Raw genomic sequence first — 144,179 nt, 5'->3', positions numbered from 1 at the left:
ACTCAATATGAGCATGCGCAAATTCACACAACTAATACACATTGCACACATACTAATTACTAACAAATCACACCTGAACATAATTTACAAGGCAAACCGGTACATCATTAAACATTTACATAGGGTATATAAGCACACCACAAGCATGGCTTCTTTGACTGTGTTGCTGGAGGGAGGGTTTTGTGATATTAGAGAGGAGAGAGATTTAGTGCGTTATTGTGAGTGTTAGTGTTAGTGTGAGTTAGTGTTATTGTGAGAGTTAGTTAGTGTTCGTGTGAGAGAGTGAGTTAGTGTTATTGTGAGAGTTAGTTAGTGGTAGTGTGAGATAGTGAGTTAGTGGTAGTGTGAGATAGTGAGAGAGTGGTAGTGAGCGAGAGTTGGTTTGGGTGAGTGTGCAAGTGGTTTTACTGTATACTTAACACATTTACACGCAAACACATTCAATACATACATACACTTATCAATAACACTACATACACTCCATACCCCATCCCCTCTCATACTACACTACATACCCCATTCCCTGTAATACCATTCCCTTTCATCCCATACCCCATTCCCTTTCATCCCATACCCCATTCCCTTTCATCCCATACCCCATTCCCTGTAAGCCCATACCATCCCATAATTAGATTTTGTTTACATATCCTCATTTTAGTCTTCTTATACATTTTTGTTTGTTAAATACTCCTTACCCTCTTTTATTTATATCTCTTTCAGACTTTGAGCACCTTTTTTGCATTTATTTATTTATTTTGACCCCCTTTCATTTGGGCACATTCACTTTTGGTTGGAGTATGTCGGGAGGGGTGGGGATATGGGGCAGATTAGCCCGCAGCTATTAGAGTTCCTCAGGAATCAGTTCAGACAAGAGGTTGTAAAGGAGGTCAGGCAGGAGCTTAGTCAGGAGAGGGGGAGGGGGAGAGGAAGAGGAACAGGACAGGAAGGGGGACAGGAAGGGGTGGAGGAAGGGGTGAGGAAGCGGTGGGTGGACCCGGCCACTTTGTTCAAGATGAACAAGTGGATGGGCCCAGTGGCGGCCAGCGTAGAGCTTCACAGTCCGGGAAACAGAGGACACCATCACAAGGGAAAGCCAAGCTGACTAGGGAGGCGAGATATACTATGGAGGAGAAGGAGGCCCTCATAGAGGCTTATATGGAGAGGGCTAGGAGGCTGCAGGCTCAGAAGGCCACCCTTAGGGAGAAGAGGAAACTATAGCTGGAGATCAGGGATGCAGTTAATGCAGTGGGGGTCCATAACAGGGATGTCGAGTCTATAAAGCATCGCTACCGGGACTGCAAAATGGAACTCAAAAGAAAGATGTCGAGGGAGTACCAATACCTAACAAGGACCGGTGGCGGTCCTGAAATGACTGTGGAGTATTACCGATTGGAGGAATTGTTGCGTCCCAGCATCTCTGAGGTGGCCATAGTCGGGATCGGAGGAGTCGATACCGGGAACCTGCCACTCTCATCTGCCTGTAAGCTCATTTAATAATCTCTTTACATCAAAAATAAACAATGTATTTAAGGATATGATTAACGCAATTATGCTTTTTTACAAATTATTACATAAACGCATTCACAATTACCTTGCGATTACATTAGTATCTAGTCTACAGATTAGGTGTGCATTTAAATAGACTGAAAACAAACACAAAAACACATTCAGATTTACCATATAGATATCAGAAACACGGTTTGGAAAATGCGGAAATTGTATTGATTGTTATATTTGAAACTGGATTAATGAGGCTGCATTTGTAATTCTATTGTAAGCAAAAGCATTTACATCTTTATTTGGAAGATATCGATTTCATTCTTTTTACAATATACAGAGTCTGGGGAGGAGGCAGCACAGCAACTACAGGCTCCTCCTTCACCCAGGTATGAGAGAGGTGGAGATGACTCGCCACCTCGGGGAGACATGGAAGACATCCCTCTATACTCATCCTCGGAAGAAGCCCCCACTGCAGAAGAGATCCCTGCAGCAGCCCCTCATGCACCACCAGCCCCTCATGCACCACCAGCCCCTCCTGCACCACCAGCCCGCCGTGCACCAGCAGCCCGCCATGAACCAGCAGCCCCTCAGGAGGAGATAGCAGAGGTGCAGATATTAAGAGATTTTCAGGAAGAGATGTGTGCCTCCCGGAGGGAAAATGTGGAAAGCAGAATCCAGCTGACAGAAGCAATTAATGCCATTTGACAAGACCAAAGATAGCTTATCCAAGACCAAAGAGAGCTTCGCCAAGACCAAAGAGAGATCTTGCATACTCTCAGAGATATATTGCAGGTCCTCCGGGAGGCGCATAACGCGCCATCTGCTGCTGGGTCATCTGCTGCTGGACCATCTGCTCTTGGGCCATCTGATCCTGGTCCATCTGCTCCTGGTACTCCTCAATCTCCTCCTCAGCCGGGTGATCCCAGTACTCCTCCTTCCCCTCTTCCCCAAACATCTCCGATGAGAACTCATCGGAGGGGGCAGTTGCCCCACCCCAGAGCCTCAGTCTCGTGGGAAGAGGGGAAGGAAGAGGAAGTAAGTATTTTTGGGGATATATATTTTTATTTATTTAATGTGTAATGGACAGGTATGTTATGATGTGGTCTTCTTACACTTGTGTACCACACTCTATATATAATCTGCTTCTATGGAACCGGGTCCATGGAGGCAGATTGTTTGCAGAGTATGGTTTACAAGTGTGTGGAGACCACATCATCACATACCTATCCTTGTTGATTACATTGATTAGTTTCTGTGATGTGATGTCAAATCTGTTTCCCTAATCTCAAACAAAATTACCATTACACTTATACATAATGGCATATCACTGTTTGAATGCCAACAACACAGCTTAAAGGGACAGTCATAACATTATTGTTGTTTACAAAGAAAACAATTTATTACACATTGTCAAGTTTGGAAAAACCAGACTTAGAGAAATACACGTTTTACTTCTGTGATTAATCTTGTATCTATGCCTCTGAAAAATGAACACTTATTTCACTTCTTTGACAGACCAGCATTTCAGCCAATCACTGATCAATCCAGGGTAACTATACTGCATGAGCTCAATGTTTTCTATATGAAATTAAATAAAAATGACCTCTAGTGGTCAAAATGCATTCAGATTAGATGCACTCTTCAAGCTCTAAGAAATGAGCAGATGAACCTCCTAGGTTTAGCTATCAACTAAGAATAACAAGAGAACTAAGATAAATTGGTGATAAACGTTTGAGATAAATATTTGAAAAATTGCATTTTTGGACATTAAAATCATTACTGTTTTTCTTGACTTGACTGTCCCTTTAAACAAGAACATATGCTAACACATACTAATCCTTAGGTATTGTTGGTATATCTACATGTACTTGTTCAAACAAGAAAATATTTGAATAGGATACTAAGCCTGTATGCCATATTTCTATCGACGTGTTAAATAAAGTCTATTTTATTAAAGATACATTATTTTGTTTGAATTATTTAATAAAGATATTTCATTTAGAATGAATATGGTTTCAGGTCCTTTTAAGAGTTACTTTATAAATATATGCTCACACTAATATATTTGTAGATTAACAATGTGGAACTCATACATAACACAATACTGAGCATTTACATTAAAGGGACAGTATACACTCATTTTCAGAGAACTGCTGTAATAGACACTAATATAAAGAACAAAATGCCCAGATACTGATATCAAAATCCATGAGAAAACTGTTTAAAGACTTACTTAGAAAAACTGTTTAGCTATGTTGAAAAGTTAGCTTGAAAGCCCATTCCAAGTGGGAAATAAGACAATCCCCCTTCTTTTGCATTTGAAAAGACCCTTTACACAAACAGGAGCAAGCTGGAGAAGGTAACTGATGGTACTCACATCAAACTTTGAGGCTTGGGGAGGAGTCATAAAATCACAGCAATGTTATTTAAACATAAGCAAAACTATACATTTTTTTTAAAAAAGGACTATATAAATAGATCTAAAAATTATATATGCATTGAAAAAATGAGTGTATAATGTCCCTTTCATAAAAAATACCACAACATAAAATCTAGAATAAGTAGGCATCTCATATATTTATCATATGATAAAGGTCAATGCATATTGATTACTTGATTCAAATACAATAGCAAATCTTTAGTAATTAGATATGTAGAAAATTAAACACAACACAGTCATTATTTATAAAAAGGAAAATAATGTTGACAAACATATTATACAAGATGGAGTATATTCATGGATTTGCACTTTCCTCAAAATATCTTATGCAGGAAAACATATTGCTTTCATTCGTTTATTTAACGAGACAGCCATCAAAAGAGATTTTTGTGTTCTTTATCATCTATGGTTCAACAATGTACATGATTGACACAATCCATACTCGCCATGGTTTTAAACTTGTCTTCTCATTCACAAACATGGGTTACGTGCAAAATCTAATATTGCGGGACTACGTAATCCAATCAGATGGATTTAATACCTTGGCATGTGATGTCTTAATTAACATGGCGCATCGTTGATCGCGTAAAAATGGCATCCAATCAAAGGCGCATCCTTGATCACGTAAAAATGGCATCCAATCAAAGGCGCATCCGAGATCACGTAAAAACGTCAGCCAATCAAAAAACTCATTTTACAGCTTGGCATGTGACGTCTTAAGCAACATGGCGCATCCGAGATCGCGTAAAAACGTCAGCCAATCAAAAAACTCATTTTACAGCTTGACATGTGACGTCAGGCAATACAAGGATCCATTTTACAGCTTTGCATGTCACTAAGAAACGTATTTATATTTGAAAAACTAGTATGTGCTATATTGGTAGCTATGAATGTCACGCTAGATAACGTAATACTGTGATATATGAAATAGAATCCATTGTTGGTACTAAGGATATATTTCATTAGAAGGACAGGATTATTAACTATTTAGCAAGCAGCAGGGTTTCAATAGACCTGAAAATAAAATTTTATGTTACACGATTATGTACGACATTGCAATTTGAAATACATTAAAACATTGAATTTTTATTTTTGGATTATTGTGTTTCATGTCCCTTTAAATGAGAAATAATGCTATGAGATACATTATGAAAATATCGATTGGTTATTCATTATATGCTACCTATAGCTATGGTGTCTATCTTTACCATTTAAAAAGGGACACATGAGAAATACATATGCCAGGGATGTTTTCAGATATGTTAAAAGATTTATTTGGAATAACAATAATGACACATGTATTGATCAAACGTGTCACTTAGTCAAGTTGAAATATGGTCAGCCTACCTATAGCAATGTATCGTAGGATAATTAAAGAGAAAAAAGAATAAGAGAAACATATTAATCATCTAAAATATGCGCATTACACACAGTGATTGATTTGGTTACACTACTACAATAAGATATAAGTGAAATTGGAATACATGTCCTGTCAACATTCAAATAATAATCTGTTTTTAAAAATATTATATGTCTATGTTGATGTAAAAAGGACACAAATACATTAGAAATGCATATCCATTCATTAAGAATTGTGGTCAGCATCACTTAAAGGGACATGACATACAAACAATTAAGTTCAGGATTCAAAGAGAGGATACTATTTTCATCAAATTACAAATTTACATAGATTATCTCATTGTATCAATCCTGGGATCATTTGTTAAAGGTGCATCAATACGAATAGTTTATAAATGAACACATGGATGTGCCAAAAAAATTATATATATATATATATATATATATATATATATATATATATATATATATATATATATGCAACCAGCAATATACATATAGAACCTCAGTTCTCTGATAATCATAATCTTGCAAAGATAAACCTTTATGAAAAGTATATCAAGAAAATGAATCAAATTAAATTTGAGATGTAAATATTAAATTTATTGACAATTATATTTATATTTAGGAATCATGAAAGACCATTTTTTGGTTTCATGTCCCTTGAAGGATTAACCACATAAACTATAGATTTTAGATGACATGAATAAAGAGGACAAATAATATTGGAATGACATGTATTTTATTATTATGCCATAAACAGAAAGAAATAAGATAATGTTACAAAAAATCTTATTGATAAATCAGCCCAATTGGAGCCATATGACAAGGTGCCATAGTGCATCACAGTCCTTGGAGGGAGTTGACAAGGGCCAACACAGCCCCATGGGAGCCATTTGACAAGGTATAAGAGTATATCACAGTCCTTGGAGGGAGTTGACAAGGGCCAACACAGCCCCATTGGAGCCATATGACAAGGTGCCATAGTGCAGGTGCCATAGTGCATCACAGTCCTTGGAGGGAGTTGACAAGGGCCAACACAGCACCATGGGAGTCATTTGACAAGGTATATGAGTATATCACAGTCCTTGGAGGGAGTTGACAAGGGCCAACACAGACCCATTGGAGCCATTTGACAAGGTGCCATAGTGCATTACAGTCCTTGGAGGGAGTTGACAAGGACCAACACAGCCCCATGGGAACCATTTGACCAGGTGCCATAGTGCATCACAGTCCTTGGAGGGAGTTGACAAGGGCCAACACAGCCCCATGGGAGCCATTTGACAAGGTGCCATAGTGCATCACAGACCTTGGAGGGAGTTGACAAGGGCCAACACAGCCCCATGGGAGCCATTTGACAAGGTGCCATAGTGCATCACAGACCTTGGAGGGAGTTGACAAGGGCCAACACAGCCCAATGGGAGGCATTTGACAAGGTGAAAGAGTGCAACAGGCACAACAAAAAACAAACAACAGCCAAATGTCAACAAGAAAACCAACAGAAGTAACATGTGAACTGAAGATTTGTATCTGCGCCCTCAGAGCATCTGCAGATCCTCTACTTATGGGTCATCAGCATCACCCTCATTGTCCTGTGCATGTCCAGCTACGGATTCAAGCATTGACTCTGCACGCATCATATGTTGTAGAGTCACACGCTGAATCCGTAGCTGGGCATGCATGGTGTCAGGCATCCTTCCCAGAAAAGGACTGTTCCTCAGCATGGCCTGCTCTAGATGCGCTAGAACCTCTAGCGTCAACCATGCTGAGTCACAACCTAAAATAAAGAAAATAATGAAAATTAATGATAATTACAGAACATAATCCAAAGAGAGCAAAGAGACATTGTAATAATAAAGACAAATCATTATTATTATTAAATATTCTATATAGAAGATTTACACATTAAATATGTTCTTCAGACATAAACCATTAAAGGGACAGTTTAATCAAAATGTTCTCCCCTTTAATTGGTTCACAATGATCCACTTTACCTGCTTGAGTGTATTAAATTGTTTATAAGTATTTCCATTGTTCTTACATTGGCATTTGAAATAGTTGATTTAGCCTGTGGCTTCCACACCTATCCTTAAACCTTTTGGCCTCAAGGCCAAGCTGTGTAAACACAGCAAGCAGAAGAAATTACACTCCCAGAGGGTTATAGAAGAGATAAGGTACTAAAAAGTTAATTTTCTATTGTTCTATCCAAGTAGTGTTGATTGGTATATGGACTCTGGAGTGATATGAGACAAATATGTTATAATGTGGACTTAGAATGATACTTACATCTGTGGCTGGGAAGGACAATCTGACACCCAGGACAATGAAGGTGGGGACTGGGGGGATTGAAGGGGGGAGGGATGGGATTGGGCTGGGGAGTGAAGGGGGGAGGGATGGGCTGCCGCTCTGGGGTAGCCCATACAGCTGGGGAGTCAGGGGCCTGGTGAGTTGGGGGCTGAGCAGGTGGGGGAGCTGTACGGGTGGAAATACGGAGAGAGAGGCGAGGGGGGGCAAAGGAGCGTTTTTTGGGAGGGACATGACAGAAGGAATGGGAAGGGCGGGGAGTGGCTTCTACCTAGGGAGGGGTCTGGGGAGGGGCTTCTGTCTGGGGAGGGGCCTGGTGAGGGGTGGGAAACTGATGCCCAGAAGTGGAAGGTTCATCTGAAATATATAATAAAAATATATTAACATCTCATACATCATGAAATCAAATCAACACATTTAAACATGATTATGTTTTATGTATGATGACATAAGGATATGGTCTGCATATAGGCACTCAGATGAATAGCAATGACTGTCTGTACAATCAGAAGATGATTATTGTGGTTTTGCATGGAATATGCATGTGACATCATGATGTCATTAATGACAAATTATACATAAATGAAAGAAAAATAAAAACATATGTTCATGCTGCATGATATAGAAAGGGGGGCAGTAGTGTATTGTAAAAATAATGGAATAATAATTTTTAAAAGTGCCAAAACTGTAGACCTCGATTTTCTTCCAGAGAATGTTTTAAAACAATAATACATGTTCGATACATGTTATATAGATTTGACATACCATCAGACTCCAAGGGAGCCACTTCCTCCTCTGTCTCACATGTTACATCAATCTCTGTAAAACATAACATGTTGTGTACACGTTAAAATCAGATATTCTAACAAATGCTACTGTTGTTCAAGGACACATATCAATGTTGCATTAAAGATTTACTGAACCAAAGTTAGGAGTTACATAATTTTGATGGAGCATACAAATGACATTAGATTTGTTATTCTCGATGAGTAATAATTACATTTTAGTGTCTGTATTTTTACAAGTTTATCAAAAGCTGAGTACATGGAACATTTAAGAGTTCTCATGTGTATATCACTTGATGATTGTTGTCTAAATTTATACTAAAAAGAAACATATGCTATCCATGTTAAGAAACACAAAGGTGTAGACTAAGAAGCTTTGAGATCTTAATCTTTCAAAAAAAATTATCAATAGATATATAATCAGGTGAGTAAATTATCTGTTTTTTCAAATGTAATGCTTCATCAGAATCATGATCATAATATTTATTACAAATACACCTTGAATGACCTATGAATGAGTCAATGGACTTACCCGAAGCCTGCAAAGGCAGGTCATCATTAGCGCTGGATCCCTCTGGGCTCCCCACAACTACATCTATTAATGATATAGATATATATTAGTGAACACAGTTTTGACATCACTAAATCCAATCAGTATAGAATTTTCAAAAAAATATACTTAGAAATGTGAAGAATAGAGCACTAATATGAACAATAAATTCATGAATTAATAAAGGTGATTCTAAAGAAAATGATGTCTTTAACATATGTTTAATTTCTTACTATATTAGACAGACAATTCATCTCATATGATTCTATTGCCTATCTAAATATACCTATTGATCAATCTTTTTTAAGATAATACACACAATCAACACTTTGAATAGCAACTGGTGACAAATCAAACTGAAGCCAGGTGGCACATAGATCCATTTGTGCAATGTACAGTAATCTTTTTTAGGACACAACACATATTGATCACAATGCAAAACAGAAGATATTAGTAAAAATATGTCATCATGGTGCTGTTAGAGTATGCTTATATCTATAAAGTAAGTCCAAGAGTGAATATGTGATTTAGATATCAATATTGTTTCATCAAAACAATGTAAGGATGAATGAATATATTGACTATTAAAGGGGCACTGACCACAATTTTTTAATTCATTGATTCAAATAGAACATGCAATTTTAAGCAAATTTAACATTTACTCCTATTATCAATTTGTCTGCGTTCTCTTGCTTTATTTATTTAAAAAAAGAAGGCAGCTAAGCAATATTTTGGTTCATAAAATATTGTTTGCTGAATGTATCCACCAATCAGCAAGAACAACCCAGGTTGTTCCCAAAAAATGGACCTGCATCTAAACTTACATTCTTGCTTTTCAAATAAAGATACCAAGAGAATAACAAAAATATGATTATAGGAGTAAATTAGAAAGTTTATTAATAGTGCATGCTCTAGATGAATGACAACAGAAATAATGTGTGTTCATTGTCCCTTTAATATTAAAATATCTTTATTTGACAATGTCGCTGTTAATGAATTGTCGAGTCCATATGTTGATATAATGAATGTGATGGAGCATGCAATTACAATCAAATATGTAATTTAAGCATATCATCATGATTCTTTAATTATCCTTCTCTCTTAAAGGGACATGAAGCTCAAAATGTGTAATTGTATTAATTTTTATTTTTCAAATCCAGCCTGTGATTTAAAAAACATTTCAAATAGACTTTTTTTTGGTCTATTTTGCTTCATTGTGTTATAAAAATTTTTTAAAGGAGCAACTATGTACTACTGGTATCTGAACGCATGAGTTGAACCAATGAAAATAGACAATTTTCTACATCAAACAATCAGCCGGTTACTCCCAGTAATGCATTTCTGATCCTGAGCCGACCTAGATATGATTTTCTAATAAGGATAGCAATAGGCTGAAGCAATTTATATAATGTAAGCAAATTTGAAATTTGAGGTAAATCACATGTGTCTAAATCCTAAAAGTGAAATGTTTGTTTTCATGTCCCTTTAATGATAAGAATAAACAAAAAAACATATGAGATGTATATTTTTCTAATCTGCACATTTGCAAAAATGTGTTAGTGTTGTCTAAATGTATCCAAAAATGTCAAGCACTACACAGGGGCAGAATATAAAATGGCCAGGAACCTAAGCTTACATTAAAATGAAGATATCAAGAATAGAAGGGATATCTTCAAATACTCATAATTTTAGATTTGTATTACAATGTAATCCCAACTTTGATTCGTGATTCTTATTTTAAAATAACAAGAAAAGATAAATAGAGTATCCATATAAATATCGATCAATGTGAATGTATTATGTAATGTTATGTCCAGGTTTGTAAGACAAAGGTAAATTAATATGAGACATACCATGCTGTGACGAACCCTGGCTTGAGGTTCCAGCACCAACATCCAGATCTGTAAAATATTCAATGATGATTGGATATCATTAATACAAATCAGGACATGGAGACAAACAATCTGATTTTTCAACTCTAATTGACAAAGTACAAATCTATTTGTATTCACATGAGTTCATTGTTTCCTCAATTAATATTTAAATAAAGAGATCCTGTATTCTTATTTTCAATATTTTATGTTGTTGACTGTAGCTTTAATTCATTTTGTGTCTTCTTGCATTCTCATCAATTGATAGAAATAGTTCATTTTTTATTTTGATCTTGCTAGTATAGCTTTTATAATGTAGAAGATTGTAAATAAGGATACTGTACTCTTCCCATATATACTAATTAACGTATACATTTGACCAACATGTCTAAAGCGATGCCAGTTACAGCAAACACATGTTCACGTGTTTGCACAATTCTATCTTTTGTGATCATTGCGCAATGATTCCAAGCGGAATTGCGCATCCGTGATTTGACCAACATGTCTAAAGCGATGCCAGTTACAGCAAACACATGTTCACATGTGTGTGCAATTCTATCTTTCGTGATCATTGCGCAATGATTCCAAGCGGAATTGCGTATCCGTGATTCAGAATTGATTTGGATATAGTAGTGTGATGAGTATCATTTCTAAAGACTTCAAATATATTTGCAATTGGGTGTATTACGAGATTCAAATTGGATATTTGTTAATATTGAACAATAACAAATAATATATAGAACTGTGTTATGATTCGATAGTCAATGTATGAAATGGCGGATGATAGGGATTTCACGGATGCGCAATTCCATTTTCGCTCTGTCACGCATATTCTGTAGAGCGCAAGAAACATCACTCCTATTTCATGTGTGACTAATCTAAAATCAGATATCTAAACATCATATATAGCATATGTTGTGAGATCTATATAGGTTGAATATATGACTATATACACATTTCTTAAAAATCTACTCAAATATTAATATATTATATGAAGTCTGATATTTACCTGGTTCAGCCTCTAGACTTTCATCTCCCAGGCCACCGGACGGAGAAGCAGCTGCACTGGCCTCCTGGTCAGGACTTTCTGATCCAGCAGCTGGGAGGGAAGAAGAAGAAGCCGAGGAGCGAGATGATCGAAATCTGCTGGGGACCAGGAGATTGAGGAGGTCACATAAAGATACCTCATAAGTGAGTAGGTATAGTTTCTGTGGGGGTGGAACTTTCCTACCATCCCTCTGACGGGCTTGTACCCACTCCCTTATGAGGTCGACTTTTTTGTGCAGACGCAACATCATATCCCCGAAGCTCCGTATGATTTGATCCTGCCTCCTCTGGACGCCCAACACCAAATTAACATTATTGGTGATAGACACCCAGAGGGCGTTCTTAATGCTCTGCTTCGTCAACCTCTTCTTGTTCCTAAACAGCTGAGGATAGAAGTCCTCGATGGCGTTGACCAGTGCTGCACTCTCCGGCTTGGTGAACCAGGGAGACGTCATGCCTTCTAGTCCTTAGAATAATAAATATAATATAATATAAATATTTATATCTGCGAGCAGGCATTAGAGAACTGACAAAAATGGCAACGTGTAATGGACTTTTATATGGTGAAGTAAACATGAGATGCACCATGGGACATGGTATCTGTACATCTGATTGGATAAAATATTGAAATTTTGTTATCATGTCTGTGAGACCATAATGACTCAAGTTATGTTTGTGTGATGAACTATGATTGGATGTTCCTTAATGTTTCATATCTTAGTAACTTCCATACACATACCTCCTGGGGGTGCTGTTACTACATTTTTCATGTAGACTGATTTGTAACTCATGGGACTGTTATGCGGATATGTGTGATGCAGATGTAATATACGTGATCCATTAAATATTGATTTGACATTTTTTTTTGGAAATATAATACAGTTACATTAGTAAATTTTTTACACATTTCGATGTTTAATATTGATCAGGTTCTTTAATACAAATTTAACATTGTATGTATTTATTGTTTATTAAATACATTTTGTGACTTATTGTGAAGTATTGACATAGCTCTATTAAATGTATTTATAATGCACATCGATTGTGTGCTATTGCGGGACATTAGAATCTAATTTTTAAATATGCGAATCTCGTGTTGCAAGATATACGTTTCCCATGCAATATTTCTGAAATGCGTAATTTCTGGTTATAATGTCCGGAACTTGGATAATCTGTTTATAAATGTTAAACTACATGTTTGTTTATTATTAGTAAATAAACCTCAACCTTGTATTTGTCTGAATTGCTCACATCTGTTATTGGGCAATGTCGTCTTTATTTTTAAAGGGACATTACACCAAAATATTTTCTTAAAATGATCTCGAGAGAGAATACATTTTTATACTTTAAAATGTAACTATCAATTTAGATTATTCTTTAAATATCCTTAACAGAAGAAATTGAAATGCACATGGTTGAGCCAATCACACAAGGCATCGCTGTGCATCCACCAATCTTCAGCTACTGAGCATATCTAGATATGGTTGAAAATGAAATAATATCAAAATAATGAATTATAATCGATGATAGAATTAAATGTTAATGTTTAAAATTATATTTTATTTATGAATCCAGAAAGAAACGCTTTTTAATTACCGTCCTTTTCATGAGCTAATATGCAATCTTGAACTTGATCTAAATACATCTGTCTAAACATTGTAAATATGCATTGTTGGCCACCCACAATTAAGTAGATATTTCCCAGTAATGCTTTGCTGATGATAAACCTATGCACCTCCCTTTGTCAAACTTAGTATAACATGAGAATAAAGCATATTTGTATTACCTTCTGTATTGTTTGCCCCACTGTGAATGAAATATCTTCTAATGACTGTATTTATACAGCTTTACCTTAAAGGGACATTAAGCTATATGTTCTTTACAGATTTAGATGGATAATATAATGTTAAAACAACGTCATATTTATTTTGATTATCTCATTAGCTTTTTTCGATTGATATTCTTGCCTGAAAACCATATCTAGATAGGCTCTGTTGCTGCTGATTGTTGGTTGCACATAGATGCCTTATGTCTGAATATAATTAGATAATAAAAGTACATTTAAATGTTGTTTTAAAAGATTTGTATTATCTCTGATTCACTAAATGAAATATTTTTGGTATGTCCCTTTAAGGACAAAACCATTAGGAATATGTGGAGTTAACATTGTAGAAATAAACTAAAGGGGAATGAAAATACATATAGATATGTGATATCTATCCAACAGGTAAGGAGTATAATTGCTAGAAGTTATCTTTTGATATATCTATAGTTAACTGACCCTTCAAATTACTCCACTAGAACTGAAAAGTAATCAGTATGGCATACAATAACTAGCTTGGTATAAATATGAAATTAACTTACTTTTCATTCACAGATAATTTAAAACATATTACCTAAAAAAATAATTAAAGCTAAATAACCTATATTTAGTGTAATAATGTTTTTGGATACCTAAGGAAGATTACAGATGTTAGAATGTAAATCTAACATTCAACTACACTGTCACTTTAATGTAAGTTAAACACTTTCATTTCTTAAAAGTGAAATGAACAAAGTTGTTCTGTATAATTTAGACTACATATCCTCGTTATAAACATGATCGGCTAGATTACGAGTATTTGTCGGTAAGGCTGTGCGGGGCTAACAAGCCTTTTCTTCTTACCGCTCACTTAAGCCAACGCTGGTATTACAGGTTTTCTTCAAGCCTGCGTTAGCCTCAGAAAAGTAAGCGTTGAGCAAAATTTAGCTCCACATCTCACTGTAATACCAGTGCTGCTTATGGTAGCGGTAAGCTGGCAAAACATGCTCGTGCACAATTTCCCCATAGGAAACAATGGGGCTGAGCTGGCTGAAAAAAAAACCTAACACCTGCAAAAAAGCAGCATTCAGCTCCTAACGCAGCCCCATTGTTTCCTATGGGGAAATTAAAATTATGTCTACACCTAACACCCTAACATGAACCCGAGTCTAAACACCCCTAATCTTAAACTTATTAACCCCTAATCTGCCGCCCCCGACATCGTGACCACCTACATTATATTATTAACCCCTAATCTGCCGCTCCGGACACCGCTGCCACCTACATTATACCCCTAATCTACTGCCCCCAACATCGCCGAACCCTACATTATAGTTATTAACCCCTAATCTGCCCCCCAACGTCGCTGCAACTATATTAAATGTATTAACCCCTAATCTGCCTCCGCCAACGTCGCCGTTAACCCCTAAACCTAAGTCTAACCCTAACCCTAACACCCCCTAACTTAAATATAATATAAATGCATCTAAATACATTTACTACTATTAAATAAATGAATCCTATTTAAAACTAAATACTTACCGATAAAATAAACCCTAAGCTAGCTACAATATAACTAAAAGTTACATTGTAGCTATCTTAGGATTTATATTTATTTTACAGGCAACTTTGTATTTATTTTAACTAGGTAGAATAGTTATTAAATAGTTATTAACTATTTAATAACTTCCTAGTAAATAAAAAATAATAATACAAATTTACCTGTAAAATAAATCCTAACTAATTACAATTACACGTAACACTACACTACTATTAAATTAATTACATAAATTACCTACAATTAACTACAATTAAATTAAATAAACTAAAGTACAAAAAAAACCCCACTAAATTACAGAAAATAAAAAAAGAATTACAATTTTTTAAACTAATTACACCTAATCTAAACCCCTAATAAAATAAAAAAGCCCCCCAAAATAATAAAATGAAAAGGGCCTTTTGTGGAGCATTGCCCCAAAGTAATCAGCTCTTTTACCTGTAAAAAAAAAATGCAACCCCCCACATTAAAACCCACCACCCACACACCCAACCCTACTCTAAAACCCACCCAATCCCCCCTTAAAAAAACCTAACACTATCCCCTTGAAGATCACCCTACCTTGAGACGTCTTCACCCAGCTGGGCACAAGTGGTCCTCCAGATGGGCAGAAGTCTTTATCCGATCCGGCCAGAAGAGGTCCTCCAAGCAGCAGAAGTCTTCATCCAGGCGGCATCTTCTATCTCTTTCCATCTGAAGTGGAGCGGGTCCATCTTGAAGACATCCGATGCGGAGCATCCTCTTCCATCCGACGGCAACTGAAGAATGAAGGTTCCTTTAAGTGACGACATCCAAGATGGTGTCCCTTCAATTCCGATTGGCTGATAGAATCCTATCAGCCAATCGGAATTAAGGTAGGAAAAATCCTATTGGCTGATGCTATCAACCAATAGGATTGATCTCGCATTCTATTGGCTGTTCCAATTGGATTGGATCAGCCAATAGGTTTGAACTTCAATCGTATTGGCTGATTCCATCAGCCAATAGGATTTTTCCTACCTTAATTCCGATTGGCTGATAGGATTCTATCAGCCAATTGGAATTGAAGGGACGCCATCTTGGATGACGTCACTTAAAGGAACCTTCATTCTTCAGTCGCCATCGGATGAAAGAGGATGCTCCGCGTCGGATGTATTCAAGATGGACCCGCTCTGCTCCGGATGGAAGAAGATAGAAGATGCCGCCTGGATGAAGACTTCTGCCGGTCTGGATGTCCTCTTCTGGCCATATTGGATGAAGACTTCTGCCCCTCTGGACATCCACTTGTGCCCGGCTGGGTGAAGACAGCTCAAGGTAGGGTGATCTTCAAGGGGATATTGTTAGGTTTTTTTAAGGGGGGATTGGGTGTGTTTTAGATTAGGGTTGGGTGTGGGGGTGGTGGGTTTTAATGTTGGGGGGTATTGTATTTTTTTTTTACAGGTAAAAGAGCTGATTACTTTGGGGCAATGCCCCGCAAAAGGCCCTTTTAAGGGCTATTTGTAATTTAGTATAGGGTAGGGAATTTTATTATTTTGGGGAATTTTTTATTTTATTAGGGGGATTGGAGTAGGTGTAATTAGTTTTAAAAAATTGTAATTTTTTTTTATTTTCTGTAATTTAGTTTTTGTTTTTTTGTACTTTAGTTTATTTAATTTAATTGTAGCTAATTTGTTTAATTAATTTAATGTTAGTGTAGTGTTAGGTGTAATTGTAATTTAGGTTAGGATTTATTTTACAGGTAAATTTGTACTTATTTTAACTAGGAAGTTATTAAATAGTTAATAACTATTTAATAACTATTGTACCTAGTTAAAATAAATACAAAGTTGCCTGTAAAATAAAATTAAATCCTAAGCTAGCTACAATGTAACTATTAGTTATATTGTAGCTATCTTAGGGTTTATTTTATCGGTAAGTATTTAGTTTTAAATAGGATTCATTTATTTAATAGTAGTAAATTTATTTCGTTTTAATTAAATTATATTTAAGTTAGGGGGTGTTGGGTTAGGGTTAGACAGGTTTAGGGGTTAATAAATTTAATATAGTAGCGGCGACGTTGGGGGCGGCAGATTAGGGGTTAATAAATGTAGGTAGGTGTCGGCGATGTTAGGGATGGCAGATTAGGGGTTAATAAAATTTAACTAGTGTTTGCAAGGCGGGTGTGCGGCGGTTTAGGGGTTAATACATTTATTAAAGTGGCGTTGATGTCCGGTCGGCAGATTAGGGGTTAAACATTTTAGTAAAGTGTTTGCAATGTGGGGGGGCTCGGTTTAGTGGTTAATAGGTAGTTTTTGGGTGTTAGTGTACTTTTTAGCACTTTAGTTAAGAGCTTTATGTTATGGCTTTAGCCCATAAAACTCTACTGACTTTTAAATGCGGTAGGAGTCTTGCCAGGAGAGGGTCTACCGCTCACTTTTTCAGGCGATCGTAATACCGGCGTTAGGAAAATTCCATTAAAAATATAGGATACGCAATTGACGTAAGGGGATTTGCGGTAAGATAAAATCACGGGGAAAAAAGTGAGCAGTAGACCCTCTCCTGTCTGACTCGTAATACCAGCGGATGTTAAAAAGCAGCGTTGGGACCCCTCAACACAGCTTTTTAAGGCTAACGCAAGACTCGTAATCTAGCCGTTTTTGATTTTAACATCTATAAATCAAACAATAAAAGCATAGATAGATGTATCTACCTACAAATGAAATTTTGTAAGATACTTGACGTTAACATTATCTGAATAAGCTGTGTTGACATTTTTCATTCAATGGGGCATATTTATCAGAGTTTCTGGCAAGCCTGCAGGCTTGCCAGAAACAGCAGTTATGAAGCAGCGGTCACAAAGACCGCTGCTCCATAACCTGTCCGCCTGCTCTGAGCAGGCGGACAGACATCGCTGGAAATCAACCCGATCGAGTATGATCGGGTTGATTGACGCCCCCCTTCTGGCGGCCGATTGGGCGTGAGTCTGCAGGGGGCGGCGTTGCACCAGCGTTGCAATGCTGAATATGTTGCAATGCTTAATACGGCGAGCATATTGCTCGCCGTATTCAGGGAGGTCTGTCGGACCTGATTCACACTGTCGGATCAGGTCCGACAGACCTTGATAAATTGGGGCCAATAAATTAACTAAAATTAGTATATTTGATATCAGGCATGTGCTTGTCAAATAGATGACTTTAACAGTCATGGGAGTAATATTTTGTTTACTTGTCAGAATATTAGATGGATATATTTCTTCTTATCTTACTGTGATAGAGATATGTCTCTAAGAATATGTATTTTAAAAAAATACATTAAAAAATATATAGAATGAAAATAAATTTATTGACAAGAAAAAAAAAAAAGGTAATTCATCACAGATGAAACTGAAAAAGAAAGAAGAAAAATATTAAACACATTAGTCATTTCATGAACACGTCTTAAAATATTCATTAAATCTAAAAATTGCTAAATCATCTTGTGTCTATGCTCTAACATGTATTTTTTTTGTCTTGATATTAAAAACAGGTTCATACATGAAATCTATATTGATCCATAATTTGAAATTAATACCATTATATTGTCTAATCGAACATTAGCATTTAAAATTAGACAAAATAATGCATATCACATTGTAAACATACATTTATATTGTATGAGGAACATAATTGAATGTAATATGTCATGTCCCTTCAAATAATATACCTCTATATCAACTATAAAATGTATCCCTTTGTCTGAATGGTCAGAATCTGAGTCATCTCTAGCACAAAGTAGGGGTAATGTATCTAAAATAAACATATTCTAATATAGGACATGCATCTATTCCTAATTATTTTAACATTCTTCCTCCTGTGATTCTTAAATAGCATGCATTGTGCAAACTAACCTGGATGCATGGTCTTTGAAAGGCAATTAACTATCTTCAATTAATTATCTTCAAAACAGTTTATCTTCATTAGGTGTCTTATTCATCATTTTCAAAATAGAGGATTGTGAAATACCATTTATAAAAAGAAAAATATAAGTTTCTCCAATAGGATGCATCCACAGCCTTAGTCCATAAAATTGTTGCCACTTAACATGTGAACGTGTCTTTGTATGGTTTTCAAGGTCAGCACATTTGAAAGACAATGCCAGACATGATCACATTGGTATTCATCACTTTCAATCTGGGATTCTTCACTTTCAGTCTGGGATACTTCACTTTCAGTCTTGAATTCTTCACTTTCAGTCTTGAATTCTTCACTTTCAGTCTTGAATTCTTCACTTTCAGTCTTTAGATGAAGTCATCTCCCTAATGGCGGAAAAAGTGAAAATCAAATAATTAATAGAAGTGTGTGAATTAGTTCTGCACCCCCCCCATTTCTGAAACTATTTATATCACTAGCTTACTAAGCATGTGTAGTATCTTGTGTTATGTTCTATCAATCAAGTGTGAAGATGAGTCATACATTGTGCAGACCTAACCTCTGATGTGTGACTTTGAATATGACTTTGAAGCATATAGTCTTGCTAGAGGATCCCTTTCTGAGTATCCAAAAATCTAGTAATGTGTAAACTAAATACTACTTTTTAAAATGTATGCCATATGATGGCTGATTGTGCAAAATTCCCGCAAGCCACAGTCCATACATTATTTATACTTACAAGCTGATGTTGTCTTTAAAAACCAGGTGGCGAAGTTGTTACAGGTCCCAATGCCAGAAACATCATCTATAATAATCAAAATAAATTGTTATAATCATTTTATGAACAATCCTAACATGTTTGCACAATTCTCTACTTCTCATTTCTATAAAATTCATTCGCATTGCTCCTATATAACATCTAGTAATTAACGTCTGAAGTGGCAGTTGATGATGTTTGCTCTGACATTGAGCCCCTCATCCCAGAATGGCCCCTCTAGAACAGGGTCGTCCTCCTCATCTTGGAGGAGGCGTTGGGGTGCCTGGACGGCCTGCAGCACCCCAGCCCGCTGTGCAATGTTATGCAGGACGCTGCAGGCTATAACGATCTTCGTCACCTTACTAGGGCTGTATTGGAGGGCTCCTCCAGACCTGTCCAGGCATCTTAGTCTCATTTTGAGGAGCCCAAACATCCTCTCCACTACAGCCCTAGTCTGCTTGTGTGCCCTATTATAGCGCTCCTGGGCCTCGTCGGTGGGGTTACACAACGGAGTAATGAGCCAAGGCTGGCTCATGTAACCAGAATCACCTATAAATAATGAACATACCAAAATGACAAATATTAGAAATTTAGTTCAAATTATTATATTAAAATACAATTTATTTGTGTACACGAAAATCCCCTAAAATAAACATTTTCATTTAAAAAGAATTATATGTTTAAATCGCATTCTCTATCTGCACATTTAAGCTAAGATATGCTACATATCTGTTTGGAGCTAAAACTAGACATTTGCGGAAAGAGACAATAACATGGTTAAATTGCATTCTCTATGTGACCATTTAAGCTAAGACATGCTACATATCTGTTTGGAGCTAAAACTAGACATTTGCGGAAAGAGACAATGACATGGTTAAATTGAATTCTCTATCTGACCATTTAAGCTAAGACATGCTACATATGCGTATTTCGCATAAAAGCAGACATTTGCTAAAAAAAATAAAAAAAGGTTAAATTGTATCCTAGAGCTGCCCATTTAAGCTAAGACATGCTACATATCTGTTTGGAGCTAAAACTAGACATTTGCGGAAAGAGACAATGACATGGTTAAATTGCATCTATTTGACCATTTATATATTTATAGCTGCACATTTTGCACATTTTGCACATTACACAAACACAACTGTTTTTTAAGACTACAGTGGCAATTGTCTAACTAATTAACCATGTTGTGCACAAGTACTCACCAACGAGCCACCCAGGGGGAAACTGTCTGCCCTCAAACTGCCGCCACAGGGACGACTGTCTGAGGATGCGGGCATCATGACAAGCCCCGCCGAAATTCGCACACACCTGCATAATCCGCATCTGTGCATCACAAACAAACTGCACATTGAGACTATGGAAGTGTTTGCGATTTCGGAAGGACAAGTCATGTTCTGGAGCACGCAGCACAATTTGGGTGCAATCTATTGCTCCCAGAACATTGGGCATTCGAGCTATTGCAAAGAATTCCCTATTCAGGCACCTCCAATCACCATCATCTTGAGGGAATCCTATGTAATGCTTACTGACTCATAACATGGCTTCCAGAAAAATGTCAAAAACCACAGAGAAGGTACCCTGAGAAAGCCCATGTATGTACCCCTCTCCAGATTGAAAACTCCCGGAGGCCAGGACGTGTATGCATCTTGGTCATACCAGGGATTGCAGTACGCATACGTCTACGTGGCTCCATATGAGGTTTAAGAACATTGTAAAGGCCAATGAGCTCTTCGCGATTGAGCCTATACTTGTCATAAACCTCGAAGTCGCTCATGTTATCCAAGGTGGGCCTCACCCTGTGAACATGAGGACCTCTAACAAAATGAGCCCTTTGTCTCTCTTGGAGACGCCAAGCCTGCCTGATTCTATTCCACACCACTCGTGCAACAGCACCAGCAGCATCTAACTGAGCATTATCCATATTTGCCAAGCTAAGCAGCACAAAGCCAAACAGCAAAGCAAACACACAAGGAGTAACAAGGTATGCAAAAACACAAAAGTGATTTGATACAATGTCGATCACAAGGGACGCTTTGGCCATGTTGTTTGGGGTTTTTATAGTGCAATATGTCCAATGGTAGCGAGTTCGTAATGATTGCTGATTGTATTCACTTGTTTGTATGTGAGCTGCGCGAATGCTTTCAAAGTGGGCGGTTTCTTTAGGTGTTTGCTAAAAGTTTGTTTCCCCCAATGAATCGCAATGTGAAAATGTAAAATGTAACATATACAGTGCATCTTCATAATGTTTGTTCATATGCGTAATAAAATCTTACGCCTAGATTACGAGTTTTTGTCGGTAAGGCTGTGCGGGGCTAACAAGACTTTTTTTCTTACCGCTCAATTAAGCCAACGCTGGTATTACAAGTTTTCTTCAAGCCGGCGTTAGCCTCAGAAAAGTCAGTGTCAGAGCAAAATTTAGCTCCACATCTCACTGTAATACCAGCGTTGCTTACGATAGCGGTAAGCTGGCAAAACGTGCTTGTGCACGATTTCCCCATAGGAAACAATGGGGCTGAGCTGGCTGAAAAATTAACACCTGCAAAAAAGCAGCGTTCAGCTCCTAACGCAGCCCTAACACCTAACACCCTAACATGAACCCCAAGTCTAAACACCTCTAATCTTACACTTATTAACCCCTAATCTGACGCCCCCAACATCACTGTCACTTACATTATATTATTAACCCCTAATCTGCCGCTCCGGACACCGCCGCCACCTACATTATACTTATGAACCCCTAATCTACTGCCGCCAACATCGCCGACACCTACATTATAGTTATAAACCCCTAATCTGCCCCCCCCAACGTTGCCGCAACTATATTAAATGTATTAACCCCAAATCTGCCGCTGCCAATGTCGCAGCCACTATAACAAATTTATTAACCCCTAAACCTAAGTCTAACCCTAACCCTAACACCCCTCTAACTTAAATATAATTTAAATGCATCTAAATAAATTTACTAAAATTAAATAAATTATTCCTATTTAAAACTAAATACTTACCTATAAAATAAACCCTCACGGCTAGATTTAGAGTTCTGCGGCCAAAGGGGTGCGTTAGCTACGCATGCTTTTTTTCTCCCGCACGTTTTAAATACCGCTGGTATTTAGAGTTCACAGAAGGGCTGCGTTAGGCTCCAAAAAGGGAGCGTAGAGTATATTTACCACCACTGCAACTCTCAATACCAGCGGTGCTTACGGACGCGGCCAGCTTCAAAAACGTGCTCGTGCACGATTCCCCCATAGGAAACAATGGGGCTGTTTGAGCTGAAAAAAAAACTAACACCTGCAAAAAATCAGCGTTCAGCTCCTAACGCAGCTACATTGTTTCCTATGGGGAAACACTTCCTATGTCTGCACCTAACACTCTAACATGTACCCCGAGTCTAAACACCCCTAACCTTACACTTATTAACCCCTAATCTGCCACCCCGCTATCGCTGACACCTGCATATTATTATTAACCCCTAATCTGCCGCTCCGTACACCGCCGCAACATACATTATAGTTATGTACCACTAATCTGCTGCCACTAACACCGCCGACCCCTATATTATATTTATTAACCCCTAATCTGCCCCCCACAACGTCGCCGCCAGCTACCTACAATAATTAACCCCTAATCTGCCGACCGGAGCTCACCGCTACTATAATAAATGTATTAACCCCTAAAGCTAAGTCTAACCCTAACACTAACACCCCCTAAGTTAAATATAATTTAAATCTAACGAAATAAATTAACTCCTATTAAATAAATTATTCCTATTTAAAGCTAAATACTTACCTGTAAAATAAATCCTAATATAGCTACAATATAAATTATAATTATATTGTAGCTATTTTAGGATTAATATTTATTTTACAGGCAACTTTGTATTTATTTTAACCAGGTACAATAGCTATTAAATAGTTAATAACTATTTAATAGTTACCTAGTTAAAATAATTTCAAAATTACCTGTAAAATAAATCCTAACCTAAGTTACAATTAAACCTAACACTACACTATCAATAAATAAATTAAATAAAATACCTATAATTATCTACAATTAAACCTAATACTACACTATCAATAAATTAATTAAATACAATACCTACAAATAACTACAATTAAATAAACTAACTAAAGTACAAAAATAAAAAAGAACTAAGTTACAAAAAATAAAAAAATATTTACAAACATTAGAAAAATATTACAACAATTTTAAACTAATTACACCTACTCTAAGCCCCCTAATAAAATAACAAAGCCCCCCAAAATAAAAAAATTCCCTACCCTATTCTAAATTAAAAAAGTTCAAAGCTCTTTTACCTTACCAGCCCTGAAAAGGGCCATTTGCGGGGCATGCCCCAAATAATTCAGCTCTTTTGCCTGTAAAAAAAACCATACAATACCCCGCCCAATATTACAACCCACCACCCACATACCCCCAATCAGATTCAAATTCAATCCGATTGGCTGATCCGATCAGCCAATCAGATTGAGCTCGCATTCTATTGGCTGATCGGAACAGCCAATAGAATGCGAGCTCAATCTGATTGGCTGATCGGATCAGCCAATCGGATTGAACTTGATTCTGCAGCCAATCGGAATTCGAGGGACGCCATCTTTGATGATGTCCCTTAAAGGAACCGTCATCCGTCGGGAAGTCGTCGGTGAAGATGGATGTTCCGCGTCGGCGGGATGAACATGGATCCGGAAGAAAGAAGATTGAAGATGCCGTTGATAGAAGACTTCAGCCGGATCATGGACCTCTTCAGCTCCCGCTTGAATGAAGACTTCAGCCAGATCATGGACATCTTCAGCCCCCCGCTTGGGCTTGGATCAAGACATCGGAGCCAGGACGGATCGGTGTGATACCCGGCGAGGTGAAGATAAGGTAGGAAGATCTTCAGGGGCTTAGTGTTAGGTTTATTTAAGGGGGGTTTGGGTTAGATAAGGGGTATGTGGGTGGTGGGTTGTAATGTTGGGGGGGTATTGTAGGTTTTTTTTACAGGCAAAAGAGCTGAATTATTTGTGGCATGCCCCGCAAAGGGCCCTTTTCAGGGCTGGTAAGGTAAAAGAGCTTTGAACTTTTTTAATTTAGAAGAGGGTAGGGCATTTTTTTATTTTGGGGGGCTTTGTTATTTTATTAGGGGGCTTAGAGTAGGTGTAATTAGTTTAAAATTGTTGTAATATTTTTCTAATGTTTGTAAATATTTTTTTATTTTTTGTAACTTAGTTCTTTTTTATTTTTTGTACTTTAGTTAGTTTATTTAATTGTATTTATTTGTAGGTATTGTATTTAATTAATTTATTGATAGTGTAGTGTTAGGTTTAATTGTAGATAATTGTAGGTATTTTATTTAATTTATTTATTGTAGTGTTAGGTTTAATTGTAACTTAGGTTAGGATTTATTTTACAGGTAATTTTGTAATTATTTTAACTAGGTAACTATTAAATAGTTATTAACTATTTAATAGCTATTGTACCTGGTTAATATAATTACAAAGTTGCCTGTAAAATAAATACTAATCCTAAAATAGCTACAATATAATTATAATTTATATTGTAGCTATATTAGGGTTTATTTTACAGGTAAGTATTTAGCTTTAAATAGGAATAAGTTATTTAATAAGAGTTAATTTATTTCGTTAGATTTAAATTATATTTAATTTAGGGGGGTGTTAGGGTTAGACTTAGCTTTAGGGGTTAATACATTTATTAGAGTAGCGGTGATATCCGGTCGGCAGATTAGGGGTTAATAATTGTAGGTAGGTGGAGGCGACGTTGGGGGCGGCAGATTAGGGGTTAATAAATATAATATAGGGGTCGGCGGTGTTAGGGGCAGCAGATTAGGGGTACATAGGGATAATGTAGGTTGCGTCGGTGTATGGAGCGAAAGATTAGGGGTTAATAATAATATGCAGGTGTCAGCGATAGCGGGGGCGGCAGATTAGGGGTTAGTAAATATAACATAGTGGTCGGCGATGTTAGGGGCAGCAGATTAGAGGTTCATAGGGATAACGTAGCTGGCTGCGGTGTACGGAGCGGCAGATTAGGGGTTAAAAAAATTTAATAGAGTGGCGGCGATGTGGGGGGACCTCGGTTTAGGGGTGCATAGGTAGGTTATGGGTGTTAGTGTACTTTAGAGCACAGTAGTTAAGAGCTTTATAAACCGGCGTTAGCCCATAAAGCTCTTAACTACTGACTTTTTTCTGCGGCTGGAGTTTTGTCGTTAGATTTCTAACGCTCACTTCAGCCACGACTCTAAATACCGGCGTTAGAAAGATCCAATTGAAAAGATAGGATACGCAAATGGCGTAGGGGGATCTGCGGTATGGAAAAGTCGCGGCAGCAAAGTGTGCGTTAGACCCTTTCCTGACTGACTCCAAATACCAGCGGGCGGTAAAAACCAGCGTAAGGACCCTCTAACGCTGGTTTTGACGGCTACCGCCCCACTCTATATCTAGGCCTCAGTTAGCTACAATATAACTAATAGTTACATTGTAGCTAGCTTAGGATTTATATTTATTTTACAGACAACTTTGTATTTATTTTAACTAGGTACAATAGTTATTAAATAGTTATTAACTATTTAATAACTTCCTAGTTAAAATAAATACAAATTTACCTGTAAAATAAACCCTAGCCTAAGTTACAATTACACCTAACACTACACTATAATTAAACTAATTACCTAAACTACCTACAATTAATTACAATTAAATTAAATAAACTAAATTACGAAAGAAAAAAAAACACTAAATTACAGAAAATAAAAAAAGAATTACAAGAATTGTAAACTAATTACACCTAATCTAATCCCCCTAATAAAATAAAAAAGCCCCCCAAATTAATAAAATTCCCTACCCTATACTAAATTACAAATAGCCCTTAAAAGGGCCTTTTGCGTGGCATTGCCCCAAAGTAATCAGCTCTTTCACCTGTAAAAAAAAAATACAATACCCCCCAAACATTAAAACCCCCCACCCACACACCCAACCCTACTCTAAAACCCACCCAATCCCCCTTAAAAAAACTAACACTAACCCCTTGAAGATCACCCTACCTTGAGACGTCTTCACCCAGCCAGGCACAAGTGGTCCTCCAGAGGGTCCGAAGTCTTCATCCTATCCGGCCAGAAGAGGACATCCAGACCGGCAGAAGGCTTCATCCAGGCGGCATCTTCTATATTCATCCTTCCGGAGCAGAGCGGGTCCATCTTCAAGACATCCGACGTGGAGCATCCTCTTCATCCGACGGCCGATGACTGAATGGCTGGTCCTTTAAGTGACATCATCCAAGATGGCGTCCCTTGAATTCCGATTGGCTAATAGAAACCTATCAGCCAATCGGAATTAAGGTAGGAAAAATCCTATTGGCTGATGCAATCAGCCAATAGGATTGACCTCGCATTCTATTGGCTGATTGGAACAGCCAATAGATTGAAAGCTCAATCCTATTGGATCAGCCAATCGGATTGAACTTCAATCCTATTGGCTGATTGCATCAACCAATAGGATTTTTCCTACCTTAATTCCGATTGGCTGATAGGATTCTATCAGCCAATCGGAATTCAAGGGACGCCATCTTGGATGATGTCACTTAAAGGACCAGTCATTCAGTCGTTGGATGAAGTGGATGCTCCGCGTCGGATGTCTTGAAGATGGACCCACTCCGCTCCGGAAGGATGAAGATAGAAGATGCCGCCTGGATGAAGCCTTCTGCCGGTCTGGATGTCCTCTTCTGGCCGGATAGGATGAAGACTTTGGACCCTCTGGAGGACCACTTGTGCCCGGCTGGGTGAAGACGTCTCAAGGTAGGGGGATCTTCAAGGGGTAGTGTTAGGTTTTTTTAAGGGGGGATTGGGTGGGTTTTAGAGTAGGGTTGGGTGTGTGGGTGGTGGGTTTTAATGTTGGGGGGTATTGTATTTTTTTTTACAGGTGAAAGAGCTGATTACTTTGGGGCAATGCCCTGCAAAAGGCCCTTTTAAGGGCTATTTGTAATTTAGTATAGGGTAGGGAATTTTATTATTTTGGGGGGCTTTTTTATTTTATTAGGGGGATTAGATTAGGTGTAATTAGTTTAAAATTCTTGTAATTCTTTTTTTATTTTCTGTAATTTAGTGTTTGTTTTTTTCGTAATTTAGTTTATTTAATTTAATTGTAATTAATTGTAGGTAGTTTAGGTAATTAGTTTAATTATAGTGTAGTGTTAGGTGTAATTGTAACTTAGGTTAGGGTTTATTTTACAGGTACTTTTGTACCTATTTTAGCTAGGTAGTTATTAAATAGTTAATAACTATTTAATAACTATTCTACCTAGTTAAAATAAATACAAAGTTGCCTGTAAAATAAAAATAAACCCTAAGATGACTACAATGTAATTATTATTTATATTGTAGCTATCTTAGGGTTTATTTTATATGTAAGTATTTAGTTTTAAATAGGATTAATTTATTTAATAGTAGTAATTTAATTGTTTTATTTAAATTACATTTAAGTTAGGGGGTGTTAGGGTTAGGGTTAGATTTATGGGTTAATAAATGTAATATAGTAGCGGCGACGTTGGGGGTGGCAGATTAGGGGTTAATAAATGTAGGTAGGTGTCGACGATGTTAGGGACGGCAGATTAGGGGTTAATAAAATTTAACTAGCGTTTGCGAGGCGGGAGTGCAGCGGTTTAGGGGTTAATACATTTATTAAAGTGGCGACGATGTCCGGTCGGCAGATTAGGGGTTAAATAATTTTATTATAGTGTTTGCGATGTGGGGGGGGGCCTTCGGTTTAGGGTTTAATAGGTAGTTTATGGGTGTTAGCGTACTTTGTAGCCCGTTAGTTAAGAGCTTTATGTTACGGCGTTAGCCCATAAAACTCTTAACTACTGACTTTTATATGCGGTAGGAGTCTGGACAGGAGAGGGTCTACCGCTCACTTTTTCAGGCGATCGTAATACCGGCGTTAGGCAAATTCCATTAAATAGATAGGATACGCAATTGACGTAAGGGGATTTGCGGTAAGCTAAAATCGCGGAAAAAAAGTGAGCGGTAGACCCTCTCCTGCCTGACTTGTAATACCAGCGGGAGTTAAAAAGCAGCGTTGGGACCCCTCACGCAAGACTCGTAATCTAGCTAATAATAAACGCAATGTTATAGTAAAAAACACACGTCCAGACTGACATGAATGAAAGTGCATACTTGTGTATAATGGTATAGAATCTGATTGATCAATGTTGCTGCAATATTTTTTGTAAACGATAAAGTAACAGCTGACATCTATAATATTGTATATATAAATGATTGGCGAGATGTCAATATTGTACGCGTCCCATTAAAATCGCAATAATAATGAAGATCTTCCGGCTGACATCTGTAGTATTGTATATATAAGGGATTTGCGAGATGTCAATATTGTACGTGTCCCATTAAAATCGCAATAATAATGATGTTCCAAACTCTCGTTTACGTATATGTAGTATTGATTGAGAAACTTCTGAAAGGGGTGGTACAGTCCTAAAGCTGTAATCTGTATGGTTGACGCTTCTAATCACGTCATCATATTAGCAACCTGCCTGTCTAGTTAGCAGATCTTCATTCTGTTGCTGTATTTTACTTTGACAAAGGCCCTGAACGGGCTGAAACGCGTTGCTCCGCCCACTCTGACGTTACGTGACGTAGTCATTACAGACCGGCTTCGATACTGTGAGAATCCCTGAGTGGAGCAGTTATTCGACATCGGCTTTTATATTAAAGAAACATCCGCTTCCACTGTTGTCTGACCGCTGCTGCAGAGACCAAAACACGGTGTAAGTAAAATTGAACACCTCAATTTTGGTTCTCTGCTGTTCTTTTGATTTGGATTCATTGTCATTTCAGCTCCCTTCCAGCTACAATTGGCACTCGACATTCTCAGCTGTTGAAGGAGTCTCTGATTTCGTTCCGATCTGGATCTAATCCATATTAACCCTTGAAGGCTTATGAACTCTCTTTGGATCAAGACCTATTGTATATTTCTGTTGTGTTTATTTTATTTTTATTATTTTTTGGTACTGCACTTATTCATTTTTAATTGTACTAGCTGATCAGCTATATATTTTTTTTTATCTGCATATACATATTTTTTATATTTTTTATTTTCATTCTTATTTTGTCCATTTATTTTATGTAATAAAAACATATTTTTTGCACATAAAGCATACGTTGTTTAAGTTGTCACTAAGACCAAAGGATATTTTAATTTTTGTTTTTTAACCAAGTAGGTCATATCACATTCATCCATTTTTTCTATTTTCCAATTTTAGCAACAAAAAACTTTTTTTGTAGCGCCAGAGGTTTTAAAATTTCTTATCTTTTTTAAGGTAGTTATTTTTATTTTTTATTTTTTGCTGTATTTTACTACATTGTTATTGTGTGATGATTAAAATATAAATGTGTGCTTTGTGGTTGCGTGATGCGTGTTATGTACATATACGTATATATTGTGATTCTCTCCCACATATGCTGACTTATATAAAGCAGTATAGCATTGTTGTTCCTTCCCAAAAAGTGACAGCTGTAATCTGTACTAATAATGTTCTTATTGTACATAATTCCTAATGTTATATTCTGAGTGAATCGTGATGTTAAAGGGACAGCAAAATCCACATTTTATGTTTCATGATTCATAGTGAGAATCTAATGTGTTTTTTGGCCATAATATCAATGCACATGTATGAGTGAATGACAAAAGTCATGTATGTGCATCCATTAATGAGCATGTGTTAAGCCTATGTAGATATGCTGTTCATGCAAGCATATGAGTTGAATAAATGAAATGCAAGAAAGAATGAGTTAGTTTCACAATTGTAACGCTGGTATTACGAGTTTTCTTGTCTACGTTTTTTACGTGCGTTAGGTAAATCTGCCTGTCGCGTGCACGAGCACGAGCACGTCTTCCCCATAGAAGTCAATGGAGGAGAAAAATGTGTGTAGAAATAAAATCCAACACTTGTTTTGAGCGTACATGACGTCATGTTCTGGTGTGAAAAAGTAGCTAAATTGTGTTTATTTCCTAATAAAAATCTGATTTGTGTATGTAATGTGCTGTATATTGTTTGCATGTATCGATTAGTGTATGTTTGTGATAATATTATCAGTTAGATGTAGCTATATGAGTGTATGTTCCCGTCTGTCTATGTAAGTCAATGGAAAATGGATTTGTATGGCTTTTTTTTCAAACACCCGAGATCTCGTAACTTTGATCCGTTCTATTTTGACATGAAAATATAAAATCGTAAAAATAAATATAGTGTAGTGTTTGTATGAGTGTAAGTGTACTTTGTGTAATGATTTTTTTGTGATTCGTGGATGTTTTTGATAGTGATATATGGTTAACTATTGGGTCTGGGTTGACGGTAATTATTTGAGCGGAGATGGATATTTTTGTGGCGTTACGGAAACTCGTAATACCAGCGGCCGTAAAAAAGCAGCATTAGGACCAGCCAACGCTGCTTTTTGACCCTAACGCAAAACTCGTAATCTAGCCTATCATTTTTATGTGTGCGGTACTGACGTTGTGTTACAGACTAAAAGGTGTGCGGTACACCTATACCGACAAGACTTGTAATGGCTGCAGTGCTGTTTTAAAGCTGAAAATGCCATATTTTCAGCATTACGAGCCGCAACGCAAAACTCGTAATCTAGGTGAATGTTAATGCACTGCTAAGTTGTACTTGTTACCTAGTGGCAGACAAATGTGCAGTGCCAACCTCCCCCTTGAAGGAAACAACCATCTAGGAGCTTTCTGCCTTTAAGTTTAATAGCTTGGGCCTTTTTGTCTACAATTTATGGTTTTATTTATTTATTTTGAAGTGAGATTTGGCTAAAGACTGCAGAAGTGTGTATAGATTTCATTTAAAATATGCATAGTGTATAGTAACAGTTGACATTACAGGACGCCTACAGCAAATCCTTTGAAATAAGTTAAAATCAGTATATATATATATATATATATATATATATATATATATATATTTATTTATTTATTTATTTATTTATTTATTTTTGTAAGTTATTCATGAGGAAACGTAATATTCCAGCTACCCTTAAATGACCACTCAATGTAGTATACTTACATAATTAACAAGTACATACTAAAAAGACAATAGCACTTACTCTGAATTTCAAATAAGCAATAGATTTTTTTTTATAACAAATGTATTTTTTCTCCCATTTTCTGCCCCCGGTATCATGTAATAATTATTATAATACAATTATTTTTGTGCTAGATCTATATTTAAACATTTCCTTATGCCAAGGTTCTGTTACCATTGTATCTCAATATCTATTTTCTGCCTAATATCCTACACGCTCAGTACCTTATACCTCACAAGTTGTTATGTGTAACCACTACAGCTAAGGGCTAAGCTAATTCATTTCAATATTAGCCTAAGTGGGCGTAATTATTTTATTTATTTATTAAATACAGCAACGCGTTTCTCAGCAAAGGAAAATGCCATTTTATCAGGCATTGCTGAGAAATGCGTTGTATTTATAGTGTGCTAATAAAGTTCGCACTTTTAATATTACTTGCTCTGCCATTATCCATTAATCGTTATATACGATCTTATGAACCTATTGTATCTACCATGTCGGATCCTGTGTGTTGCCCTCACAACACCTGGGCTCACTAACTTTTGGATGACTGTTACTCCTTGAGGAAATCTCTGCTGCGATTGTTGGTGCTTCTATCCACGTGACCTGACGCTGGTGTGTGGGCGTATTTGTCTCGAGTCTTTCGGCGACTGTATTGGTCCTGTGTTGCTCAGTGAGGCCCTCTGGTTGTGCCGCCATTTATGTGAGTAGCCATACTCATGGGGGGCTCATCTGTTGTCGTCTGTGTTGTCTCCAAACGCTATTACACTATGTGGCGCCTCTTTCTATCCTTGACACCACAGGATTAATTTCTTCACATCTAACTATCAAGAGTGCTGCCGGATTCTGTTCATCCACTGAACTTACACTAGCGCACCTCTCTAGGATTTAAGGTTCTAATTTTACTGGATTAAATAGGTTTTAACATATCGACATAAGTAAACATGTGCACTCCTTTAGAAACAAACCTCAAATGAGAATAATTTAGCAAGATGTATGCCACCAACCTAAACTTACACACAGAGACCCCAAAACATATACATGGGATTTGTACAAAGAATATAACTTTGGAACAGTTGCAGAAAAGAGAAAGTCTCTTATGGCTGCATATGCGAAGAGAATGTGGAAAAATCAGTCAAGAACTTTGTTCTAAGACATTAGGCTGCTGCAGATAATCGTGAACATCTGCATTGAGTTACCTAAGATATGTTCAGCAGTCTGAGCACAGAACCAGAGGTGTATCTTTGGTATACCACTGCATAGTCACTACAAAATGACTCCATGAGACACTATAAAGTACACATAAAAAAACATTCTAATAACTTTATTTTTAAAATGCTGTATTAATATCTGGAAGTGCAAGAGTTAAACACACATCTGCATCACATGACTTTAGTTTAATAATTTACTCTTCTTTAAACCTTTTACTGGCATGCAGCAGGGCCATATAGAAAGGGTTAACATATTATTCTTCACTTTAAATAAACAATGTTCCTTTGTATATTACCAAAGACATTACCTCATGTTTTGAAAAGAAAAAATATTACCCATAAGGGCCACTTTTAAAAGGTACAGCTTTCAAGTTGATTTATCTAAGCTGTGAAGAAAGAAAGTCCAGACAAAAAGCAATAAGGCACTTGATTTTGTAGCTCAAGATTACAAAACATTAAAAACTGAGCAGTTCAATAACATATACAACTACTTAATCTATTACTAAAATGTACAATACATATAGGACTAGATTACAAGTGGAGCAGTATTTAGCGGTTTGGCTCCAGCAAAACCTGACGCGTTAACTTCAGGACTTATCTTGATTATTAATATTTTTCAGTATTCTATATTAAATAAATACATAAGGCACCTTAAGATAGCCCATGTTGGGTTTACACATGTATATTTATTTAAAATAAAATTACATTTACCTGTATGTGAAGAACATTGGAATGTTAAATATTTACAGTAAATACACAGAAAAACACATTATTAAATATTATTATTTTATTTTACCATAACATACAATAACATAAAAAAATAGTTATATGGAGCTATAGAATAATTTATGAGACAGATCTTTTATAAACTAAGAGGAGTGCTTTTATAGAGAATAGGAGTTAAAGTGACAGGTTAAATGGACCAATAAGAGGCATTCACCTAAATTACAAGTTTTGCGCTAAACTCTGTGCGTAAATAAGGCTAAAAATGTAGTGGTACCGCACGTTCCATAGCGCTGCCATTACAAGTTACAAAAAAAAGTCTTGTGTTGTGCGATATGGTGCGATAAGCTCCATACTGCACAAAAGCCAAGTCCTGAATTGACGTGCTTGTGCACATTTTCCACCATAGACATAAATGGAGAAAAAGTGTTAGAAAAAAATTAACACCTGCAATGCAGAATGACGATCGCAATAACGCATTTCCCATTGATGTCTATGGGGACAAGAAGGTTATGTAAAAACCTAACACCCTAACATAAAATCCTAGTCTAAATACCCTAAACTGCCGTCACCGACATTAATTTGCCAACACTAAATAAACCTATTAACCTCTAATCCGCCACCCCCGACATCGCCGACACTAAATAAAGCTATTGACCCCTAATCCACCGCCACCGACATCGCCAACACTAAATAAACCTATTAAACCCTAATCCGCCACCCCCGACATCGCCAACACTAAATAAACCTATTAACCCCTAACCCACCACCCCCGACATTGGCGACACTAAATAAAGCTATTTATAAATTAAACTATTAACCCCTAAACCTAACTCCCGCTAACTTTATATTAAACATACAATATAACTACCTTCAAAGAAATAAAATCTTACCTGTGAAATAAATAAAAAAAATAAGGTTAATAACTATAAATAAACCTAACATAACTATTTTTTTAAAATGAAATATACCAAAAATAAAAAACCTTAATTACTAAATTAAAAAATCCTAATTATATGAAAAAAACTAACATTACAAAAAATAACAGTCTAAAATTAGGAAAAAAAAAAAATCTAATATTACAAAAAATAATAAATGAAATTATTCAAAATAAAAAAAAATTAAACCTAATCTAATAGCCCTAAAAAACAAAAAAGCCACCCCAAAATAAAAAAAAAACTAATCTAACAATAAACTACCAATAGCCCTTTAAATCAGCTCTTTTTTGCAAAAAAAAATACAAAATCCCCCCTAACAATACGACCTGACACCCACCCACCCAAACCCCCAAAATAAAAAAAAACTTAACTAAAATAAACCTAAGATACCCATTGCTCCTAAAGGGTAATTTCTATGGGAATTGCTCTTTTGCTGCCCAATAAAAAATAAAAAAATGTCCTAATCTAAAAAAAACACCCCCCAAAAAAAAAAACTAACACTAACCCCAAAAAATTTACTCACCGTTCCTGAAGTCCGGACATCCATCTTCTTCCAGGCAGAGAAAAGTCTTCATCCAGGCGGATCAATTTTCATCCATCGCGTTGTATCTTCTATCTTCTTCCCGGAGGTATGGAGCGGCCTTCCAGTGGAGGCAGTCCTCTTCATGCAATCGTCCGCTGCACACTGAAGATTGAAGGCAAGGTACCCCTTTTATATTGGGGTACCTTGCATTCCTATTGGCTGAAATTTTCAAATCAGCCAATAGGATGACAGCTACTGAAATCCTATTGGCTGTTAAAATATATGTAGATGGATTCAATATATATATATATATATATATATATATATACACACAGATATATATAGGAATATATATTTAGAAATACTATGTGCTGCATAAATATATTTCTGACTTGGAACTGCCCCAGCTAGATTCAACAGACTCAGCATTACTTGATCACTCTATCACATGTGAGGAAGTAGCATTGGCCATAAAACACACCCCAGTGGGTAAGAGCCCCGGACTGGACGGTTTTGGAGGTAAATATTACAGAATGTATTCCGCTGACTTAACCCCCCATCTCACACAGTTATTTAATGTCATCGACGAAGTAGGAGGCTTCTCTAAACAAATGTTAGAAGCTTACATCACAGTCCTCCCCAAACCTGGCAAATCGCCTACAAAACCTGAAAATTTCAGACCAATATCTCTACTTAATGTAGATGTAAAAATTTATGCTAAAATCCTTTCAGACAGACTTAATAAGATACTGCCCAAACTAGTGAGCCCAGATCAAGTAGGTTTTGTGCCAGGCCGCGAGGCAAAAGACAATACGCTAAGGATACTCCAGCTAATCTCTTACACCCGTAACAAACAGATCCCTATGATTTTGGTCTCCACAGATGCCGAGAAGGCCTTTGACAGGATCAATTGGGGCTTTCTCGGCTCTGTCCTACAACAAATGAATATGAGTAACAAATTTATTTCCAAGATATTTGCACTATACTCGAATCCCACAGCCAGGGTGAGAGTTAACGACATCCTGTCGGATCCTTTTCGGATCACCAATGGGACAAGACAGGGTTGCCCCCTGTCTCCAATCCTATTCGCCTTGTCTGTGGAAGCACTGGCGCATAAAATTAGGCAGAACCCCCAGATCAGTGGCATTAAAATTAATGATTCGGAACATAAAATGGCATTATATGCCGATGATATTCTGTTTTTCGCTAACCGACCCAGAGCACTCTTTGACAACATTACTAGATGAATTCGATGTATACGGTAGATTTTCTAATTTCCATCTGAATGCTTCTAAGTCGGAAATCTTAAATATTAATGTGCCCTCAGAAACTATACTTAAAATAAAATCAGAATATCCCCTAGTCATCCAGCCCCATAAAATGAAGTACCTTGGTATATACCTGACGGCAGAGCCTAAAGATCTTTTTACAGCCAACTACAAACCACTACAAGACCAAATCACAGCTGATCTATCTAGCTGGAGCAATAAACAGATCTCATGGTTGGGAAGAGTCCAGGTGGTTAAAATGACCATTCTTCCGCGCATCTTATATATATTGCAAACATTACCTACTCCATTACCCAGACACTACATTACAAACCTACAAGAGATCATAGGACAGTACATCTGGCAAAAAATTAGACCACGCATCCCAAAAGCTACTATGTTCCTCCCCAGACATAGAGGGGGATTAGGGGTACCAAATATAGAAATCTACAGACAGGCATCAATACTGCAACGCCTGGTGGAGTGGTGCTACAACTCAGTAGATAAACGGTGGATCCTACTTGATAGAAAAATTCTAAACACAGAAAATATGGGAATATGGGCCTGGATCTCTCCAAAACTAAGACCCATAGAAATTTCGCAATATCCACTGTGGGGCGAATTGTTCCTAATATGGGACAAACTTCTTAAAACGTCCAACCACCTCTCCACCACGCCCTCCCCAATGACGCCATACAGGGGCAATCCTGACCTACCGACCGCGGGTTTCCCCAGCCTGACCAACCTCTCCCCACATATACAAGAACTCACCTTAAAAAGTATATTAGAGGGAGGCAAGCTGATACAGAGGGAGAACCTGACAAGCACCAGAGGGGGTCCCCCCCCCATGGTTCGCTTACACACAATTAGCTCATTTTGTTCAGACGCACAAGAAAAGAGAAGAATTTAACCACCCATTGACTAGATTTGAAAATTTATGTTCGCAGCAGACCCAACCCAGACATATCATATCTAAACTGTACAACATATTACTGACCAATAGCGACACAGTGTACCCCTCCTTCACTCTTAAATGGGCTAAAGATCTAGAAAGAGAAATCAGCCAGGAGACATGGGATCGTGCCTTACAATGTCGCAAAGAAGCCACAATCTCCTCTAATATTATGGAAATGAATTTTAAGTTACTGGCGAGGTGGTATCTTACACCAGCTAGAATACGTCATATATACAAAAAGAGCAGTGGCAAATGCTGGAGGGGTTGCGGGGAGGAGGCAGATTTAATACACATCTGGTGGTCGTGTAGGGAAATGGAGGTTTTCTGGTCGGGGATATTCTCTGAAATAGAAACCAAACTCAACATTCAGTTACAAAAAGACCCAGGCATCCTTATCTTTCTAGACATTCCTAAAATTCGAAACAAACCTAAAAAACTCTTACTATATATTATGCTAAATAGCGCCAAACTCCTTGTCCCGCAAAGATGGAAATCAAGTGAGGTTCCCTCACTGGAGACATGGAAAGAGCAGGTCTCCTCCATGCTCCAAATAGAAAGGTATCAACATATGAAAAATGGTACAATGGAACTACATGAGGCAATGGTGGAACTATGGAATCCATCTGTGACCACATGCCCTAGTTAAATGAGATCCTTAACAGACAATTCATGCTCTTCTGGGCAGAATAGCACTCATCCCCACCCAGCCTCCAATTAATTAATTAGTTAATATAAATGCCCAACCGGTCAGGGCATACTCTCTCATAATTCCCCCCCCCTTTTTTTTTTCTCCTCTCCCCGTCTCTTCCATTCTTCTTCCTATAATTCTTCTCCCTCCCCCTCCCTTCTCTCCATCCCCTACCTCTCACCCCAATTTCTTCGCTGTCGCTTTTCTTAAATATTCTTATACTTTCTTTACACCAGAGACTTATCAAGATAGATGTATAAGAGTTGTTTTTTGGATCACCAATGTATTATTCATCTATTCAGTTATAACTTACTATTATGTTATTGTTTACAGTTAAAAATTGAAAACTGAGCTACGGAAATTTTAGAGGAAATACAGAAATATGGACTACTATATCAATATGATAACTTTGACTGCAATGTATAATATATATAAACCCAGAACGGTTTGTGACTCTGTGTTACCTTTTACTGTTTGTTATGTTTTTTCTTATGCTCAATAAAAACCATTGAAAATAGAAATACTATGTGCTGGTAGAGGCATATGTGTGCTTGGTCACACTGATAATTTACATATGGTTATACTGTGGTTGATCGGCACATGTAGTGCTCTTTTTTTCTCTGCTTCATATATTCATTGCAGCACACAGGGATTTCCAGCTGTGGGTGAGCTGTTACACCCTATAATTCTACAGCCTGCATCTACTATCACACCAGGGTGCTTCAGTAACACGTGAGTATCTATTTGGCTCATATTGTATCAAGTTCATACATATGTTTGATGATTCCGCACATGAGGCGCCCCTCTGTTCTTTCTTATACTCTGCAGTTTATCAGGATCAGTCTGTGAGGAGGAGGCAGCCAACATATGATAATCCATTTTGAGGAGGATTTTACTACACCTAAGAAGTGCATCCTATTGATTTTGGGACTTTTTGATTTCTAGAAATTTGTATGTATGCCAAACATAGTTGTCTGTATATGGTATATTGTTAACTATTAACACCTTTATCCTGTTATAAAAGCGCCCCCTTAAATTTCATCATATCATTACTGTGTGGAATATAACAGTGTTCTTGTACAAATGAGGAACAGGACTTGGGAATTATTATTTCAGATGATTTAAAACTTAGTAAACAATGTAGTAATGCAGCGAGTAAGGCCAGCAGAATGCTTGGATGTATTTGTATTTGCAGCAGAAATAGTAGTAAGGTTCTTATGCCACTTTAAAGATCATTAGTTAGGCCTCATCTTGACTATTGTGTGCAGTTCTGGAGGCCATATCTTCAGAAGGATATTAACAAACTTGAATCTGTGCAAAGGAGGGCTACCAAAATGGTACATGGTCTAAAAAATAAAACTTACCAGGATAGGCTCAATGACCTAAATATGTATAGCTTAGAGAAGGGAAAGAGGTGTTATGATAACAACTTTCAAGGGGGTTAAAGTGCTTAGTAAAACTGAGTCTGTGTGAGTATTTTACATAAAATGGAAAATTCAAGAACAAGGGGTCATGATCTCAAGCTAAAGGGTAGTAGATTCAGGAGTAATTTGAGGAAGCACATCTTTACAGAAAGAGTGATTGATTTATGGAATAAACTTCCTCAAGACCGTGGGGGACTTTAAAAATGCCTGGGACAAGCATAAGGCTGTCCTACACACTAGATAAGTTTATACTTTTAGGTAATATTGAGCAGACTTGCTGGGCCTTTGACTCTTGAATGCCATCAATATCTATGTTTCTATGTTGTGCACTTCCATTTCTAACAGGAACTGAAATGTTCACAATCTCAGAACGGAAATACAGGAAAAGGGGACAAAATAAATAATGACCCCCAGATCTATGGAATAATGTTTACTGGATATTTTGAATAGGCATACCCATTTCCAGCATTAATCACAGGACCCAGCTGCAGTTTGTAAAATTAAAACAGCTACCGTAGCTGGAAGCCATCTTGTTCCTGTGCATGATGAATTGAGTATTGCAAGCTAGCATCTTAATTCTATCAAATAATGTACTTTGAAATATTACTCAGGTTATTTTTTATAGGCTTTTATGGAAACTAGATTTTAGAACATTACCAGACTCCCACCCCAAATTGAAATATATTACATGTATAGATCGGATATGTTTCAGACAACCATAATACAGCATTCATCATGAGAACCAGAAAGCCTTGGTAGAAAGTACTGTCCCCACCCAGTTTTTATTTTACAAACAAGTCTGGTATTTTTAAGGTTCATTTTAATATAGATAGATAATAATTAATAAATATGGAAATAAAGGACCTGTCATGATAAAAATTCTTATGTGTCTTGAAATGTAATTGTGAATAAATAATCCTTAAAATTCAGTTCTAGCCACTTTAGTTTCTGCTAATCTGCATAGCTAGTATTTTTTTCTACAAAAGATGGCAACTGTACTAGGAAGGTAATGTTTTTTAAGCACAGCAAACTTCCGCTTAAAACGTACTGAACCGTTATTAAACTATATTAATATTATGCTTTTATGTAAAAATTGTGCTAGCACCCCCTTACAGAGGCTAAAAAGCAATTTCTGTAACCTTTACATAAAATATATGGTTTAGACAATTTACAGCATTAAAAAAAATGTTACAGGGGGGGACTTCCGGGCAGCGGCCATGACAGGTCGCATCCTCAAGTGCTGCTGAAGTTTATGAACCATATCTGCAAAAAATTCTTGGTTTTGGATGCCATCCAGCACTGTAATGGACAGTTCTTAATATTCCCAAAGATTGTACTTGAAACAAACCCAATTAGCTTTAGCGCGGACACTCCGAAGGCATAACACAGATTGCGTCCTACTAGCAACTTCCCGGCCATGATTCTCCTTTCTAAACTGAAATGGCTAGGGTTCACTTCAAACCCAAACTGATATCAGAAAGGATATCACTATGGAACCCTCATGTCTTGAGTTGGTTACGGGGCTGTAGCGCCTTTTTACCACTCACTTCAACAAACTGACAAAAAGGTTGGAAGAATCTCGTGGGATTTCAAGTGCACTCAAATGCAATGGAGGTCTTGGACCTACTATTGATTTTGCCTGTGACTGGGAGGAAGTTAAGACTACAGAGAGGTCAGATACCTTCAGTACCAATTTAGTAATAAGAAGTGATGACCAGACTATACAAACAAAAACACCTGCAAGGGATAACTGTTCTAAGACGGAGTTCACCGACGGCGCTGAGGTAGTGAAACCTACACCTAGAGACACAGAGCTGGGGTTAATGCCTGAGATCACAGATTTTGCCATAAAGCCTCATAAGTGCTTCCTGAAAGTGGGGATTGTGTCGGCTATAGATATTGTTACTAGAGAGCCAACTGCAAAACCTTACAGAGGACAATTGCTGCAAGGAACCCTGATATCTCAGAAACTCCATCAGATGGGACACAAAACCTTCCATGAGCCAACCGTAGAAAGTCAGTCCATACTCTAGATGAAACGAATCCAAACGATCGGACGATCATGGGACTTATATCCACCCATTAGATCTGGTATAGGCTAAGACTCTTTTAGAGGCCCTATATACGAAACATTCTAGCTTTTAAGTGACTTTAATGCGCACATGTTCTGTGTACTGGTATTTTTCATATGAAAGTTCTTATGTTACTTATGTTTGTTTGAGATGTAAGCTATAATAGATTATATACGCTTTTTTATTTTAGCCTGCAGCACACATGCTCCTGTGGTATAAGTAAGTAAAACATGTAATATGTAATGCAGATTGACATGCCATCTCTCTATTGAGCCATATTCTCTCTTACTAAATCTATGAATAGGACTGAACCCAGTATATTCAATGAGCTAAGAGACATAGTACTGTAGCTAACTGCTGCAGATTATCTGTTGAACAACTAGGAATATTGTAAGATGTGTTTACTATATATACCCAAAAATATGTTATACCTTGCCATGGGGTATAGGGCCCATGACCACATGGTAGGGTTGCCTAGCATAAGACAGAGATCTATAGGACACTGACATTTTAGATCTAATTAATTTTGATAAACATACTACATACAGTACAAAACAATACCTGGACACCCTTTTACTGCTAACTTAGTCAATGCTTTCTGTCATTCTATTTTTTAATGGCATATTGCCCTAGCTTGAGAAACTCAAGGTCAGCATTTCAACTCAATATCTAATATAATTAAAGGGATACTGAACCCATTTTTTTACTTTCATGATTCAGATAGAGCATGCAATTTTAAGCAACTTTCGAATTTACTCCTATTATCAATTTTTCTTCGTTCTCTTGCTATCTTTATTTGAAAAAGAAGACATCTAAGCTTTTTTTTGGTTCAGTACTCTGGATAGCACTTTTTTATTGGTGGATAAATGTATCCACCAATCAGCAAGGACAACCCAGGTTGTTCACCAAAAATGGTCCGGCATCTAAACTTACATTCTTGCATTTCAAATAAAGATACCAAGAGAATGAAAAAAAATGATAATAGGAGTAAATTAGAAAGTTGCTTAAAATGTCATACTCTATCTGAATCTCAAAATAAAAAATATGGGTTCAGTGTCCCTTTAAGTCATATTTGTTTTTACACAGAACAATATATCCTCAGCTCAGCCCTGAATAGATCATATATAATTGTAACATTCAACCCAATTGCCTGGCCGGAAGTCCCCCCCCACACACTCCCCCATTATATGTACTCGGGTACCCTTTGATTGTACCCCGAGACAAGTAGAGCGGTATCTCTTGAAATTACTGCATTTAATATAACTTTTTTCCTAATTGATCAAGCTTAATGGACATTGATAACTAGTAGAAACCAATATATTGGCAAAAACAACATAACATTTTTATTTATTTATATATGGCCACTATATATTTGTGTTTATTGTTTATTAAGATAATATATAGTTTATACTCTCATATAAGATATACTAGTTATTGTTAACACCTTTATAAGCCTAAAGGACTAACTACTAGTAGAAACCACTGTAACGGCAAAAACAACAGAACATTTTTATTTATATATGGTTACTACATATTTGAGCTTACTGTTTATTAAGATAATATATAGTTTTACATTCTCATATAAGATATACTAAATTACCATCTATTAACCCTACTAGGGTATGAGAATTCGAGAATACTATACTATACAGATATATAATTGGGTTTGCCAATAAGACCTAACTTATACAAATTGTTTGTGCAAATGATCATGAAGTCTCGTAAGATGTTCAATATACCAGCGGGAAGATCCTTACACTTGTTTCACTGCAATTTAAGATTTATATTCTAATTGACAATTGCTTATGCTACCTACTTGTATCCCGACACTATTAGACTCTTTGGTCACTGTTGTCATTGGAAACTTATACATATTGTTTAACGCTCAGTAATACCCACTCTATATATTGCTCATATTAAGGATTCATTATAACCTGTTTGTATGTAAAACAATATGTATATTGATGTGTACACCTGAAATATTACCCGTACTGTACATTTTCAAACTACTATTTCTGTATTATGAAAAACTCAATAAAAAATATTTAAAAAAAAAAAAAATGTTACAGATTTTGTTTTCTTTTTTTTGCTTAATGTCTCTTCAAGAGACATATTGGCTTTGGGGGCATCTTAAAACCTCTGATATATACAGTATATACCAGAATGTAAGAGCTGCTTATCCCCAAAGAATATAAAAAGATTTTGGGTGCCTTGGGGGAGGATTGATAACTTTATCTGACATGCTGCAATGGTCTGCCAATCAAAATAATCATTCTCTGAATTACATTTTCCCTGAATATATGGATCTATATTATGGTATTAACACTTTACTAGCTTTACTATACTAAGCTGTAGTCTTAGGGGTATATTTATTATTGTGCGAGCGGACGTGATATGATGTAGCGTATCATGTCGGCTGCACATCAATAAATGCCGACAGCATACGCTGTCGGCATTTATCATTGCACCAGCAGTTCTTGTGAACTGCTGGTGCAATGCTGCCCCCTGCAGATTCGCGGCCAATCAGCCGCTAGCAGGGGGTGTCAATCAGAGCAGGCGGACAAGTTATGGAGCAGCGGTCTTTAGACCGCTGCTTCATAACTTCTGTTTCCGGCGAGCCGGAAACAAGGGGCATCAAGCTCCATATGGAGCTTGATAAATCGGCCCTTTAGAAGCCGATTTATCAATGTTTCAACTGATATTACGCTGGAATCTCACGTCAAATTAGACGCAAAGTTGATCCGCTGTAGTTAACAAAGCGTCATGATCGTCAAATGTTGAAATTTGTGACGTAATATACGATCCCGCGATATCATTACGACGCAGATCGATGCTTGTGTTATGCGAGCAGAATACTGATCATCCGCCATCACATTCGACTATATTTGACCCTCTTGCCAATTTATCAAACATTCAACAGGTACGCTTGCGTCTATTCTGACGCAGCGTACTTATAGTTCAAACCGCCACCCTTGAGGCAGAGAATGCCATAGAAATCAATGGGAGTCTGAAAACACAGAAAGGTTATGTTCAATGCTGCAAGACAATGAAGCATACTAGATAATAAAAGTAAATTAGGGAGATGTTACCCTACTTATGGATTATGTTACATCTTTGTCTCTCATTACAAAGCTAGGGGACAATATTATTGTCCCAAATTTTGTGCAAAGTATGGCTCCAAATTTGGTGCACTAGTAGATATAGGGATAAAAAAGAAATAAATACTTTACATAATATAGCCAACTTCCTTTTTTTGGATCAATCTATTTGCGCCATGTTTAACACATGTAATGCATGTCCCACTCTCCACTTCGCACCAAATTTGACGCAACACTTTTCACACCAAATTTGATGCAATACTCAAACTCCTAAACAACCCCCATACTGGTAAAGTTTTCCACAACTTCTTATTGGTAAATGCATAATCACGTGATTAATGAAATCAGCCAATCTTATTGAAATATACATGTTCTACTATCACTAACGAATCAAATTGCTCTATACTTGAGACATTAATCACTCATCATTAGTATTTATGACAAACATTGATGATGACATTAGGCCAGACTGTGTAATATTTCTGACAATGATTTTAATAATCAATAGCTCAAAGGGATAGTCTACCTGACATTAAACTGTGATGAATCAGATACAGCAGAAATTAAAATCACCTCTTTACTGGCATGCTATTTCAGTGTTTTTCTTCCTTCTCTTGAATTTAATTTTCATTAAGAAATATCATCTTAAATGCCAGTCCATTTTTTAACACCTGTGTAGGGGTGGTGTTTCAAACTAGACTGCAATTAGGATGGGTTACACAGGTGCAGAGAGAAAACTGGCCCAGCTATTAAAATATCCATTGATTGCAAATAAATACATATGATACCCTGATTACATGTTATATTCACAATTATTCTTGCTCAGAATAATTATATATTTACACTAAATTTGGTTAGTGTTTTTTTTTTTTTTTTAAATTTGGGTTGTTTTTTTTTTTTAGATTAGGGATGGGCACTTGTAAAAGAGCTGAATTCCCTTTTTAAGGCAGTAAAAGAGCTGAATGCCCTTTTAAGGGCAATGCCCATACAAATGCCCCTTTAGAGGCAATGGGAAGTTTAGGATTATTTAACGTTAGGTTTTTTTATTTTGTGGGGTTGGTTGGGTGGGGGGGGTTACTTTTAGGGGGGAACTTAGTAATTTTGTAAGGTAAAAGAGCTGTTTAAATTAGTTTTTATTTGGGGGGGGCTTTTTTATTTTTATAGGGCTATTAGATTAGGTTATTTGTTTTTATTTTTGATAATTTTGTTTATTATTTTTGTAATCTTAGGGTTTTTTATTTTTTGTAATTCAGTGTTTATTATTTTTTGTAATGTTAGATTTTTTTTTTAAATTTCGTAGTGTTAGGTTTTTTTTGCATTTTTAATTTAGGTTTTTAATTGGTAGTTTTTTATTTCATTAGAATAGTTATGTTAGGTTTATTTATAGTTTAATGTTAGTTTTTTTTCACAGGTAAGTTTTTATTTATTTTAAGACAGTTATATTGTAATTCTAATTTAATGTTAGGGGGTGTTAGGTTTAGGGGTTAATAGTTTAATTTAGTGTTTTGCGATGTTGGGGGGCAGCGGTTTAGGGGTTAATAGGTTTATTTAAGTGTTGACAATGTCGGGGGTGAAGTATTAGGGGTTAATAACTTTTATTAGTGTTGGGGATGTCGGGGAGCGGCGGATTAGGGGTTAATATCTTTTATTTGTGTTGACGATGTCTGGGAGCAACGGATAAGGGGTTAATAACTTTTTTAGTGTTGGTGATGTCGGGGAGCGGCGGATTCGGGGTTAATACATTTATTCAGGTGTCGGCGATGTCGGGCGCGGTGGATTAGTGTTGTTTTGACTAGGTTTATGTTAGGTTTAAACTTAATTTTCTTTTCCCCATAGACATCAATGAGGTTGCGTAACGGCAATCTCAATTCGGCGATCGCAGGTGTTAGTTTTTTTTCTAACACTCTCTCCCCATTAATGTATATTGGGAAAAGCGTGCACGAGCACGTCAAGTCAGCCCTTGGCTTTTGTGCGGTATGGAGCTTAACGCACCATAACGCACAGCACAAGGAGGCTTTTCAGTAACTCATAATTGCAGCGCTGTGGAGAGTGCAATAACGCAAATTTTTTGGCGTTATTTTCTCACCCTGTTTAGCGCAAAACTCATAATCTAGGTGTATGTTTGCAAAATATTTCTGACATAACACATATATATATATATATATATATATATATATATATATATATATATATATACAAGTATGTGCAAAGATATATGTACAAATTCTAGCATTAATAAGCATTTAAATAAAAAAAGAAAAAATCATTAGATAGGCATATCATGATTTCTAGAAATACAAATACACATTAATTTATGTGAAAAAATCATATATATGAATTTGTGTATAACAAATAAATAAAAAAATAACTTTCTATGAGATATTATTGTTTGTTCATGTATAAATCTAGCTATTTCTTGGACATTAACAGATGAAAAATAAAAGATTAGCTTTAGAGAAATGTGCTTGTTCATGGACAGTAATGAAATGGTATAAATAAAGTTGGAAAAAACAGAATATCCACCACATCGATGACTCTTTTTTATCAACAGTCCGATGCTCATCGCGCCGTACTTGACGCTTTTGTTTTTGACAGACTTTTTAATATATAAGGCCGTCGTATGTAGATTTGCGGCAGCGATGTCTGGCGAGCGTATTGACTACAGCGAATGCGTCGAGATTGAAGCAATGATAAATCGGCCCCTTAGTATGCTTTCAATTTGGGATATTTCTCCTCTACAAAAGGCCTAGACTAGACCAGTGATGGCACCCCACATGTTTTGAAACTACATTTCCCATGATGCTTAGGCTCTCAGTCTACAGTCTAGTTGAGCATCATGGCGAGTTTATTGACTCCAGGGAATGCGTTGAGATTGATGCTTAGGCTCTCTGCAGTCTAGTTGAGCATCATGGGAAATGTAGTTCTGAACTAGCAGGGGTCGATATAGTATTGACACTTTGCTAGCTTTACTATACTAAGCTAATATCAGAGGTGCCAAGGTTTGTCATCACATGACTAAACCCTGAGTAGGTATCATCCCATTGAGCAAGAAGAGATTTTTCAAACATTGTTCATTCCTAGCTGAATGTGTCTCTTATTTATTCACATCTACTTTCATATCAGACAAAACCCCTTCAACTTTCTAAATCATTGGAAGTTAATAACGAGATCTTGAGATAAACCTATACATATATATTGTTATATGACTTTCCATTTGTATTCTATTCTTGGTAAATATCTCATCATCTTATTAGGTTGTTGTTTATTTTAGATCCTTTGATATGCATTATTGTAGTAATGAGCTAGGCTTATTTTTGCATTTAAAGGAGGATTAAACTCAACATCAAGCTTCTCATAAAAAGGTGAATTATTCATAGTCATATCATTTATATTTTTATCTAATTTCATGGAGTGTTTTTTGAAGACTTTAGAGGCCTGACTCTACAACATGTTGTGCAAAGGAGATAAGATAAATTAATGTCCCTGGACAGCACTAAGGCGATTTCCATTGCTGTTGCAAATTGTAAACTGGTGATAACAAAACATATTCCCAATATACCTATATATATATATATATATATATATCTGTGTGTGTTATATATATATATATATATATAGATATACTGTATATATACATACATATATATATATATATATATATATATATATATATAAAATATTATGAAAAAATGGAAAAAACACACTTTTTCTAACTTTGACCCCAAAATCTGTTACACATCTACAACCACCAAAAAACACCCATGCTAAATAGCTTCTAAATTTTGTCCTGAGTTTAGAAATACCCAATGTTTACATGTTCTTTGCTTTTTCTGCAAGTTATAGGGCAATAAGTACAAGTAGCACTTTGCTATTTCCAAACCATTTTTTTTTTTCAAATTAGCCATAGTTACATTGTAACACTGATATCCAGGGCCATCTTTAATATTGACTGGACCCTGGGCAAACATTTTCTTGACCCCCCCCCAATGCAATTTCGCTATCCACCCCAACATCCCAAAAAACAACTAAATCAATTTATTTTATAATTGTTTTAAAATTATTAGCCCAGCAGTGAATCATCCACTGCTGGGCTAATCATTTAACACTAAAAATGAAATAAATTGCAATATGTGAAACTGGACCTAAGCAGTACTAATAAAAGTTAATAAATATATGAATCCACAGTGGATTAATTTAATATGCTTTTGAATTTGATTCTGGTGTGAGGCTAGCTGGTTAAAGATATTTAGGGCAGCCAACAGGAGCAAAGCAAGGTAAAGACTGAGGAGGAAGCATGGAGGTGCAGACAAATATAAGTTTACTGACTGGAACAGCAGAACTACTATAGGAAGCTGTAAAATCTGAGACAGAGAGAAAAAAAACTATAAAAATAAACCTTACCTTAATGTGTGAGTATCAGCATGACACCATACATCAGCCACAGCAGCACATGTCACTTCTTTGCTAGGAACAAGTTCCCTCTCACCCTGCACTAGACGATGCTGCATGGGGGAGGGGCATGTGTGCACTCACTTGTTCTTCGCACTGACACCTTTCTACAAGCACTGTTCCCCTAACAAACTTCAGTTAGTTGATCTTAGGGCCACAGCAGAAAGAGCAGGGCTAAGGGGACCAGCAGACTGAATGCTGTCTGTACAAGGCTGCATGGATACAGTGTGAGATGAGTCACACAGCCTCAAGAATGAAGAGAGCAGTGTGTGCAGCTGCACAGATGCTCAAATCCTCAAGTGCCTGTCACTCCAGCTTTCTGCTGCATGCGCCCACAGTCAGCACTACCCAGAAACAATACCCACCACCAGAGCAGTTACCTGGTAACAGTGGTAACCACAGCAGGACCTTTTCTGATGCAGTGGGATTGTCTGGATGCCAAGTTAAGGCTTAGCATTCAGTGCTGCACAGTGCACATCTAAAACAGCACATGGCACTAGTTTGGCACGTCACATGTCTGTCACAGTTTCTCACAAATAAATATAAGCAGAGAACTTTTGACTGTGACAGTATTAGGACTGACTATGTGTGTCTCTCATGTCACATGACATCAGCAGTCTGAGGACTCTTGGGCCCCTCAACAAAGACTGAACCCTGGGCAGCTGCCCCTTTTGCCCTGTGCTAAAGACGGCCCTGCTGATATCTGTCAGGAAATTATTTACAAACAGCTTGTGCAATTATGGCACAAATGGTTATAATGCTTCTCTGGGATCCCCTTTGTTCAGAAATAGCAGACATATATGGCTTTGCCGTTGCTTTTTGGTAATTAGAAGGCTGCTAAATGCCACTGCCCACCATACTTGTATTATGCCCAGCAGTTAAGGGGTTAATTAGGTAGCTTGTAGGGTTAATTTTAGCTTTAGTGTAGAGATCAGCCTGATCCCACCCCCTGATCCCTCCATGACCCCCCTCAAACAGCTCTCTTTCCTCCCTCACCTCACAATTGTCATCACCATCTTAAGTTCTGGCAGAAAGTCTGCCAGTACTAAAATAAAAAGCTTTTTTTTTTTTTATTATTATTTTTTTTTAGATTGATTCTGCCGTGTTGGATCCCCCCTTAGCCCCCAACTTCCCTGATCCCCCCCCCCCCATACAGCTCTCTAACCCTCCCCCCCCTACCTATTTGCTGCCATCGTGGGTACTGGCAGCTGTCTGCCAATACCCAGTTTGCCAAAAAAATGTGTTTTATTATTTTTTTATATTTATTAAACCATTTTCTGTAGTGTAGCTGCCCCCCCTCAATACCCTACCCCCCTCCCAGATACCTTGCCCAACATTCCCCCCCCCCTCCCTCTCCCTCCTTCCCATACATTTACAATACATTTATGTACCATCGCTTCCAGTAATTTTTTGTAGGATGTGCCTGACACGTCCTTGGTCGTTAAGGGGTTAAATAAATCCCATTGGTACATTGCTGCTCTTTCAGCAAAGGATACCAAGAGAACAAAGCAAATTTTATAGTAGATTTAAAGAAAAAAAATTGGGTTTCATGCACCCCTTTCTGTCTCACAGGTAGTGCTATTATAAATCAAGTATATTGTGAAATCCTCTTAAAATATGTGCACCCACTACTCAAAAACAACAGCTGTAGGTTGTCACACGTCTTTCATTGCCAGTACATTGTTGAAGGAAACAATAGGTGGATGCATTTATCACGCCTCCACCAGATTTAATGGGCTAGATTACAAGTGGAGCACTAATTTATCATGCGCCCGTAAACAGCCATTACAAGTGGCTGGTTGATGCTACCACAAAATCGCGGGAGCAATTAGTGCTCCGAAAATTAACCAGAGATCAAGGGGTAGATTTATTATGCAGCGGATGCTGCATTCTACGCCCAATGTTTCAGGCTCCCCTGAAACGGAAGTTAAGAAGCAGCAGTCGTAAGACTGCTGCTCCTTAACGTCTCCGCCACCTTTCAGGTGGTGGACTGAAATCATCCCAATCTGATATGATCGGGATGATTGACACCCCTTGATAGCGGGGGCGGGGGTGGCATTGCACAAGCATTTCACAAGAAATGCTTGTGCAATGTTAAATGCCGACAACGTTTGCTGTCGGCATTTAGCGAGGTCGAGCAGACATGATTCGCTACAGCGAATCATGTCCGTTCAACCTTTAGTAGATCTACCCCCAGATCTTTGGATAATTTTATAAATGTCCCCCAATTGCCCCCAAATTTAAGTGTAGTGTTTTTTATTTAAAAAAGTAGCATTTTTAGGGCCAAAAAACTACACTTTCCTGCCCATTTCTGTGCTACTTACCCCCTTCACTGCGCTTAGGTTCTGTGCTGTGTATGACGACATGAGAATGAGGCTCCCATTCAAGCCTATGGAAGCGCGCTCTTGTGAGCGCAAAGCTTTCATGCAATGCGAACGCAAGCTCACGTTCACATTGCGCTTTACTTGTAATACCAGCACAGATTTGCGTGCGCTGATATTATAGTGTGGCCTGAGAAAGGGGCAGGAGCCCCAATTTGTTGCTCTATTAAAAGTTTTTCCTTATCCTGGAGTGCTACTTTCTTTTCTTGTTCCCCTATATTCTGATTATGGGTCCTTGAGGGGGACCATGAAGGTTTGAGCACCTGTATCTAAAAATACAAGGAAGTGTAAACTGGCAGTTTTTTGCAACAGGCAAGAGTGCTAATCCAAACTGACATTCACGATATTATAGCGTGGAACATAAATATCGCGCTTGCGAAAGTGCAATTTTGAGCTGTACTAGTAATCTGGCCCATTGTAAGCATATTGTGTGAAACTGCCACAAAAAGTTTTTTTTAAAAAAAGAGAATACTGCTGTAAGCAATAGGGCAAAAACAGTAAGATAGCGGCATATACAGACAAAGTATCCCCATGTTTTTATAGCACTAGTTTTTCATCTGAGCGTCCAACAACAACCATATATTTTTTTTAAACATCTTTTTTCCCGAAAATTTGATTAAATGACAAAATACTTTCATGTGGTTTACAAGCAAAGATACAATAATTTGTATGGTTTTCAAGCACATATAAAAGCTTTTTCTTTTGCAAAATGTAAGCAATATGCATCCATATGACGGAATTAAAGGAATGATACTCCTTTTCTTTTCTTTTTTTAATAAGCATGCATAGATGGCTTGAAGCGTAACAACACGAATTGTGGGCAAATATGCTTTAAAATGCGCTTTACAATACTCTGCATATCTTTCATTTCACAAGATTTATCAGGCGCTATAATAATTCTCCTATCTGTTCTTCTATGCAATCGCCTCAGTGTACCTGGCCTTTTTAGTATTCCATGTTTACTGATCAACAGCTGAAACAGAAATGATTTCTAATGCTGTTCTCCACAGTACTTATGGAGAACCCCAGTGCACGCATTTGTAGAAGAGCTTTGCGTTCTCAATAGGCGCAAGAAATTATAAATAACTAGTGAAATTGATAAGGTGTACTACAGAAAATATACCTGCGACAATATCATTTAACCCTTTTTTGGTGCACCTAGGCAAACACAAACTGAATAGGAGAAATTTACAGTTGAACTTACTCAATTTTAGGCACATTTGTAAATGATAAATAAGGGGATTCATTTGCGGAGTTTTTGCCGCAAATATAGGAGAACATCAATGACAAATCTTGCTCCTTGAGGAATAAATAGCATTACACTACTTCTAAGGATCTTCATTTGCACTATCCCACTATACAAGTACATTTTAGTGTCATGATGAAAAAAATCCAGACACTTAAATAAAGTCAACTAATTACTACAACTTACAGTTATAAGAAACTCTAGACTTTTGTGGTTTTAGGGAGGAACAGTGGGGGGGCTTTTCCATTACTTTAGCTTCCAAAACTTTAAAAGTGCCATTGAATATGCAATGTGGAACCTTCTTAAAGAGACATTCTGGTCAAAATCTAAATACACATAGATGAATTAAATATCTGATTGGAAACATATTTTCAATATACTGTATATATATTGACAAAAATATTTCTAGTAAAATTTATCACTGTTTTAGTGTTAACATTTTTCTCTGCACGTGCATGTGAAACATAGTTAGATTTTCTCAGTGCACCAGCATTTTAAATACTGCAGCAGCTCAGAACACCAGTGGCACTTTTATCATGTCAACAATTAACAAATTGAGTCATTATTACCAGATGGTAAAAGCACCTTAGGCTCTCTGAGCAAGTGTTGTGTTTAAAATGCTGGTGCACGGTGCATACTTAAATACACTTTTGAAACATCTATAGCTTTTATTAGAAGCATTTTTGCTACTGCATGTATATTACAAAAATGTGTCTATTCAAAACTGAAATGCATCCATGTGTATTCCAATTTTGGCTGGAATGTCCCTTTAATATGTACAATGTTTTAACATTCTAACAACAGGTTTCTGTTTCTTATGAGAGATTTCAGGTATTTAATGGCTGGAATTGCCCAGTAACAAATCTGTAGAAAAAGGAGGTGAAGTGATCTTTAATGTATTTCAAATATGATCTTACCATCAAGCGGCCCTTTGGCAATCTCATAAGTTTCTATGAATCTAGCCAAATCACCATAAATATTCTCAGTCACACTTTTTTTTTTAAATAATTATGGTGCCTAAATTCTTTATTCTCAATATTAAAATCTGTTACACCAACTTAGCTTTTATTAAACTCTAAAGTGAACTAAAATTTAGAAATGATTTACCAACGTTTTAGTAGAACTTTTCTATCAAATAAAATCACTTCTATAAAAGGCATATTGGCCTTCAATAAAATTGAACTATGTTACTGTTTTATGGACTAATTAATTTAAAATTTGATTTTATAATAATTTGCAATTGATGAGGGGCATCTGAGAAATATATGACTATGGGCACTTTGAATTTAAATCCAGCCTTGTTTCTTTCTTTTCTTTTTTTCGCTCCATTTTTTAGTACTGTATATTGTTGTTTGTTTTTAATTTGTCTTTTCCATATATTTACTGCAAGATCCATCAAAGGTTTGCTAAAGGCTCCCGGATGCTAGAGAAAAAAACAACCTACTTCAATAAACACATACATCCCGACATCTCAAAAATTTTACATGAGACTGGGTGTTAGTGGGCAGGGGGCGTGGGAGGCCTAAGGGAGGGACTTCAGCAATTTAGACATGTTTTGGACCATCTAAAACTTCTCATCGGGAAACTGGGATATAAATAGATAAAAGTGGCATAACTTACCTCCTAATTGCGGATCAGCCTGCAAGTTGTGAATGAACAGTGAGGTATGTATACATATACAAGACTTTAAGGCAATGCAATTTGCCATTTTAATCATCATGCTAAGCAGATAAAAGGTTTTAATTATACAGCTAATATAACTATCTATAGTCTTAGCAATAATAATAGTGAATTAATATTGGATTCTAAAAATGATTTGTTATAGTACTGACAAGACTCCTTAGATAATCTCACCAGAGCAGAGAGGTTTAGATCATCTGAGCCTAAGGCAGAAATAAATATGTAACTTTTTTTTAAAAAAATGAAAAATACAGCAGCACATTTCATATTCTCGTAGAAGCTTTTTTTTCTCAATAGAAGAACCTTGCAAAATGCTTCTAACTAAGGGGACGATTATCTAAACCTCGCCAGACCAAACATGTTTTTTTCATACCGACCCTCACAGTGGCTGCCCTGCGAATGGCGAGATGTCTCCTATTGAAATTAATAGAGCTCGCTGGAAAGGGAAACTTTAATGTGTAGTGTAGATTGAATTTACAGTGAGCAGGGGGCACAGTTTAAAAATTAAATACTGCTGCCAATATAAATCACATTATACTTCTTTCTGCGTATAGCATCTTACAATTGCCTATATTTTCATATGCATGTGTTAATCTATTAGTGTATTAAATGTTTTGAGTATTTTGGTAAAAGCTCGCCACCTTTTAACTGGCGAGAAAAAACAGATAGGGCGGGAATGTTTAGAGAAAATTACACTGAGATTTGAATTACGCTGTGCATATTTAATACAATTTACATACGATTTTTGGTGAACAAATTTGTTCAACTTTTTGAAGCACCTTAAGAATATATTTTTTTTCCTGTGTATTTTTGTTTGAATGGTTAAATTATTTGTTTTGTGTGATTTTTAAATTAAGATTTTAATTGTTTAATTTTGTAATGTATGCATCTCCAACTCCTTCCCATACGAAGATGCAGAAAACGCCCCTTAGTGATACACCCTGTTTTCAGGGTAAAAAGTGGCTCAATATAATTCCACCAGGGAAATAAAAGGACAGGCAAGTATTCTTAAATAATCTCGCCAGCCCAGAGACCATTAAATAATCGGCCCCTTAGGGCCCCATGTATTAAAAAAAAGGGTGGACAGCTTCTCTCTGTGATTTCTCTCCGCCACCTCTGAGTCTAATGACCGCTGCTTCTTACATTGCGGGAAGCAGGCTCGCATATACGAACCTGCCCTGCAAGGGCTCCAGAGTAGCTCTTGCCCTTAATATAAATCACACAGGTTTTGTGAGAATGTTTATTGTGCATGCAAATCACTGAGCATATGCCAGTAGACTGTGTGCATGCACATCTGAAACTTGCACATGCTCTGCTCTGAATGCCAGTAGTGTTGTCAATACTTCCTTAAAAATGTTTGTAAGTGTATTCCTTTCAGTATAATTTCTCTGTAGTTTTCTCAAGTCCAGTACCTATGTCAATATGAATTGGCTGTCATCAAGAATGACATGTATGTGTAAATTAGTTTTGAATAGAATCATTTTTGCTATACATGTGTATTAGCGAAATCGCTGTTTCAGTGATAGCTTTTTATACACATGGGTGCAGCGTACCATATTAACATATGCCATGCACACCTGCATTCAAACTTTGAGGCCTAGTTGTCATGGCTGTTGCAAACTGTTTAAAATTATGGTAATTTAAACATCTCCACAGACTTTAATTGACTTTAACTTTACGCAGTTTACAACAGCAATAGAAACTAGGCCTGAGTCTGCTCAGAGAATCATCAGTGGATTTATCATACGTCACCATAAAATAGATAGGCTTTAATGCCAGATAACGGCAGTTGAACACATAGGCCCCAAGTTATCAAGGTCTGTCAGACCTGATCCGACAGTGCGGATCAGGTCCGACAGACCTCACTGAATACGGCGAGCAATACGCTTGCCGTATTCAGCATTGCACCAGAAGCTCACAAAAGCTGCTAGTGCAACGCAGCCCCCTGCAGACTTGCGGCCAATAGGGGGGTATCAATCAACCTGATCGTACTCGATCGGGTTGATTTCTGGCGATGTCTGTCCGCCTGCTCAGAGCAGGCAGACAGGGTTATGGAGCAGCGGTCTTTGTGACTCGCCAGAAACACGGGGCATCAAGCTCCATTCAAGGCTTGATAAAAATGCCCCATATGCACTTCCCATGTTCCCATTTGTTTAATGCACTTGCAGTTTTGTCAGCAGGAAAGTTGTTTTCCCTAAAATATGATTAGAAACTACCTATGAAACCAGATGTGTGAAACAGCTTCATCTAAGAGTTAAACAACAGGACAAATTCCTAGAAAGTAATATATACAAGATAGTTCACATTCTTAAAAGCACAGTTGCAGCTGCCTCTCATCATTAGAAATACAATGTACAAAACTTTTAATCAAGCATTTTAAATGAGTAAATATAGCTAGCTCTGTGGAGATTTTAAACAGGATTTATGGTTTGTCTATACTTAGGGGACTGAATGTTACATGGACTGTAGTATTATTCTTGTTTTTAAGCTGTAGGCAGAAGTATATATATATATAATGAACAATATGATTGCAGGAATCAATTTTTATTCTGGTTATTGATAATGTCATAATAAAATGTGATATAAGAAGAGAATGTGCTATCTTTCATTGTATAGTTAATAGTTATGCCATTTTTAAAGGGACGTGAAACCTAATTTTTTTTTCACATCACACATGTAGAGCATGCAATTGTAAACAACTCTCCAATTTACTTCTATTATCTAATTAGTTTAGTTCTCTTGATATCCTTTGTTTAAAAATATAGCTAGGTAGACTCAGGAACTGCTAATTGGTGGTTTCACATATATGACTCATTGTGTTGGCTCACCCATGTGCATTGCTGTTTATTCAACAAAAGATACCAAGAAAACAAAGCAAATTAGATAATATAAATACATTGGAAAGTTGTTTAAAACTGTATTCTTTATCTGAATCAAAAAGAAAAATGTTAGGTTTCATGTCCATTTAATGGTGTTTACCTTTACTTTGAGCAGCAAATGTGGAAAAGTTTTGTGAAACTGATTTACTTTATCATTGAAAAACAGAATGTTTAAAAGAATTTGGAAGACCTGTCCTAAAAGGGCAGTAGGCACCTTATAATTACAAGATATTTCTTTTGTCTTGCTATAGAATAACGTCAGGCAATCTGGGCTTGAGTCTGCAGCTGTGAAGGCTAGCCACTGTCATATTGTTAGTATAGAGTGCATTGTTTTGCAGTTCGTATCTGTTAAAGTCAATTAAGGAAGATATGTAGAAGGGTTAATCTTAATAAGTGCTTTTTCATTTCACAATTTTCTCAATTTTCAGAGCTTACACATGGAAAATGCAAATGTGTTTTTCTATGTATCACTAAGCCTTTTATATTAAATTCTCAAGATGTTTACTGAGCCTTTAACCAGAGTGTAGTGCCCATATTAAAGGGATATTAAACAGTGCTCCTTTTGTAAAAAGCAAAGTCAAAGTAAACCTAAAAAGAAACAGATTGGGTAAAAAAAAATAAAAAATAACTTACTTGTTTTCTTGCATAATGAGCACTTAGTGTAGCCCCTGTCCTCAGTATGATATGGGAGCTGACATGTTTGAAACTTAGTTTACATTCTGAGTCTGACTAATCTAGGCATGAGCAAGTGTGACTCCTTGTTATCTAGTCTATTCACTTAAAGGACCAGTCAACACATTAGATTTGCATAATCAACAAATGCAAGATAACAAGACATAGCAATAGCACTTACAGGCCCATTTATCAAGCTCCGTACGGAGCTTGAAGGGCCGTGTTTCTGGCGAGTCTTCAGACTCGCCAGAAACACAAATTATGAAGCAGCGGTCTAAAGACCGCTGCTTCATAACCCTGTCCGCCTGCTCTGGGCAGGCGGACAGGAATCGCCGGAAATCAGTTGATTGACACCCCCCTGCTGGCGGACGATTGGCCGCGAGTCAGCAGGGGGCGGCGTTGCACCAGCAGCTCTTGTGAGCTGCTGGTGCAATGTTAAATGCGGAGAGCGTATTGCTCTCCGCATTTAGCGAGGTCTTGCGGACCTGATCTGCAGTGTCGGATCAGGTCCGCAAGCCCTTTGATAAATGGGCCCCCATGTCTGAACTTCAAATGAGTAGTAGATTTTTTTATAACAAATTTCAAAGTTATGTATATTTCCACTCCCCTTGTACCATGTGATAGCAATCAGCCAATCACAAATGCATATACGTATAGCCTGTGAATTCTTGCACATGCTCAGTAGGATCTGGTGACTCAAAAATTGTTAATATAAAAGACTGTGCACATTTTTTTTAATGGAAGTAAATTGGAAAGTTGTTTAAAATGACATGCTGTATCTGAATCATGAAAATTGAATTTAACCTGAGTGTCCCTTTAATAGTAACCAGCCTAGAAGCTTTATCACATCAGGCTAAGATAAACCTTCCTGCAAAGGTCCCTCCTCCTTGTAAGGCTGTGACAGGAAGTAAAGGACAATGCACAAAAGTAGGGAAAAAAAAAATAAAAGGTAAAATCTATTTAAATGGATGAATAATACATATTGCAATTATTTCTATAAATTATAAGACACAGCTTAGTCCTTTTTTTATTACAACAATGAAACATTATTTAACACCCCTTTAAACTGCATGATGGCCATCTTGGATTTTTTCTTGCAATAATACAGGAAGAATCAATTTAACTCTGCATTTAAAGCCATCACATCTGACATAAACCAGACTCCTGCGTGCATGAAAGTTTTATATTCAGATTTAAAGGGTTCCAAGATGTAAATTCTTGAATTGTCACCTACTTATTTCTATTCTCTACTCTAGATAATCGTTTCCATATACTGCCCCTTTCTTTACTATTGTGTTTACCTATCATTCTCAGGCTAACTCTTGTCTTTCCCCTTTACACACACTGCATCCCCCATTTCTCTCTAATCTCTTATATACAATTTCTTCAAGTTTTTACTCCTTTTGAATTTCTTCCTTTCTCTCTCCAAATTTTCCTTCCCTTTCACTTTTCACTTTCTTTCTCCTACCCTTTACCAGTCTTTCCTGATCCTTTTTATTTCTTGGCTTTACTATTTCTCCTACCCCCAACTTTTCACAACACAAAATTCAGTGTTCAACTCTTTTCTGTCTTCTGCACTGCACCCCTCTTTTTTTTCCCCACGTTCTTTGCCCCCTAAAGATCCCCCTCTCTCTCTCTCTCTTTCCTTTTTTCATGATTCTGTAAATATAGCTTGTGGTAACAGAGACCTGCACATCATATCACATGTTGCATGAAGCAAGATGGTGAAAGGCTACAAGAACTCATTCTGTATTTATGAGCTTATATTTAGCTTTTATATATGTGGATAAAAATTGTTACACATTCAAAAAAAAAAAAAAAAAACACAAGCAAATGAATTCTAAAGGGCAGTAACTGCTCCATGGTAAGTAAGGTATTACCTTACAGGACTAATGCTGAATACTTTGGACACATTGAGTAAATCTGGTTGGAAAAATTATACCATAGGGAATTCCAAAATATTTAGGATGGACACAGAGTTGTATCTAGAAGGCTAAGAATGAAATAGCAAGCAATGTTTAAACTTGTAGAGGACAGGACATCCGTTATGCTATTTTAAACTGTTTTAGGTGTCCTCACTAATTATCAATATTAAGCTAATTGAAGGCTTGAAATAACATTTTTTTTTTTACACATAGCAGAGTTACAGTTTAAGTTAATAGGAATAATGTACTTAGTTTCATGCAAGTATTGAAGATTTGTAATGCTAATTTAAAGGAACACTAAAGTCAACATAACATTTTCATGATTAAGATAGAGCACAGCATTTTAAACAACTTTGCAATTCACATCCATTATCTAAATGTGCACAATCTTTTTTATATGCACAATCTCTTAGGCGCCAGCTCCTACTGAGCACATGCAAGATTCACAGTCTATACGTATATACATTTTATGATAGGCTGACAGCTGTCACATGATGCATTGGGAATTCATTTTTTTTTTTAATTGTCACAAATAAAATTTTCTACTTATGTGAAATTCAAACAGTTATTTAGCATTGTCTATTTATTATGCATTTATTCATTATGCTATGCTACTGTATTTTGTGGTCCCTAACATTAACTTCTTCGAGAATTTTTTTTCTTGTTTTTAAAGAGTATTTAAAAAGTAATGCTTACAGATAAAATCAGTTACCTCTGCTTTCAATGTTATAGATACATATCCTTAACCCAGCTATAAGCCAATGGGCATATATAAAATTGCATTTGTTGTGTGAAAACATATTTCTTACTAGATTAATTTTAAATGTAAACATCTTTTACATCCTGTTTTTCATTAAAACATATATCATTACATTAGCTGACATCTAATTTGTATTTCAAGCTGATTTTATTTTGCCAACAACTATCACTTCTCGCTACCCATTGCCACTTCTTGAGAGAAATGCCCATTAGTTAACTTGTTTTCTATAGTTAATGGTAAAAATGACAGAGGTCAGCTATTCAGTAGTATATAGGTGTCAGTAACTGAATGTCTTTATTTATCTCTGTCAAACACAGTATTCCATTCAATTTAACCATTAGAGATTTAAAGGGAACTTGACACCTTAAAGCACATTGTTACTATTTGAAGTAAACATATGAGTAAATCTTTCCTTACATCACGGGTGGTGAAGCTGTTGTTTATTCAGTAGCTAGGAGCAAAACACACCTGGCATTGCACCTAGTCTGCTAACAGTTTAGCGTGTGGCATTCACTCATCTAGGAGAATTGTGTGTGGTACTTGTCGAAGAAGGATTTGCCTAGTGTATTGACGTTAGATCAAATTTAAGAAACTTCCCCAGAATGAGAATGATAATAATAATAAAACAAATTAAGTATTGAAAAGTAGTTAAAGGGACATAGTGATATAGTTGTATTAGCAAAAATGCTTCTAGTAAAAACGATCATTGCTTCATTTGCTGCAATGCTATGTGCATCAGCATTCAAACACTAAGGGGTAGATTTAATAAGCAGCGGATTCTGTTATCTACACCCATAGTTTACGGCTCGCCGGAAACAGAAGTCAAGAAGCAGCGGCCGTAAGACTAACTTCTCCGCTACCTTTTAGGTGGCGGACTGCAATCATCCTGATCTAATACGATTGGGATGATTGATACTCCCTGCTAGCGGAATGTGCAGGGGGTGGCATTGTACAAGCATTTCACAAAAATATGCTTGTGCAATGTTAAATGCCGACAGCAAATTATGTCCGCCCGGCATTTAATAAATTGACCCCCTTATCTGCTCAGAGAGTCAGAGGTGACTTGTATCAGGAAAATTGAGGTCACTCAGACATGATACACACCACTTCTGGCTCTCTGAGAAACTACAATGTTTGAATGGTGGCACAGGGGGCATGTATGGCGTATAATAGAATTAAAGGGACAGTAAACCTTAAAAATAATGTTATATAATTCTGCACATAGTGCAGAATTATATAACATTATTTAGGTGCTATAGCCATAAACGCCTTTTTTACCTTTTAATTTGCTAAAAATATGGCGCTTTTACAGACCCGCTCTCTGCTCTCTGCTGAGCGGGTCTGTTATTTTTAGTCAGCGCATCGGGCCAGCTGTATAGTCACAGCCCGGCCCGACCGCACCATAGCACTAAGTGCAGCTCTATCCAAGCGTGAAATACACTAATGCCCCTTTCAGTTTTGACCATTATCTCCTTTTCAAAGGACATGTAAGTAAAAATTAAACTTTCATAATTCATATTGAGACTACAATAAAAAAATACCTTATGGCTCTGTGTTTGCAACAATGTTTGTAAGAATGTTATAAATATAGTGGTCAATACACAAGCACGCCCCTAAGCCTACCTCAGTATGCTCTAGTGGAAAGGGTCCAAAGGTAAACAAAATATAGCAAGAGAAAGAGGTAATTTTTTAAAAGAGGCTATTTCTGGATCATGAGTCTATCTTAATCCTCAAGTCTAATTTTGACACCCATACCACTTTCCTCAAATGGAGTAGATGATGGAAAGTAAAAATAAAGGATAGGAACTTCTTCTTTATTCATTAGTGAAACAAAGCCCGAAAATGGCTTTGGCCTGTGTCATTCGGCTATTTGTGGAGAGGGATTTAAAAAAAAGTGCAACACGCAGAAATGTTTTACTCTAATAAATCAGTGCCAAAAATAGAAAAATGGAGCCGACCCCAGCCATTTCAGGTTTCACCTCACTAACAAATAAGGAAGCCGGAAATAATGCGCATGCCTAAAAAAGAACTAGTTGGAAATGGAAAATCGAAGACATTTGATGAAGAGGCCGAAAAATTAGGCAGAGAGCTTTTTTAAACACAGGGTGATCCAGCAATATGGATAGAAAACAGTAAAAGGAGTAATTTTACCTGCCACCCTTTGTTACCTGCTATACTTAACCATAAAATTCAAAAGTGCAAAATAAGTTAAATATCAATAGTGCAGATGGGTACATTATAATCTACATATTCCTAGCATGTTTAATCCTCTTATCCTTTTATTACTTGCAAAGAACACTGGACTTATAAAAGTAAAGTCACTAGCCTGAAAATGTATGGCAACTGGCACTTTCTGGCTTTGGGGGTGTCACAGAAATGATGTGAAGTAAAGAATAGCACCTACCAGAACTCAATAGAACTGCCACTGTGTTAGGCCCAGGCCTTCTGGAAAATCCATGCAAAATAGCGCTTTTGTGGATACATATTATATAACTAAATATGGCACCCAATAAATGCATTAAAGGGACACTGAACCCAAATATTTTCTTTTGTAATTCAGAAAGAGCATGCAATTTTAAGCAACTTTCTAATTTGCTCCTATTATCAATTTTTCTTCGTTCTCTTGCTATCATTATTTGAAAAAGAAGGCATCTAAGGTTTTTTTTGGTTTCAGTACTCTGGACAGCACTTTTTATTGGTGGATGAATTTATCCACCAATCAGCAAGGACAACCCAGGTTGTTCACCAAAAATGGGCCGGCATCTAAATTTACATTCTTGCATTTCAAATAAAGATACCAAGAAAATGAAGAAAATTTGATAATAGGAGTAAATTAGAAAGTTGCTTAAAATGTCATGCTCAATCTGAATCACGAAAGAACATTTTTGGGTACAGTGTCCCTTTAAGTAAATTCATCACCTAAAGATGGGTAGTTTTGTATTTTATTTTTAATAAACATGTGCTTTATACTTTATCATAAATACAGACATTTTAAACTTTTATGGCTAGGTGGTAATCCATAAAAAAAAAAGAAAATGCGATAAAAAATGTGGTACCACATCTGAGCGATAAACAAGAATATAAAAAATAAACTTATATTTTCCCTTATGATAAGTGCTAGACTGTACAAATGTATGAGAAAGGTTTTATATGACCTCTGCTTTAGGAATGTTATAACATGTGTGCAATTGTTTGCTTTTTTTTTCCTCATAAACAGACACACTGTTAAAGAAAACACAACTGCATTGACATTTGCCAAAGAGAAAACAATTTACTAAAGCTAAAGCACTCAGCAATTATTTGAACTGAACATGGACCAAAACTTTTTTAGGTGATAATGTCTACAGCTCCCAAACCCTACCCCCCTTCCTCCTGAACTCCCCCCACTACGCCCCCTCCCCTCTTTCTGCTTGAAGTTAGAAAGTTTTCTATGAAGAATGTGGGAGGTTTGTATTCATTTCTGCACCCACCAGAAGACACTCCCCCTGTCCAATTTTGGTGAAGCACTACCTTTTTTGCTTTCCTTACAGGGAACATTACTTAACTCAAATCTTTTCTGACCACTCTCCACCAAACAAAAGACGCACTGGGTACTTTACCATTCTCCAGAATCACAAGGTATATATATATATATACATAGCCTTTCTTCTTCCTTGTAATTTTATCTATATTTAAGCAATGTTCTTTTTTTTATTCATTCATTACCTTCATTCATTTTAATATATTTTGCATTTCTTTGCTTTTTCTGCAATTTGAATTGAAAGAATGACCATTATTGGAAGAAGAAAAAAAAAAAAAAAAGACACCAGATTTCATTTTAAAGAACACAGTTATTTTCTACAGCATTTTTTTCTTGTGATGTGTGGTTTTTGCAGCTGGGTAAAGCCATAAAAGTACTTAATTGAACAGATAGGAATCTTGTGTTCCAGTACAGATGTGGCTAGCTGCAAAGAGGTTTTGTTATCAATGCAGATTGTTCAGGCAGTTATGGGTATCATAAGAACAATAGAAAAAAAAATGCTTGAAGCTATTTTTTGTTACTAGTGCAATTCTGAGGTTTTTAATACATCTTTTGCTTTTTATTTATGGTATTTAATGGGGGGGGGGGAAGAAACTTTATATATTTTTACTTTTGCACTCAATAGCCCACAGTGACTTTATTTAACCAGATATTTACCCAGAATCCTGTGTTAACTTTAAAGCTGACATTTGACCAGGTCAAAGTTATGCAACACTTCTGTTGGACTTTCTTTTGTAAGTGAAAGTTTGATCAGCCCCCTCCCTATATAACTCTCTTCAATAGATTCTTTAATAAGCCTCTTCCAGGAGTATGTGTGTTGCACAGGGGAGATGAGGTTTTGAATCACATTGCTTCATTATTTTACACATTTTCTAGCTTTGTGTCTGCTATTATTGGCGAGAACTGCTTGTTCAATTGAAATATTTGACTGAACTTGTTCTGTTTGTGTATGTTTTTTGGATCTGTTTCAGGTATCTAAACAGACTCAGAAATGCTTTGTGTTTTGTTTTTTTTTTTTGGGGGGGGGGGGTGATTTTCCAAGTATTAGTTTATACTAACGTCTTTGTCCAACTTAAGAGAGCATCTGAGATTAGTTCATATGAATTGTACATTCTTCTTTTGAAGTGCTACACATTTTCTTCCAAAATCTCCTGATAATTTGATATTGCAGACAAAGTTAATATTCCCAGTTGCCAACAGAGGGATAAAAGACTCTAACACACTCAGAATTAAGTGTAAGTGATGATGCCTTTTATTGGAGACCTATAAAGAAATTGTTAGTTATAGACCTCCCTAAATTTGTATTTTTTTTTTACTGCATGAGCATAGACCTTGCTACACTTCCCAAACCCCTTGTTTCTGAGCTTTGTCTTTGTAAGACTATGATCATTTTTAATGAACTATTGTATCCTCACAACAATATATGGGATCATAGATTTGACCAATACCTCATAACAATATTACATCATTTTGAGAAAATAATACTCAAAAATCTGTTGCTTTTTTTATAAATATATAAATACAGTACATATTTCCTTTCCTATGCTAATTAGTTTTTTTCCCAACATTAAAGATTATTTCAAACCTCACAAGTCTATTTTGCTTGTGCAGAGTTTCTTTTCTCTATATGAAAGTTAATATAGTTAATAAACTTAAATATTCTTCACAAATGAGGGGCATAAGCTACTATATGATGATTTTTGATAATAACCCCCAATAGGGATATATAAAGTCATTTTCACAATGTATATAAGTATCAGATATATGTGGTTATAATAGATTTTTGCACTCATATATATTGTTTGGATATTGGTTCAATAAAAGGTTTCCAACTCTACTATTAAACCTAAACCAAAAAGCTGTGGTATCGTGTGTAATCAGTTCCTACTGTAACTCAATTCTGTTCATTCTCAATGGAAAGCAAAATGGTGGCAGGGAATTATTGCTGAAGTAAAAGTCTGAGAACAGTGTACTTGCTTTATTATAAATTAATTTATGCAGCTTTTCAAAAATAGCATAATAAAACCATTTTGTTTCACACCCTGTGGTATAAGTATGGGATACAAACATAGCCGATCAGAGAATACTTGTATGCATGCAGCCTTACAGCTTATTCGATACCACCTTCCCCCAAAAATATGTTAGATCTCAGCTGAACTGGGCGGAGTACCATAGTATTTCTTATGCTAGATGACAAAATAAGTATTTGATGCATGGAAAAGCCTTTGTTTCAAATACAGTAAATGAATATGAGCATGCCAAGGTTACCCAGCTGATTAATTAGGCCTGTTTTACACAGGCAGGTCCAACCTAAGGCCTGGGGGCCACAATGTGGTCCACTGATCCTTTTTTATTTAGCCTCCCATTTCTCTATCCAACAATGTTCTCTATATTTAAAATGCACTGAATTATAATCTTTTCTGTAATTGGCATTGTTCCTGTTTAGATATAAAGTATATATGTCTATGTGTGTATATATAGGTGTGTGGCACTAATCTAAACTACTCATTGTTTTATAAAAGCATATATTTTTTTTCCATCTAATTATAATATTTATTAGAAATGTTTAAAATGTTTTCACTGACATAAGTGAAGAAATAATTTCAGTGTGGCCCCTCATATTAAAAGGTTGGACACTGCTGTTTTTGGATATGCATTACAATGGGCACTCAAGATTAGATTATCGCTTCTTGCAGTCTATGTTACTATTTCTAAGTGCGGCACTCTGCTATTCTGTGCTGTTACAGACTCCATGTTTAAATGTCACTGACTACTCTTTGATCTGTAACTATCTTTTGATCAAAATAACTACCGGGATTGTTAGAAAGTCTTCAATACTTTGTGTGTTTGGCAATGGTAAAATTCATTAAAAGGAATCATTAGTGAAATAAGTGAACTGTGGAAAGCTAATTTGAAGTAATAATTAGAGATATTTAAGAAACAGTAACTTTGTTTTTTCTGGGAAGAGAGCCATATGTTACATTTATGTCTAAAAGTAATTATTATTAGTTTGTTGCTATAAGGATTAACAAAAAAAAGCATTGCTAAAAAGCCACTAAAGTGATATGCTTACTTTACTCTTTGAATGCCATAGTGTCTACCAAATCACTGGCAATGAATAGGTTAAAGGGGCCTCACATTTAACTGGTCAGCACTATTGTTTTAAATACTTTTTCTGGCTTCCTTGCAACTGATTACAATAAACATCAAGTAAAAGTGAAAGCTGCAAACCATTTCTACTCCATCATGTGTTGTAATGTTCTTTAGCAACTAATGGGTTAAATCCCATTGTAGGTCAGCTAATCAAAAATGTATGATAAAGGAAATATAACCAATGTCCCACTGCTGCAAATCCTCATTTCTTTTTCTTGGCTCCATGTCTTTTATTAATTAATAACAGTTTGAACTAAATATATTTTTAGTCATTGGGCACATCAAGAATCCAGGTTTTCTGGCCTCTTCAGATTTTATGAGAATATATTAATATCTATGAAATCTTTATAGGCATTCCAAAGAATTCTGAGAATTAGTTCAAGGTTTGTAAAATTGTATTTCCCTTTTACACTGTGCTTGTTTATCTAGAGAACTTTGTTATTGCAATATATAAAAAAGGCAAAAACTCTCTTCTATTTCAATAACCTCACCAATTTATGTCTTACTCTGGTTACCTCTTTTTCTTATAGAAATCTTAAACATTTCTGTTTAGACACTATAACCTAAAAATAGATTTGGAGTAAAAGCTCTAGCCTTTTTAGCTAGGGTGTATAAGAGAAGCTGTTTCCCATGATGCATTGTGGAGAAAAGCGCCTCTAGTGGCATCACCCTAATGAAAACAAGGCAATCATGTGATCACTTAGAAGTCTATTGTAACTTGGGCAGTGCTTAGAGGAGACATAGGAGACATAAGAGTTTGATTGACTGATCATTTTAAATAAAGGGGTGGAAACAAAAAAAGGTTTATATTTCCGTTATTATTTGATGAGTAATAGTTTAGCCAGACAAATTACCTTTCTTATTATATGCAGCAGACACCCAGACATACATTAAATCCACCAAGAAAGGGCAGGAATGGATGAGGAGGAGTTGGTGTTGTAGTATCACAGCTAAATGTGTCACTATATCATGATACTCTTAAAGGGACATGAAACCCAAACATTTTATTTCATGATTCAGATAGAGAATATCAATTTAAACAACTTTACAATTTAATCCTACTATCAAGTTTGCTACATTTCTCCTGTTATTCTTTGTTGAAGAAGCAGTAATGCACTATTGGAAGTTAGCTGAGCACTTTGGGATAGCCAATGACAAGAGGAATATATGTCCAGCCATCAATCAGCAGCTAGCTCCCAGTACTGCATTGCTACTCCTGGGTCTACTTGGGTATGCTTTTTAACAAAGGATACCAAGAGAATGAAGCAAATTAGATAACGGAAGTAAACTGGAATGTTGTTTAAAAGTGGATACTCTATCTATCAATGTTATCTATATGGCACACATGAACTACCGCTGTCTAGCAGTGAAACACTGTCCAAATTCACTAAGATAAGAGGCGTCCTTTGAGAGCTTAGAAATTAGCATTTGAGCCTACCTAGATTTAGCTTTCAACAAAGAATACAAAGAGAATAAAGCAAATTTGATTATAAAAGTAAATTGGAAAATTGTTTAAAATTGCATGTCCTATCTGAATCATGAAAGTTTAATTTTGACTAGACTGTCCCTTTTATTTTGGTTTTAATGTCCCTTTAAGTCGTTTTGGATGGGTTGTATATTATCACAGTGAAAGTGCTGAAAACTATTTCCATAATCTAGAACTATAATATTATATTGAGAAGTAGAATGGACATCCCAGTAGTCATTAGGTTGGACAAACCTAGCTAAGATCCATTCAGCAGAAGACACTGTTAGAAATAAATATTTGAGCCTCTGAAGGAACTTGATGTAGACATTTTGTAAAATGAATTACTGAAAGATCAAATAGCCTCTACTGGAAATATCAGCATGCTAATTGCAGGGCTCAACAAATTCAGGAGCCACTGGCTCCTTAAAATTAGGCCATGGCACCCGGTTTAGAGAACACAAAACACCTATGGGTTCCCCCACTTCCCCTTGCCAGCCGCCAAAAGCCACACCTAAAATTTAGCTTGGTGCAGCTGGATCCTTAGAAAATATCTAACCTGATATTGGGACTAACCATTTCTATAAAGATAATTTTAATCTTTGTGGGTGAAGTCTTCTCGCTAAATGAAAGATTATTTAAAGGGGCATTCAACACTTTGAGACTGTAATATGAAATTATTAGTTATGCATAGTAAAAACAACTTTGCAATATACTTTCATTATTTATTTTGTCCCCTTTTCCTGTAACTTAATTCTGAAAATTGTTAGCTTTCCAATTCTTATTAATGTGGAAGAGCAGACTCCAGACTTAACACTGTTATATTTAACCCAGTAACTATTCCTAATTGGCTACAATAGAAAAGAAAACCTAGGTTACAAAATGGTGGAGCTCATTGCTTTACGGACACTTGAATCTTACACTTTTTTTTGTTCAATTTTTAAACCACTAATATAACTTTAAAAAATACTTCTGCATTTTATTCTTAGGTGAATCTTTGTGTTTAATACATTGTTCTTTCTATCCTTAATTTGTTCTAGCCCTTTAATTCCCAAAGTCAAAAGAACAGATACAATAAGTCTGCTGTTTCTTGTTAAATACTTCTTACACGTTTTCATCTGTTATGGTATAATCTAATATAAAATGATATACATATGAGTTTGAGTGTGGGCAAATGGGTCAAAAGGCTAATCTTGCCCACAGAGAAACCACAATACTTGGCCACACTCTTCAGTGATCTCAACAAAGTGCTGTTTATAAGAAGATGAAGCCAGACTCAAAAACCCTTAAGACAGAAATAAAACAAAATGCCAAAAATAAAGTAGCACACTCCTTTTGTAACCAAGATTATCTCCCCCCCCCCCCCATATTTTCATATTTAATGTGATCCTTCATTGCTTGTACCTGCAATTGTTACTATAGGTGGCGGGTTCGAATCCCAGAAAGGCCAACTCAATCTTATTCTTCAAAGTAGGGTAATAATACCTATTATTTATCAATAGCCAGTTAAAATCCAAGACCAATGTGCTCAGCATTTTGGAACCCTTAAGACAAAAGCGCTTTATAAAAATACAATCATGTGATGTTAGCATCGCACATCCCATTGTAAATACATCCGTTGTTTCTATCATCATTTATTATAATTTATTCTAATGCAATTACATACACTTATTAGCAGTCATTACCACAGACAACAAGCCAAGTGACTAATAATGAATGTGTGTGAAAATACAATACATGGGTTTATAAGTGCTCTCCTCACTCTAAACAGCTGGTGCACAAAGACACGTGTATGGTTGGCTGTTAAACCCATTTGGAAACACACTGATCTATAAGAAATAAAAAATGAATAAGTACTGATTGGCTAACATAAAAAAGTATTAAATGATAAAATCATTGTTCCCATTACAATCCAATTTTAACATAACTGCTGTTTCCACAGAACAAATCTCAAAGTGATGTCCCAATTCAAAAATTGCATGCACTAAATTGTCTTAGCACAGGCACGGACTAACCATTTTGTATGCAGGGCAATGCCCGGTGATCTGCGATCTTATGTGGACCTTGCTGCTGTATCTCTTAATATAAAAGCTGTTACAATCTGCTTATTTTGTAAAGCACAAAGTACATTCTCTATCTGTCTGTTTAGCAGAGGTAGTGAAAGCAAGAGATCTGGTGTATTAATGGCTACCTAGCTTACAGAGGTCTAACTGATGTGGGCTGCTCCGACTTCAAATATCTGGGCCTATTTCTGCTCCAAGTCCAGTCCTGTCTTAGCCTTATATTTTTGCATTACTGATCTTAGCTTGTTATGTGCTTTACCCCCACAAACCAATTTTTAAAGTGACAGTCTACTTGAAAATTGTTGTTGTTTAAAAAAGATAGATAATCCATTTATTACCTGTTCCCCAGTTTTGCATAGCCAACACTGTTATAGTAATATACTTTTTACCTCTGTGATAACCTTGCATCTAAGACTCTGCAGACTGCCCCCATATTTTAGTTCTTTTAAAAGACTTGCATTTTAGCCAATCAGTGCTGACTCATAAATAACTCAATGGGAGTGAGCACAATGTTATCTATATGACACACATGAACTAGCCGTCTAGCTGTGAAAAACTGTCAAAATGCATTGAAATAAGAGAAGTCCTTCAACGGCTTGGAAATCAGTTTATGATCCTACCTAGGTTTAGCTTTCATCAAAGAATACCAAGAGAACAAAGCAAAATTAATTATTAAAGTACATTGGAGAGTTGTTTAAAATTGCATGCCCTAACTGAATCATGAAAGTTTCATTTTGACTTTCCTGCCCCTTTAAGATAAAGTAAACCATTATTAGTACCGGAAAGAACCACATGACATACTGACATATCTCACATAAATTTTACTTGCGTGCCCCTATAGAAGTCTATTATATGGGAAAATTAGCTCACCTGTGCTATCCGACATCCAGATGTTAGTGTCCCATAGACCAGTGGTTCTCAACCAAAGTGACCTCAAGGCCCGGTAAATTTTAGCTAGCCAGGGCCCGGTAGTTTTATATATATAGATATATAAAGTGAGCAGCAGCGGCGGACTGATCAGCCAGGCAAATAGGACCTGGGCCAAGGGACCAGCAAGTAGGGGGGCCCACAAATGGCATCTCCACGGATCCTGGTGCATTCCTTAAGCTGGAGTTTTCAGTTGCCCTATCAGTAACTAAGCAAAAAAAGTGTGGGTTTAGAGGGGCCCTGGCGAGGGTCTGTCGCTGTGAGGGCCATGGAGTGTGGGGTCTGGCCCTGGAGGTTGGGTACCCTTTTTCTGGACCTTAATGTTGGGGGTCCTGGCTCTGGAGGTTGAGGGGCCTGTTGGGGGCAGGGCAGGGAGGCTACCATGTTCATTTGCATAAAATGTAATACATTTTGGTCAGTGTGAGTGTTCCTGGGACCTTGATTGGTATCAGTCTGCCCTTGGTGTGCAGTGGGGTAAGAGTGTGCAGTGGGGACATGACAGGCCGGGGCCCACCAGCAGGGCTATCACGGCCCGGTACTGGGCCACGGCCCGGCTGTTGAGAAACCAGGCCATAGACTATAGTTAAACTTGTAAGTGCACTATTGATTGCGCTCAAGTGATGTTAATGTAGAATAGTGCGATTACAATAAGCTAAAACCATTGTTATTAATAGTATAGCACAGGACTACATGAAGAACTCCATTACTCAGGCACCATTAACTTAGAACACCCCCATCTTAGTACATCATTGGCTTAGCGCTTGAGCAATATCCAACATGAATTTTACTGTGTGCCCCATACAAGCCTATTATGTGGGGGATTTAGACACTATCTGACGTACAGATGTCAGCGTGCCATAGACTATTGTTCCACTAGTAAGAAGAACTCAAATTGATGCACTATTGATTGTGCTTGAGTGTGTCAGAGTATATGAATATTATGATGAATATTACATATGTGTACATATATATATATATATATATATATGTATATTTTATACACTGTATATGTTAGATGAGAACTCAGGATTAATTAAACATGAGTTTGTTGAACACAGCTTCTGACCAGTGCCTAGCACAAATGCAAGGATCCAAAATATTCACTGCCATTGATTGTGCACAGGGATATTGGACCATAAAGGTACATGAAGAGGACCAATATAAGCTAGCATTCTCCTTCCAAAAGGTTCAGTATGCATTCCAGAGACTTCCATTTGGATACATAAATTCTGGACATGAATTTGCTGTATTCATGCATAAGGCTATGCCTGACGCACTGGAAAGGGGGACCTTATCTTATGTTGATGATGTTTTAATCAAAAGCACAGACTTTGAAAAACACATCACAGAACTTAAACACGTCCTCAGCCAACTTAAAAGGGCAGGCGTCAAATTATCCCTGCAAAAAGCTCAATGGTGCCGCACTCGTGTAAACTTCTTGGGGCATGAAGTTACCTCTGACGGATTAAATCCCCAGAAGAAAAAGGTGGAAGCTATAGTGAATTCTAAAAACCCGACTAACTTAAAGGAATTGAGATCATTCCTGGGTATGACGAATTATTCTCGCAAATTCATTGATAATTATGCGGAATTAACTAAACCACTACTACTTCTTCTGAAGAAAGATGTGAAATGGCACTGGAGTGAGTCTCAAGAGACAGCCATCAGAGAGCTGAAGAGAAAACTCACTCAAGCACCTTGCTTAGCATACCCTGAAGGTGGCAAACCTTTCTTCTTAGAGACAGGTTACACAGATATAAGCATGAGTGCTGTGTTATACCAAAAGCATGATAATTTGAACAAAGCCATTGCTTATGCGAGCAAAAATCTATCCCCAGTAGAAATAAAGTTTAACGATTGCGAAAAAGCCCTCTTATCTACTGTATGGGCTCTACAAAATTTCCGCAGCTATATACAGGGCGAGAAAATTATTGTAGAAACGGCCCACCAGCCTTTGCTATATTTGCAAAGTGAGAGAATAAGAGATGGGAATTTGTCTAATAGCCGCATAACAGCGTGGACTCTTTCCTTACAAGGCTGGCCCTTAGAAATTCGCTACAAGCAGAATAAAAAGAATCCAGTCGCACAAGGGCTTGCTGAGCTCCACGACTGTACTGCTAGAGATCCTGGGAAAAAATTATCAGAAGATGATTTTCTGGAAGAACAATTGCTTTCCCCATATAAAATGTACAATGAAGACCATTGTCAAACATTACCTTGGGTATATGTTGATGGTTGTTCTTACCATGCCACTATTGATAATGAGCGCAGACTAGTCGCTGGCATTGGTATAACTGGGGCAAATGGATTCTCAAATATATCTGTAGGTTTCAACATTGGACCAAGATCCAGTCAAGTTGCAGAACTAACTGCTGTTTTCAAAACCATTGAAATGGCTATTGAACATGATATTCATGAATTTGTGATCATAACTGACTCAAATTATGTGCGTGACAGTTTTGTTGAATACCTGCCAACTTGGAAAAGAAATGGCATGCAGAAAAGCAATAACAAACCAGTCAAGCATGGCAAATTGTTCTGCGAGATTGATAATCTGGTAGTATCCAATGATTTAACCATACACTGGAAAAAGACCAAGGGTCATTCCAGAGTTTTAGGTCCTGATAAGGAAGGCAATGACCTTGCGGATTCATTAGCCAAACAAGGAGCCATAACTGGAGAACTCCTTAATATTGACCACTTAATGGGTGCAATTCAGGTAGAAGCCATTACCAGAAACCAGGCAAAACAACAGAGTGAGCCTAACTTGGTACAATGGAGTCAGGATTCTCCTAGTGAGGACCTGATCACTAGTCAAAAAGAAGACCCCATTGTAGGCATCTTCTATAAACACATAGAAGATCCTGAAAGCAACCCCATCTCAAAAGATGATTGTATTGGCAAAGAAGATCTGAGAATCTTAATAAAATCTAAATCACAATTCAAATTACAGGATGGTTTGTTAATTAGAACCTCCAAAACTGGCATCCAGCAGTGGGTAGTACCCACCAAGTTCCGAGGTCTAATGCTTCAACATGCCCATGATGCTCCCACATCTGGTCATCGCGGTGCCAAACTCACGTATGAAATATTGCGTGATTATGCTTTTTGGCCACACATGTTGAAAGATGTTCAAACCTACTGTCAAGGGTGTTTAATCTGCCCACAGTTCCAACCCACTGCACCAACGCATAGAGCGCCATTGCAAAAAAGGGGGATGGTAATGCCATGGTCAGATATACAAATTGATTTTATTGGTCCGGTAACAAGGTCATCAAGAGGTAACAAATACATGTTAACCGTGACATGCCTGTTCACTAAATGGGTAGAGTGCATTAGTGCACCTAACAATAGTGCGGAAACATGTGCAGCATTGCTCATCAACCATGTATTTTCCAGATTTGGTTTGCCCCAAAGAATCGAATCAGATCGGGGGACCCACTTCACTAGCGAAGTGATGACAAAAATGTGGAAAATACTAGGGGTTAAAAGAAAGCTCCATATTGCTTATAGAGCTGCCTCAAGTGGTGGTGTAGAGCGTTACAACCAGTCCATTGTTAAAATCCTCAAAAAGTTTGTGAGTGAAACAGGTAAAGACTGGGATATAAAACTACCTCTAGTCTTAATGGCATTAAGAGCAACTCCAAGTAGTGCTACCAAGATGTCACCTTTTGAGCTGATGACTGGTAGAAGAATGGTTCTACCTCAGCATCTGCTGTACCGTACATCAGACCAAAATTTGATAAACGCTGCCAATACACATCAATATGTGGAAAACTTAAGAAAGCACCTGCAATATGCCTTTGCATTTGCTCAAAGGAATTTAGAAAGAGCCGCAACTGCCACTAAAACCTATTATGATCTCAAAACATCCAAAAAGGAATATGAAATAAATGATAAAGTTTATCTTTATAACTTTGGAAGAGATCAGGTTAGGGAGAAGAAATTTCTTCCCTCATGGAAAGGTCCTTTTGTCATTACTGACAAAATATCTCCAGTGGCCTATAAAATACGGATCCCCAAAAAGGAAGGTTTCATAGATAAATGGGTACATATAAATCAACTGCGGGCATGTCATCCCAGGTCCCAACTACAAGTCATAGAGGGAGAATGAAGTGTCATATCCCCAAATGCACTAAAGACATACTGTAATTTAAAGATGCCTAACTGATAAACATGAAAGCTAAAAATAACAAACTTTCTTCATAAGAGACTGTCTATGAGGTATACGGTTGATCCTCATCAAATACCACTGACTTTAAGCCAATTCAAATACATGTGTCCTACATCTATTTGAAGTTGGAAGGGGGATTTATGTCAGAGTATATGAATATTATGATGAATATTACATATGTGTACATATATATATATATGTATATTTTATACACTGTATATGTTAGATGAGAACTCAGGATTAATTAAACATGAGTTTGTTGAACACAGCTTCTAATACACGTCTATCAGGATTGACGATCAGTAGAGCCTTTTTGAAACACAAACATTTCTTTTCTAAAGGAAATAGCTCAGTGACCCTATTCATTTGACTATATATGCAGATTTTTATAACCTCAGAACATTTGGTGAGGTGAGAAAAGAATGTGTTCAAGGACCCCTTTGGAATTTGACACGTGTGATACAACAGTTCTATCTCACTGAATCTCTATTTGAAGACTTACTGCAAAAACCCCTCTTGGGGGAAGGTGACACAAATAAAATCAAATACACATCTGCACTGCTGGCTAAACAGGAAATATGCTGTTTTAAAGACTCTTACAACTCCTCATGGATTGACCCCATGTGATGAGTATGAGACAAAAAGTCTGGCAACTGAAGTTACTGAAAAGTTAGAATGTTAGGATAATACAGTGAAGGCCCATGACTTACATTATGATTTCAAAACAACTATATATATTTTAATGGATATGAGATGTATATTTATGTGATATCAAACATTAACATCTAAATATATATATATATATGGAAAGTAAAAGATTGAATGATATATATATATATATATATATATATATATATATATATTTTGAAGGCATGAATATCTTAGCCTCTGTGTGTTTAAGAACATGAATAGATGTTTATGGACCTGAAGAGAAGTGATTATTAACATTTATTTTTATTTCAGATCGACATAAACAGGATTTATGTATTCAGGAAGAAATACACAGAAATGTCACATACTATATCTGGGTGGATGCAAATATCAGGAGTTTTAAATACTACCAATCTGGAGATATAAAAATAAGCTGTTATTTGCAAAGAAATGCCAGAATACTGATAAAATTATAATGCATTTTAAGCTAATAATTAGCAGTGTTAAATTACCTTAATATAATAAAATGTTAATAATATAACATATTTGGTATCAGAATAATCAGAAAAAATAACCTAATATTAACCATCTGTAATTGGGGTTATATATGATTAATGCAGAGAGTGTGATCTGATTAAATAACCATTTTATAAAAAAAAAATTAACTTGCTTAAAAATGTCAGAAATGCTGTATTGTATTGCTATGTTGTACTGTATGCTGCCACCTGGTGTTATGTTGCGAGAACTACAGCCAGAAGGTTCTTTCTGGCTGTTAAAAATGAAATTTCCAAGGGCCAATCCGATTTAGACTTCCCAGATAACCAATGGGAAGGTCAGCTCCCGTAGTGCCACCCACATGATGTCATCAATGATTATATAATGGGAGTGTTGAATGCACAAGGGAGAGTTGTCTGTAACTTGTTGAAAATTAGTGATCTGATTTTGGCTGCGATATACCTGAAAAAAAAAAAGTTCACTTCAGCAAGGAGCTTAAAACTTATCCTTGATTTGTGCAAAAACCTTCTTTCAAATGAGATGACCTAAAGACCGCTACGAATTGGTTCAAAATTGGTGAAGTATATTGTATTTTAAATTGGTAGTTATAAGCCTAGGTTTTGTTCAAATCTGTGTCTGAATTGGCTAAGTAACTCATCTATACAAGTTCTGATATTGTCGGTTAATTTTGTATTAGGATAAATTGCAGTTAAATAGCAGAATATATATTTTATCCTATTGTTTTATAAACACTGTTTAGAATTGTATTGCTTGGATGTTAAAGGTTTTTAGTCCCATTGTGTTAAATAAATAAGGCTGAATTGTGAAGGTATATTGTTCTGGGTTTTGTAAGAAGAATAGCATATCTTAAGAGTTGGTTCTAACGCATATAAACTTTTATTTAGTTTCCTTTTATTGCAAATATAGTTCAATATGTTTATGGATATTAACTAAATAAAAGAATTCAGATATTTATATTAATTGTATGGTCTAGTAGGTGCATGGTTGATAAGGGTTTCTATTTCTTTGTATTGTGTTTATAACCCTGCCATAAACTTATATATATTATTTGGATAGCACTACTAAGATTTTCATAAATATACTGACAAGTGATGTTAAAGGGACATGAAACCCCAAATTTTTTCTTTCACGATTCATGATTTTAAAAAGTTTACAATTTACTTCTATTATCATTTTTTTTTCTCTTGTCTCTTATCTTTTGTTGAAAATCAGGGATGTAAGCTTAGGAGCCAGTCCATTTCTGGAGCACTATATGGCAGCATTTTTGCAAGAATGTTATCCATTTGCAAGATCAGTAGATAGCAGCACTATTTCCTGTCATGTAGTGCTCCAGATGCCTACCTAGGTATCTCTTTATTAAAAATATCATAGGAACAAAGTCAGTTTGATAATAACATTTTTGGGTTTTATACCCCTTTAAAACACAATAGTGCCAACATTTCTTTAGCTCCTCTTGTGAGTTAGACTATAATATTCTAGATCAGTAACTGATTTTTGCATAGAATGCTGCTATTTCAACTCATACATTCTATTTAATGGGACAGAAAAAAACAATTTTTTTTTCATGTTTCATATAATTAATTCAATTTAAGTTTGACTTTACTGTCCCTTTAAGGGAAACAAATAAAATAAATGAAATAACATTTGAGTATTGATTTTCATTCTGTAAGACTATGGGAATCAACATTTAAATAACTTACGTATTATTCAGATTTAATGTTCAAGATAGTGAAAATAAAATGTATTTGAACAATGAACCTCTGAGTCTTTAACAAGCATTCAAAATTCAATTTGAATACATGATTATGGACAACATTTACTGATTCAATCTAATTTATTGATCCCTGCAACTAAAATAAAAGAAATCTAAAAAAAACAAAAAACTAAATCCAAGCTAACCACCTTGTTTAATTTCCTGTATTATTATACTAATGATACTAATGAATAAGAGGAAAGAATACATACATTCTTATGTGAAATCAATTCTAACTTTTTCCTCTATGTGGAAAATAATCTCTTTTCTGACCTCAGGATTTTGTCCTGAATACATTTACTTCCTATAATTAAACTAATTGGTCTACCCCTGAACACCATTCTTTACTAAATGGTGGAATGTGTGTCATGAGGAATTAACCTAGATACAGGATGAGTAGAGAAATATTGAACTGTATATGTTGTGTATATCATTTTAATTTTCAAAGAGACTATGCTTATTAACCATTACAACACTTTAACAACTTGTTTTTTGTAACAATAAATAGGTGTTGATGTATCATTAGGCCACAATAAATTCATAGCTTCACCCACCCTAAGTCTGACAAGAAACTATTTTTTTCCAGCCAGTCAGGAACTGTACAGTGTATTCACTCACTGCCAGTATTGGTGTGTATTCAAATCCTCATCCATTCAAATATGAGAGATTAGATCAATATGTTTTTGTATATAGAAATGAATGCAAGTTTTATGCAGCATGATGGAAAAATTGGTTCACTAAATACAATTGTATACCCCAACATTGCTAAGTCCCAAACCATCAAAAATGATTAACCCCTAGACGCCCTTAGGACATTCCATGCCATCCTAAAAGCGCTGGGATTTAATGCCCTTAGGCGGCGGCCTGCTTCCTTCTGTGTACAAATGCAGATTGAGCTGACTGAAGGATGTGCCTAGCAATGGAGCCAATCAGCTCCATTTTTGAAGCACGATTGCAGGATCATGTGCTTCCTTTTTCCTTTACGATCCAAACTTAGATGGATGCATCCGCCCTGAAGGTGTTAAATTGATGAAGAGTGGTTAGTGTAACTCATGTAACATTATAAAATAATACCTTATTTCTTGTTTCATAATCGTGTGTGACCAAATAATGGTTCCGATTACAAGTGGCGCTCTAACTAAATTTTACGGTTTGCATGCATATTACAAGTTGAAAGTAAAAAGTTAGCGAATGAATGAAAGTCTGATGTGTGCTAACTTCAGAACATGGTCATAGAGTGTACTGTACATAAGGAATGAGCATGACACTTGACGGTATAGGATTTAAAGCAAGCAGCAAATTAAAAGAATAATAAAAGTTGAGCAATTTAGTCTAGTTTCCAAATTGGGACAGCCCTGCAGTTTCTATGACACTATAAATAGGGCCATTTGTAATTTACCCCAATATGTATTATATGAACGTTTGATAAATGAACCCACTTTTTCTTCAGCCAGTGTGGTCACAGAGTGTATTGTACATAAGGAAAGAACATGACACTTGAGAGTAAAGAATCATTAAACAAGCAAGCTGCCAATTAAAAGAATAATAAAAGATGAGCAATATAGTCTAGTTCCCAAATTGGGACAGCCCTGCATTTTCTAGACAGTTGGGAGTTTATGGCTTTGTTAGAAGCAAAGTCATGTGTAAGTCTCTCCCATCAGTGGTATGGTTAACACAGCCATCACTTACACATGGGTAGCTCTTCTGCACCACTGAACAGCTATTAAAACAAAAGTCTCTAGGAATACCCATAATTGTATGCAAGTCTGCTCTTTGGGCAGGGCTTAAGGGGCACCATCCCTGGTCCCCACACTTTGGGGGGCCCGCACTGTCAGGGGTGAAGTTATGAGACGGTGCAATGTACATCCTGTACTTAGTTTAGGAAGAAGTGTTTATGGTATAATTATGTGTATTATATAGTGCTATTCTTTAATATAGGACCTACTATATGTTGTAGCAGGGCATATGGGGGGGCAAGGGGGCTGGGCTAGGGGGGCCCCACAAATCTGTCTTGCACAAGACCCCACAAATGCTAAGGGTAGCCCTGATTTGTCTGTATCATGATAAATGATTTTGATCGACCAGTATATTCTAAGTTGTATTCCTGTGGGTACCTGGGTGTCTTTGAGAACTTTTTTTTGGCAGACATAGCAGAGACTGTTGGAATACCTTGAACTATGTTTATTAATCACTTTCTTGTTACATGAAATTATATGTTGATATATAATATATATAATACCCTGGTGAATTTACATTAGGCTAAGCACTCTCTTCAACTCAATCTGTCTAAAACTGAGCTGCTTCTTATTCCCACCTCTCCAAGACATCCATTATCTGATATTTCTCTTACAGTTGGAGACTCTATTCTTAACACCTCAAATCAGGTCCGCTGTCTTGGGGTCACTCTTGACTCTTAATTCACATTCACTCCCCATATACAAGCACTCACCAAATCCTGCAGCGCACACCTGCGGAACATTTCCAGAATCCAACCTTTTCTTAAGCAATAAACTATAAAAATACTAATTCATTCCCTCATTGACTACTGCAATCTACTTCTAACTGGCGTTCCCAACACTGACTCACTCCCTTTAATCTATTATGAATGTTCCAGCTAAATCGCTGAGCTACATCCGCTGCTTTGCTCTGCCCCACTCTGCCAGTCTTTACACTGGCTCCCCATACTCTCTAGAATACAATTCAAAGTATTAACTCTAACTTATAAAGCATTCAACAGCCCCACTCCCAACTATATTTACTCTCTCATCTCTAAATACTCCCCAACCCGTCTTCTTCAATCAACCTCAGACCTACGTATCTCCACTCATATTATATCTACGTCCCTCTCTCGCCTCCAAGACTTCTCACTTGCTGCTCCTGTCCTCTGGAACTTTCTATACCGTACCATAAGACAATTTCCAACCTTTTATAGCTTCATATGCTCTTTGAAAACTTACCTATTCAGAGAGGCTTACCATCGCCCCTCTGTTTTATTCATCCTACCCAAAATAAATCTAGAACTGCCTTGACTCACTGCTGCAACTACAACACATGTGACAAGCTACCCCAAACCTTATGTATATCCATCCTCAACCTGTAGCATGCAAGATCTTTCTCCTGTACTATATTTGTTTAATCTGTTATGTTTTTGTGTCTTATCACAAATGTTTATCCATTTTACACCCCTCACTCTGTACCCAGCGCTAAGGAATTGTGCAGCATTATTCAAATGAATGATAATAATAATAATTATAAGCGGTGAGATTGTGAATCCACAGACCACATTGAAAACATTTACTGTATCAGTATAGTTTATGCCCAACATCCAAGGTTGTACTTTAAACTAGTTATCTGCCTAGGGACCAAGGAAAAAAAACATTTTAATGGGTAGTTCTATGGCTTTTATGTCTTTCCATTCCTGTCCAAAATGTCTCTTTATTAATTTTATTGTCTAATGGTTGGATAAGTGGGGTGCTTAACCCTTCTTAAAATCCCTACCTTCCAGAAGTGAGAAGCAAAAATTAGCTACATTTATTGGGGTATGTGCTGTGGCACCAGATGTTCCAGAGCCTATGGCAGCACAAAAACTAAATAAACCGCTGTCAATATCAAAATATTGTATATTCAGTTTTGTAATGTAAAGTATTGAGTCTACGTATAGGAAATATGAATGTATGCTTTGCTGCAAAAAGAAAATAGTTGTTTTTTGTGTGATGAGTTTCCATAGGAAAAAGATATAGTAAATATAATCTTTCTTTTGTTCCCTTTTTATAGGCTCTGAAAGAGCACGGTCGGGGCTGGAGATCTTTGTCTTGAGGGGTAACCACTTGTCTCCTAGCACCAAAGCAAAGGTAGAGGCAAAGTGGGAAATACATAAGATATAGAGGTGGGATCTTGCAGCCCTGCCACTATGGGGCTGATATGGCTTGCAAAGTTTATGCTGGGATGTACAGCACTATGGTATGTGGAGCAAGCCCAAGCCCAACTGGAACAAGGAGATCTGCAAGTGGACAGGTTTGCAGGTTTTGAGGAAAGAACGGCAGCCAACAGAGTGAGGAGGCGAGGACAAGACACATTGAGAGGGTACGTCGTGCCACCTTTTATTACTTTATAACTATATCAGCTCATGCATAAGTCAGCAAAATTAACATAGGCAATCATGTGATTTTAGTTGATTTTACTATTACTCTTTTGCATGTCTTTGAAAGAGACCTACAAAATTGTATTTTATAATTTCTACTAATGTTATTATGAGAAGATGAACTGGAGTCAATGCTGGAGTATTTTCCATGCTATCTCATTGATAAAACATTGTTAGGTATTGATGTTCTTCCGTTAAGGACTGGCTTTTAGTGCGTTAGATTTTTCCTGAGCTAACTTAGAAAAGGTTATTGTTTATGCATTAGTGCATCAAAATGGTTTACATCAGTGTTTTTTAACTCCAGGTGAAATAATCAGCAGATCAGTAACCCTGGTTACTAACCTGCTCTCACCCATCAGCTGATGTTGTCACCTTGTGCTTTAGTGCAGATATCATGAAAATCTAGCCTGTTAATGTACTTGAGGACTGGAGTTGAGGAAAACTGATTTACATGTTATAAGGTTTCCTATCTAATGCATGACAGACATTTCTGTTCTGTGCAAACTGCCACCCTAAACAAAGTAACCAGGATTTTCCACCAATGTTGCCAAAAAAACCTTATATTCCATATGCATGGTCTCCTTTGTGAGACTCTCATAAGGCCATTGCTGTATGTGGTAAACACATGGAAATAGTTACATGTGTATGAAGAATGTATCTGCTGAACATCAGGGACCATGGGGCTGGGAGGGTAAAGCATTGAACTGTAACTTTTTGTTTTTATTAAAGGGTCAGTGTACTGTAAAATTGGGTTCTCCTTAAAGGGACAGTATACTGTAAAATAGTTTTTCCTTTAATGTGTTTTCAATGATTGGTTATACCAGCAGCAGAGTATAAAACATATGAGACATTGCTTTTTTTAGGTTTAGTTTTGTATATGAAATAGCTGGGGGGGTTTCTTTAACACCACAACCCATCAAAATCTGTATACCAAATCCCAATACTTAGTCACAGAACAATTGGAAATTAACATTATATTACTTAGCTTGTCTACCACAGGGGGTGCAATTTCTTCTGCTGGCTATGTTTACAAACTTTTTTATAGCCTATACTTAAAAAGATATGAAACTCAAACATTTTTTTTTCATTGTTCAGATGGAGAAAACTATTTTAATTAACTTTCCAATTTGCTTCTATTATCTAATTTGTTTAATTCTCTTGGTATCCTTTGCTAAAGAAACAGAATGCACATGGGTGAGCCAATAATATGAGGCATATATATGTGCAGCCACCTCTTGAACATACCTAGGTATGATTTTCAACAAAGGAAACCAAGAGAAAAGAAAACAAAATAGATAATAGAAGTACTTTGGAAAATTGTTTAAAATTGCAATCTATGTTTGAATCTTAAAAAAAAATTGGGTTACATGTCCCTTTAGGTATAGAACCTTTCAGTATAGGTTGGGATACCATAGACACATTTAGCTATTTCAATAGCTTATATTAAAGGGACAGTCATCTTAAAGTCTTACCTTAGATTAAGCTGCAAATAGCCTCCTGCACACTTTCTATATCATGCAGCAGGAACGGTAAAAAAGTTATTTTAAAATGAATATTGTCTCTGGTCACTTTGAAATGGCTGTCGAGCTCCGCCCACTGATGACATCATGATCTGGGCTGCATCTATACACTGTGCTGAATACCATTAACAGTCTACTGAATCCTACTAGTGAGCCTTTTGTGATTGGATGCCATATGCAGCCCAGATTGTGATATTATCAAGTGGGCGGAGCTTGGCAGCCATTTCAAAGTGGCCAGAAACAATATACTTTTTTCAATCACTTTTTTACCGTTCCTGCTGCATTTTATAGAAAGGGGGCAGGAGGCTGTTTGCAGCTTAATCTAAGGTAAGACTTTAAGATGACCAAGGTGTAGACTGTCCCTTTAAAGCAAAGGAGCTATTTGTTACAATTTGTTAGACTCCAGCAGGTAAAATGGATCATTGTGAACAAATTAAAAGCAAGAAAATGTTACGGTAAACTGTCCCTTTAATGTGTCTCTAATTACTTGTTATACCAGGTGCAGAGTTTAAAATGTAGGGGAAATCTATTTAGTTTCTGCTAAATGAAACCACAATATAATTCAGTGGGCTGAACATGTAGGGAGAGAATACATCTTTAGATTTACCAAGCGCAAGGAGAGTTCTACCGTGTAATTCTCCTACGGGTCCTCCTCAGCTCTCCATTAGAGAAGCGCATCTGTGCGCTCACATTGATCAGAAAATTGTTTTTGTTTTTTTGCGCTTCTCCATAGGAGAACTGAAGAGATAGATGTAAAGATAAATTTCTCCAGTTGGATTAGTATCTGCATCTTATTTGTCATTGAAAATAAACAACTATTCGCCATGTAAGTCATATATAAACCAATAGCAATATTTATACAGCCCCACTAGTAGCGTTGTTAGGGCCCCTCTTCAACAAACTGTCATGGAGGAAAAGAGATCTAAAGTTTCACTATTTTTGTGCTTCTGTTTTAGCTCTTATTTTATATATTATTTTTGTGCCCCAATAGATATTATTTTTGCGCTTTGTTATATATTATTTTTGCGCCTTGCAGAGCCCTTTTTTTGTAACATTGCTTCTACAACTGGTAGAGAATAGATTTCTAGTGCTGTTCCCCACAGTAGTTATAGAGAATTTTAATGCAGGTGTTTGCAGTAGAACGTTTAGTCAACTATAGGAGAAAATAAATTATACATTTGTCACTAGTCGAATTAATAAAGAGTACTGAATTTAACCCTTTTTTGGAGCACATGTTGTCCAAGGAGAATGGAAACAGAGTAGGAGAATTTTAAAGTTGAATTTGAAGATTTTAGGCACATTTTTGAATAATAAATAGGGGCATTATTTCTCATGTGCATTTTTAGGGGAAAATGTTATTTTCTATCTGAATCATGAAAGCTTATTTTTTAATGTAATGGCCCATCAAACAGAAACTAATACAGCTGTAGCAATTGTGTAGCTATTTCCTACTAATGCTGATTGGCTACTAGGTAATTCTTGCCAAAGCTTTTTGGCTACTAGGAACCTCCTGCTAATAACCTTGTTTAAATGTTGCTTTTTATGTTGAACGATGTACGGAGCTTGATGCCCCATTTTTCCAGCGAGCCTTCAGGCTCACTGGAAACAGAAATTATGAAGCAACGGTCTAAAGATTCCATAGCCTGTCCGCCTGCTCGGAGGCAGCAGACAGACATTGCCAGAAATCAACCCGATCAAATACGATCGGGTTGATTGACACCCCTCCTAGCGGCATTTATCGATGTGCAGCGGACATGATCCGCAATATCGGATCATGTCCGCTCGCACATTAATAAATAGGCCCCCTTTGAATACAGTGTACTATTTCTTTAGTAGGGACAGTGAATGTTCTTTAAAAATTTTTTTATCATATTTGTTCATTCTAAACTAATGTGGAAATATTTGTCTAACATTCAATAATCATTTAACTGTAATATATTATTTCCATATGTAACATTTTAATGTTGATTCACAAAGGTTTCAATGTAAGCTTATGGTAATTCATACTCAAATGACATATTCAAAAGTTTTATTTGAATATGCATTTTTTAATATTCAGTATTCAACTGTTAAAGGGATATGAAACACAATGACTTTCTTTCATGATTCAGCTAGAACATGAAGTTTGAAATAATTTTCCAATGTATTTATATTATCAAATTTGTATTGTTCTGTTTGTATCCTTTGTTGAAAAGTATACCTAGCTAAGCTCAGATGCTGCTGATTGGCTACACATATATGCCTCTTATCATTGGTTTTCAGATAGCTCCAAGCAGTGCATTGCTGCTCCTTCAACAAAGGATACCAAGAGAATGAATCAAATTAGATAAAATAAGTAAATTGGAGTTGTTTAAAATTGTATTAGCTATCTAAATCATAAAATAATTTTTGGGGGTTTCAGTCCCTTTCAACTTCTATTTGTTTTACATTAGAATAGCAGAATGAATGTCAAGTGGAACATTTTTTTAACCTTTGGAATGTCTAAATTTCTACATTTATCCAAGACTGTACTCACAGATAAGAGAACCATCAACCTCATTCATTGGAAGTTACACATTAGAACATATTAATTCTCATTTGCAGACATTCTCATCCATTAAAAAGTAATCACACTGACTAGAGGACAATCTCATTTATAATGGACAGCCTCTTTATAAACTATAAAATGTCTGATACCTACCTATATACACATATATCATTAGCAACTTTTATATATAATTTGATGTTATGTTTCATTCTACTTTTTTTCTTTTATCATGCTTGCTTTTTTTCTCAAGTAAAAGAGAATTTTATTCTTTAAATGAATAATTTATTTTAATAAAAAGGTCACTTTTGGATAATATCCTGTAAGTGTCTGTGAGATGTTGAATAACATTTCAGAATCCAGGCTGTGAAGTGATGCTCCAATCCTTCAACTTTTCATTAGCAGATGCAAGCAGGTGTGACAAGGGTGGGTGTCTGGACATTTAATATATACCTGATTAAGGGTTGTCCTGGGGCTGCTAGACCCGACCAGATGCTGCTAATCTTGTGATCATGGGAAAAGCCTTCAGGTGCCTAAAATTCCTTTCTCTATATCAAATTTCTATGCCAGTATTATGACAGGCACACTACTTGTGTCTACTGTGTAGATAGATAGATAGATAACAGATAGATAGACGATAGATAGATAGATAGATAGATATGAGCATACCAAATGTGCATGGATTTTGTGTCATTAGAAACTGCCTGTGATGTCATCATCGTGGGCAATATCAGCAAACAGTTTTTTTATGTTTGTGCTAAAATTAATGATTTCTAAAAAAATAGATGTATTGCAATGTATTAAAGACAATAGTTGATGTAAATAAAACCTAAAAATTATAGATTAAAAAAGAGTTGAGTCTAGAGTTGTATTATTCATCATTCTTGTGGTAACCCAGTCTTTGACACAAGGTCAAGAACTGTAGAAAAATCTCATCACCAACTTACTTCCCCTTAAGACACAAAAAGAGAAGCAAATGAATCTTGCTGCCTTGTAATTATCAGAACTAGATATTTATAGATTACAGCCTCTGGTGGTGTTTTGTTTGTTTCCCCCTTTGAATGCAGCAAGGATGTCTTTTCCGTTAGTGCTCTCCTAATTTTTTTGTTTTGTTTTTTTGGGGAATCAAAGTAAATGATGGTAGATGCGGGCTTAATCACCAGCAAAGGTATCTATGATTCTAAACTGCTTGGTGCTACATAGTCAGATAATAAAAATAATACTAATAATAATATAAAGATAATGTTTGTGTATAATTTGCATTTTAGAGTAAACCCTATTAAAGAAGAGCTTATGTGAAGCTAAAAGACTTTATTTACTTTGACATTCTTTATTCATATGCTCATATAGGTGAACTTATATGGGGAGGCTTTCAACTCTAGCTCAAAAAAAAAATAATCAAATCCAATCTAGTAAAATATTTGTAAAATAAAATGTTAAAAAACTAAAAAAAACAATGTGAAAATGGAGTACTGTATTCCCTTCAGGCTGATAGTGACTGCTGAAATACTTTCCCGAAAATGAAAGCCATTCTGTCTAGGGTTACAGGAAGCCACAGTGAAGAGGGGGCGAGAGGGCAAAGAAAGGGAGAGGGAGAAACCAACACAAAGAATAGAGAAACACTAAAGAAAGTAGTGATGCTCTGAAGTACCTGAAATAATCACACTATATTTATTGTAAAAGGAAACTCATAAAAGGCAATAGGGATAAACCATTTCTTGCAGAAAGGATCTCATTAAATATTTGGGAACAAACAAGTTCTCGCAGGGGAGTCCTAATGAATATCTTTAGGGACAAACCATTTCCTATGAATATATATAAAATGGGCCAAACCATTTCCATTATAGATAATCCTCTAAAAGTCTCTGCAGGCACAAAATATTAAATTCTATTGAAAGTCTAAAAAAAAAAACCACCCTGTATTTTCAGTTTATGGCAGCAATCCTTTTAAATGTGTAGAAAATCAATGTTAATGGGGGAAAAAACTAGGAACACAAATCCTTTCAGCTACTTTTCTGTACAATTTTTAGACAGTAAAATAAATGAATGTCTAGTTCTCACATTCACAGTTTCCAAGTATTCCCCAAAATTTCCAGGTCAGCTTTTAGTTACAATTGTAGAAAACGCTGCCTGACAATGTTTACCTTGTAAAGCACCCAGCTCTGTCATGACTAGAATCTGCACATTCAGTAAATTATCATGAATACAGTGTTTTTCTTGGGCGTGGAGATCAAAGACTTCCAAGGAATGGTGTAAGGAGCTGGAGAAGATTTCCTAAATTTATGTATTTGTATTGCGTTCCACTGTACTACATAAAACCCTTCCCATCCTCTTCAACTGTCTCTGATGTGGTTGATGACTTTTGTGTCTCTGTATAGTGTTCCAGACACAAACGTTAGTTTGACCGATTCTTGCTGTAATTTGTCCAGACACAGATTCGTAATAAAGTTTACATGTTCACTAGTGCAGTCTTTCATTTCAGTCATATACAAATTATGTTATCAGTTTCCTTATAATGGCTGTCCTTACTTATAATAGGATGACACAGATGGGGGGGAAAAAACGTTTGGGCTTATTTTCTTCAGGCAGAAACACATTGGTATCTACAAATTTGGAAACAAATTGACAATCTTTATCTGAGTTTGTATATGTATTTATTTTATTTGATTAGTAATTAGTAACACGTTAGTGTAAAAGTATTGGAAATGAAGCAGTTAATGCAAATTTAGAAACCATAAAGTGTGCATGCACAGAAGAAGAGGTGCATAATTTTACCACATAATAATTTACCAGTTAATTCAGGACACAATTTTGTGGCAGAAATACCACGGCTAGGATGTTGTGCATGTCAAAATCTAACTGCCCATGAGGTCCCAGTACTAGAATTTGTCATTGCTGGCAGTCTTATTCTAGAGGGTCGATTTATCAAGCTATGGCGGACAGAGGTGTACGTATGCGCCCCTGCCTGCCACAACTCGCCTCTGGCGGGCTGAATTACACTGCCGGGATTCAGCATAGGGTTGCCACCTCAGCCATGTTTTCTTGGATACTTATGGGTTACACATGCTGCAGGGTGTGCAGGGAGGAACATGTATTGTGTTTCTGGACAGCACTATTTATATTCCTCCCTGCACACCCTGCAGCATGTGTAACTTATACGTGTTCTGTATTTTAAGGGACGGGTGGCAACCCTAATTCAGCATTGCATAAGAATATGTGTGTGTTTAAAAAATACATACAGAATAACAATGTGAGTTTGGCCACCTTGGCAATTCCTTCTGTAAAATTCTGAGCCAAGGCGATTTAAAATGGCATATAAGTGTAAAAACAAAAATATTCTAAGCATTTTTTTCAGACTAATGATGTCATTACAGTTAAAGGGACATTGAACCCCAAATTGTTCTTTCATTGTTTAGAAAGAACGTGCAATTTTAAACAACTTTCTAATTTACTTATATTATCTATTTTACTCCATTCTCTTGATATGCTTTGCTGAAAAGCATATCTAGATAGCCTCAGAAGCTGCTGATTGGTGGCTGCACATAGATGCCTCATGTGATTGGCTCACCTATGTGCATTTCTATTTTTTAAACAAAGGATATCTAAAGATTGAAGCAAATTAGATAATAGAAGTAAATTTGAATGTTGTTTAAAATTGTATTCTCTATCTGAATAATGAAAGAACAAATTTGGGTTTAATGTCCCTTTAATATTAAGTTTAAAGTCTCTTTATCAAAAGTGGGTATCAAAATCACAGCAGAACTGCATAATCTAATAAAATATATATATTTGTATATTAAAAATCCACTGACAGAGATTCTGATAAAGTTTTTTTTAAATAAAATAACACATTTTTTAAATAAAGTTTGTTCATTCATTAAAAATGTCATTGTTCAAAGTAGACACAACTTGTACTTTAGAAATTTGTCTAGAAAATCCTCCTTACTGTAGTTGGATAAGACTGAAAAACTACCAATTAACAATGTCCAGAAACACTGGGCAAAGTAGGATAGTTAAAATTCAATTTCCTTATGGCAGAATCATTTTAAAATCACTCCTCCCCATACAATTCTCTTTGAAAATTGAGCTGCAAGGTATAGAATTTGCTCCTTTTTCAGAGGCCCCTAAAGAAAAGAAAAATATCTTTCTTAAAATTGAGAACGGCTGCAGGTTATGACTATGAATTGTATGATTGGAAAGAAAAGGGAAAGAAAAATTAGAAGCAGATTTTTTTCTTTTCCAAACAGGGCAGAAACTGTAACCTTATTTAAATTCCCCAGGATTTAGGTTATGGTAGAACATATTACAGGAGCTAAATTGAAAGCTATTGTTCTGCAATCCATTTTGCTAACCTGGTCCCCAAAGCTTCCATATGCTTTGAAGTCAGTGAGCAAGCCTAGGCAAGCTTTATATCATCAATGCCCAGAAGCAGTAGGACAAGAGGACTAGACACAGCTGTTCTGAAAGCCCTGTAATTTCCAGTGGGAAGATTGCGTGTGTAGATTTTCGTTCATGCTCGGAAAGTCCTTAGTCACAAAACTCTGGCCAATTACTAGAAATGACATGTGTTCTACCTCATTCTACAAGGGAAAAGAGGATGCTGAACAGTAACCGCACACTTGTTTGTGGTCTGTAGAAATGCTGGCTGCATCCCAGCTAAAATGATTGGATGTCTCTCTGATCTTAAAGGGGCATAAATGACCACTAAATACAGTAGATCTGAATAACTGACAAATGCACAACATAAAGATAATGCAATATCACTTACTTTGAATTTGAAATGAGCAGTAGAATATTTTCTGGCACATTTCAAAGTGAATCTAAAAAAGACAAGTAGTTTAGATGCGCCTAGTCTATTACTACAAGTGATAATGAAGTCTAAGAATGGATAGCACAGCTAACTCCTAAAGAATATAACTCCCACACAAACAATAAAACAATCTTTACTAGGTTAAATGTAGCAAACACCAACTAACAATGTACATGTATATGAATATGTTTCAGATGTCATATATATATATATATATATATATTTAAATACGAGTAGAATCTATACTTCATTAAGGATGGAATATACCAAGAAAATTGAGCTTAAAGGGACACTGAACCCAAATTTTTTCTTTTGTGATTCAGATAGAGCATGCAATTTTAAGCAACTTTCTTATTTACTCCTATTATCATTTTTTTTTAAAATTCTCTTGGTATCTTTATTTGAAAAGCAAGAATGAAAGTTTAGATGCCGGCCCATTTTTGGTGAACAAAATGGGTTGTTCTTGCTGATTGGTGGATTAATTTAACTGACCAACCAGCAAGTGCTGTCCATGGTCTGAACCAAAAAATAGATTAAATGCCTTCTTTTTCAAATAAAGATAGCAAGAGAACGAAGAAAATTTGATAATAGGAGTAAATTAGAAATTGCTTAAAATTACATGCTCTATCTGAATCACGAAAGAAAAATTTTGGGTTCAGTGTCCCTTTAAATAAACATATTTCATCTTAAACGAACATATTTCATGTCTAACGCAATATCTAAAAATATACAAAAAATATATCTATGCCTGGGACTTAAGACACAATTTACAAATATAATATATATATATATATATATATATATATATATATATATATATATATATATATATAAATATGAAGTTGTGAGGATCAGTACACTGCATGTTGTGAGGATCAGTTCACTGACAGAGGAAGGATCAAACACTCATAAATCGGATAGCTGAAGAGCTGGAGAATAATTGCATGCACAAGAGCCATACCGGAACTTTCTTAAACATTCCCAACTGATACCGGTTTAAAAAAACGTGGAAGTGAGTATTCTCACACATATCTGAAGAAGAAACTCGAGAACCTTTCAATATCCGGGCTCAAGGACGTGCCGCAACTATCGTTCAAAGATATCAGCTGATGGCTGTATCTACAAACAGCTTTTACCGGTAATCGCTTTAAAGGGACATTATACACTCATTTTTTCTTTGCATAAATGTTTTGTAGATTATCTATTTATATAGCCCATAAAGTTTTTAAAAAAAATAAATGTATAGTTTTGCTTATTTTTAAATAACATTGCTCTGATTTTCAGACTCCTAACCAAGCCCCAAAGTTTTATGTGAATACTGTCAGCTACCTTCTCCAGCTTGCTCCTGTTTGTGTAAAGGGTCTTTTCATATGCAAAAGAAGGGGGAGGGTCTTATTTCTCACTTGCAGTGGGATTTCCAGCTACCTTTTCAACAGAGCTAAATTGACAGCTTCTAAGTAAGTTTTTAAACAGTTTTATACTGGATTTTTATATCAGTATCTGTGCATCTTATTCTTTATAGTAGTGTCTATTACATGCAGTTATCCCCCTAAGGAAACTTTCCTCTCCTTAGAAGTTTTAACGGAACTTTCAAACAGAACTTCATATATATATATATATATATATATATATATATATATATATATACAGTATATATATATATATATATATTTCTTCTGTTATGTGTGATCAGTCCACGGGTCATCATTACTTCTGGGATATAACTCCTCCCCAACAGGAAATGCAAGAGGATTCACCCAGCAGAGCTGCATATAGCTCCTCCCCTCTACGTCAGTCCCAGTCATTCTCTTGCACCCAACGACTAGATAGGATGTGTGAGAGGACTATGGTGATTATACTTAGTTTTTATGACTTCAATCAAAAGTTTGTTATTTTACAATAGCACCGGAGCGTGTTATTACTTCTCTGGCAGAGTTTGAGGAAGAATCTACCAGAGTTTTTTACTATGATTTTAACCGGAGTAGTTAAGATCATATTGCTGTTCTCGGCCATCTGAGGGAGGTAAAAGCTTCAGATCAGGGGACAGCGGGCAGATGAATCTGCATTGAGGTATGTAGCAGTTTTTATTTTCTGAATGGAATTGATGAGAAAATCCTGCCATACCGTTATAATGACATGTATGTATACACTTCAGTATTCTGGGGATGGTATTTCACCGGAACTACTCTGTTAAAAGTCACTAATCCTTTTAATAAGTATTTATCATGTTAAACGTTTTTGCTGGAATGTAGAATCGTTTACATTTCTGAGGTACTGAGTGAATAAATATTTGGGCATTATTTTCCACTTGGCAGTTGTTTGGTTTTAATTGTGACAGTTTCGTTTCTCTTCACTGCTGTGTGTGAGGGGGAGGGGCCGTTTTTGGCGCTCTTTGCTACGCATCAAAAAATTCCAGTCAGTTACTCTTATATTTCCTGCATGATCCGGTTCATCTCTGACAGATCTCAGGGGTCTTCAAACTTCTTTGGAGGGAGGTAGATTCTCTCAGCAGAGCTGTGAGAATTTTATATTGACTGTGAATAAAAACGTTGCTCTGTAATTTTTATGTCAAATTTAATTATTGTTATTTTTCTAATGGGAACAAACCTTTGCTAAAAGTTGTGTTGTTTTAAAGTTTGATGCTATAACTGTTTTTCAGTTCATTATTTCAACTGTCATTTAATCGTTTAGTACCTCTTTGAGGCACAGTACGTTTTTGCTAAAAAAGATTATAACCAAGTTGCAAGTTTATTGCTAGTGTGTTAAACATGTCTGACTCAGAGGAAGATATCTGTGTCATTTGTTCCAATGCCAAGGTGGAGCCCAATAGAAATTTATGTACTAACTGTATTGATGCTACTTTAAATAAAAGTCAATCTGTACAATTTGAACAAATTTCACCAAACAGCGAGGGGAGAGTTATGCCGACTAACTCGCCTCACGCGGCAGTACCTGCATCTCCCGCCCGGGAGGTGCGTGATATTATGGCGCCTAGTACATCTGGGCGGCCATTACAGATAACATTACAAGATATGGCTACTGTTATGACTGAAGTTTTGTCTAAATTACCAGAACTAAGAGGCAAGCGTGATCACTCTGGGGTGAGAACAGAGTGCGCTGACAATACTAGGGCCATGTCTGATACTGCGTCACAGCTTGCAGAGCATGAGGACGGAGAGCTTCATTCTGTAGGTGACGGTTCTGATCCAAACAGATTGGATTCAGATATTTCAAATTTTAAATTTAAATTGGAGAACCTCCGTGTATTACTAGGGGAGGTCTTAGCAGCTCTCAATGATTGTAACACCGTTGCAATACCAGAGAAACTGTGTAGGTTGGATAAATACTTTGCGGTACCGGCGAGTACTGACGTTTTTCCTATACCTAAGAGACTAACTGAAATTGTTACTAAGGAGTGGGATAGACCCGGTGTGCCGTTCTCACCCCCTCCAATATTTAGAAAGATGTTTCCAATAGACACCACCACTCGGGACTTATGGCAAACGGTCCCTAAGGTGGAGGGAGCAGTTTCTACTTTAGCTAAGCGTACCACTATCCCGGTGGAGGATAGCTGTGCTTTTTCAGATCCAATGGATAAAAAATTAGAGGGTTACCTTAAGAAAATGTTTGTTCAACAAGGTTTTATATTGCAACCCCTTGCATGTATCGCGCCGATTACGGCTGCGGCAGCATTTTGGATTGAGTCTCTGGAAGAGAACCTTAGTTCATCTACGCTAGACGACATTACGGACAGGCTTAGAGTCCTTAAACTAGCTAATTCATTCATTTCGGAGGCCGTAGTACATTTAACCAAACTTACGGCTAAGAACTCAGGATTCGCCATACAGGCACGTAGGGCGCTGTGGCTAAAATCCTGGTCAGCTGATGTTACTTCTAAGTCCAAATTACTTAATATACCTTTCAAGGGGCAGTCTTTATTTGGGCCCGGTTTGAAAGAAATTATCGCTGACATTACAGGAGGTAAGGGCCACGCCCTACCTCAAGACAAAGCCAAAGCTAAGGCTAGACAGTCTAATTTTCGTCCCTTTCGGAATTTCAAAACAGGAGCAGCATCAACCTCCACTGCACCAAAACAGGAGGGAGCTGTTGCTCGTTACAGGCAAGGCTGGAAGCCTAACCAGTCCTGGAACAAGAGCAAGCAGGCCAGGAGACCTGCTGCTGCCCCAAAGACAGCATGAACCGAGAGCCCCCGATCCGGGACCGGATCTAGTGGGGGGCAGACTTTCTCTCTTCGCCCAGGCCTGGGCAAGAGATGTTCAGGATCCCTGGGCGCTAGAGATCATATCTCAGGGATACCTTCTAGACTTCAAATTATCTCCCCCAAGAGGGAGATTTCATCTGTCAAGGTTGTCAACAAACCAGATAAAGAAAGAAGCGTTTCTACGCTGTGTACAAGATCTGTTATTAATGGGAGTGATCCATCCGGTTCCGCGGTCGGAACAAGGACAAGGGTTCTACTCAAACCTGTTTGTGGTTCCCAAAAAAGAGGGAACTTTCAGGCCAATCTTAGATTTAAAGATTCTAAACAAATTCCTAAGAGTTCCATCGTTCAAAATGGAAACTATTCGGACATTCTTACCCATGATCCAAAAGGGTCAGTACATGACCACAGTGGATTTAAAAGATGCTTACCTTCACATACCGATTCACAAAGATCATCACCGGTATCTAAGGTTTGCCTTCTTAGACAGGCACTACCAGTTTGTAGCTCTTCCATTCGGATTGGCTACGGCTCCAAGAATCTTCACAAAGGTTCTGGGTGCCCTTCTGGCGGTACTAAGACCGCGAGGGATTTCGGTAGCTCCGTACCTAGACGACATTCTAATACAAGCTTCAAGCTTTCAAACTGCCAAGTCTCATACAGAGTTAGTTCTGGCATTTCTAAGGTCGCATGGATGGAAAGTGAACGAAAAGAAGAGTTCTCTTTTTCCTCTCACAAGAGTTCCATTCTTGGGGACTCTTATAGATTCTGTAGAAATGAAGATTTACCTGACAGAAGACAGGTTAACAAAGCTTCAAAATGCATGCCGTGTCCTTCATTCCATTCAACACCCGTCAGTAGCTCAATGCATGGAGGTGATCGGCTTAATGGTAGCGGCAATGGACATAGTACCTTTTGCACGCCTACACCTCAGACCGCTGCAATTGTGCATGCTAAGTCAGTGGAATGGGGATTACTCAGATTTGTCCCCTACTCTGAATCTGAATCAAGAGACCAGAAATTCTCTTCTATGGTGGCTTTATCGGCCACACCTGTCCAGGGGGATGCCATTCAGCAGGCCAGACTGGACAATTGTAACAACAGACGCCAGCCTACTAGGTTGGGGCGCTGTCTGGAATTCTCTGAAGGCTCAGGGACTATGGAATCAGGAGGAGAGTCTCCTTCCAATAAACATCCTGGAATTGAGAGCAGTTCTCAATGCCCTTCTGGCTTGGCCCCAATTAACAACTCGGGGGTTCATCAGGTTTCAGTCGGACAACATCACGACTGTAGCTTACATCAACCATCAGGGAGGGACAAGAAGCTCCCTAGCAATGATGGAAGTATCAAAGATAATTCGCTGGGCAGAGTCTCACTCTTGCCACCTGTCAGCAATCCACATCCCGGGAGTGGAGAACTGGGAGGCGGATTTCTTGAGTCGCCAGACTTTTCATCCGGGGGAGTGGGAACTTCATCCGGAGGTCTTTGCCCAAATACTTCGACGTTGGGGCAAACCAGAGATAGATCTCATGGCGTCTCGCCAGAACGCCAAACTTCCTCTCTACGGGTCCAGATCCAGGGATCCGGGAGCGGTTCTGATAGATGCTTTGACAGCACCTTGGAACTTCGGGATGGCTTATGTGTTTCCACCCTTCCCGCTGCTTCCTCGATTGATTGCCAAAATCAAACAGGAGAGAGCATCAGTGATTCTAATAGCGCCTGCATGGCCACGCAGGACTTGGTATGCAGATCTAGTGGACATGTCATCCTGTCCGCCTTGGTCTCTACCTCTAAGACAGGACCTTCTGATACAGGGTCCATTCAAACATCAAAATCTAACTTCTCTGAAGCTGACTGCTTGGAAATTGAACGCTTGATTTTATCAAAACGTGGTTTTTCTGAGTCGGTTATTGATACCCTGATACAGGCTAGGAAGCCTGTTACCAGAAGGATTTACCATAAAATATGGCGTAAATACCTATACTGGTGCGAATCCAAAGGTTACTCCTGGAGTAAGGTTAGGATCGCTAGGATATTGTCCTTTCTACAAGAAGGTTTAGAAAAGGGTTTATCAGCTAGTTCATTAAAGGGACAGATTTCAGCTCTGTCCATCTTGTTACACAGGCGTCTGTCAGAAAATCCAGACGTCCAGGCCTTTTGTCAGGCTTTAGCTAGGATCAAGCCTGTGTTTAAAGCTGTTGCTCCGCCATGGAGTTTAAACTTAGTTCTTAACGTTTTACAGGGTGTTCCGTTTGAACCCCTTCATTCCATTGATATAAAATTGTTATCTTGGAAAGTTCTGTTTTTAATGGCTATTTCCTCGGCTCGAAGAGTCTCTGAGTTATCAGCCTTACATTGTGATTCTCCTTATCTGATTTTTCACTCAGACAAGGTAGTTCTGCGTACTAAACCTGGGTTCTTACCTAAGGTAGTCACTAACAGGAATATCAATCAAGAGATTGTTGTTCCATCCTTGTGTCCAAATCCTTCTTCAAAGAAGGAACGTCTTCTACACAATCTGGATGTAGTTCGTGCCCTCAAGTTCTACTTGCAGGCAACTAAAGATTTTCGCCAAACTTCTTCCCTGTTTGTCGTTTATTCTGGACAGAGGAGAGGTCAAAAAGCTTCTGCTACCTCTCTCTCTTTTTGGCTTCGTAGCATAATACGTTTAGCCTATGAGACTGCTGGACAGCAGCCTCCTGAAAGAATTACAGCTCACTCCACTAGAGCTGTGGCTTCCACTTGGGCCTTTAAGAATGAGGCCTCTGTTGAACAGATTTGCAAGGCTGCAACTTGGTCTTCACTTCATACTTTTTCCAAATTTTACAAATTTGACACTTTTGCTTCTTCGGAGGCTATTTTTGGGAGAAAGGTTCTTCAGGCAGTGGTTCCTTCTGTATAATGAGCCTGCCTATCCCTCCCGTCATCCGTGTACTTTTGCTTTGGTATTGGTATCCCAGAAGTAATGATGACCCGTGGACTGATCACACATAACAGAAGAAAACATAATTTATGCTTACCTGATAAATTCCTTTCTTCTGTTGTGTGATCAGTCCACGGCCCGCCCTGTTTTAAGGCAGGTAAATATCTTTTAAATTATACTCCAGTCACCACTTCACCCTTGGTTACTCCTTTCTCGTTGATTCTTGGTCGAATGACTGGGACTGACGTAGAGGGGAGGAGCTATATGCAGCTCTGCTGGGTGAATCCTCTTGCATTTCCTGTTGGGGAGGAGTTATATCCCAGAAGTAATGATGACCCGTGGACTGATCACACAACAGAAGAAAGGAATTTATCAGGTAAGCATAAATTATGTTATATATATATATATATATATATATATATATATATATATATATATATATATATATATATATATATATAATATTTTTAAATTGTGTCCCCTTAAGTCCCGGGCATTTTTATAACAGTTGTTCCTTTTACTGGCCAGTATTTTTAGAAATAACACATCTTAATTTTAGCATATTAATTAGCTTATATTTGCTGCTAGAAAAATATTTCACTATCGATCTCATTTGCTGCTAGATTTTTTTAAAATATATTTTTAGATATTGCGTTAGAGATTAAATATATTTGTTTAAGATGAAATATCTGTTTTTTTAAAGCTCAATTATCTTGGTATATTCTATCCTTAATGAAGTATAGATTCTACCCGTATGTAAATATAGAAAAAATAGTTACTTTATATATATGATATCTGAAACATATTCATATGCATGTACATTGTTAGTTGGTGTTTGCTACTTTTAACCTAGTAAAGATTGTCTTATTGTTTGTGTGAGATTTATGTTCTTTAGGAGTTACCTGTGCTATCCATTCTTAGACTTTATTATCACTTGTGGTAATAAGAAAGGCGCAACTAAACTACTTGTGTTTTTTAGATTTCTATGTTTATCCAATTTTGAGGTTTTTATTGGCAAGTTTGGATGTTTAGTGGATAAGTACTTTCAACACCTTTTACTGTTTTCATCTTTTTTAACATTTCAAAGTAAATCCAATTTTCCTGTCCCCTGTATCATGTGACAGCCATTAGCCAATCTGTTTGTGTGTGTGTGTGAGTGTGTGTTTGTATGTGTATATGTATATGTTTGTACATGTGTGTGTTTGCGTCAAGTGTGTGTGTATGCACGTGTGTGTGTGCTTGCATGTGTGTATGTGTGTGTGTTTGCATGTGTGTGTATGTTTGCATGTGTGTGTGTATGTTTGCATGTGTGTGTGTGTGTGTGTATGTGTGTGTATGTTTGCATGTGTGTGTATGTTTGCATGTGTGTGTGTATGTTTGCATGTGTGTGTGCTTGCATGTGTGTATGTTTGCATGTGTGTGTATGTGTGTGTGTGTTTGCATGTGTGTGTGTATGTATGTGTGTGTGTTAGCATGTGTGTGTGTATTTTTGCATGTGTGTGTGTGTGTATTTATGTGTGTGTGTATGTATGTGTGTGTGTATGTATGTGTGTGTGTTAGCATGTGTGTGTGTATTTTTGCATGTGTGTGTGTGTATTTATGTGTGTGTGTATGTATGTGTGTGTGTATGTATGTGTGTGTGTTTGCATGTGTGTGTGTATGTGTGTGTATTTTCGCATGTGTGTGTGTATGTATGTGTGTGTGTTTGCATGTGTGTGTGTGTGTTTGCATGTGTGTGTGCATGAGTGTGTACAGGGACAATTAGAAAGAGATAAAAGCGTGCCCGCACAGTACTGCACATGTTTGTGGGAAAATGAACAAATTCTTAATGTTTTCTGCAGGGAATGTTATTTTAGTACATTGGGAACAACAGTAAATAAAGCAAGTATAAGTTTCCTCCTTAGGCCACTTGCAATGCTCAGAGGCATAAATGACATCTGCTGTCAGTGTGTTTAGTGCTTTGAAATCTGTGCTGGCAAATAACCCATGCTGAGAGAGATCAGTTTGCACTGGAATATGTTGTGACCTCCAATGCAGAAAACAAATCTAAATAATTTGTTCTTCAAAGAAAAAACAAGAAACTATGTATATAACTGATGGTAGAAATTGCTGCCCACACAGCAGGGTGTTTGTTAAGAAAACACACAAGCTTCAGAAGTGTCAGGGACTGAGATTTACCCAGAGCGTGGGATGCAGGTGCGGGGCTTCATTTATGATACTAACCAACTAGAGGGACCTTTAGCTTACAAGAGGGGATAGGGGTGAGAGGAAATCTCAGGGTTGTTGTGTCCTCGCTCTGTGCGTGTAGAGTTTGTGAGCACAACTTCAAAGCAAAAGTCAGACAGTGCAAAATATCTCACCAGAAAACTATTCAAAACAGCATAGCATCTGCCTACACTACTCCATATGGTACTCTGTATAATACATCTAATAAAGTATATAAAAAACATGCACAGTTCATTTACAAATATATATATCATAGCCAGCTGTACATTTTAAACAACTTTCCAATTTACTTCTGTTATCTAATTTACTTCATTCTCTTGGTATTATTGGTTTAAAAGCATACCTAGGTAGGCTTATGAGCAGTAATGCACTGCTGGGAAGATAGGTGGCTGCACATCTATGCCTCTTGGAATTGGCTCACCTGATGTGTCCAGCTACCTCCCAGTAGTGCAATGCTGCTACTTTAAAAAGAATCCCAAGAGAATGAAGCACATTTGAGAATAGAAGTAAATTGGAATGTTGTAAAAATTGTATGTTCTATGTGACTCATAAAAGAAAAAATTAGTTTCATGTCTCTTTATTTTATGGATCATGTATTCAACTTCTAATGTGGATCTTGGGGAACCAGTACTTTGTGTGTATGTAAGTGGGATGAGTTTAGGTAACTGTTAAACACACACATCAATCAACTGCATCATATTTTCCAAGATCAGTAATGTAGAAATATAAAAGGTGCCAATCTTAGCGTTAACTTTAGTTTTGTTTGCATGGCAATTTTGCTTAAAAAAATTATGCTGGGGGCTGGGGCTAAATAGTTTACATTAGACTGTCCCTTTTAGCACCTGCTGGTGCTTTTATATGCCCCCCTTTTATAGATTAAGTGTATGCGCTATACATTTTGCTTAGCATGCGCACAGCGCTCCAGTGAGTTTTGAGGGATGTTCTAGTACCCTCTGCTAATGTGCATGGGAGTAATATTTGTTCATTAAAGAGACATTAAAGTAAAAATTCAGCTTTCATGATTCAGATAGAACATGTTGTTTAAGACAATTTTAAATGAAGTTCTATTATCACTGCTGGAAGCTTGCTGGTGATTGGTGGTTACACAAATTTGTTGCGTGTCATTGAGTCACCAGATGTGTTCAGCTAGCTCCCAGTACTGCATTGCTGTTCCGGAGCTTAATTTAACTATGTGTTTAATCCATTTGCAGGTGATAAATACATGGTTATAAGGAAACAACAGTGCAGTAATAAAATGCTGTAACATATTACAGTTTTTTTTTTAAATGATGTCTCTTTAAGTCTACTCTTATAAAGGGAACTGTACAGGAGATATGATCAGCTGACAGAAAGTGCTGTAGGTTTATCTAAAAAAAGAGCAAAACAAGAACACGATTTCAAGATAAGGTAGTAGGTTTAGTGGACACGTAAAAATTTAACCCCCATAAATTCATTTCCTTAATCAGTAAAACATAAATTAATATCTCATATACATTTCTTATGTATTTGTCTTGCTTTTGATAAAATTCCACTGGTAAATGTGTTTGTTTGCCTGACCTGACTACATGCTGCACAGTGATTGTTTAGAACAGCACACACTCATTTACAGACTCAGTAAACAGAAAAAAGATAAGCATACTCTCCATGGTTTACTTTGAACTGATCCAAGATAGAAACAATACACATTGTGCCAGATTACAAGTGGATCGCTAAATATCGCTTTTGCAAAAGCGATATTAGCCCTCCACTGAGTAATACCAGCGCACGATAATTTGCAAGTTTGCGGGCGCGTGATAAATTTGCGCTCCAATTGTTCTCTAGCCCATTATGTTTTTTGTTTTTTTTAAAAAGGGCAGTTATTTACCGACATAGTAGATGATTCATGGTACAGGGTACTGATAAAGGTAGCAAAAAAACGAAAAGGTTATGCATTAGGCCAGCCTAATAATTAATTATAATTACACTACATGAGGTAATATTGACAGACTTGTAAATGTTAATAACTATAGATTGCAATTTTTTTTTAATTTCATTGGTAATAATAATTTAAGCTGGTTTTTGCTAAGCATTATAAGGTAGAAAACATTATCTTTAAATTGAAAACACATTTTTATTTTTTGTTAAAGGGACAGTCTACACCAAAATTGTTGTGGTTTAAAAAGATAGATAACGCCTTTACTGCCCATCCCCCAGCTTTGCACAACCAACATTGTTATATTAATATACTTTATAACATTTAAACCTCTATTTTTTGCCTGTTTTAAAGCCACTACAGACAGCCTCTTATCACATGCTTTTTTATTACCTTTTCACAACAGAAGACTGTTATTTCATATGGGCCATATAGATAACACTGTGCTCACGCCCGGGGAGTTATTTAAATGTTTTCTTCGTTCTCTTGCTATCTTTATTTTAAAAGCAGGAATGTAAATCTTAGCAGCCAGCTCATTTTAGGTTCAGCACCATGGATAGTGCTTGTTTATTGGAGGCTGACATCTACCCACCAATAAGCAAGCATAATCCAGGTTCTCAACCAAAAATGGGCCGGCTCCTATGCATCACATTCCTGCTTTTTAAATAAAGATAGCAAGAGAACGAAGAAAAATTGATAATAGGGGTAAATTAGAAAGTTGCAAAGTCAATCCTAGCGTTGTACAAACGCTAGGATTGACTATTGAAACAAATAAAGGGGACTTTCATTCATGTAGTATAAGATACTTTATGTAGAAAGCTCCTTTATTTGTTTCAACCGATCGCCATTCTTAGCTGCTACAGCAGCCCACGGCTAAAAAAAAATTTTGCTAAGAGGTCACAAACACTTCAAAAATACATTACAAAGTACAGTCACACTCATAACACTAACTAATAAACATTATTAAAAAAATTGCACAATAAAGTTAGAAGGACTCAAAGATATGATGTCTAAAGATGGATATATATATACTGTGTATATATATATATATATATATATATATATATATGTGTGTGTGTGTGTGTGTGTGTTTATATGTGTGTACATATGTGTATATTTGTACTGTATTTACAGACATATATACACCAATATATACATATGTATTCACTTATATACATATATATAAGTGCATTGGAGCACTTTGCAGTCAAGTAGATGAAAACATGTAAAATCATATTTATGCAATATTCATATTTAATAAAGTTATAGTGTGTATTTAGTGTAAATATTTCACATTCAATTGTTCTGCACACACACACACATATATATATATATATATATATATATATATATACTCACCGGTCAGTTTATTAGGTACACCTTGCTAGTGTTCCTTAATTCTTCGTGACACAGATTCAACAAGGTGTTGGAAACATTCCTCAGACATTTTGGTCCATATTGACATGATAGCATCAGGCAGTTGCTGCAGATTTGACTGCTGCACATTTATGATGCAAATCTCCCGTTCCACCACATCCTAAAGGTGCTCTATTAATTGAATTGAGCTCTGGTGACTGTGGAGGCCATTGGAATACAGTGAACTCATTGTCATGTTGAAGAAACCAGTTAAAGAGGATTTGAGCTTTGTGGCATGGTGCATTATCCTGTTGGAAGTAGCCTTCAGAAGATGGGTACACTGTAGTCATAAAGGGATGGACATGGTCAGCAACAATACTCAGGTAGGCGGTTTCATTTAAACGATGCTCAATTGGTACCAAGGGGCCCAAAATGTGCCAAGAAAATATCCCCCACACCATTACACCACCACCACAACCCTGAACCATTGATACAAGGCAGGATGGATCCATGCTTTCATGTTGTTTACGCCAAATTCTGCCCCTACCATCTGGATGTCACAGCTGACATCGAGACTCATCAGACCAAGCAACGTTTTTCCAATCTTCTATTGTCCAATTTTGGTGAGCCTGTGGGAATTGTAGCCTCGGTTTCCTGTTCTTAGCTGACAGGAGTGGCACCCGTGTGGTCTTCTGCTGCTGTAGCTCATATGCTTCAAGGTTCGACGTGTTGTGCATTCAGAATCGGTATTCTGCATACCTTGGTTGTAAAGAGTGGTTATTTGAGTTACTGTTGCCTTTCTATCATCTCGAACCAGTATAATACTTAGAACCTATTCTGCTATGTACAGAACATTGGAATTTGAAATATTTACAGTAAATGCATAGTTAAAACCTTTATCAAAAATGAATATTGCATAAATATGCTTTTACGTGTTTTTACTTACTTAACTGCAAAGGGCTCCAATGCACTTCTATATGTGTACATATGTATTATGTGTTTATATGTGTATATATGTCTGTAAATACATAAATATACATATAAATACATAAATACATATGTACACATATAGACACACACACATATATATATATATATATACATACACATGTATCTTAAATTTAAAGCCCTTTGCCTGCCTTTATTTTCTAAAACCTGAGTTCTCATATCTTTGAGCCTTTAAAACTCTTGTGTTCAATATTTTTTTTACAATATTTTTTTTATTAGATAGTGTTATTATAAGTGTAACTATATTTTGCTTCTTCTTCTGTATCACCTCTCTTCATTTGAGCTATACATATTAAAGTGATGGTAAATCCTAGGGTTTTTGAAACTCTAGGATTTACTAATGCTACAAATAAAGGGGACTATAAAATATCTTATGCTGAAAGTTCCTTTATTTGCCTGCAGCATATGCCAGGCCGCCCTTGGCAGAGCGCTATTTTATCAATGAGGTGATGTTAGCCAATAGCATGCTAGCCATACAGCATAATGCTAACTGGGCCGCATGGCTATTGGCTAAGAGGTGGAATCATCACCTCATTGGAAAAGTAGCGTTCTGCCATGGGGCTCAGCGCGGCATATATAAGCTGCAGGCAAATAAAGGAACTTTCAGTTTTTTATTCTTCATGACTGATAGTCTCTTTTATTTAAAGCACTGGTAAATTTACCATCACTTTAAGGTCACAAAGTATCTCCTTATAGGTTTTATTTCCTAGAACTTGTACCATTTATTAGCTCTCTTTTGAATGGCTTTTAGTGTCCAATCAAGTCACAGTACTGTGCAGCAGAGTGACCCTTGTGTGTCTTCTCCAAATCACATATGGACAATCATCTTCCCACTTTTAAAGGGCGTAATAGAAAAGACTTGGTTGTAGGGTGCCTATATGACAATAATAAGTCATTTTTTTATTTTTTTATTTTATTAAAAATTAATATTATATAATTCTGTACTCAACAGAAAATATGGTTGGTATTTAATTTTTCCAGGGCTGTTTTTTAATCTCAGTCCGGCCCTGCCAACAAATCCACTGAGAAAAGATACAGACAAATGTATGTAAAAAAAACAAATCCAGTGTGTAAACACTCAAGGGCTCCTGTAAAGCTGATAAAGCGCAGATACGCACCAGTCTCTAGATTAGATCTCTGTATAATACTATACATATAATGAGGTCTATGGTTTCACAATAGATAAGAGACTGGATGGATAAAATTACCTGTTTTCTGTTCATACATTTCTACTCTAAAGTGAAGGCTGAAAGCAGCAGAGCAGTAATTCCACCAAAGCATTGGGGAAAGTCAAAGGACCATTAATACAGTAGAACTACATTATCAACACATGCATAATAGATAGACAATGTAATAGTGTTGTTTATTTTTTTTCATTTCCCCCTCTCCTGTATCATGTGACAGCCATCAGCCAATCATGTATATACTGAGAAGTCTTCCACATGCTCAGTATTTGCTGATGCCACAGAAAGTGTTCTTAAAAAAAGACTGCGCACATTTTGAAAATGGAACTATATTGGATTTTGTTTTAAAAACATTTTAAGTTGCATTGTTCTGCCTGAAACATAAAAGTTTAATTTTGACTTTAGTGTCCTTTATATATGTATGTGCCCCCCACCAAAAAAGAATGGCCCTAGATTCATAGTGGCTTGTGTGGTTCTAGAGGGCCTTTGTTCATTTTCAAAATTCAATAAGTATCCCCTATATTTTTCACAGATTTGTTAGTAGGCGTTCCCGCCATTAACAAATATAGTTGCGTAAGGTACCCAATACATGATCTCACTCATCAAATGCTACCAATGCGTAAAATAAATAATCCCGACAGCAGCTCTTCACAAAACATGCTTGTATAATAGTTTATGTAACTGTTTGCAACTGTAAAATATTTGACCCCCTTACTAGGCACTACTTTCCGCTTAAATAAATGCATGACACAAGAACATGGCTTATAAAGGCTGCAGCTTGCTTTATTGAACACAATAAATAATAAAGCCATAATATTACCAAACAGTTAAACATTTTCATAAAATCCCAGGGTACTTGCCCAGCCACAAAACATGCGCTTCCTTACTACTGAGAAGGGCACGTCCCCTTGTATACAATTCTCCCCTGCCAATCAAAACAGGAGGTATCAACAATCGCCCTTTTGGTCAAAGCCACCCACAAAAATAGGCAGGCACCCCCCGGCCACGCCCAAGCTGCGACATACAAATCAAGACAGTGCACATATAAAAAAATATGAGGGAGGGCGGGAGATTCTCCACGCATATTCTGGTCCTGAACTGCACTTCACTTCCACTCTGCTCCTTTACCCACAATGGAATATTAACATTTTATTAGTTATCTCTTCTACATCCCAATGGGAGTGTAATTTCTTCTGCTGGCTGTGTTTACATAGCCTGTTAATAGCCTATACTTAAGTATAGAAACTTTCAGTATAGGTGGGGATATCGCAGGCTAAATCAGCTATTTTAAATGCTGAGCTAAGGGAAAAGGAGCTACTTGTAGAAAATGTAATATGCTCCTGCAGGCATAATGAATCACTGGGAACTTCAATGCTTTCATCCAGGGGTTCCCTTGCTTGTCTGATTTAAGATTCCCAGTGATCTTGCAGACATGAAGGGGCTGTTGGTGGGAGTTAAGGAGCGTTCTAGAGGAGTGATTGGGATTTTCACCTACACTTACGCCCAGCATGCGGAATACATAAAGACTGTATGGCTCCAGTGAAGTATCTCATCCTACAGTTGTGTCTCACTGTTTCAAACCTAATGATGTTGTCTCATTTTTGTTTTTCTTTTAACCTGCTGTTTTCATATTTTCTTTTTTCACATATGTTAGAGAGGACTGTGTTATTGGAAGTATTTTTTTAAGTAGATTGTTCTGTTTGTGATGCCGCTATCCTTCACAGTAGAATTTGTTCTTTACCCAAGAGGTAGAAGGTTGAAGGACAGATGTTGCCTCATTGATATATAAGATGGATAAAGCTACCTATTTTCTATTTCCAAATATCTAAGCACTTTAAAGGGACATGAAACCCAAAATTTTCTCATTCAAAATTCAGATTGCGCATGAAAGATTAAAGATTTTTCCAATTTACTTATATTATCTAATTATATATATTTTTTCTCTTGGTATCCTTTGATGAAAAAGCATACCTAGGTAGGCTCAGGAGATGGAGCTAGCTGTTGATTAATGGCTGCACATATATGTCTCTTGTCATTTGCTTACTTATATGCTCAGCTACTCCCAGTGGTGCATTGCTTCTGAAAGCAGAGGAACGGGTGTTAACAATCAAAGCATTGGGGAAATTTAAATATGTATGGGGCCTTTAAAATCTGCCTGATTGTTATCAATATTTACCCATTATATTCCTGACCCCACCAAAAAAAAAAAATCTAATCTAAAATACTTTGGTGGTCTTGAAATATGCACCAGTTTACCTCTGCTTTCATGGTGGTCCAATAAAAAAAAAAGTTCTCTAACCTGAAAAACAATGACTTGTTAACAAAAAGTGCTATATTGCTGTGGCACACAGCCTTAACATAAGCATGCATTGTACAGCTGTTTAACCCCATTGTTTGAAGCTGGTAAATTGCACACAATATTAGTTTGCTAGCCGTATAACTTACATATAAATGGTAAAATAATACTAAAACAGTTGAAAACCCTTCTATAATTATCTTTTCCTCCCTTGACTATGACTAATTAAAGGGACAGTGTACTGTAGAATTGCATTTCCCTTAATGCATTTCCTATGACTTTAATTACCAGCAGCAGAATATAAAATGAATAAGAAATTGTTTCTTTAGGTTTATTTTTTTGTATATGAAATAGCTGGGCTTTGTTCTTTAAACACCCACAACTCATAAGATTGGGCAGAGCAATCATATCTCCTTATTTTATCACTTATTTATACCAAAGCCCAATACTTACAGATAACAATCGAAAATTAACATCATCATGCGATTTGGCTGATCAGAAGATGCTTTCGGTGACTCCCACCAGACCTGTATTGATAGGGGTGAGGGTATGAGAAGGTGCAATATACCTCCTATATTTATCATAAGAAGAAGTGTTTATGGTATTAAAAAGTGTAAAATATATAGTTTTATTATTACATATAGAACACACTAAATTTTGGGACAGCGGTCCTGGGCTGAGAGGCTCACAAATTTGTCTTGCCCAGGGCCCTGTCCCCCAAAACTGCAGGCCAGGAAATTATTGGTGGCCTAGTGAGCGGCACTTCCAACTAGTCTTCAATAGGAGTGCAAGTGACCATCATCACAAATGTGAACTGATGTCACAAAGGGGAGGAGTTAGTGTAGCTGTAATAGAGATATATGGTGATTCAAACTCTTCAATCTAGCTTCTTAGCAGCCATAGATGACCAAGACCCCCTCATTTGAAAGATAATCACCTGCCTCTTTCACATTGGTCATTGTGCCTTAATAAGCTTCAAGTAACCCAAAAATAAAATAATAAAAAATCAGAACGTAGGGGCCTATTTATTAATGTGCAAGCGGACTTGATCCGATATTGGCGGATCATGTCCGCTGCACATCGATAAATGCCAACAGCATACGCTCTCTGCATCTATCATTGCACCAGCAGTTCTTGTGAACTGCTGGTGCAATGCCGCCCCCTGCAGATTCGCAGCCAATCGGCAGCTAGCAGGGGGTGTCAATCAACCCGATCATATTCAATCGGGTTGATTTCTGTCTGCGACCCTCAGAGGCAGACGGACAGATTATGGAGCAGAGGTCCTTTTACACCGCTGCTTCATAACTTCTGTTTCCGGCGGGGCCTCAAGGCTCGCCGGAAACACGGGGCATTAGGTCCATACGGAGCTTGATAAATATGCCCATAGTATTCAAATGGAGATGGGGCCTTTCATGACAAAAAAATAAATCCGAAATGTGTACAGACCCTCAATAAAGTTCATTTAAAAAAAAAAAAATCTATGCTTTCTCCTCTCATATACTCTGCCCTTATAGCACCTTCTATTGCTCATACAACATCTCCCTATAACTCTTCTTATTGCTCCATTTACTCTCCAAAAATCCCTCATGTTATTTAATGATCCTTCTCTATAACTTTTGTTATATAGAATCCCTCCCTTTAACTTCTCATAATAGGCCAGATTAAAAGATGCTATAAACTAAGCATTGTTTCACCTATATTTTCCCCAGTTTCTTAAGCGGCTTTCCTGCCATTAAAATCTATAATTGCATGATGTGCCCAATACATGATGTATCCACATCAAACATGTAATGCTAGCAGAGCAGAAAACCAATACTCATAACCATACATGTAAAAAACAAGCTTATTAAACCATTTACATAATGTATTTGTAATATATACGCGTCTGATTTACTATGGCAAAGAAGTCTTGCTAGATAATACAAAGGTCACTTGACAATGCCACAGACTCAAAGGGACATTAAACCCAAAATTTTCTTTCATGATTTAGAAAGAGCATGTAGTTTTAAACAACTTTCTAAATTACTTCTATTAGCTATTTTGCTTCATTATCTTGATATTCTTTGCTGAAAAGCATATCTAGATATGCTCAGTAGCTGCTGATTGGTTGCTGCACATAGATGCCTCATGTGATTGGCTCTCCCATGTGCATTGTTCTTTCTTCAACAAAGGTATTTAAAAAAATGAAGCAAATTAGATAATAGAAGTAAATTGGAAAGTTGTTTAAAAGTGTATTCTCTATCTGAATCATGAAAGAAAAAAATGTGGGTTTAGTGTCCCTTTAAGCAAGGGACTTCTCAGGGGACGTGGTCACGATTTTTTCATGTGCACGTTGAATTTAAAGGGAAGTATCTCATATCACAGTCATGTGTTTTTTTTAAGCGTTTTTTAGAAACTTATTAACTTTAATGCATTAAAATAAGTTCTCCATTGACATTTGCTACTACAAAATGTTACTGCACATGCGCGCATTTACCTGACCCACTTTCATGATGAATGAAAGGACAAATTCTTCATCTCCATCAAAATTTGCTATTGAATGATGTGCGCATGCTTGTATTTATGTAATTATATTCCACACATTCTTTTTAAACAAATGTGGTGTGATAATGTAATTGTGGGCATGCAAATTTCGACGGCGAGCAAATCTTAACAGAACGCTGGTATCCCTTACCAGTGGAACTCTTATATGCAGAGTGGTGAACAGTTACAAATAGATGCTGCCTTATTGATTATAATTTGAGACTGACTCAGAACTTGCTCATGTGAAGAAGGAGGGTACAAATCTTTTTGAAGGTCATAATTGTTGTGATGTCTGTGACAAGTTTTTGTCCATCATATATTATTTATCCCACATTAGTTTTATTGAATATAGGCAATGATGTCATACACGATTTCCCTTGCATCATATAACCCCCTTTCTATATTGCCTTCATATAACCTCTCTCCATCTCTCCTACAAATTGTATTCCCGCTGATCTCTACCTCTTGTTCGTGTTTTCAACCAAGCTGATATGGGCGAGCAAACCCATCTGTCTGGGCTGCATGGACAAGATTGATAAATTAATGTAACCTTTCTTGACCCAAAGATTTTTCAACCTTGAGATTACAAAACTATGATATCACCCCAAATGGATTTTACTGCTTCATTTCCCCTCTATAAACAGAGCCCCCACTCATGGCAAGACATCTCTTCATGCCTTTTTCTCCTATAATAATGGCCAGATGGGAGAATATCCAGTTTAAATCATATGTCTCTCAGTGATGCGAAACAGCTATCTCTTTCAATATTTTACTTTTTTTTTTACATCTTTCTTCACAGCTTGAGTAATACATTATATCAAATAACACAGATTGATAAAGGATGACAGATCACTATCATGTGTCTGAATAATGGTGATCAGTGGGACAGTTTGCTATAGATACTAAAAAAATATTAAAATGCAATGTCTCTTGATAAAAAATAAAATTTGTATCAATTTTTTTTACTTTTAATATCTAAGCAAGAATTAAAAAAAAAATTCATGTCAAATAAATATAATATTTTTTAAAGCATTTAAATATTACATAGTTAGCGTATATTCTATAAATGATTCTTTACTATATCCAAACATTTATAATATATTGTGTATCATTTCCATTTATACCTTATCTGTTTTTCAAATCTTTATTAAAAAAAAGTATTTATATACAGACTTTTTGACCCATAAGTTTAAGTTGTGATAAGGAACATTTATAGAACCAGTCCGTTTTACTGGGAATTGTAATGCCTATTGCCCAGCAAAGCAGAGTGATGTCTTAAAGGAACAGTCTAATGTAATAATAAAATATTATAAATCATTAGAGATTTTATTATGGCACAAAAGTTCCTACACCCAGAAAGGAATGAAAAGCAAAGTTAAACCCCAGTACACAACCAGTTTGCAGCTATGTAGATATGTTGCCCGTGATTGGCTCCCGAATTGTGTCCTGTCCAGGAGTGGTAATGCATTGCAGTTCCTGAGTGGGAGTTTGTGGATGGTAAACACAACATTATCATGGTTATTATTATTATGAGGAGCAGAAGGTCTGCACTACTGTCCTGCCTACCAGTCTAAGAAAAACCTGAGACCACCCAAACACTACTAGGAATGTCTAAATCCTGCCAATGATTGGTTTTATCCATGGATAGGGTTGCCACCTTTTCTGGAAAAAAATACAGGTGAAGCTCTTTAGTATAATTAATTATGCAGCATAAATCTAAAACTGATATAACTGATTTTAAATGATAATTTGTTTATAATTAAATTCCAATACACTTAGAAGAAGATTGAACATGATAGCACCCTTATTTCTATAGTTATCTTTTTGTTTTCAACTTTGACTTAACCCTGAAAAATACCGGCCATGTCTGTACCATCTGGGTGGCAACCCTATTCATGGACTACATCGGCACCACCCCCTATTCTTTCCAGCCATAGGATTAAAATAGGGGCACAAATAAAGAAAGAACTGTCATGGGCTTGTTTATTGTTTAGTCATCTGACAATAGTGCGTCTTTGAACCCCAACATTTAAAAAACCTTAGCTGAATAACTGAAATAAACTGCAGTTTATTGTATTTTGTAATACATGTCAAGAATGTCTTTTATTTTATCATGTGACTTAGAGATTAGTTAAGAGACACTTTCTATGTTTGCAGCTTTAGTCATGGCATGACTCTGAATGCAGAATGAAAATACTTTAGATCACATGATAGCCTCAAAATATTTTTCCAAATTTGCTGTCACGGGTCACCGGCATTTGAGAGAGACAGATCATGTATCCTAAACCTTTCAAAATTAGACTGATGGCATTCACTATATAACTATTGACAATAGGGATAAGGTGTCTAGTATTTAAATGGATAACTCAGTCACTCAACCTGCTCTGTATGAAAGAACAGACATTAAAGGAATAGTCTAGTCAAAATTAAACTTTCATGATTCAGATAGAGATTTCAACTTTCTAATTTACTCCATTGATCAATTTTGCTTCGTTCTCTTGGTATCTTTATTTGAAAAAGGAAGAATGTTAGCATAGGAAACCGGTCCATTATTGGTTCAGGACCTGGGCAGCACTTTCTGATTGGTGTCTAAATGTAGGCACCAATTAGCAAGCGCTACAGGTGCTAACCCAAAAATGGGCCAGCTCCTAAACTTACTTTCAAATAAAGATACCAAGAGAATGAAGAAAAAAAAAAATTAGAAAGTTGCTTAAAATTGCATGCTCTATCTGAATTGAGGAAGTTTAATTTTGACTAGACTATTCATTTAACCATGTTAAAATATTTTTTGCATGAAAAAGTTAAATAAAAGCAAGTTTCCAAAATACTATTATCAGATTAGCTTCATTTCATTGGTATCCTTTGTTGAAGGAGCATCAATGCACTCCTTTGAGATAGCAGAACACATCAGGAGAGACCATGACAAAATGCATATATATGCAGCCACCAATCAGCAGCTAGCTCTCAGTAGTGCATTGCTGCCCCTGAGTCTACCTAGGTATGCTTTTCAAAACAGAATTCCAAGAAAATGAATCAAATTAGATACTAGGGGACCGAATTATCAAGCTCTGAATGGAGCTTGATGCCCCTGTTTCCGCGCTAGCCTTCAGGCTCGCCGGAAACAGCAGTTATGAAGCAGCGGTCTAAAGAACACTGCTCCATAACTTGTCCGCCTGCTCTGAGGCTGCGGACATCAATCCGCCCGATCCTATACGCCCGGGCTGATTGACATCCCCTGCTAGCAGCCGACAGGCCGCAAATCTGCAGGGGTCAGCATTGCACAAGCAGTTCACAAGAACTACTTGTGCAATGATAAATGCCGACAGCGTATGCTGTCGGCATTTATCGATGTGCGGTGAACATGATACGCTACATCGCATCATGTCTGCTCGCACTTTCATAAATCAGCCCCTATAAGTAATTTGAAAAGTTGCTTACAATTGCATGCTCTATCTGATTCATGAACGTTTAGTTTTGGCCTTACTTTCCCTTTAACAAAGAACAAACTGTGTCTAAATATTATTGTATTGTTTTTCAGACCTAATGTTTGTGGATCCAGATTCCATTCCTACTGCTGCCCTGGGTGGAAAACATTGCCAGGAGGAAACCAATGTATTGTTCGTAAGTATAAAGTTATTTCTTATTTTTCCATGGCTAAGGAAATAGGTAGTGAGTAGAAAGTTGGACACACATAAAATAGTTTCTCATTTCAATATGACACTTTTTCCATGTTTTCAATCCTATTTAGCTTCATTTTTAAATTACAGACTTGTCTAAAATATTTTAGGCCTCTTTTGTAAAAAAAAATAAAACAAACTTTGAAATTTGTCAGAAACAAATCTACTACTAATGTGAAACCAAGTGCTTTTGCATTGGCTATTTATTATGCATTTATTGATTTTGCTATTCTACGCTGTTTAGTGGTCCTTATGCAGGGCTACCTAATTCTCAGAGATTTCATCTGCCCACATGCATTCTAGCAGGATACAGTAAATGTATAAGGAGAATACAGGTAGCCCTCAGTTTACGCCGGGGTTAGGTTCCAGAAGGAATGGTTGTAAATCGAAACCGTTGTAAATTGAAACCCAGTTTATAATGTAAGTCAATGGGAAGTGAGGGAGATAGGTTCCAGGCCCCTCTCAAAATATTAGTAACACCTAATACATTATTTTTAAAGCTTTGAAATTAAGACTTTAAATGCTAAACAGCATTATAAACCTAATACAATAATCACACAACACAGAATATATAATTAAACTAAGTTAAATGAACAAAAACATTTGCTAAACACCATTATAAATCTAATAAAATAATCACACAACAGACTTTACTTGCATTTTTCTGCAAACAGTTCTTTCTATGCATTCCAATCTGGACTGATTTATAGACAGGAAGATCTTGTTCCTTTGAAATCTGCTCGATTGCTCTGGTCTGGTTAAACTGATTAATTTCAGCTTGCTTGGCTTTGCTACAACACAAGCGGACAGCTCCACCTAATGGCTATTTTAATAAATGCACTGCTTCTCAATGCTTTTCAATAGCAGTCACATGACTGGAAAAAAGGTTGTTATTCTGAAACGGTGTAAATTGAACAGTTGTAAAACGAGGGTCACCTGTATAGATCAATAGACAGACACAAATTAACTGGTCAGTTTAATTAGATATATAAAGAGAGATGATAAATGATAAATAAATATATTGACAGATACAGTGGGGCAAAAAAGTATTTAGTCAGCCACCAATTGTGCAAGTTCTCCCACTTAAGAAGATGAGAGAGGCCTGTCATTTTCATCATAGGTATACCTCAACTATGAGAGACAAAATGTGGAAACATATCCAGACAATCATATTGTCTGATTTGTAAAGAATTTGTTTGCATATTATGGTGGAAAGTAAGTATTTGGTCACCTACAAACAAGCAAGATTTCTGGCTCTCACAGACCTGTATCTTCTTCTTTAAGAGGCTCCTCTGTCCTCCACTCATTACCTGTATTAATGGAACCTGTTTGAACTTGTTATCAGTATAAAAGACACCTGTCCACAACCTCAAACAGTCACACTCCAAACTCCACTATGGTGAAGACCAAAGAGCTGTCGAAGGACACCAGAAACAAAATTGTAGACCTGCACCAGGCTGGGAAGACTGAATCTGCAATAGGCAAGCAGCTTGGTGTGAAGAAATCAACTGTGGGAGTAATAATTAGAAAATGGAAGACATACAAGACCACTGATAATCTCCCTCGATCTGAGGCTCCGCGTAAGATCTCACCCCGTGGGGTCAAAATGATCACAAGAACAGTGAGCAAACATCCCAGAATCACACGGGGGCACCTAGTGAATGACCTGCAGAGAGCTGGGACCAACGTAACAAAGGCTACCATCAGTAACACACTACGCCAGTGCCAGACGTACCCCCTGCTTAAGCCAGTACATGTCCGGGCCCGTCTGAAGTATGCTAGAGAGCATTTGAATGATCCAGAAGCGGATTGGGACAATGTCATATGGTCAGATGAAACCAAAGTAGAACTGTTTGGTAGAAACACAACTCGTCGTGTTTGGAGGAGAGAGAATGCTGAGTTGCAACTAAAGAACACCATACCTACTGTGAAGCATGGGGGTGGCAACATCATGCTTTGGGGCTGTTTCTCTGCGAAGGGAACAGGACGACTGATCCGTGTACATGAAAGAATGAATGGGGTCATGTATCGTGAGATTTTGAGTGCAAACCTCCTTCCATCAGCAAGGGCATTGAACATGAAACGTGGCTGGGTCTTTCAGCATAACAATGATCCCAAACACACCACCCAGGCAACGAAGGAGTGGCTTCGTAAGAAGCATTTCAAGGTCCTGGAGTGGTCTAGCCAGTCTCCAGATCTCAACCCCATAGAAAACCTTTGGAGGGAGTTGAAGGTCTGTGTTGCCCAGCGACAGCCCCAAAACATCACTGCTCTAGAGGAGATCTGCCTGCAGGAATGGGCCAACATACCAGCAACAGTGTGTGACAACCTTGTGAAGACTTACAGAAAACGTTTGACCTCTGTCATTGCCAACAAAGGATATATAACAAAGTATTGAGATTAACTTTTGATATTGACCAAATACTTATTTTCCACCATAATTTGCAAATAAATTCTTTCCAAATCAGACAATGTGATTGTCTGGATTTGTTTTCACATTTTGCCTCTCATAGTTGAGGTATACCTATAATGAAAATTACAGGCCTCTCTCATCTTCTTAAGTGGGAGAACTTGCACAATTGGTGGCTGACTAAATACTTTTTTGCCCCACTGTATACCGACAGACACACAGATTAATTGATGGATTCTATTAGATATAATTATAGAATATAGATGATAGACAATAAAAGGATAACTAGATCGATATTTATAAACTTTGTATGTTTCTGCTAGAGTACAAAAGTAATACATTAAGGACTAGATTACAAGTGGAGCACTAAATTATGGCATGCCTGCAAACAGACAGATTTTCCATTTGCGGGCACGCAATGATTAACCAGCCATTTAAAACAAATGCACTAGGCAGTTTTGGGGTCTAAAGTTGGTGGGAGTGGGGTGTTAGAAATAAACGGCACTGAAAAGTGCCTTTACATTGTGGTCTATTGGAACTGTGTGTTCCCAGTAAATATACAGTATATGTATATGAATATATACATATATATTTATGTGTTAATATGTGTATATACACATATTAACACATAAATTTTGTATATAAGCATATACATATATATTTACTAACTGCCCGCCCATCGCTGTGTTACTTACCCCTTCGCTGCGCAAGGTTCTGATGCTGTCTGTGACTGCATCAGAACGAGGCTCCCATTGGAGTCTATGGAAGTGCACTCTCGTTAGTGCAATGCTTCCCAGTTCCCATGGCTGTTAACTATTGATACCAGCGGAACAATATCGTGCGCTGGTATTACAAAGTGGAGCGCAAATATTGCTTTAGCTAAATCTGGCTCAAAATGTATATTTGAGCAGGGTATATAATAGTAAATAGTTTGCTCCGGCTGGTTTAATTTTAATGGCCAATCTCAAATGTCTGTTTTACATCCCAGAGTGGTGATGTCATGAGGTTTAAAGCAGGGTGGTCCTGGGTTGTGGGTTTTAAAAAGAATAGAAGGAGTTTTACTTTATTTCACAACTTTTGCAATAAGTGACTGAGAGTTCCTCCCTGAATCACTGAATGTTGTGGCATGTGAGGTCAGTGACAGCCAGTCATGTCATCCTGCTCTCCCAGAGGTGTTACAGATATGCCATATGTACTTATTTATTTAGGGGGGGCAGTATATGGGAAATGTTTCTCTAGGGCCTGTTGATGATTTCCTGTGCTCTGCTTATACAGGTGGTAAGATAGCATTGCTTTCACCAGAGATTAAAGCGACATATGCATCCATTTTCCAGATGCATTTACTTCGAGCGGAACAACTAAGCTACAGCTTTACATTCCCCCAATCTGACCTGTAGTAAAAACTGATCTCCATGTGATATCTTGAACGACGGATTAGACATCTTTCTTTCTAGTTTTCCTCAGATGTTTTTGATTATATTCATAAAGGCCGAAAGCCTGAAGCAGAGTATATAACAAGGCCTGTAAAGAAAACCATATATGGTTGTCTTCTGGTCTTAGTTTGCAATAATTAGATTTGTGAACTAACAGGAAATAAGATAAAAATGCACTAATAAATCATATAATTTAACCATTTTACTATTCAGAACAGCATACAAATTTAAAGGTCATTAGTACTCCAGCACTGGGTGTACTAGACCCTTACGGCATTATTGTTGGTAATACACTTTGATAACTATGGGCGTCAAAAACATTTAAAAAATGGTTGCTCATTGGCATCAACATAATTACTTAAAGGACCAGTCAACACATTAGATTTGCATAATCAACAAATGTAAGATAACAAGACAATGCAATAGCACTTAGTCTGAACTTCAAATTAGTAGTAGATATTTTTATAATAAATTTCAAAGTTATGCATATTTCCACTCCCCCTGTACCATGTGATAGCAATCAGCCAATCACAAATGCATATACGTATAGTCTGTGAATTCTTGCACATGCTCAGTAGGATCTGGTGGCTCAAAAATTGTAAATATAAAAGACTGCCACATTTTTTTTAATGGAAGTAAATTGGAAAGTTGTTTAAAATGACATGCTGTATCTGAATCATGAAAATTTAATTTAACCTGAGTGTCCCTTGAAGTAGCTGATGTTAAGATATAAGGAGCAACATTCTAAAACAAAAAAATATAAAATTATTAACATTTTGTGTAGATTTTTTTATTTTCTCAGAAAAAAACTCAAGTAAATAGCACATGCAAATCTTACATTTTAGACTGTAGAACACATTGCAAAGCAAAAGCATTCCAGGTCTCTCATGAATTTTAATATCCTGTAATGTCAGTGCAGTAACCTATTTCATTTCTCTTTCAGCTATTTGCCGAAATTCATGTGGAGATGGATTTTGTTCAAGGCCTAACATGTGTACCTGCTCAAATGGGCAACTCTCTCCAAACTGCGGAGCTGGAGGAGGTAATTTAGAGGAACCCATTCCTCATTTATATAAGTTAAAACCATGGTGTCTACTGATAAATGTAACACGATTGAGACATTAACAAAACCTATACATTGTCTATACATAACAGTACCATTCAAATGGTTGAATACATGACTCTTGAAAAAAGATGCACACAACCCCCAAAAAACTACAAAATGGTCACCATTTTCTCTTAAAGTGATATTAAAATAATAATTTAAATTTTTTTGCATTTTAAAATATAGTACGGGTTTTTTTTTTAACAAAAGATTTTCCTTTGCCTAAAAACTCACCTTTTCTGTTTTATGCTTGTGTGGAATCCACGAACACAGCTGTAGGAGTTATCCTTATCAGTATGTGAACAATCTGTTCCTAGGGATGAGGTTGCATTACCTGTTAGTTTGAAAAACAATGAAAGCAGCTTTAACATAACTGTTTTTTTTCAAAAAATATATATTTAACGTGTAAATAGCGCTCAAGCCAGACTCAAAGGGGGTTATTTATCAAAGGTCTGGCAGACCTGATCCAAAAGTGCGGATCAGGTCCGCCAGACCTCGCTGAATGCGGAGAGCAATACGCTCTCCGTATTCAGCATTGCACCAGCAGCTCTTGTGTGCTGCTGGTGCAACGCCGCCAGCAGGGGGTCAATCAATCCGATGATCGCACTCGATCGGGTTGATTTTCGGCAATGTCTGTCTGCCTGCTCAGAGCAGGCGGACAGGTTATGGAGCATCAGTCTTTAGGACCGCTGCTTTATAACTGCTGTTTCTGGCGAGCCTGCAGGCTCCCAGAAACACGGCCCTCAAGCTCCAACCCGGAGCTTGATAAAATGGGCCCCAAAGAGACATATCAGACTCAAAGAGACATATCAGACTCAAAGAGACATATCAGACTCAAAGAGACATATGAATTTATTTAGGTTATGCAGAAATATATTTGCATTTGCAAAACATGCTTGTTTTAACGTTATCTTTAATTCAGTGATATATTTTATCATGTACTACTGTTGAAATAAAAAAAGAGTTTAAACTCCTACCTACAAATACAGTATTCATGCAAAGTGGATATCTGATATAATAAATAAGAATATGTATAACTGTATACACAAGTGGCTCCATAAAAGTGCAGTTAGTGCAATACTTTCTTTCATGTAATTAGCAAGAGTCCATGAGCTAGTGACGTATGGGATATACATTCCTACCAGGAGGGGCAAAGTTTCCCAAACCTTAAAATGCCTATAAATACACCCCCTCCACCACACCCACAAATCAGTTTTACAAACTTTGCCTCCTATGGAGGTGGTGAAGTAAGTCTGTGCTAGATTCTACGTTGATATGCGCTCCGCAGCAGGTTGGAACCCGGTTTTCCTCTCAGCGTGCAGTGAATGTCAGAGGGATGTGAGGAGAGTATTGCCTGTTTGAATTCAATGATCTCCTTCTACGGGATCTATTTCATAGTTTCTCTGTTATCGGTCGTAGAGATTTATCTCTTACCTCCCTTTTCAGATCGACGATATACTCTTATATACCATTACCTCTGCTGATTCTCGTTTCAGTACTGGTTTGGCTATCTACTTTATGTAGATGAGTGTCTTGGGGTAAGTAAATCTTATTTCTATTTATGACACTCAAAGCTATGGTTGGGCACTTTATATGTAAAGTTCTAAATATATGTGTTTAAATTTATATTTGCCTTGATTCAGGATAATCAGTATTCCTTATTTCAGACAGTCAGTTTCATTATTTGGGATAATGCATATGAGATATTTTTTCTTACCTTAAGAATTTTTTCAATTGACTTTTTTTCCCTGTGGGCTGTTAGGCTCGCGGGGGGCTGAAAATGCTGCAATTTATTGCGTAATTTTTGGCGCAAACTGTTTTGGCGCAAAAATTTTGTCATTTCCGGCGTTTTAATTGACGCCGGAAGTTTGCGTATGGTTGCGTCATATTTGACGTTCGGACGTTTTTTTGCGCCAAAATTGTGGGCGTCGTTTTTCGGCGTCACAGGATGTGGCGTCATTCTTGGGCGCCAAAAAAATATGGGCGTTGTTCTTGGCGCCAATAATGTGGTCGTCATTTTTGGCGCTAAAAAATGTGGGCATCATTCTTGTCTCCACCTTTTTTTCACATTATTTCAGTCTCATTTTTCATTGCTTCTGGTTTCTAGAGGCTTGTTCATTTGGCATTTTTTCCCATTCCTGAAACTGTCATTTAAGGAATTTGATAATTTTGCTTTATATGTTGTTTTTTCTATTACAAATTGCAAGATGTCTTAACATGACCCTGGATCAGAATCTACTTCTGGAAAGACGCTGCCTGATGCTGGTTCTACCAAAGTTAAGTGCATTTGTTGTAAACTTTTGGTAACTGTTCCTCCAGCTGTTGTTTGTGATAACTGTCATGATAAACTTTCTAATGCAGATTGTATTTCCATTAGTAATAATCCATTACCTATTGTTGTTCCTTCAACATCTAATGTTCAGGATGTCCCTGTTAATGTAAAAGAATTTGTTTCTAAATCTATTAGGAAGGCTCTGTCTGTTATTCCTCCTTCCAGTAAGCGTAAAAAGGTCTTTTAAAACTTCTCATATTTCAGATGAATTTTTAAATGACCGTCATCATTCTGACTTATCTGTTTCTGATGAGGATCTATCTGGCTCAGAAGATTCTGCCTCAGATATTGACACTGATAAATCTTCATATTTATTTAAGATGGAGTTTATTCGTTCTTTACTTAAAGAGGTGTTAATTGCTTTAGATATGGAGGAGTCTAGTCCTCTTGATACTAAATCTACTAAGCATTTAAATTCGTTTTTCAAACCTCATGTAGTTATTCCTGAAGTTTTTCCAGTTCCTGATGCTATTTCAGAAGTAATTTCTAGGGAATGGAATAGTCTGGGTACTTCATTTACTCCTTCTCAAAGGTTTAAGAAATTGTACCCTGTGCCATCTGATAGATTAGAATTTTGGGATAAAATCCCTAAAGTTGATGGGGCTATTTCTACTCTTACTAAACGTACTACTATTCCTACGGCGGATAGTACTTCCTTTAAGGATCCTTTAGACAGGAAGCTTGAATCCTTTCTAAGGAGAGCTTATTTATGTTCAGGTAATCTTCTTAGACCTGCTATTTCTTTGGCTGATGTTGCTGCAGCTTCAACTTTTTGGTTGGAGGCTTTAGCACAACAAGTATCAGACCATAATGCTTATATCATTGTTAAACTTCTTCAACATGCTAATAACTTTATTTGTGATGCCATTTTTGATATCATTAGAATTGATGTCAGATATATGTCTTTAGCTATTTTAGCTAGAAGAGCTTTATGGCTTAAATCTTGGAATGCAGATATGACTTCTAAGTCAACTTTACTTTCTCTTTCTTTCCAAGGTAATAAATTATTTGGTTCACAGTTGGATTCTATTATTTCAACTGTTACTGGGGGGAAGGGAACCTTTTTGCCTCAGGACAAAAAATCTAAGGGTAAATTCAGGGCTGCTAATCGTTTTCGTTCCATTCGTCAGAATAAAGGAACAGAAACCTGACCCTTCCCCTAAAGGAACGGTTTCCGTTTGGAAACCTTCTCCAGTCTGGAATAAATCCAAGCCTTTTAGAAAGTCAAAACCAGCTCCTAAGTCCGCATGAAGGTGCGGCCCTCATTCCAGCGCAGCTGGTAGGGGGCAGGTTACGATTTTTCAAAGATGTTTGGGATCAATTCGATTCACAGTCTTTGGATTCAGAACATTGTTTCTCAAGGGATACAGAATAGGTTTCAAGATAAGACCTCCTGTGAGAAGATTTTTTCTCTCTCGCATTCCAGTAAACCCAGTGAAGGCTCAGGCATTTCTGAAATGTGTTTTCAGATCTAGAGTTGGCTGGGGTAATTGTACCAGTTCCAGTTCTGGAACAGGGTCTGGGGTTTTACTCAAATCTATTCATTGTACCAAAGAAGGAGAATTCCTTCAGACCAGTTCTGGATCTAAAAATATTGAATCGTTATGTAAGAATACCAACATTCAAAATGGTGACTATAAGGACTATTCTGCCTTTTGTTCAGCAAGGGCATTATATGTCCACAATAGATTTACAGGATGCATATCTTCATATTCCAATTCATCCAGATCACTATCAGTTTCTGAGATTCTCTTTTCTAGACAAGCATTACCAGTTTGTTGCCCTTCCTTTGGCCTAGCAACAGCTCCAAGGATCTTTTCAAAGGTTCTCGGTGCCCTTCTCTCTGTAATCAGAGAACAGGGTATTGCGGTATTTCCTTATTTGGACGATATCTTGGTACTTGCTCAGTCTTTACATTCTGCAGAATCTCATACGAATCAACTTGTGTTGTTTCTTCAAAGACATGGTTGGAGGATCAATTTACCAAAGAGTTCCTTGATTCCTCAGACAAAGGTAACCTTTTTGGGCTTTCAAATAGATTCAGTGTCCATGACTTTGTCTCTAACAGAAAAGAGACGTTTGAAGTTGGTTTCAGCTTGTCGAAACCTTCAGTCTCAGTCATTCCCTTCGGTAGCTTTTTGCATGGAAATTCTAGGTCTCATGACTGCTGCATCGGACGCAATCCCCTTTGCTCGTTTTCACATGAGACCTCTTCAGCTTTGTATGCTGAACCAGTGGTGCAGGGATTATACAAGGATTTCACAAATAATATCCTTAAATCCCAATGTTCGGTCTCTCTCTGACTTGGTGGTTGGATCACCATCGTTTAATTCAAGGAGCCTCTTTTGTTCGTCCCAACCTGGACTGTGATCTCAACAGATGCGAGTCTTTCAGGTTGGGGAGCTGTATGGGGATCTCTGACAGCGCAGGGGGTTTGGGAATCTCAGGAGGCGAGATTACCAATCAACATTTTGGAACTCCGTGCGATTTTCAGAGCTCTTCAGTTCTGGCCTCTTCTGAAGAGAGAATCGTTTATTTGTTTTCAGACGGACAATGTCACAACCATGGCGTATGTCAATCATCAAGGTGGGACTCACAGTCCTCAAGCTATGAAAGAAGTATCTCGGATACTTCTATGGGCGGAATCCAGCTCCTGTCTAATTTCTGCGGTTCACATCCCAGGTGTAGACAATTGGGAAGCGGATTATCTCAGTCGCCAGACGTTACATCCGGGCGAATGGTCTCTTCACCCAGAGGTTTTTCTTCAGATTGTTCAAATCTGGGGACTTCCAGAAATAGATCTGATGGCCTCTCATCTAAACAAGAAACTTCCCAGGTATCTGTCCAGATCCAGGGATCCTCAGGCGGAAGCAGTGGACGCGTTGTCGCTTCCTTGGAATTATCATCCTGCCTGTGTCTTTCCGCCTCTAGTTCTTCTTCCAAGAGTGATTTCCAAAATCCTAATGGAACGTTCGTTTGTACTGCTGGTGGCTCCAGCATGGCCTCACAGGTTTTGGTATGCGGATCTCATTCGGATGGCCAGTTGCCAACCTTGGACACTTCCGTTAAGACCAGACCTTCTATCTCAAGGCCCGTTTTTCCATCAGGATCTCAAATCATTAAATTTGAAGGTATGGAAATTGAACGCTTGATTCTTAGTCATAGAGGTTTCTCTGACTCAGTAATTAATACTATGTTACAGGCTCGTAAATCTGTGTCTAGAAAGATTTATTATCGAGTCTGGAAGACTTACATTTCTTGGTGTTCTTCTCATAAGTTCTCCTGGCATTCTTTTAGAATTCCTAGAATTTTACAGTTTCTTCAGGATGGTTCTGGATAAAGGTTTGTCTGCAAGTTCCTTTGAAAGGACAAATTTCTGCTCTTTCTGTTCTTTTTCACAGAAAAGATTGCTAATCTTCCTGATATTCATTGTTTTGTACAGGCTTTGGTTCGTATCAAGCCTGTCATTAAGTCAATTTCTCCTCCTTGGAGTCTTAATTTGGTTCTGGGAGCTCTTACAAGGCTCCTCCGTTTGAACCTATGCATTCTCTAGGATATTAAATTACTTTCTTGGAAAAGTTTTGTTCCTTTTGGCCATCTCTTCTGCTAGAAGAGTTTCTGAGTTATCTGCTCTTTCTTGTGAATCTCCTTTTTCTGATTTTTCATCAGGATAAGGCAGGTGTTGCAGGACTTCATTTAAATTTTTACCTAAGGTTGTGAATTCTAACAACATTAGTAGAGAGATTGTTGTCCCTTCATTGTGTCCTAATCCTAAGAATTCTAAGGAGAGATCTTTACATTCTTTGGATGTAGTAAGAGCTTTGAAATATTATGTTGAAGCTACTAAGGATTTAGAAAGACTTCTAGTCTATTTGTTATCTTTTCTGGTTCTAGGAAAGGTCAGAAGGCTTCTGCCATTTCTTTGGCGTCTTGGTTAAAGTCTTTGATTCATCATGCTTATGTTGAGTCGGGTAGATCTCCGCCTCAAAGGATTACAGCTCATTCTACTAGGTCAGTTTCTACTTCCTGGGCTTTTAGGAATGAAGCTTCTGTTGATCAGATTTGCAAAGCAGCAACCTTGGTCTTCTTTGCATACTTTTACTAAATTCTACCATTTTGATGTGTTTTCTTCTTCTGAAGCAGTTTTTGGTAGAAAAGTACTTCAGGCAGCTGTTTCAGTTTGATTCTTCTGCTTATAATTTCAGTTTTTTTTCATTATAAGATTTAATCTTTGTTTTGGGTGTGGATTATTTTTCAGCGGAATTGGCTGTCTTTATTTTATCCCTCCCTCTCTAGTGACACATCTTGGGTATTATTATCCCATACGTCACTAGCTCATGGACTCTTGCTAATTACATGAAAAGAAAACATAATTTATGTAAGAACTTACCTGATAAATTCATTTCTTTCATATTAGCAAGAGTCCATCGAGACCCACCCTTTTTTGTGGTGATTTTGATTTTTTTGTATAAAGCACAACTATTCCAATTCCTTATTTTTATGCTTTCGCACTTTTTTCTCATCACCCCCACTTCTTGGCTATTCGTTAAACTGAATTGTGGGTGTGGTGAGGGGTGTATTTATAGGCATTTTGAGGTTGGGAAACTTTGCCCCTCCTGGTAGGAATGTATATCCCATACGTCACTAGCTCATGGACTCTTGCTAATATGAAAGAAATGAATTTATCAGGTAAGTTCTTACATAAATTATGTTTTTTTTGGTAGCATTCTAGGGATGGGCGAATAACCTTTTCAACTTCGAAAAAAATTAAATACATTTTAACACATTAGTCGTTTATTTAATGTAATATATGTTATAATTCTGTTTTGTTAATGTAATATTCAAAATTAAGAAATATTCGAAAATAGAGATACTTTTGAAGCAACATATTGTTATCTATTATGGGTATAATTTTTACATAAATTTACTAACACCACACAACTATTGAACCCAGCGCTACGGAATTTGGTGGCATCTATACAAATATAATGATAATAATAACTTCTGATAGTATTTGTGTAAATTGTGATATGACATTCAAAAGTTTGAATGTAATATTCAATCTAATAATGGACATTGTCGAAAACAAAAGCAACATTTTGAAATTGGAAAAAACATTTGATTACCGAATTTTATTCGATTTTCCATCTTATCAACATTCGATTGGTGCAAAACGAATGACCACAGAACTGTTCGTTCTACCAAACAAATTGCAAACGTTCAGGCACATTCGCCCATCCTATTGGATACCACCTAACATTCTCTACTTCCAATTTGGATTAATAGGCTCAGTATTGAGGTGGTATCCAGTAGATCCAGGGGTGCCTCATGAGTGGAATATAGGTCTTCTAAAGAGGTAGACAATGTTTTGTAGCTGGGTTTGGGTGTTGCCAGATTCGGGTCCTGACATTTGGATTGGTCCAGATTTCATTTTTAGGAGACCAGGACCTAAACAAACAGAGAAAAGTAGCATAGAAATCAGCAAAGTAGAGCTCCAATCCCATTATGGTTCCTATGTTTGATAAAACTAGTCAGGCTTTGATTTATATGAGGTTCTCTGGAGCAGATCTATCTGCATATGTGACTCTTCTAAAGTATTTTGTCTATTATCTGCAAAAAACTCCACAGATTTGTGCATACAGAGCGCTCTCATATATATCCTGTTTGCAGTTAGATTTTCTGCTGACACTGAGTTATTCTATCAGCCAAGGCCAAAGAACTCCCAATCTCCTAGAATGGACACAAGGGGCCTGACACTGGAGAAAAAGATTCATGGAAAATCATAGTGCAGGCAATTATTGTGTAACTAACATCCAAGGAACAGAACTCATATGTTCTCAATTTGAGTGTCTGAATGCTAAGGCACAGGGGGACCTTTACTATGAGTAAGGACTGTTATTAATACAGTAATAGATGTTATCTCCAGAAATCAATCTTGTAGCTGCTTAAAGCAGCAGATGGTTTTTGTGCTAATACTAAGAAGATAAAAAAATAATAGCTTTTAAATCAAAGCAGCACAATAGAACTGAATATTACCGGCTTCAAGAAGACAAAGTAAAGATTGCAACATAAAGTGTCAAATATATTAGAGTTCAACAAAGTGCTTCTGGGACACTTATTTTAGGATAGAGATTAAATGATACCAACTTCATAAATAGGGTGAGGAGTTGCTAGATCAGCTGTACGGGCGCTTTAGTGTTGATAGAGACCAGTTGGATAATGTATGTGTGTGTGTATATATATATATATATATGAATTTTAATATCATAATTTATCAAAAGTGACGTGAAATTTATGGCAAGTACATGAAGGAAAAACAACTGTTCATATCAAAATTCCTAAACCCAGAGTCACCCACAGTTGACCCCGTTTACTTCATGTATACTTTCGTTGGGATAATTTACAATTTTATATTGATCCCTTCCACAGGATTGCACTACTGGCATAATCTTTTCTAGTCACAGATGTTTATTGTGGCTATTCACATATGCTGCTCCTAATGGGCTCAACAGCTGTATTTATGTATGGACCAGTAGTGCATTGCTGGTCAGAAGCTGACTTTAACTATGTGTTTATATCTGCTATTTCTACAAAACTAAATTGGTTTTCACAGAACCATACCCATAAATGGCCAAAGCAATTAATATGTTTTTGCTTATGACTAATGTGTTTGAATACAGTTTTCTTCATTTAGCCAATAATATAATTTGGTCATAATCACTGGAAGTTACTCTATAAGATACTGTGTTTCACTATAAACATACCTTGTGTTATGCATATTAAAACTGTTTAAGAAAAGAAAACAACTTTATACACATATGTGATAAACATGGCCATTTATTGGAAAGGCTTATTAGTATTTTACGTCAGTAAATGCCCCATTGTAGCATTATCTTGATCCAAATATTATGTCACTTATTTACAGGTTTCTTTAAATCCTGCTTGAGCTATTAGTACTTAAATGTAAACCATACATTTGTTTATAGAAAATAGCTACAATAAGCCTCTAACATATTTTCCAACATTGGATTTTTCCAATCAGAAAACACTTTTTGAGCAGATTTTTTTATTTTTTTTATTTTTGTAGTTGTAACCATCTTGGCTTATTCAAATCACATTGTGGCCCATTTAAAGCAGCATTACTTGGCTGTTTGTTAATGTTTTTTCCCACATGATCAATCACAAAAAAATAAACCGAAATCACACCTATAAAACTTGTACAACACTTAATTACGGGCTTCAGAATGTTCATTTATGATTGTAATCAAGTATTTGGATGGATGTTTAAAAAAAATATATTATTGGTTTCATGAAAAATCCTTGTTCAATCACATTAAGCCATTATTATTATTAAAATACTGAATCAATAAGCGATTATGTTTTACGATTTTATTGACGACATATCGTTTGCTATTTTTGAAGGCCTGTAAAAACCCCAGTGAAAAGCCTGTAAAATCTTATCTCTTATAGTTTTTCATGAAATGACCCAGATTGTCTTGTTATATAGTATATCTACAGTACTTTGAGCAATACTCTTTTAATAGATTATAATAGCCTAGAAAAAGATGCAATGCGTTACAATGTTTTCACACAGCATTTCTGGTAATAGGAGCTTTAAAAGCCTCTTGAATTAGTCTAAAATTGCGCTTGTCCTATTCTCCCTAGAGAGGCCTAAAAGCAAGTCCTACGACCTGCAAATGCTGCAAATCGAATAGCTGTTTCTTCTCAATTTGCAGTATTTTAAAAACCTAGGGTGTAGGTTTAGTTTTTTAGCCGCTCTGCATGAGAGAGAGGCAGCTCGATTTCTACAAAAAAAGCAATAGTGGTTCATTGCCCCTTTAAGATATGCTCCGCCAAAGGGACCAAAATAAATGATGAATTAGTCAAGGTGGTTGTGTATACACATACATTCATTATTTGGATTTTAGTGCAAAAAAAAGTATTTTATGATGGACTGGAACAGCACTGGTTAAAGGAATATGAACCCCAAAATGTATCTTTAATGATTTAGATAGAGCATACAATTTTAAACAACTTTCTAATTGACTTCTATTATCAAGTTTTCTTTGTTCTCTTGGTATCCTTTGTTTGAAACGCAGGGATGTGCGCTTATGAGCCTGCCTATTTCTGGAGCACTATGCGGCAGCAGTTTTGCAAGAATGTTATCTATTTGCAAGAGCACAAGATAGCAGCACTATTTCCTGCCATTTAGTGCTCCAAATGTCTAACTAGGTATCTCCTCAACAAAGGACTATCATAAAGAATGAAGCAATTTTGATAATAGAAGTATATTGTAAACTTTTTAAAGCTCTGTCGGAATCACAAAAGAACATATTTGGATTTCATATCCCTTTAAGGATCTAAGTACAAAGTATCTTACATGTTTTTTACAGTGCAAAGAAAAAAACATTTGGAAAATTATATGAAAAACCTGTTATTTTTATGGGTTAGTTTTGAAATTGAAAAACATTGTGGAATTCCATACTCCTAATTGTTTGGAGTATATCCCTTTAATATTTCAAGTGAATTGAAACACTAAATTAAAAGATTACTTAAAATGATACATTTAAAGATGTGATTAGCCAGATAATAATATTCAGATTATTTTTTGGTAATGTTAGATGTTTAACTATCAAAAAAACAATATAACGTTTTAGTGTCTTTTAGTAATGGACACAGCCATTTTGTAACTTAGATTTCCTTCCTCAACTGAATATACCAGAGTTAAGTCTAGAGTCTTCAATTCTAACACAGTTGGAAAACCCACAAATTTTCAGTTTTAAATTACAGAAATAGAAATAAAATAAGTAATGAAAATAAATTGCAAATATGTGTTTACTATATACAGTATAATTGTGTTATATTACAATCTCAGAGTGTTTAAAGGGCCACTACATACAGTACAATTAAATAATTGATAAATACACAATAAAAAGACAATGCAATAGCCCTTAATTTGAATTTGAAATTAGTAGTAGAAAAATTTAGGGCAAATTTCAAAGTTAATACAATCCCCCCCCCCCTCTCCCATATCATGTGACAGCCATCAGCCAATCACAAAATTAATTTACATATATAATGTGCACTTTTACACATGCTTAGTAGGAGCTGAAGCCTCACAAAGTGTGCATATAAACGTAATGTTGAACATTTTGATAATGGAAGTATACTGGAAAGTAGTTTTTTTATTGCATCCTCCTTCTGAATCATGAAACTTTAATTTTGAGTTTAATGTTCCTTTAATGTTTCATTGATACAGATAAAAAAGAATCAATATCAAGGATTCAATAAGCATAGAGGCGTTTTTTCCAGACAGAAAAAAATATTCCTATTATTTTATTAGAATCTTCTCCGTACATTGGAGAATAATTTGCATTATTTATTATTATTTATGGCTGGAGAAACCACTCTGTGCTCAAAATATTTCAAACAAATTATTGTGGTACAATGAGAGCTATTTTCAATTTTTTATTGAAGGCTCTTCTTTCTTGAGACAAGCAATTAATAGTTTATACCATTTCTTTAAAAAAAAAAAAAAAAAAAAAAAAAAAGTGAAATTGAAAAGTGAGTTTTAATTGGAACTCGTTTAGTGAAATCCGATTTCTTTTGCGCTCAGGCTTAGCTCAAACTCCCAGTCTGCACTAATTAAATGAGTATTTCTTTTGGCATCACCCGTAGAAGCCTCAGGAAATACAGTGCGTGTCTTAAGGCAGGATTTAGGGAGAAGGTTTCTCATGCACTATCAAGAATGTTAGAAAGCAAACCAAAAGGGATTTAGCTAATTTGTATTTCTTGGAGAGAAAAAAATGAACTGGTAACTTCTAAAATTGGAGCGATTTACACTGAGTGAAGCAAAATAACTATTCTTTATTTGTTAGTGGTCCTCATGAAACAAAAATAGTTACTCATATTGAGAAAATCTAGCAAATTATTATTTTTTCTTTTCTGGAATATGTTTAATATTTTTTAAAAATTGAAAACACATTTAACATGTCACTGCCATTGCATCATATTGTTGTTATTGGGCTTATCCAATGTGTTCATCTATCTCCCAGTAGTTCATTGCTGCTCCTTTAACAAACGATACCAAGAGTATAAAGGAAATCTGAAAATAGATGTAAATTGGAAAGTTGTTTAAAATGTATGCTTTGGGGTAGATTTATTAAATGTTGGGCGGACATGATCCGCTGTAGAAGATCTGTCCTCCCGACTTCGCTAAATGCCGCTGTCTGCATTTAACATTGCAACAAGCATTTCTAGTAAAATGCTGATGCAACGCTACCCCCCCTGCACATTCACGGCCGAATCGGCCTCTAGCAGGGGGTGTCAATCATCCCGATCGTATCCGATCAGGATGATTGCTGTCCGCCACCTCAGAAGTGTGGCAGATGAGTTAAGGGAGCAGCGGTCTTATGAGTGGGACCTGAAACTTCGGGGTAGATTGCAGGGCATCGCTGCTTGATAAATCTACTCCCTTGTCTTAATCATGAAAGAAACATTTGGGGGTTTATATCCCTTTAATGTATTTAATGTATTAAAATGGGGCCTTAATTTTGCTTGTATGTAAAAATTGTGCTTGTCCCACTCTCACTAGAGAGGGACCAAAGAAAAAAAAACAATTGTGTAACCTATGTATTCTTCAAACTAACTACCTAAACCAGCTGTTTGCTTTGCAGCATTTTGAAGAATACCTAGTTACACAATTTGTTGTATCTTTCGTTTGGTCTGTCTAGTGAGAGTGTTGGACAAGTACTATTACTACACAAGAAAGAGGGTGGGTTTCACCTGTATAATAGGGTTACCAAACTGGTATTCTACTGACATGGACAACATTTTTAAGGTTCAGGTCAATGTAGGAAATAAAAATATAAAACAGAATAAATATGTTACAATGTAATGATGAAGAAATGATCATTTATTATTAGTGCTAGGAACATTATTTTCTGAGTTATACTGTTTATTTATTTATGCTAATGTTGCTAATAGCACAGGTGAGTATTTTTGACAAGAAAGGTGGCAATCCTAACTTCATATACAACTCAAATTTTTTTACCTAATAAGAAGTGTAGAACTACTTTTTTTTAACAACAAATTGGTAATGTCTTTTTTTCTGAGTCACACAAAATCTTCTTGAAGGACCAGATGTGGCCTACGGCTGTATCTTTTATGGCCCTGCGTTAACCGTTACACAAGTCACTGTCATTAGATCACCTTTTATCACTACATATGCACTGATCCCCTTAACCATAAACTTTTACCACTTTTCTCCATCATAGGACTGACCTTTTAACCTGTTTAATATGCTGCGAAAATTAAGTATCTTTGCTCATATTAAGCAGCATTCAAAAGGGTGCCAGTTTGCATGTAAAGGTATTTAAACTTCTGGTTTGTTATTAAATGTGCTCTGTAAGACCTGCCACGTATATGCATAGTAACACACTATTTATACAAGAACATAGCAACTGAACATTGGGTTTTATATCATATTGTTCAGCAGAAACACTAAAGGCACTGTGAGGTAACAGCATTCACATTGCCATTTAAAACAATAAAGACTAATATATTTTTGAGGCCTTATTAGTTTGGAAGATCCGCACAAATAAAAAGATTATAGAAAACCACCACAAAAGAATTATAGATCCTAGCATTTATAACTTGGATACAGGGGGGCATATGAAGGGTATCATTGTATAGTCTTTTTTATTGTTTAAAAAGATAGATAATGGGCGAAATTAATAAAGTTGCGAGATGCAGCTTTTATAGCTTTATATAGCTTCGATGCTTGCTCACATAAGCGAGGCCTACAGCCGATTGTTAGGAAACAGGCAGTCATTAGACTGCTGCTTCCTAACCTACACTCCAACTCTGAGTTGGTGGACCAAAATCACCCCGGACAAGTCAGACCGTGGTGATTGGCATCCTCTGCTGGCACGCGATTGGCCGCATGGTAGCAGCTCCTGGTGCAATGATAAATGCAGTAGCTGCGATACCGGGGCGGACAGGTTTGCTGGAGTGATCCTTGTCCGCCAGAGCTTCTTAAATGTTGGCCAATGCCTTTACTACCCATTCCTTAGTTTTTGCATAACCAACTTTCTTATATTAATATACGTTGATAAACCTCTAATATTGCCTGCTTCTAAGCGACTGCAGGCTAACCCCTTATCTAAGGTTCGTTTTTTAAAGCTTGTTACAACCTTGCACTACAGCCAGAGAGTGTTAGTTCGGGTGTGTCCCCATATAGATACATTGTGCTCACTCCCAGGAAAATAATAGGTTCACAAGAACCAGCACTACCTGGTTAAAATGCAAGATTGTAAAAAGCTTAAAAAAGCAATTAGATAAGGGGCAGTCTTCAGGAGTTTTAGATACAGGTAATCTTAGGGTTATAAAGCATGTTAATATAACAGCGTTGGATATGCAAAACTGGGGAATGGGGTAATAAAGGGGATATCTATTTTTTTTAACAATAACAATTTTCAAGTAGGCTGTCCCTTTAAAGGGACATTTCATTTAAAAAATTAAAGGTTCTATATTGTAGGAGCAGGTTGTTTTTTTATTTGTCATCCTACCAGTTTGTTTTAGTGGTATTAGAAGATGATGCTGACAAATCAGCCATCTAGCAGCAAGTAGCATGGGTCCACTGCAGCTATTGAGTGGGCTAATGCGTGCCATATCCTTTTTATGGCATCTCACAAGGTGTGCACTGGGTTTCCAGTTGAACAACGAGGACAAAATTAAGTTATAAGGACATATAAAGGAAAATGTATCAAACTGCAGACAAGTTCTCAAGAAGATGCGGCATTCCATGGTGAAATTTAGCACAGAATCAAGAGTTATCTTGTGCAATGCTGCCCCGCTGCTTTTGTGTAACCAATTGTGCAAGAGTAAAGCATATAAAACACCCCGAACCAAGTGACTATCAGGTGATTGATCTTGCCACTACTGAGGTGGCAAAGAGGCTAAAGAAGCCCCGCTTTGCTTATTAAATGTTAGCCGTGCACTGCATATGCTTCAAAGGCTGTGAAAAAGTTCCACATAGTGCAGTTTATTTTTATGTTCAAAATTGACAGTAAATAGTGTATTTCAGTATTAAAAAAAATGATTAAAAAAACAACTACATTCACTTAAAGTGAAGGTCCATTTTGATGTATTAGTGCCCGGATTTTAAATAAACCTATTAAAAAACAAGGGCACTTTAATTCATCAAATTTGACATTTCACTGTTTTCTTCAAAAACGTACCTTTTAATCCTGGCAGCCGCTCCAGCACTTCCTCCGGCCCGTCGCAAGCCATCTTTGCGGGTCCAAAATGACGAATCTGGCTTCCTCCAATCAGAGCGTTGCATCAGGCCAAGATTTCCCCGGGGGGAAGCTGTGATTGGAGGAAGCCTGATTCGTCATTTCTGACGTCTGCAGAGGCTTCCGACGGACGAGGGAATCGCTGGAGCTGCATTCAGGATTAAAAGGTAAGTTTTTAAAGAAAACTAGTGAAATGTCAATTTTGATGAATTAAAGTGCCCTTGTTTTTAATAGGATTATTAAAAACTGGGCACTAATTCATCAAAATAGACCTTCACTTTAAATACAATAGAGGTTGCTATTTTAAAAAGTTGAATGTAATTCCTGCTTTTTTTTTAAATTTATTTATTTTCTATGGCATTGTCATCCATAACAAACAAATAATTTAATTGGTTAAACAAAACAGTTTCCCATATTGATCTCAAATTGATCCCTAGGGCACATGAATAGTAAAGGTTCATTCCATTCTTCTTTTTTCCCCTGTGTATAATTTAGGACTCGGATTTTAGGACAAACCGAAAAAAACGTATTCATTCAAAGTCATTTTCCATCCATTCAGACACATGATTAGCTTACTAAGGAACAAAAAAACAATTTAGCTACAATTTTATGTTATATTTTATAACCACAATGTGACAAAACATTTGACTGAACAAGAGAATGAGTTATTCTTACAAAAGTATAATTTTTCCCTTATTCAAATATTCAATTACTATGCACTTTCATAAAATTCAACTTACTGCTGAAATCCCAGTTTTAAACCTAACTGTAGCCGCAGCAGTGGGGTTAAACCAGTTACCATTGTGATATCTGGATGAATTCACAGTCATTCAGGAATAGTTTGGCTCAGACTGTTTCCATGTACACCATCCAATATTTTTTTTTAATATATGTATTTTTTGGAACGTATAAAAAGTGAGATTATTTTAGGTCTAGAGAAAGAAAGTATCAGGCCACAGCTGAAGCAACAACCTGTTTTTAAAACCCTTGGGGTCTTTTTTTTTCATCCTTACAAACCTTATGTTCTTTTTCCACTGACTATCGACCTTGGGAGTTTCCTAATAATGAAATATTTCAGAGCGCATTCCCCATAAATACGTGCATACTTGTTTTTAGGGGGATCAGGCCTTGCCCGAAAAAAAATGTACCGAGCTTTTATTTCGACATATGTAAAAAAGCACTAAGCAATGTACTAAGGTAACTCTCAGGCAAAAAACAAACTATTTTCTTAATGGTGAAGTGGTAATTGTAAATGGGGATTAGTTTTCCATACATTAAAAAAATATAAAATCAGGCATACATTTTGCTTCAGTACTATTACAAGTGTATATTTTTGATGTAATGATGTTGACATACTGAAGAGTTGCTAAATATTGAGGTATAGTTACCCTTAAACTATTACATTTTACGTAAACACATGAGCAGAGATTTCCAGGATTTTATAAAATGCCATCACAAAAAAAAAACATAAACAAATTTTTTGCTCTCATAGCATGTTTCTGGGTCCTTTTTATATATCACTGACTCAAAACCAAAGCCAAAACCACATAAAAATAGAAAACATGGAATCTACTTTTGTTTACAAATCTCATCAAATAAAAAAAAATCAACCACAAAAAACTAAAAGAAAACAAAACAAAAAATAGCTTTATATAAACAAACAAATATGACTTTCAGGCATTTATTAAAGGGACACGAAACCCAATTTTTTTCTTTCATGATTTAGAAAGAGCATGCAATTTTAAACAACTTTCTAATTTACTTCTATTATCTAATTTGCCTCATTCTCTTGATATACTTTGCTAAAAAGCATATCTAGATAGGCTCAGTAACTTCTGATTGCTGGCTGCACATAGATGCCTCATGTGATTGGCTCACCCATGTGCATGGCTGTTTCTTCGATAAAGGATATATAAAGAATGAAGCAAATTAGATAATAGAAGTAAATTGAAATGTTGCTTAAAATTGTATTCTCTACCTGAATCATGAAAGAAAAAATGTGGGTTTAGTGTCTCTTTAAGGAGATTTGTTTAATTAAGTTCAGGAAAGGCTTTATATAAAATCTTATACAAGAACAAAAGTAAACGAGTTTTAATTCAAAATAGTATGATATGTATTGGACACACATCAGTTTCAGATAACGTCAGTGTAAACAAATCTGAAGCCAAAATTATTAACATACAGTGGAGTTCTTACTACCAGATGCGGTCTTATAATTTCTCGTTAGCTGTCCAGCATCTCTTCAGTTGGTCTGTATTTGGATTGTAATATTCCCTACATTAAGGTCCATCTTCAACAAATTTTGTTTTCTCTACTTGCAAACTTTATTAAGAATAATTTTGCCCAACTACATATATCTATTATAATGGATGGAAAGAGAGCTAGAGAGACAGATAATAGATTACAAATAAATAGATAGCTAAATAGCTAGATAGATAGATAGATAGATAGATAGATGATAGTTAGACAGACACAGACAGACAGACAGACAGACAGACAGACAGACAGATAGATAGATAGATAGATAGATAGATAGATAGATAGATAGATAGTAATAGAATGTGAAATTTATTACTTACTAACCCAGAATCCACTAAAAACGCCTAGATATGAAAGGCACAGTCAAATAACAACTGCATCTAATCTTCCTACTCACCTTGACATTGCCTTTAAGGTGAAAGAAGCTAGATTGATAACTTTAAATGAAAGAATTATGTTTTTCCTTAGAGAGTAGAAAGTTTTATTGCATACTCTGCTGGGGGCCAGAAGTTGGCTTTATTTTTACAGCTCTATTCCACATTTCAGAACATTCCTGGGGTCAGAAAATAAATTACAGCTTTGCCTTGTAATTGATAACATAAAGGAATTCTTCTAGATGTACCCCTAAGTGCTGGCTGTCTCTGGACCCCAGGAGAGGAGAAGATCTGTCTCAGAAAGGGATTTCCCAGTCTGAGAGGGAGGTAGTTTTAACACTCACCTACACAAAAGATGGAGAATTGGTTGATGTAAAATCAAACCAAGGATTTCTGGCTACATTTTAACTCACAGTGATACAGCATGCTAACTAAGAATTGTACTACAGGTTCAAAATATACCCAGATAAGGAATTCTAAAATCCCATTACATTGCTTGCCTCGCCAACAAAAGCTATGATTTAAAAAATAAATAAAAAAAATAAAGTCTAGGTTTTTGTGACAAATCTTATAGTTTGTTTATATCACTATCTATAATTACATGGGAAGTTATTAAATATATATGACTCAAAAATCTTTGTGCCATGTATTGTTTGATAATGCAAAAGCTCTCTCAATACAGAAATAAATGGATAATATGTTAATTTAGTAATAATAGGGCTAAAGAGTAGACATTTTGGCTATTATGGTTCAAGTATAAAAGGGAAACCTCATCAACGAAATCTTGCTTTTGTTGTTGAACTAATTTATGGTGGTTATTACAATAATTGACAAAAATAATAAAAGATTATGTTTAAAGGGAGGCTAAAATCAAAATTAAATGTTCATATTATTAGCGCTGCAGAATCTGTTGGCACAAATAACTGATAATTATAACTGATAATAATGATATAGAGCAAAAATAACAAAAGATTAGGGGCCAGATTACAAGTGGAGTGCTATTTAACGCTACCACTCAAGCATTAGCTGAGCTAGAAGTACCCTTTTTGCAAGCGTTGGGTTACGCTCGTATTACGAGTTGAAAGTAAATTGTTTTAGCTTGCGCACTATCCTGACGCGCGTAAAATGCATAACGTACAATATTGCGCTCGCGATAACCTATAGAAGTCAATGGAGCAAAAAAGTGGAAAAAAAACCTACTCAAGGTCAAAAAAGTGCGCTAAACCAACATGAAAATATGAATATTTCACATTCCAATGTTCTTCACATAGCAGAATATGTTCTATGTATTTCTAAATATATATATATGATTTTTTCACATTTATACACATATAATATATATATATATATATATATATTATATATATATATATATACACATGATTATATATAGGTATATATATATACAGATATACTTTAGGAATATCTATTTAGAAATACATAGAACATATTCTACTATGTGCAGAACATTGGAATGTGAAATATTTACAGGTAAATATACAAATAACACATTATTAAAATTGAATATTTGCATAAATGTGATTTTATAGCTTTTTCATCTACTTAAATGCAAAGGAGTCCAATGCATTTCTATATATGTCTTCATATTTATTTAGGTGTTTATATGTGTTATATGTCTGTTAATACATATATACCACTCATATAAATACATTAAATTCAATGTACACATATATAGACATAAAAATATACATAATTCAGGTCACATATTTAGACATAGTAAAGCCCTTTGCCTGCCTTTATAATTTATTTTGTGCAAAATTTTTTTAAAATATTTTTTATATAGATGCTGTTATTATGATTGTAACTGAACTTTTTTAATGCATTTTTTATGTGCTTTGTTCAACTTTATTGTTTTGCTAAACAGTTACATAATGGCATATGATATTGTTGTTTACACTTGATACTATCACCTCACCAAACTGTACCATTTTAAAGATGCAAATATTCCAAAATCCAAACTATATTGAAATCCAAACTGTTTCCGGTCCAGAGCAGTTTTGATAAAAGGGTTTTCTACCTGCATTAGGCCATTTAGCAATTGCATGTCTCTGAGTAAATTTACAACAAGCAGAAATTATGTAAGGGAGTCAATATACAGGAGCATTATTTTTAGGCAGGGATGTGAAACACTTTGACATTGTAATTTAAAATGCTTAATTATGTGTAGTAAAAAAACAACTTTGCAGTATACTTTTTCTTTTGTATCACTTTTCCTTTAAAGGGACACTAAACCCAATTTTTTGATGATTCAGACAGAGCATGCAATTTTAAGCACCTTTCTAATTTACTCCTCTTTTTTGTTTTTTCGTTCTCTTGGTATCTTTATTTGAAAAGCAGGAATAAAGGCTGAGGAGCCGGCCCCATTTTAGGTTAGGCACCTGGATAGCGCTTGCTGATTGGTGGCTAAATGTAGCCCCCAATCAGCATGCGTTATCCAGGGTGCTGAGCTAAGCTTTTATTCTCACTTTTTCAAAAGATACCAAGTAAACGAAGAAAAAAATGATAATAGGAGTAAAGTAGAAAGTTGCTTAAAATTGCATGCTCTTTCTGAATCATAAAATAAAACACGTGGGTTTAGTTTCACTGCATGAGAACGTGGCTCCCATTGGAGCTTATGGAAAAGCGATTCTTCATTCGCATTGCACCAAACTCGTATTACCAGCGCACATTTGCGTAGGCTGGTATTACAAAGTGGAGCCGAAATATCGCTTTAACAAAAGCAATATTGTGTGCTCATTTGTAATCTGGCTCTTAGTATGTAGAATGTATTTATAAGGAATTAGATTTTGTTTTATTTTGCTTTAGGTGTACTTGCGCATCCTGCTAATATCAGAATAATGAGGCTTTTCATATCTGAAGCACTTTAATAATATATTTTGAAATACAATCGTGCCTTTAGTATATTTAAGCCTAGGTGGGGACTCTCACCTTAGTACATTAATGTCATTTTACATTCTAAGAGTGATTGTGTGGTTGTCTCATTTCAGCCATGCCTATTTATTCTTTCTCCAGTTTGTAAATTGCAACGTGAGGTGTATGAATGGAGGGAAACTGTAATGAAGATTCTTGTACATGCCAGAAAGGATATACTGGGACTCACTGTGGGTCAGCGTAAGTATATACATCTCCTTCACTATATGCATTTTAAATTATAGTCAATAGAATCAGAAGAAAAATATGTTTACTTCACATGTGCTAGAGATATCCTCAAAATCTGGCCTGTTAGGGAGGCCTGTGGACATGTTTGAGATAGAGCAATCAACTTTCTAATTTAGTTTCAATTATATTTTTTCTTTGTTCTCTTGGTATCTTTTGTTGAAGAGCAGGGAAGTATGCATAGGAGTTGCCCATTTTTGAGGCATTAATATGGGCAGAAGTAGAGTTTGCAAGAATGTTATGCAATTTGCAAGAGCACATAGATAGCAGCGCTATTTCCTGCCATGTAGTGCTTTCAGAGCCCTACCTACGGTATCTTCTTCAACACAGAATATAATGGGAAGAAAAGCAAACTTGATAATAGGAAGTAAAATTGATTTTTTTTTTTTGTTTTTTTAAATGCTGCTCTGCTCTGTCTGAATCTCACCACATTTTTGGGGTTTACTATCCTTTAATTAAGGTCCTTACACAACTCTACCTCGGTGTGTCTCTCCAGTTTCAGTCCTCAGGGCACAATACAAGCCACAATTTCAGGATTACCTTGGGGGTGAGTGAGCATATTAATACTCTGGTTACTGTCCCCTTTTACCCAGTACAATCAGGCATATATTTTATTTTTTAACTTGTTTTACCTATTATTCAGTTAAAATTCAAAAGAAACACTCTGAACCATTTTATTCATTCAAACTGTAATAATTATTAATATCCGTTATAATACTTAAACTTTAGAAATATTACACCCTAAAGGAGTGCTTATTTTCCAATATACAAATAGTTGATTTTAAAGGGACAGTTTACCCAAACATGTTCTCCCCTATACTTTGTTTCCAATGATACATTTTGCCTCTTGGAGTGTAATTAAATTGTTTACAAGTAGCTCATTTACCTTTATTTTGGCATTTGAAATAGCTTGTCAATAGCCTATACTTATGTATAGAAGCTTTACAGTATAGGTTGGGATACCACAGGGCTAAATCAGCTATGTAAACCCAGCTATCAGAAGACATTACACTCCCACTGGGAGTCTATGGAGAGTTAAAGGGACACTGAACCCAATTTTTTTTTCATTCATGATTCAGATAGAGCAAGCAATTTTAAGCAACTTTCTAATTACTCCTATTATCAATTTTTATTCGTTGCTCTCTATAATTGAAAAAGCAGTACTGTAAGCTTTAGAGCCAGCCCATTTTTGTGTTCAGAATGATGGATAGCACTTGTTTATTGGTGGGTGAATTTATCCACCAATCAGCAAGCACAACCCAGGTTGTTTGCCAAAAATGGGCCGGCATCTAAACTTACATTCTTGCTTTTCAAAATAAAGATACAAGAGAATGAAGGACAATTTGATAATAGGAGAAAATTAGAAAGTTGCTTAAATGTCATGCTCTATCTGAATCACGAAGGAAAAATAAATTGGGTTCAGTGTCCCTTTAAGTAATAAAATGTTAATTCTCCATTGTATTGGGGTTTTGGTTTACAAATATATATAAGATAAGAAGCATGTAAAATAATGGGATCTGATTTTACCTGCAAGTTCAACCCATTTTACTAGGTTGCGGTTTCAAAGCACAAATCTAGCTAGTTTATATTATTAAATATCCTGAGCATGCAATTTCTCATGCATTTTATACTCTGCAGCTGGTATAACAAGTCATTGGAAATACATTAAGGGAAAAAACATTTTACAGTATACTGTCCCTTTAAGTACGCCACAAGATGGTCACTGCAATTGTTACCAGTAAACCTCCAAATCTCATACTTAAAGGGACATAAAATCCCAATGTTTTCTTCCATGATTCAGATACAGCATACAATTTTAAACAACGTTCTAGTTTACTTCTATTATCAAATTTTCTTCTTTTTTATCCTTTGTTGAAAAGCAGGAAGGTAAGCTCAGGAGTGTGCACGTGTCTGCAGCATTATATGGAATCAGTTTTGTAGCAATGTTATACATTAGAAAGAGCACTAGATGGCAGCACTATTTCCTATCATGTATTGCTTCAGGCATGTGCACACTATGGGGTCAATTTATCAAGCTCCGTAAAGGACCGCTGCTCCATAACTTGTCTGTCTGCTCTGAGGCGGCGGACAGAAATCAATCCGATCGAATACGATCGGGTTTGATTGGCACCCCCTGCTAGTGGCTGTTTTGCCGCAAATCTGCAGGCGGGCCGTTATGGTGTCTGCATTTCTCGGTGTGCGTGTGGACATGATATGCTACAATGTATATAATAAATATACCCGTCCCCAATCTATCTAGAGATCTCTTCAACAAAGAACAACAAGAGAATAAAGCACATTTGATAATAGAAGTAAATTGAAAGGGCATTTAACACCCTCTTGCTTTAGAGTAAAAATTTCTTCTTTGTCCACGCTCCCTAGAGAGACCAAAAAGT

General features: G+C 36.5%; 1 protein-coding gene across 1 annotated transcript; it reads left to right on the top strand.

Annotated features, from left to right (window-relative positions):
* Positions 1–64,381: 64,381 nt before the first annotated feature.
* Positions 64,382–141,732, top strand: LOC128649647 (fibrillin-2-like). The gene is made up of 5 exons (XM_053703018.1): positions 64,382–64,469; positions 82,848–83,156; positions 115,257–115,339; positions 120,182–120,280; positions 141,641–141,732. The coding sequence occupies exons 2-5, from the start codon at positions 82,984–82,986 to the stop codon at positions 141,682–141,684; spliced, it is 399 nt and encodes a 132-aa protein (XP_053558993.1). The 5' UTR covers positions 64,382–64,469; positions 82,848–82,983; the 3' UTR covers positions 141,685–141,732.
* The last annotated feature ends 2,447 nt before the right edge of the window (positions 141,733–144,179 follow it).

This window comes from Bombina bombina, chromosome 2 (assembly GCF_027579735.1).
Source record: "Bombina bombina isolate aBomBom1 chromosome 2, aBomBom1.pri, whole genome shotgun sequence".
NCBI classification, from domain to species: domain Eukaryota; kingdom Metazoa; phylum Chordata; class Amphibia; order Anura; family Bombinatoridae; genus Bombina; species Bombina bombina.
This window is presented reverse-complemented; position numbering and strand designations above follow the sequence as displayed.

Excerpts from the sequence above, each read along its gene's own strand:
- LOC128649647 (XM_053703018.1), top strand. The coding sequence starts at position 82,984 with ATGGGGCTGATATGGCTTGCAAAGTTTATGCTGGGATGTACAGCACTA. Across the intron at positions 83,157-115,256 it reads GGACAAGACACATTGAGAGG|ACCTAATGTTTGTGGATCCA; the intron begins GTACGTCGTGCC and ends ATTGTTTTTCAG. Across the intron at positions 115,340-120,181 it reads AGGAAACCAATGTATTGTTC|CTATTTGCCGAAATTCATGT; the intron begins GTAAGTATAAAG and ends TTTCTCTTTCAG.